The sequence below is a fragment of the Mesoplodon mirus genome (genome assembly GCF_964341445.2).
Source record: "Mesoplodon mirus genome assembly, chromosome: 17".
Lineage (NCBI taxonomy): Eukaryota > Metazoa > Chordata > Mammalia > Artiodactyla > Ziphiidae > Mesoplodon > Mesoplodon mirus.
In genome coordinates this window covers 28,799,403-28,943,581 of record NC_138993.1, presented here as the reverse complement: position 1 = coordinate 28,943,581, position 144,179 = coordinate 28,799,403, and the positions used below count along the sequence as shown (strand labels likewise).

The 144,179-nt window shown below is 33.1% G+C and overlaps 1 protein-coding gene across 1 annotated transcript; it reads right to left on the bottom strand.

The window, feature by feature from the left end:
* Positions 1 to 120,395: 120,395 nt before the first annotated feature.
* LOC309792760 (serine/threonine-protein phosphatase 2A 65 kDa regulatory subunit A beta isoform-like) lies at positions 120,396 to 122,701 on the bottom strand. The gene has a single exon (XM_082602559.1). It carries the CDS (start codon positions 122,602 to 122,604, stop codon positions 121,330 to 121,332), a length of 1,275 nt encoding a protein of 424 aa, XP_082458685.1. The 5' UTR covers positions 122,605 to 122,701; the 3' UTR covers positions 120,396 to 121,329.
* Between the last annotated feature and the right edge of the window lie 21,478 nt (positions 122,702 to 144,179).

Genomic DNA, 144,179 nt, shown 5'->3' with positions numbered 1-144,179 from the left:
TTTTCCCACAGAATTTATGCTGACATTCAGGATTATATATAAACCTGGGGAAACTGAGCTAGAAAGCTTACAGAATTATAGTAAATATTCTGCAGTCTCTTGGTACATAAGAAAGTAAAAGAGAAGAAAAAACCTGACTCCATGGTGGAACTATTCCTTTAGCTCTAACCTTTGTGCTCTCTTACCTGTGCTTAGTCATGCTGGCTCTGCACCTTTGCCTCCTCAAACAGAAAAAGAATGTTGCCTATAGCCTGAAATATAAATAGTAGCCTTTCTCAAAGGCTATGACTCCCAGGCTTGACCTTTAAGGGCATAACACTTTTCATTTCTATAGAGATAAAATGTTGCAGGACAGAAAATAATATTTGTCTTGTTGAATGTTTACAGGAACATCATGACCAGTCCTACATGGACAGCTGCAAGGACAAAAGATTATTAAATCCCCTCTAGAGTCTGGCTGGCATCTAGAAGTCTGTAACCACTAGCCTCTCCCCTTCCCCTTTTAGTATAAAAGAAGCCTTAATTTTAACTCGGGTAAGATGGTTCTTTGGGACACTAGTTTGACATCTTCAGGTCTGATGGCTTTCCAAATAAATTTGGTATTCCTTGACCAAAACCTTGTACCTCTATTTATTGGTCTGAACTATGGGCAAGCAGAAGGAGCTTGGACTCAGTATCACTATTGGAGGAAGGGGATCTCTTCACAGCCTGTTTCCTCCTTAGACATTTGAAAATTTTTGAACTTCACACAATGGGTGGTTAAAGTTTAAACTTAAAATCTCTGATGTGTAAATGTATGCTCCTGAACTATTTTGCACTGACCTGTAAGGCACACAGTCTTGGAAGGTAAATGCTAAGGAAGAGAGACAAATAAGAGATGAACTGGATCTTACTAAAATTGCAACCTGACCTCATTCTAGCTCAGTCACCACATTGATTAATTTAGTTTTCCAAGTAAGACCACAGATGGAGACTTTTGTGCGAGTGAGTAAGTGCTTTTCCTTTTTAATGAGGAAGTGCTTTTGGTAGAAATCTATACCAGAATGAACAAAGAATGATAGAGTAGAAGAGGTAAAGAGATAGTTTTAGGAGAGTCTGCTCTCAGCCTGTTGCCAAAGAGAGCTCTATAACATAAATTGTATCACAATGATTATCCCAAATACAAGAGGCTTGTCTGTAGTATCACTGAAGAAATTTGCCAATTTCCTCATGCTAAGCTCTTATGAATTGGGAAAGGTGATCATAATGTCTGGGACATTGCTGGAAGAACATCTACAGTTTATGTTTCAGGCAATTACATTGAAAACACCAAATACCTGGTAAGAAATCAACTAAATATTTGCAGGACATCTACAAAAAAATAAATAAATAAATTGCAGAAATGAATAAATAATTCTTATATAAATGTAAAAAAATAGAAAATTAAACAGAAATATGTTAAAACAAATATCAAAAGTAAGAATTTATCAGCAGCAGACCCACTAGTTATTTATCTTTATTTAGAAGAAAATTAATCTCAAATGGAATTATGGAGGTACAGGAAGAAATAAGAATGTAATAAAAGTAATACATTTGGATAAATCTAAATAAATATAAGATGTAATAAAAGGATATTAATAATTTCCTATGGCATGAACATTTACGTATGCTTAAAATATGTGACAAATTATTAGAAAATCATGAGGACAGTAACTATAGATAACATTCAAATGTGTTACATGAAGAGTGGAAAAGGTACTAATTTATGTTGAGCTTTAAGGTCAAGGATACAAAAATAATTTTTTTAGGATTTCCATTAAGATAATCATAAAAACTATAAGCATATTGTGGTTATAGCAGGGGAAAAGGAATAATAAAATATATCATATAGTAAATAAATAGTAAGATAATAGATTTTAAGCCCAAATATACCAACAATTACATTAAAATAAGTGGGATAAATATTCCAATTAAAAACAGGTGGTCAGATTGGATTTAAAAACTAATGTTTATAAGGAAAGACTGATTTATATATAAGGATATAGAAAGTGCAGATAAATCTGTCAGAGAGGTCTTGTTAATCATAGAAATATTGGAGCATTTTTTCACTGAGAGGTATAGTAATTTGTTTTCTATGTCATAGTAAGTCAGTTTCTTAGTGAGAAGACAAAAATTTCAATATGAGTGACAGCAGTAATGGATTCTTAATCTGTCCTTTCACTGAATTTAACTCTGGAAAGTATTTCTTTACATAGAATTACATGAATTGGATCTTTTTTCAAATAATATTAATGATATTGCATTGAGTGATTTCTCTGATGAATGAAGAAAATCATCAAGTATCATGCTATCTGCACTACAGTTTGGCTTCCTAAGAAATTCTGATATTTTATCTCCACATTAAAAAAACAGCAATATAATTCTGACTCTAAATAACAGAATCAGGCTTTTTGAGGCCAGATTTAATTTTTAAATTTAAATCAATTTTATTCTAACTAATATGTTTCAACAAATCACTTGAAAACAGAAAATAATATCTATTGGCTTTCTCACATTTTGGAGAAAATAAGAATGATATCTAATCTAGATGCTATTTGGAAAACTGCTCAAAAGTATCAAGAAAATAAACAAACAAAAAACCCCACAAAAGTTTAATGTCATGATCACTTTCTATGTACTGTTACCAATAGTGCACCCTCTAATGGTAAAAGATGGGACAAAATTATCTACTTTATGCCAAATTAGATTAAAACTCTTTGTATTCGATCAATATGATTTGAAAGACTGGATAAAATAGAAGGAAAGTATGGTCGCTTATGGTAACTTTTTTTTTTTTCCAAAATGCTATGCATACAAACAAAACCAGTAGAATTTATAATAGTTAAAACATAGTGAGATTTTAGTGAATGAATATTAAACTATGAGTGTCTAATTCCAAAATCCATGCTTTCTTCCACCTACCAGCATTCCCCTTCCACATCCCCCAATATGGACTCTCTATTTTTAATTTGTAGGTGGGCAACATAAGTCAATTTGATTCATTAGAATGTGTCTCTCATTCTTAAGAGGCAAAAGAATTTTAGATATATTATAAACCATGTTGTAAAATGAAAAGCAAAATATAGAACTCAGACATGTATTTAAGTCTCAGAGGTGCCATTTATAAGTTCTTAATCAATTTTCAAGACTGATTTCCTCATCTGTATAATGGGTATAATCATTTCTCCCCCAGAGGATTCTTGTGAAAATTAAACAGTGCAAGGCATCTGTGAAGAACTTAGACCAGAATAGGTAAGTATATGGTAAGCATTACCTCCCTTATTGCTTCCCTTACAGTTAATTTTTGCTTGTTTGTTTCTCTTTTTACCCAAACACAGCTTTCTTGTATAAGTTCTTTACTTACTTAAAGATTTTTCTTGCCTTCTATTTGAAATTTGAATTACCTATGGTTATTTTAGCATTATTTCTTGTTTAGCTTTATGGTCACATGGGTACCTGTGACCCAGTATTTTTACCCTGCTTCTCTTGGGACTAACCAGTGTGAGGCTAAACCTGAATACAAATTCTTGAATGCAAGGCCATGATATAATCTTGATATTAATTTTATTCCTTAAATCTACACTGTACCAAGTTTACTCATCAAATTAGAAACAAAAACAAAAACCGAACACATGGATATTTGACAGGTTATGTCTGATTTCCAAATTCTTTATTAAAACAAAGTGGACAGTGATGACAATGAAGGGAGATAATAATTGTATACTTTTTTCAGGTTTTCGGAAATGCCATTAAGGGATTTTTTGTTTGTTTGTTTCTATAGGCTACAAAATAGATGGAAGGTGGCCAATATAAAAAAAAAATGAAGTCTACATTTCACTGTTTGTGTTATGATAAAATAATCATGTTGTACTCAATCTACCATTTCCATTCTAGTGTTTAATGAAAAATGCAAATCCTCTGGCCTGTAGCGTTTTAATCACACATATTCCTTGAGTTCAATTATCTATTTTTCTCTGAAAGTGTATAACAATAATGGAACACCATTTTTTAAAAAATGGAACTAGTTAATTACTGGAAAAGTAGAACATCATGATCTTTAAATGTTTTTAAGTTCAAGATTGAGTCAGAAAACAATAGATGCCTGATGAATTGCATTTCTAATGTTTCTTTTAAATTACTCATATTATTAAGTTATGTCTGCTTAATACTTTGGAAAAGAGAGATTTTTGTCCTACAAAAATCTTAAGTTTTGGAAAATAAAATTGCATTCATCTACTTAATCATCCCTCTAGGTCTTTAGCAATTACTTTTATCTGAGGTACACATTTTGTCTCTGTAAAACAAATATTCATTTTTTTGTTTTGTTTTTGTTTTTATATCATCTTTATTGGAGTATAATTTTTTTTATTAGTTTCTGCTTTATAACAAAGTGAATCAGTCATACATATACATCTGTTCCCACATCCCTTCCCTCATGCATCTCCCTCCCTCCCACCCTCCCCTTTTGGACCCACCTCCTAGAGAAATGAAAATAAAAACAAAGATAAACAAATGGGACCTAATGAAACTTCAAAGCATTTGCACAGCAAAGGAAACCATAAACAAGACCAAAAGACAACCCTCAGAATGGGAGAAAATATTTGCAAATGAAGCAACTGACAAAGGATTAATCTCCAAAATTTATAAACAGCTCATGCAGCTCAATAGCAAAAAAACAAACAACCCAATCCAAAAATGGGCAGAAGACTTAAATAGACATTTCTCCAAAGAAGATATACAGACTGCCAACAAACACATGAAAGAATGCTCAACATCATTAATCATTAGAGAAATGCAAATCAAAACTACAATGAGATATCATCTCACACCAGTCAGAATGGCCATCATCAAATATTCATTTTTTTGATTCAATACCTACTTAATTGCAAATGCCAGAGTTTGTTTATGATGGTTCAATACTTGGAGCTGGTGTATCACTATCAATATGATTGTCCTTCTGAGTAATACTTTCCTACTTACTAATTAGCTAGAACTTTTATTTATTTATTTATTTTTAAATTTTAGAGCAATAAAACAATATGTGCTGAGACTACTGGTTACAAAGCAGCTTTTGAATTCCACATGTCACACATTTATGTATTTGTTGTTAGTCTTTTAAATTCTACTAGATGAGACATAGTAGCCTTTAGGTAAAATAACATTTGAATAAGCTAGCTTGTCAAATAGAAGAAAAGTATATATTATTACTTGTATGGCAAAAGGAATAATATGATTAAAATAGTGAAATGATGCGATTTTGAAATAATCCTTGATAAAATAATTTGTGCTAGTTGGAGATATTATTTTTGATAAATATTATGACAAAATAAGAAATATAAATATGAAAATTTCCAATGCAGAAATATTCTGGGATATGTAAGTTAGACAGTCGCTGATGTAGATGATCATTTGCTGTGGTGCATTTTTATTTGGAAAAGGTGGGTAATTTCCCTTGTAGAACAATTGAAAAAGCAACTCTCCTGATTCTGTTTAAACAATTGAACTGCTAGTTGAAGCAAACATTTGAGCATTTCTTCATGTGCTTTTTGACCATTGGTATGTCTTCTTTGGAGAAATGTCTACTTAGATGTTCTGCCCATTTTTTTGATTTTTTTTTGATATTGAGCTGCATGAGCTATTTGCATATTTTGGAGTTTAATCCCTTGTTGGTTGCATCATTTGCCACAGCTAACATCATATTTAAAAATGAAAAGCTGAAAGCATTTCCTCTAAGATCGGGAATAACACAAGGATATACACTTTTATTCAACATAGTTTTGGAAGTCTTAGCCGTGGCAATCAGAGAAGAAAAAGAAATAAAGGGAATCCAAGTTGGAAAAGAGGATGTAAAACTGTCACTGTTTTCAGATGACATGTTACTATACATAGAAAATCCTAAATATGCTACCAGAAAAGTACTAGGTCTCATCAATTAATTCTATATAGTTGCAGGATACAAAATTAATACACAGAAGTCTGTTGCATTTCTATACACTAACAAGGAAAGATCAGAAAGAGAAATTAAGAAAACAAGAGTTTACCATCACATCAAAAAGAGTAAAATACCTAAGAATAAACCTACCTAGGTAGCAAAAGACCTGTACCCCAAAACCTCAAGATGCTGGTTAAAGAAATTGAAGATGACACAAATAGATGGAGGGATATACCATGGTCTGGGATTGGAAGAATCAATATTGTCAAAATAACTATACTACCCAAGGCAATACACAGATTCAATGCAACCCCTATGAAATTAACAATGGCATTTTTAACAGTAAGGCAGTGGCACAAAAACAGACATATAGATCAATGGAACAGGATAGAAAGTCCAGAAATAAACCCAAGCACCTTTGGTTAATTAATCTATGATCAAGGAAGCAAGAATATACAATGGAGAAAAGACAGTCTATTCAATAAGTGGTGCTGGGGAAACTGGACAGCTATATTTTAGAACATTCTCTAACACTGTACACAAAAATAAACTCAAAATGGATTAAAAATCTAAATAACACTCTGGATTAATCGCAGCAGTATCTTTTTGGATCCACCTTCTAGAGTAATAGAAATGAAAACAAAAATAAACAAATGGGACCTGATTAAACTTAAAAGCTTTTGCACAATGAAGGAAACCATAAACAACAAAAAAGTACAGCCCACAGAATGGGAGAAAGCATTTGCAAATAATACAACCTTCATTTAAAGTTTCTGTTTCATTCCTGTCATTAGAACTGTGGTGTGCTTCTAATTTGTCCACTGTCAAAGCTGCTATATCACAGTAAAGGTTTTCATTCCACCCTTAAGCTGCCACAAGAGGCAGGGACTTAGCATTGGATCAACAAATCTTACCATTTAAATCTCAAAAATATATGTAGCAACATCAACAACTTTACATTTTTTTTGTTTACTGCAGATTTTGTGAAATCTCTCTAGAGCTATTATTGCTTTACCAAATAGTGAAAGTAAATAAATATATTAGTATATTTCTTTTCATCACCTATCCAGATAAATTGGTAACCAGGAACAGAACTATAATAAATAACATATCTTATTATGTGAGAGTCTCTACTTTTTCATTGGGATCATAAATCACAATTTTCTTCAGAGGCAGTTATTAACTGGCAGCAGAGTGAAGTCTCACTACCAGTTACAGACCATAAAGTAATACTTTTAACATACCTTGATGTATTCTAATATAAATATATCAATTTATTAACTTATTAATTATTCATTTGATTGTTATTTATTGAAATCTACATTCAACAAGTTTTTGTTTTCTGAATACAATGGCAATATAAGCATTACTTTATATGCAACAAAAACAGTTCTAAAAACCTTAAGTAAAAGTATACCTAAAAAGGCAAATAATGCCTGGTACAATTAGTTGCAATAGAGGCATTCAGATCTCTTTGATGTGTCTTTTATCCATACCATTTTTTGTATTTTTGCTTAATTTTCTTAAACCCATTTTCTCTACATGAGGAGTTATTCAGCTAGCAGTTGCAGGAGATTTTCATGTTTAAGTATCACTATAAGTAGAAGTTAAATTTGCAAATTGCAGAATGGACTCCGACTAGTTTAGCAGTAAATATAAATATCAAGAATAGTTCAGTTAATCTCCATAAGAGCCCTTCAATTGGGCTTTGAAGCAGCCAGGTAGTGGCCAACCAAGGCGCCATTTCCTCCACTGCTTGTCATAGATACCAAAGCTTGCAAAGCTGATGTAAAGAATGAAGATCAGTATTTCTGCCATACCTACCACTGCTCTGATACACTAAGGGCTAGAAAATAGCTTCTCCGTGGCAGAAACATCCTCAAAGTGTTTGTTTCTGATTGACATCTCCCACGGATGAGTCTGGCTGACAAACCCCTAAACATATTTCTGTGACCTAATGCAAGTAAGGCTGGGGAAGTGAATTCCTAACTACAGCTTTTGGGAAAATGTTGTTTATTAGGCAAGAAATTATCCTAACACAAGATTCTAAACAAAGCATAAACCACGTATTTATGGCCCTTCAAATGGTGAATGCTGATTATATCACCTATGCAATCAATCTATCTCTGTGGCAAGAGAGTATTTGTGATTGACAGTACTCAACACAACATGGTTTGTTCTAGTAGAAATTTTCCAAATGGTAAGATGCTATTGTTACATAAATATCACATATATAGTTGTGGATATTTGCCAACTGAGGAAAAAATATGTATACACACTCACACATATATACATGATATACAAGTTCATTATTTCATTCTTTCTTATTATCTATATATAGATAATTATTAAATTATGTATTTTTTCTGGTGTATGATGGCCTATATTTAGGACAAGTAGGTTAAGAAAAGGGAAAACAGAGAGCTCTAAATTCCCTGTCATTATTAAATATTATGTAAAACAGAGTTCTTGGCTTTTGATGTTTACAGCAATGAAAAACTTATAATCACCACATTCAGGGAGCTTTCACTTAACTTTTTTTTTTTTTTTTTTTTGGCTGCACTTCACAGCATGCAGAACTTCCCTGACCAGGGATCGAACCCACGCCCCCTATGGTGGAAAAGCAGAGCCTAACCACTGGACAACCAGGGAAGTCCTACTTAACTCTTCTTGATAATATTTGCTTTCAAGAGAAAACATAGCTATTTTGGCAGTGTAAGTAATATTTGTCAATGACAATATGAAATTTCTTTATAAAATTTTTACCAAAATATGAAAAATTTTCTCTTTTTTCTGTACTGATAATTATTGCATATTCAAAATATCCTTTGTTGACGTAAATTCTGCAAAATAAGAGCCAACTTGACCACTGAGATTCCACTGTTTTAAATGACCTTTAGCAATTCTAATGAAGGTAGGATCCTGCTTTAAGTAAGGCTTAGAAGACTCACTAAGCTGTGCAAAGATGTTGATTGAAGGACTAATGAACTCCTTATCATCAAAGTTCCTCAATTAGAGTCTTTCTGAAAACTTGATGAGGATGTTGTAGACATAAGGCAGATATCAGTTGGTGAGATTCAGATCGTTTCTGAATCTTAGAGTGACAAAATTTAACTACCTCATAGAGATGATATGAAAGCTCTTTGAAAAAAAGGCATGATAATTTACAAATTTAGATGCATTTGGTTGTTGTTCTTGTGATGCATAGCTGTAGACTAAATGTTTTATTGTGGCCTTAGAGACTTCTGTGCAATTTCCAAGATATATATTTGTTTTTCATCAGTAGTTATTGTCCTTTACTGCACCATATAGAAATAGTAACATCTTGACAATAGTAAAACCAGCAGCGTAAATTTGGCTTTTGTCTTCTGAACCTAGAACCTTTAATTACAAAGACATTCTGAAACTTAAATGAATACTTCAACTATGCAACGTTTTAAGCTTAACATTTTACTTTCCAGGTCTACTGACATTACAAAATTAAGTTACTAACCCTTGAAGAAGTATTTTTAGTAATTCATGGGTACTTCCTTTATTATTTATATAAACGAGTATTAAAGAACTAAAGTTTAATAATTACATAAAATCCTGCTGGACTGAACACTAAAAATCTCTGATTGAAAGCTCAATGTGATTAGAATAGATTTTTTTTTTAATTCTCCACTATTTTTTAGAGATTTAAAATAATAATAACAGGGACTTCTTTGTGGTCCAGTGGTTAAGAATTGGTTTTTCAATGCAGGGGATGCTGGTTCGATCCCTTGTCAGGGAACTAAGATCCCTCATGCCACGGGGCAACTAGGCCTGCATGCCACAACTACTGAGCCTATGTGCCACAACTAGAGAGGCTGCATGCCACAGCTACAGAACCCATGCTCAGCAACTACTGAGCTTTCATGGTCTGGAGCCTGTGAACCACAATTAGAGAGAAGCCTGTGCACCACAGAGAAGAGTCTGTGTGCCAAAATTAAGACATGACAGCCAAAAAAATGAATAAATAAATAAATATTAAAAAAAACTAAAATTGTAAAAAATAAAGATAATAATAAAAACAATCAAAAAAATTTTTTCCATATGTACCTTCATTTTAACCATTGTCAGAGATCTTTGTTTTCAAGTAGATGCAGGCTCTTAACTGGTATTGTAATACTTCTGAAAAAATATCTTAAACACTTTTGTACTGAAGGTCTGTGGTAATGAATTCTCTCAATTTGTGTTTTTCTGGTACAGTCTTTATTTCTTATATATTTATGAAATATATTTTCCTATGGGTTAGTCTTTTGAGTGTATGTATATCTGTGTTTCATTTTGTATATTTCAATATTCAGTCTCATATTTTTTAAATGAGAAATATACTATATTTCTTATCTTTGTTTTTCTCTGTGGAACATTCCTTTTTTATTGACTACAGCAAAGCAATTCATTTTACATGGATTTTTAGCTGCTTGAATATAATATATCTTCATGTGTTTTGGGGGGATATTTATTCTAGCTGATGTCTCTGAGCTTCTTGAATTGTATTTTGAGAATTTTCATCACTATTGGAAAATCAAATGTCTTCTGCCTTGTTTTTTAATTTTCTTTTATTTCTTTTGTTTTGTTTCTTTTTTTGTTTGCTTTTTGTTTTCTGTTTTTAGTTTGTATTTTTTTAACATCTTTATTGGAGTATAATTGCTTTACAATGCTGTGTTAGTTTCTGCTTTATAACAGAGAGAATCAATCAATAAATATATATAAATATATATATAATAAATATATATATCTATATATATCTATATATATCTATATATATCTATATATATATCCTCATACCTCCTCCCTCTTGCATCTCCCTCCCTCCCACCGTCCATATCCCACCCCTCTAGATGGTCACAAAACACTGAGCTGATCTCCCTGTGCTATGCAGCTGCTTCCCACTAGCTATCTATTTTATATCTGGTAGTGTACATATTTCAATGCCACTCTCTCACTTCATCCCAGGTTACCTTTCTCCCTCCTCGTGTCCTTAAGTCCATTCTCTGCATCTGTGTCTTTATTCCTATCCTGCCCTTACATTATTCAGAACCGTTTTCTTTTTTTTTTTAGGTTCCATATATATGTGTTAGGATACAGTATTTGTTTTACTCTTTCTGACTTACTTCACTCTGGATGACACACCCTAGGTCCATCCACCTCACTACAAATAACTCAATTTCGTTTCTTTTTATGCCTGAGTAATATTTCATTGTATACATGTGCCACATCTTCTTTATCCATTCATCTCTCGATGGACACTTATGTTGCTTCCATGTCCTGGCTATTGTAAATACAGCTGCAATGAACATTGTGGTACATGACTCACTTTGAATTATAGTCTTCTCAGGTTATATGTCCAGTAGTGGGATTGTTCAGTCATACGGTAGTTCTATTTTTAGTTTTTTAAGGCACCTCCATACTGTTCTCCATAGTGGTTGTATCAATTTACATTCCCACCAAGAGTGCAAGAGGGTTCCCTTTTCTCCACACCCTCTCCTGGATTTATTGTTTGTAGATTTTTTGATGATGGCCGTTCTGACTGGTGTGAGATGATATCTCATTGTAGTTTTGATTTGTATTTCTCTAATGATTAAGGATGTTGAGCATCCTTTCATGTGTTTGTGGGCAATCTGTATATCTTCTTTGGAGAAATGTCCATTAAGGTTTCTGCCCATTTTTGGATTGTGTTTCTGTTTTTATGATATTGCATTGCATGACCTGCTTGTAAATTTTGGAGATTAATTCTTTGTCAGTTGCTTCATTTGCAAATATTTTCTCCCATTATGAGGGTTGTCTTTTCATCTTGTTTATTGTTTCCTTTGCTGTGGAAAAGCTTTCAAGTTTCATTAGGTCTCATTTGTTTATTTTTGTTTTTATTTCCATTTCTGTAGGAGATGGGTCAAAAAGGATCTTACTGTGATTTATGTCATAGATTGTTCTGCCTATGTTTTCCTCTAAGAGTTTGATAGTGTCTGGCTTTACATTTAGGTCTTTAATACATTTTGAGATTTTGTGTGTGTGTGTGTGCGTATGGTTTTGGGGAGTGTTCTAATTTCATTCTTTTACATGTAGCTGTCCACTTTTCCCAGCTGCACTTATTGAAGAGGCTGCTTTTCCCCATTGTATATTCTTGCCTCCTTTATCAAAGATAAGGTGACCCATAAGTGTGTGGGTTTATCTCTGGGCTTTCTATCCTGTTCCACTGATGTATATTTCTGTTTTTGTGCCAGTACCATACTGTCTTCATTGCTGTAGCTTTGTAGTATAGTCTGAAGTCCAACAGCCTGATGCCTCCAGCTTCTTTTTTCTTTCTCAAGATTGCTTTGGCTATTCCAGGTCTTTTGTGTTTCCATACAAATTGTGAAATTTTTTGTTCTAGTTCTGTGAAAAATGCCAGTGGTAGTTTGATAGGTATTGCAATGACTCTGTAGATTGCTTTGGGTAGTAGAGTCATTTTCACATTGTTGATTCTTCCAATCCAAGAACATGGTATATCTCTCCATCTGTTTGTATCAGCTTTAATTTGTTCATCAGTGTCATAATTTTCTGCATACAGGTCTTTTGTCTCCTTACGTAGGTTTATTCCTAGGTATTTTAAACTTTTGGTTGCAATGGTCAATGGGACTGTTTCCATAATTTCACTTTCAGATGTTTCATCATTAGTGTATAGTAATGCAATAGATTTCTGTGCATTAATTTTGCATTCTGCTACTTTACCAAATTCATTGTTTAGCTCTAGTAGTTTTCTAGCAGCATCTTAGGATTCTCTATTTATAGTATGATGTCATCTGAAAATAGTGACAACTTTACTTCTTCTTTTCTGATTTAGATTCCTTTTATTTCTTTTTCTTCTCCGATTGCTGTTGCTAAAACTTCCAAAGCAATGTTCAATCATAGTGGTGAGAGTGGGCAATCTTGTCTTTTTCCTGATCTGAGTTGAAATGGTTTCAGTTTCTCATCATTGAGGACAATGATGGCTGTGAGTTTGTCACATATGACCTTTATTATATTGAGGTAAGTTCCCTCTATGCCTATTTTTTGGAGAGGTTTTATTATATATGGGTGTTGAATTTTGTCAAAAGATTTTTCTGCATCTATTGAGATGATCATATGGTTTTTATTCTTCAAGTTGTTAATATGGTGTATCATATTGATTGACTTGCATATATTGAAGAATAATTGCATTCCTGGGATAAACCCCACTTGATCATGTTGTCTGGTCCTTTTAATGTATTGTTGGATTCTGTTTGCTAGTATTTTGTTGAGGATGTTTGCATCTATGTTCATCAGTGATATTGGCTGGTAGTTTACTTTCTTTGTGACATCTTTGTCTGGTTTTGGTATCAGGGTGATTTTGGCCTCATAGAATGAGTTTGGGAGTGTTCCTCCCTCTGCCATATTTCGAAGAGTTTTAGAAAAACTTTGCAGAAGGAAATAAATCATTAATATCAGATCAGAAATAAATGAAAAAGAAATGAAGAAAACAATAGCAAAGATCAATAAAGGTAAAAGATGGTTCTTTGAGAAGATAAACAAAATTTATAAATGATTAGCCAGACCCATCAAGAAAAAAAGGGAGAAGACTCAAATCAATAGAATTAGAAATGAAAAAGAAGTAATAACTGAAACTGCAGAAATACAAAGGATCATGAGAGATTACCACAAGCAACTCTATGCCAATAAAATGGACAACCTGGAAGAAACGGACAATTTCCTAGAAATGCACAACCTTCAAAGACTGAAGCAGGAAGAAATAGAAAATATAAACAGACAAATCACAAAAACTTAAATTGCAACTGTGATTAAAAATCTTCCAACAAACAAAAGCCCAGGACCAGATGGCTCCACAGCTGAATTCTATCAAAAATTTAGAGAAGATCTAACAGCTATCTTTCTTTTTTTTTTCAGTTTAAATTAAATAAATAAATAAAATTTAATAGATCTTTATTGGAGTATAATTGCTTCACAATAATGTGTTAGTTTCTGTTGCACAACAAAGTGAATCAGCCATATGCATACACACCTCCCCATATCCCCTCCATCTTGAGCCTCCTTCCAATCCTCCCTATCCCACCGCTTTAGGTCATTGTAAAACACCAAGCTGATCTCTCTTTGCTATGTGCTGCTTCCCACCAGCCAACTATATTATATTCAGTAGTGTATATATGTCAATGCTACTCTCACTTCCCCCAGCTGATGACCTTATGGGGATTCCCTCATATGTTATATTTTTTTCCCCTTGCTGCTTTTAATATGTTTTCTTTGAATTTAACTTTTGTTAGTTTGATTAATATATATCTTGGTGTGTTTTTCCTAGGGTTTATTCTGCATAAGATTTTCTGTGCTTCCTGGACTTGGGTGATTATTTCCTTTCCCATGTTTGGGCAGTTTTCAAGTATAATCTTTTCAAATATTTTTCAGACTCTTTCCTTTTCTCTTCTTCCTCTGGGACCCCTACAGTTCGAATAATGGTGTGTTTAGTGTTGTCTCAGGGGTCTCTGATGTTGACTTCAATTATTTTCATTCTTTTTTCTTTATTCTGGTCTTTGGCAGTTATTTCCACCATTTAGTCTTCCAGCTTAATTATTCACTTTTCTGCCTCAGTTATTCCATTATTGATTCCTTCTAGTGTATTTTTCATTTCAGTTATTGTGTTGTTCATCTCTGTTCTTTAGCTCTTCTAGATCTTTGATAAACATTTCTTGTATTTTCTCAATCCATGCCTCCATCATATTTCCGAGATTCCAGATCATCTTTACTATCATTACTCTGCATTCTTTTTCAGGTAGATTGCCTATTTCCTCTTTATTTATTTGGTCTTGTAGGTTTTTATTTTGCTCCTTCATCTGTGACATATATTTTTGCCATTTCTTTTTTTTTTTTTAATGGGTGAGTTTGTGTTCCTGTCTTACTGGTTGTTTGTCCTGAGGCTTCCAACACTGGAGTTTTTTGGCTATTGTGTAGAGCTGGGTCTTGGTGCTGAGATGGGTAACTCCGTGAGACCTCACTCTGATGAAAATTCCCTGGGCTCTGAGGTTCTCTGTTGGTCCAGTGGTTCATATTTGGAGCTCCCACTGCAGGAACTTCGGCCTGACCCCAGGCTTATGAACCAACATCCTGCAAGCTGTGTGGGGTGGCAAAAAAAAAAAAAAAAAAAGAACAATAACAATGTAAAAAATATAATTAGACTAGGAAACTAACAGATATGTTAGAAAGAATATAAAAATAAAAAATATAGATGAATCAACAACCAGAAAGTACATCAGTACCGCAATAATTAAAAAGAGGAGGAAGCAAAAGAAAAAAAAAATTGTGGAAAAGGCCTAGGCTGTGGAGGCCAGGGCCTAAGCAAGGGTGAGTTTTGGGCAGTCATGGTCATGGAGTGAATGCTCAGGACCCACAGGGCTGGAAAAGTCACTGGGGACTCTGGGGACTGTGGGGGTTGGGGCTTAGACTCAAGGAAGAGAAGGGACCCAGGTGTGCCCCCACCACTGGTCTCAGAGGGCAGGGAACCTCATCTGGGAGCACAGCAGGCTTCCTGAGCTCAAGTGGATGGGGGAAGCACCCTCTACTCCTCTCACGCTCCTCCTAGGTGGACCCTCCTGCCTGTCTATCCTGATCTCCCCGGCCTGCCCCCTATGCCCCCAGGACTCACATGGCCTGAATGGGGCTTTGGAGGGTGGTACCTACTTGGGAGCTCAGCAGGCTCACTGGCCCAAGTGGGCGAGATGATCACACTCTGCTCCTCTCCCACTCTTCCCAGAGAGTCACTCCCACCTGCCTCTCCTGAGCTACCTTGCCTCAGGGGTGCCAATCCTCTCTGGCCTCCACTCTTGTCCCCCCTCAGTCTCCCTAAGTCCTACCAGTTCACTTTGGGGTTCTTCCTGTCTCCTTGGGCATCAGAGTCCCCCAGCAGTGGCCGACAGTTGCCCTAGTTGTGAGGAGACACTAATTTCATGTTTTCCCACACTACCATCGTGACTCCATCTCCTGTTTTTTGTTCGTTTGTTTGTTCATTTGTTTAATTTCTTATTTTTGTTTGATTTTCTCTTCTTCCCTATTTATGTTCTCCTCTTGAGATTCCAGTTTCATATATGATAGATCATTTGACATTGCTATATCATTACCTGTTGGAACCTGTTCTCTCTCTCTCTCTCTTTGTTTTTTTTTAATCTCTCATTCCTTTTTGTGTTCCAATTTGAGTAACTTTTATTGTTCTATCATTAAGTTCACTTAGTTTTTCCACACTGTGTCAAGTCTACTGAGGAACTCCTTCAAAGACTTCTTTATCTCTGTTACCAAGTTTTGTTTGTTTGGATTTTGGGGCATGTCCTTTTGACCCTTTCATATAGTTTTTCTTTTTTTCTCTAGATTTAATTTCTCTGTCACTTTCTGAAACATGCAGGTGTTCCTTTCTTTCTTTTTCTTTTTTTTTTCTACACACACACACACACTGTATTTTATTTTCACAAGAGATAAATACACTGACACCAAGCATTGTAAATGGATGATCACAACAAAAGAAACAATGATTGCAATTACCAAACACAAAATACACTCATACTATGTCATAATATTGACATTCAGTCCAGTAGTCCTCCACTGTAACAGGTCCTTTACTTTGCAGTGAAAATTAATGTGTATATTTTTTGCCTCTGAGTCCTTGTAGGATTTTTCTTTTTATTCAAACAGAAAGTCACAAACATTATAATCATCCTCATCAGTTCACTCAGTCCCATGTAATTATTTTTTTTATCTTGATCTTTTGTTAACACTTTTATGAATTCATCAAGTTCCCATTAGAGTTCTGAAAATGCTTATTCATTCAGTTCAGCAGTATAGTCAGTTACCAGAAACCTGTACTTGTCAGTCTTTTCCATGAATTCCTTGAAGATGAAACCCTTTTATAAGAACATTTTTGCAAAGGCATTAGAGTACACCCAGAACTGTCTGTAAATGACAAAAGACTTAAAAAAGACCATGGTTAATGATTTGATGAAAGTTCATAATAATGTAATTGACAAGGAAATTTAGTTATTTCTGAGATATACATTTTAAAGTAATAACTAGAATTATGACTTATAACATTATACCAGAACATATAAGATTTTTAGGAATTTCATGTAATGTCTGAAACATTTATATTAACATACAAATAACCCAAAGAAAGTTTAGTGTTAGCTGTTTTTGTTTTGTTTGTTTGTTTGTTTATACTGAAGGTACTTATTTGTCATCAATTTTATACACATCAGTGTATACATGTCAATCCCAATCACCCAATTCAGCACACCACCATCCCCACCTCAGCGCATATAGTTTCTTTTTTCTGAAGTTCCCCATCTGTTTTGTAAGGTGTAAACTTTTCCCACTAGATTCTATACACATGTGTTAGCCACTTTAAGCCTTTAGAAATTTGTCAAACACATTAACTGGTTTCTTCTTACCTGTTTGTAGGGAGGCTTCCATTTTCTTCCCGGCCAAGGATGAGCCAGTGTTCATGCCCTCTCTTGCCTTGGATTTGTTACCAAAAATTTGGCCTCTATGTACACTAGTGCCAAATCAAATCCTGGAGACAGAGTTTTGGGTGAAGTAGAAAAGGATTGCTTTATTGCTTTGCCAGGCAAAGGGGAACACACCAGGCTTCTGCCTCAAAAAACTATGTGTCCTAACCCCAGAGGATTTGATGGATGGTTTTATAACAGTCATTCAAACTCGGGGTCTCTGACAAGATTAGGATGTGAGCAGGGCTTGCACTCCCTTAATCTCAGGTGTTTGTCTCCTAATCTTGATGAGCTTCTCTGGTCCCTTAATCTTACCTCTGGTGGTTTCTTGGTTGCTGCTCCCTTGATTAGCAGCTGTTCATATCACCCTTTGAACTCAGGGAATGTCATGGAGGCTGGAGTCTTGCCCAAAAGAAATGGGGGACAGAAGGGCTTCTGTTCCCAGGAGCCCCACATGTTTCAGATTTTTTTAGATTTCAAGGTAGTTTGTTGTCTCATGAACTCAAGAAAAATCATGATTTTTTAAATTATTAAACTTATGCTTAGGTTGTTAGAAAAATCTCTTTATAGATTTCTATTTTCTGGAGTGAAGCCAGAAGTCTCTTTCCCTAAATATTTTAATATGCCTTCTAGTTTATCAAGCCTAAGATTTAACATCGTCTTTATCCTCTCAAATATTACAGGGACCTAAATATATTGGCTTCTGACATTTACACTTGCTCTTGAAAAGTCTGTTTTATTTTTATCTTTTTTAGCTGTTTCCTTTTAAAATTTCTACATTTTTGGTGTTCTACTGTTTTACTATGATGTTAGGCTTCAGTTTTGATTGTTATGCTGTATACATGGGAATCAAATGTGGGGTTTTAATCTATATCTTTCATTAAATCACAATTTATTATTATTTTTTGGACAGTTGACTAGATGTTTTCTAGTGTTCTTTCAATGCTAAGGATACTTATTTTAGGTTCAAAATTCCAGGTTACTAGCTTTATATACATAAAGGGGGACTATAAAAAGTTTCATTATTTTATTAATCCAAAAGCCAAAGTTTCTATCCCTCTTGGACATCAAAAATTCCAACATGCAGCTCTGAGGGCTAATTGTGATTTTAGCTAAAAATTATTACTACTTTACACTTAATATTTTTACTTCAGTTTTTGATTTGGGAGAATACAGGTTTGTCTTAGTTAACTATATTAAAAGTTATTTAACCTTAATTTTATATTTTTCTCTGATTTTTAAAACAGGAGAGTATGTTGGCCTTTTCAGTTAAGTAAATTTTCCAAACAGTAATCCTTTTTTTTTTTTTTTGCTGTATGCAAGCCTCTCACTGTTGTGGCCTCTCCCACTGCAGAACACAGGGTCCAGACACGCAGGCTCAGCAGCCATGGCTCACGGACCCAGCCGCTCCATGGCATGTGAGATCTTCCCGGACCGGGGCATGAACATGTGTCCCCTGCATCAGCAGGCAGACTCTCAACAACTGAGTCACCAGGGAAGCCCCAAACAGTAATACTTTTTGATAAATTATTAATCTATGGAATTATGACTTTGATTTCTACTTTTCCCAGATGTTACCTTTGAGAATATATGTGTTTGTGTTTTCTATATTTACATATTTTTATGTTTGGTTCTTAATCGTACTTTTTTAGCTGTACATATTTATTTCATCTTTCAATTTTTTTTCCAGAAAATTTGTGGCTTTTACTATTTTTGCTTTGAGTTTTTATTGGAGATGTAAGTATAGAAAGTGTTTGGAGCTATCTTTAGTTACCCCAAAAAATGTGTTTTCTTTAGGGATTCAGTTATAATAATGCAATTTATTAAGATAATGGGCCCTGCTTTTGAGGTTCCTGGATTGAATTATTGTCTCACAACTTTGTGCTGTATGATGGTTTGCTTAGCCCTCTTATGCCTCAGTTTAGGGGTATTAACTTTGAATTAATTTTTATTGCTGCCATAACAAATTATCACAAATTTAGTGACTTAACCAACACAAATATATTACCTTATAATTCTGTAGGTCAGAAGTTGGACATGAATATAGTTGGCTAAAATTAAGGTACTGGTAGGGCTGCCTTCCTTTCTGGAGGCTTTGTGAGGATTCATTTCCTTGTCCATTTGGTTTATTGGAAGAATTCAGTTCCTTGCAGTTGTAGGACTGAGGTCCCCTTTTTCTTACTGGTTGTAAATTCAAGGCTATTCCCAGTTTGTAGATGCACCTACATTTCTTGGTTAATGACCCTCTTCTTCCATCTTCATAGCCAGCAAGGGCAAGTCTCTTCCTTCTAATGCTATATCTCTTTAATTATTCTTCCATCTTTTTCCGACTACAGCCAAGAAAGGTTTTTGCTTTTAAGGATTCATGTGATTAGATGATAACTACCCTGATAATCTAGGATAATCTCACCATTTCAAATCTGTACCAATAATCACATCTGCAAAGCTCCTTTGCCATGTAATGCAAGTTAGTCCAGATTCCAGGAATTAAGATGTGAATATCTTTAGAGTACCATTGTTCTGCCTACTACAATCACTTTGTATGCTGATTCTCAGTTTTTTAAATTATTTTTTTGAAACTTATGTTAGGTATATATTGGCTCTTCAGTTCTGTCTCCCAGTTCCTTAAGCTCATTTTCATATTCTTTAATTCTATATCTTTTGGCAACACTCCTGCCACTACAAGGTGCTCTCGGAGTCCTGAAGAACTTGGCATATGGTCTACACCAACTCACCAACTCCTGCACAGAAACTATCATAATATTCTTCACTTAAATTGTCCATTTTTATTCCAAAGCATTCACCTCAAGCACCACCTCATCCAAACGGTCTTCAAACATGCTGATATATGTGTCATGGTCACATGCATTGTACCTTGTTTAATTAATTTGTTGTTTTGTTGTCTATAATTACCTAGCCATCCTAGAGTAATATAAGTTTTGAAAGCCGGAACCACTGTCCTAGTCATCTCATTGTTTACAAGCATGTCAACACCATCACAGGCACTGAATGATAGCTTGATGATTGAATGAATGAATGCATTGGACAAATCAATAAATAAGTCATCACACTCAGTGAATTTAATGGGATTCTAGAGTAAAAATAAAGACAATTAAAATATAGCCAAAGTATTCTTAGCTTAGGTTGATTTTTAGCTACTTTGTTCCAAAGTTTGGACCTTTCCAAAAAAAGCATCTGTTACACGACATGATGATTTTACTTAATAAACAAGTTTTTAGGAAATAATCTGATGAACTTTCATTAGTACCCAATAGAACTCTAAAACCATATTAAATGTGATTGTAAATTCTGTTTTTTTTTAAATAAACCTTCTGTAACAAATTAGGGAATAAACCATAAAAAGAGAGCTTCAAAATTAAGAGAATCATGGAAAAGATAAATTTTTAGTTAGAAAAAAAACAGATTGGATTATTTATACATATATGTTAAATGCATCACTAATACTCATCCCTAAATTATAAATTCACACCTTTCAATATGATAATCATATAAATGACAATTGCATGCAGACAGAATTTTGGACTAGATATTCTTTCATTCTATCATCACTCTGCCAGTATATAGCTGAATGGTTATATCAAGTTACATAGTTTAACTTAGTTACCTCATCCATACATTAAGAGGCTTCTCCTAGTTAACAGCTATATTCTCTGTAATAGTAGAATGCTTTAATTTCTGAGAGGAGTGATTTTTTTTAATATGCTATATTTTATTCAAATGGCACTTTTATATATTAAATTAGGAACAAGAGTATAATTCATTTTTAAAGTAATATGTCAAACCATGACATTTCTAATGAATAAAAAGAAACACTGTTCTGTCTTATATCCTGTTTGTTGAAATTATATATGACTATATAAATAATAAGGAGATATATATATATATATATATATATATATATATATATATATAATTTATCTAGACCATATGTTTATATCCAAATGATTAAAACATCCCAATTTTATGAATTACAGCTAGCAAAAAAAGTATAAAATATGGTGATCATTCACTTTATGAGATAAAGACATTCTATAACCCTCAAAGTTTAGCATGCATTTAAATGTTTTATAGAAAAGTCAATAATTAGGAAATTTGTCTAACCATTAATTAAGGAAATTTTAATTTGTAGACATGTCTTACTGCTATTTTTAATATTTCACAAGCACATGTATTGTTATGTATTATTTTCAGTAACCAAAGTTATGATTTTCTATAATAATCTATGTTTACTTGATTTTAACTTTTAAGAGTTACTTTGAATGGCTTTATTTTCTAATATGAGATTTTATGGGATGATTTGAAATTTATATTTAGTAATCCTTCATTATGAACTTTCTCACAGAAGTATTAACTCTTTCTTGATATGATATTCTATTTTTTTTAATTCTAGAAATTCTGAAAACCCTTGGCCTTATCTACTAAAATAAGGCCAAATCAGCTAAGCCCTGAATTATCTTACTTACCATTTGAAATATTTCACTTGAAATAATTATAAACTGGATTAGTTTAATTCAGTGTGTGTTTCTCTCCATGGGGGTGATTTTAACTAAAATCCTGCAGAAAAATATGCTATTGTGGATAGGAAATATGAAGTCTCAAGAGGGTCTTTCATTCTATTTCTAGTATGTAATAAAAGCAAATTCATGTAGATTTACAGGGCTTAGAAAATAATATCTTTCTATGTAAACTTGAGTGCTAATATGCAGGTCAAAATGATTGGCTTAATGATTGTCTTCTTAACCCAAAGCTGCCTCATAATGTATTCCACATATATTTCATATGTATTATTTATTCCAATAAAATTCCATATTTAGGAAGAAATAGCACATACCTGCATTAGACCTGCTACAGAAATATCACAGTTGTTTTTTGTTGTTTTTGTTTGTTTGTTTTGCAGTACACAGGCCTCCCACTGCTGTGGCCTCTCCCATTGAGGAGCACAGGCTCCAGACACACAGGCTCAGTGGCCATGGCTCATGGGCCCAGTCGCTCCACAGCATGTGGGATCTTCCCGGACCAGGGCACGAACCCGTGTCCTATGCATCGGCAGGCGGACTCCCAACCACTGCGCCACCAGGGAAGCCCTCTATTTTTTTTTTTTTGATAAATCAACTATACTTAAAAAAAAGGGAGAAACAAGAACTCCTACAGTATTTCTCAATTATTTGATGTTTTGTGGAAAGAAGATGTCTAAGGAACTAGTATCTACCTTTGTGTTGTTAGGTTCCTATGGCTGTTATTCCCTATCAGTATCTCTATTCCTATACTAGATAATCACTCCTAACTAAGTTATCTTCTTCAAACATCAGAAAATAAGGTATTCACATGTATGTAGTGCTTTAAATGGGATATTTTGAAGTTTCTATTTTTATTGAAAAAGTGTAAGTAGAAGAGTGCTGAAGATACTTCTATTTCATTGTTAGAAATACCTGATATCCTAGAAATATGTTATTTATTTCTGTCCTCCAAATTTGCCACTGGCCATGATCCTACCTCTTACCCTAATCTTGGGGGGCATCTCTCCCATAGTTTCTCTATAGTTTTTTTTTTTTTTAATTTTCAATTTGGAAAAGTTTTTATCCTTTTTATACAGGGCAATAATTATACCAAATATTTGAAAAAAGACAAATGAGGCAGAATTCATCTCTTTCTTCCAAAAGTAATAGACACTAAGGTCAGAAACGGTGCAAACACTAAATAGGAAAAATCCCACTATACTGAACTCTGCAGGACACTTTGCATTATTTTAGAGTTCTTAAAAATATTACCTAAGTGTCCAACAATGTGTTGATTTCAACAGATATATTTATTGCACTAGATTAAATAAAGTATTCAGGTTTGGATTTTGTTTACATTGAAAGAGATGATTTCAGTGACAGTTTTTCTTTAATAGTGTTTGCCCTTGGTAAAGGTTTTAAGTGGATTAAGGTAGTTAAAGGTCTTGGTGGAAGTGGTATGACCCTAGACTTTCAAATCAGAATGCCTGAGTTTGAATCCAGGCTTTGAAACAAGAACAATCGCACCTCACTTAGCTTGGTGTGAGGATTAAATTAGTTCAGAAATTAAGCACTTAAGAACGGTGCCTAGAATAGAAGATATTGTTTTTTGTTGTTAATATTCTTTCTTTATTAATTAATTAATTAATTTATTTTTGGCTGTGTTGGGTCTTCGTTGCTGCCTGTGGGCTTTCTCTACTTGTGGCAAGTGAGAGCTACTCTTTGTTGTGGTATGCAGGCTTCTCTTTGTGGTGGCTTCTCTTGTTGTGGAGCACGGGCTCTAGGTGCTTGGGCTTCAGTAGTTGTGGCACGTAGCCTCAGTAGTTGTGGCTCACTGGCTCTAGAGAGCAGGCTCAGTAGTTGTGGCACACGGGCTTAGTTGTTCCATGGCATGTGGAATCTTCCCAGACCAGGGCTCAAACCTGTGCCCCCTGCATTGGCAGGTGGATTCTTAACCACTGCACCACCAGGGAAGTCCATTGTTAATATTCTTAAACATAGCAGTGACATGTTAAAAATATCTCACCACTGTCTTAAAATGTTTATGTAAATATATAAACACTTATACTACTCAAACTCAGAAGTAAACATTCTGTCACTTCTTTTCATAGAACATATAAATGGTGGTAGGTGATACTCCATTTAGGGAGGGGAAGAAAGGAAAGACTGTGGCTTAAACTAGAAAAGAGGGGCTGAAAAGAGGGGCTTATAAATATGGAAAGACTGTATACTAGGGGAGGACAAGAAAAGTGTGAAGATGTGAATTACAAAAGTTAAACTTCCAATTACTGATTTAGAAAAGATGAAGACTGTCACAAAACAATGTTCACTCTTTGTTGTAAGATAATTCTTCATAGAACTTTTATGTTTAAAATTTTCTTCACAGATTTGTATTTTGTCATTTTCTCAATATTCCTGTTTTTTTTTTTCCTTTGAGTAGTTGGTGCAGTCAAAAATAAAGATCAAAAAATCAACTATGACGGCAACGCAGAGTAATAATTGCCAAAATATTTACTCTTAAACCAATCATGTTGACTTAAGTACCTCCACTTTAAGAATAAAATACTATTACATGGTATGAATGAAGGTACATTTTTCCATAATTGCTTTAAACAATATATTTTCTTGAAATGTTCTTACCTCTCTGAATTGTGCTCATTTGACCACTGAGAAATTTGAATGTAGAAAGAAGCATTACCCTTTTCCCCCATACTTTAAGGTGGATTTGCTTTAATAAATAAATGAATAAAAACTGTAACATCAAAATCCACTCCATGGACAGTAATGCCATTAGATCATTATCACAGTTCTTTTTACTGTGCTAAATGAGCTGAACATTTTTGAACAGAAAAGTCTGTGTTCTGTAATAGGGCAGAACTAGGAAGCTTCAGCCACTGCTTGTTGCCTCTACAGTGAGATGTCTTCACTGTGTTTTTTCATGTCATTATCAGAAACTTGGATTTGCTCTCACTTCAGCATCGGAAGGAGCCAGTTGGAACTAATTTGTCATATCAGTTTTATGGACTTAACTGCCTTGTTCAGTATAATGTACCAAAATGGAAACTCCCTCAGTTTTATCTATTCTTTCTATTTGAATTTTGTACAATATTTGAATTACTTCATTGTTGAGGTTTTTTTAAAGAGCATGTAATTAGAATATTCTAAAACTCTACTTGAGCAGTTGGCATATGTTTAAACTCCACAATTGTTGAAGAATAAACTCTGGGTGTCTGAAGCATCATGTTTAAGTTTTGTCTCCATGATACAAATATAGTAATAGATTTGCCAATTCAACCAAAGTAGCATCGAGTTTTGTTTTGTTTTGTTTTTTAGTATTCACTTGCTTTGCTAAGTTAAGTAAAATAGAGGAATGCTTTCATTGCCTCTGTAAAATTGTCTTGATTTTAATATAAGACTAAAAATATGTATTAATTATGTTTTCTCTGGAACTGAACAGTCAGCAACCAACCTTAAAGTTCATGACCGTGCTGAAATGCTTGAAACTACCATATCTTACTGTAGAGAACATGTTGTGATTCTACAGTACACTAAATACATGTTTGAATGCATTGAATTACTTGATTCTCCCATAAACTTTGTAAGGCATTACAACAAGAATTATCTCCACTACAGAAAACTGAGGCTGAGACATGTTGTGACTTGACTTTACAGTGCATCAGAATAACCTAGAGATTAAAAATAAAAATACAAATGCCTGGGGCTTCCCTGGTGGTGCAGTGGTTGAGAGTCCGCCTGTCGATGCAGGGGACATAGGTTCGTGCCCCGGTCTGGGAATATCCCACATGCCGCAGAGCGGCTGGGCCCATGAGCCATGGCTGCTGAGCCTTCGCGCCTGGAGCCTGTGCTCCGCAATGGGAGAGGCCACAACAGTGAGAGGCCCGTGTACCGCAAAAAAAAAAAAAAAAAAAGAATATATATATATATATATATATATATATATATATATATATATATATATATATACACAAATGCCTGTCCAATCCTAAGATCAACTGAATGAGAATCTCTGTAGAAAAGTCCTGGGTTTGCACCTTTAAATTATCTCCCTAATCAAGTTTCAAGTAAGATTGTCAACCACTCTTTATACTGTGTTGCTCTAGACTAAGCACTCTGCAATAAAGAGACGGGAACACTAGGGGGTGCAACTGTGAACTTCGTAGTGCATGAGTGAAGGGAATCACGCTCAACTTTTAGGAAGGATACTTCAATTAGACATGAGCACTTGAGGACGCAGTCGACTCTGCTTGCATCCCTGACAGATATCCCTTAACAACTGTTCCTTTACTGGGACTTTTGAAAAAGTAGAAAGGGAATTAGGGGGGAAAGGGTCACTTCTGGGAAGTGGCACCAATATCTCCAAATCTCTCACTCTCTCTCTCATTCTCTCTCTCTCTCTCTCTTTTGTCTTTTTTGGTTTAGTGAAAAAGTGTAGAACCTCTGAAACACTTTATTTAAACTATCCAAAACCTGTCACAGTCAGAAAAGAGCTTCAAAGAATGACGGTATCCCTGGGCCTGGTAGACCTTAAATACTGATAATGTGAGTGAAGGTGGAAACGTCTTTCCCTCCAGCCTTAAGCACACAGTTTTGTTTTATCTCTTATTGGTGTATTCTGTTTTGTTTGGAGACAGAGATCATTTAGGTAATCTCTAAAGAAACTTTGAGATAAACGATTCAATAGTCTGAGGTAATATTTATTATTTCCTGATTAATTCAAGTCTGGTAAAAATGTCAGGTTTTTAAAAGAATTGTGTACATTCATTTTGGTGAAATATAATAAAAAAATACAAAATTCACTAATCTCAGATGTCCTAGAGATGACATGTCCTTTTTTCCTGCTTACTTTTCTAGCCTTTATGCCTTGGAATTATAACTCAAAACTTTATTGTAAAATATCCATCACCACTTTCCAATTCTTGAGAGATTGCATTTTGTATAAAGATTCCATTTTGGGAGTCTGATTTTGATTTCACATAAATTAGCACAGAGCATTACCTCTGCAGTTGGAGATTTACAAGATAGGAGTTAATACATGCCTAGTTATCTGAATTCAAAATCTAAAACAGCCAGATAATAGCCATCTTAATCACCTCACTTTGGCTCACAGCATTTTTTTTTTCTTTTTACAAGAAAATTTTATATTTTTCCATCAAATATTTAAGTGGATATTTGAATGTTGTCTTTCAACTATGACTTAGGCTAGGGAAGATTGTCTTATTTCAGATAGGGAGCAAAAAACCTAGATCCATTTGATGCAAGTATGTTCAGAGTCAATGTAGTTAGACTTTACGTTTTCATAAAGAATCTGTTTTGACTTAGAGTTCACTATCACAAGATATTTTGCAAACATAAATAAATTTGTAACAATAGAGTTTTGGCATGGAGAGTTTCTCTGAATACATAAAATAAAGAGTCATGAGTACTGAGGACATACTTTTCTAAGAAAACACAGAAGGATAATAGTATTGCTGTTTTTTAAGTAGTTCATGGAAGAAGCCAGAGACTTGTGATCTCCAGAAATACAGGAATTTTATCTGTTAATTGTTGTACCCTTAGCACATAAGAGATAATAAATATTGATGAAAAAGTAATTGATTGAATGATTGTGCTCTTGGGGATATTATATAGTTCATCTCCAAATGATTTTTTTTTTAATCTATTTTGAAGCATTATGAGTGTTAAATGAGTTAGAATATACCTGGGGACACACCATTCAAAATGTGTTATTATGTATATTATTATGAATATTAGTAGTAGTTCTATTATAGAATAACAGAATAAGCTAGTTACTATTTGAATGCACCTGTACTTTCAAGAAAAATCAAAAAAGTATTTTTATATAGAACATTAATCTTAGTAAAATAAAAGTAAATCTCTGATATTTAAAAAAGATAGCTAGTTTTCCAAATTGCTAATTATACTTTGTGACATCAATCTGATAAAAAAACTCTATAAGAATGTGAAATATATTGTTCTATTTCATAGGCAGATAACCTTCAACATGGAATTGAAATTTTACTTCTGACTAGATGTAAGGTATTTTCATCTTTTTTGCATTGCTATTCTGTAGATGGACAAGAAGGATATTTTGCATTCTGAGAATGTGGAATACCATCTTCTATTTTACCCTGAAAGACCAAGCTAAACCTACCTCATACTATGGACAATGGATTTTTTTCTTTTTCTTTTTCTTTTTTTTTTTTTTTTTTTTTTGATATTGAGAATGAATATCTCAGTGGGCATTTAGAGGTGCATATTATAGATAAACGTAAAATTATCCATATAAAGGTAAATATTTTGGATACAAGATAGCAAATGCATTTAATTTGGATGCACTAAAAGTGTTATGTTAATAGCCACAGTTTAACATTTAAATTTAGCCTACTTCTCAAGTGTATCCGAAAGACTGCCCTGAGTGAATGTTTCCCTTGGTGTGGAATGATTCCAGCTGATAAAAACAGTCAATATAATATGCTAAGTTTCAGTTCTCCCAGGCACCTAAGCAGGACCCATGATTGGTTTACAGCAGGGGTCCCCAACCCCCAGGCCACAGACAGCAACCAGTCCGTGACCCTTTAGGTACTGGGCCGCACAGCAGGAGGTGAGTGGCAGTTGAGGGAACGAAGGTTTATCTGCCCCTCCTCATCCTCCCTATTGCTAGCATTACCAGCTGAAGCACCCCTTGCCCCCCACCCTCGTCCGTGGAAATGTTGTCTTCTACAAAACTGGTCCCTGGTGTCAAAAAGTTGGGGACAACTTGCTGAGGGGCAGAAAACAGCCCCCAAGGACTTTCTTTTTCGAACTATGTTATTAGCTTTTTAAAATAAAATTATTCTGCTTTGCTTTAAATTTGTAATTGCAGGCTAAAGAGTTATTGTTTTATATGGTTTATTTATTTAAGTTTAAGATTTAGGAATCTTGAGAGAGAAATTAGTAAGTCTTGCTTATATGGACTATCACAATGACACCTGAGGTTAGCCAAAGTTTTTAAGATACAAGAAATCACTGCAAACTCACTGTCAGTTTATGTTAACAGTGTTGAACCTACCCAAATGTGAGGTATCAGAGTTTTTTATTTGCATTAATTTTTTTGTGTGTGTTTATATGTATTCCCTTAACAATTGGATAAGCCATCATTATAGAAAAAAGATGGATGCACCCTGGAATCCATTGCTATAAATTTGAGATAGGAAGAAGTTCATTTGTGGCAAGCAATTCCTTAATATCTTATAATTTATAGTGCCTAAAATCAGCAGTGAGAGAGAATTAGAAGTTAGCAAACATAATATTTGAACTTTTTTCCAATTAATGAATTAGTTACACAAATACTTACCTCTTGCTTAGTAAAGCTAGGACTTCATGTTAGGATATGGTAAAGTAGAGGTATAAATTAGAGGTATACTGAGTAATTGGACCAAAAGCTAAATTCCCAAAGGATAAAAATCAGTATTTATCTGAAGTTCAAACTCATCATTGTAGAGAGATATTTGCACAAATTTGAAATTTTATTTGAAACATATTTTAAAATAATTAAAATTTGGTAGAAATATCTAAATTATTGACATTATAGTGCAAGAGTAAGAATGACTTATAATGCAAAATGTTAGATTGATCCTTCCTTTACTGTAGATTATTATTATGGTACTGTACATTTTCAATTCTAAATAGATGCTCACAATCCTGTGATCTGTACAGGAGCAAGGTATTTTTTGCTACCTCTGCAAGAAAAAAAAAAAAGAACAAGAAAGTACGTTTTTTTTTTCTTATAAGACTCATGACCTAAAAGGAACTAAATAGCTAAATATGAATTGTAGTCTCAGAAGGGGACAAGCTGGCAGAGTAGAAAGATCCTGAGCTAACATCCTCCCATGGACACACTGAAACTACAACTGCACATAGAGTAACTATCTCTGAGAATGTCCTGAGATAGCAAAAAATATTTTCTACAACTAAATATTAAAAGAAAATGCCACATTGAATTGGGTAGGAAGGACGGAGATATGGTCTGGCCAAACGACTTCTGGCCAGATTTTCTCTGAGCAATGACGTGCTAGCAAACACCAGGTTTTGGCTTTGTTATTGTTGTTGTTTTGATTCTGTTTTTTGGCTTACCTTCTACCTACTTGACCGAGCACTGATGAACATCCTTTCTGTTTCACCCCATCTAACTAATTAGCACCACTTACTACATCTTGGGTTTTACTGTGGGCCTGACCTAGTTAGTGAATCTCTAAATCATATTCATAACCTACTATAACTGGTAAGCAGTCTCAGCTGGCACCAGGACACCCTAGAGTGGCTCCTGCCACTTGGCATGGAAAAGGCTTTCTATAAGTCTTCAGATGATTGTGTTTGTTGAGGCACTTTGACTAAGAAAGCAAACTCATATATGGAATATATATGGTTTTCTTCAGATGGAATGGTCAAATATAATCGCCTTGCCACAACATAAAAAGATGGTATTCCCAACTAATTGTTCTGAAGGCTCAGTGTTGATCTATGCTTCTGGAAAATTGCAGGTACAGCGGTAGCAGTAAGTAGAGAATTTCTGGAGTGGTAGCCCATGCAGTTGGGTATCTGCATAGCCTTCATCTTTGTTACCATAGAGTCTCTATTCATAGGACTACACAAAAGCTGAGTTTGCCTAGATATAGATCAAATAATATTCACCTAACCACCTAGTTGTTGAGTGGTAACGTTTTGATGGGCTATCTCCAGTACAAATTCACATGAGACACAAATTTTCTAATTATTTGAGACCATAAATCCATCTACATACCTTGTACCCAGATATCTTTGTCACTGAGCTTCTAGTTTTTACTGTCAGGACCTAGAAAATCTTTCCCAGGCACTTGCCATTTCCAGAGAATTAGTGAATATCTCATACTTGAGGTAAATCCTTCCTCCATATGGCATAGATAAATAAGTGTGTGGCTTGTAGTTCTGCTCACCAGGAGGATTACTCTTTGGGAGAAGAGTTGTAATGCACCTGGAATTAATTTCTGGTTCATGTCTCAGTAGGCTGGTATTTCTTCCTTGATGAAATAAATTCTAAATCTATTACAGTGCTTTTTTTTTTTTTTTGAGTTTCTGAGGCTATAACAATAGCTGGAAAATGTTCTTTCTTCAGTAATCTGGATTCCTAGCTCCCATGATCATGAATTACTGATAACCACTTATTTAGAGATCTGAGTTTCAGCTTTATATGATCAACTTCTCCACACTGCTTAGTACTATTATTCCCAACATCGTACCTTTGTACCCTCAGGTATAATTGTGTTATCTACTTCCATACTTTCTACTTTTGTATAACCTCAGTGTTTTCTTTTTCCCTGTTCAATCTTCTTAATACTTGTTTAACACGTTTCAAAGTTCTATATATATATATTTCTCTGTAGGAAATACTAGTCTGATTTATCATCTGACAGGGGCTGACCAGTAAACTAATTAACTCCAGGAGTAAGCTCAGGAAACAGACACTCAATAAGGAATTTGAAATGGATTTTAAAATCTTGTTAATGGGAAATGGGATTCTAGCAATCCTCAGCATGTGGAACATCACCATTAATCAAATTATCACCTGTGGTTGACTGTGATTAAGTGCTTATAAGCAAATGCCTTCAGGGACCAAGTTGCTGCTCACTCAACTGTTACAGAAATAATGATAATTACAAGGATTATGAGAAAGGATTTTTTTAAAGTACCCTGGAGTGCTTACATAATGAAAATGACAAGCTCAGGTTTTTAACTTCTCAGCTCAAATCGTGACATGAAACTAGAGACCTCCTCAGGTGGCCTTAAAAGCATCTCTTATTTACTATAGGTCAGGTCAAGGATGATGAAAATTAGATGCAAAATATAATCACATTGCTTGTACAATTACGATGTCATTGAGTTAACAATCTCACAAAATTTATCATGTGAGATTTAGGACATTTTTGTGAAAAAGTGAGGCCCTCATATTAGGAATGGGAATATTCTTATGATCTCACATAAAGATGGAGCAGTGTTTTCCCATTTGGTAATACTGAGACCTAAATCTGGCATAGGTCTTTGAGGCAATGAGGGTGGTTGGAGGGGATATGTCTTGTGAAAAAAAAAAAAACTTGCTCCATGACTTTTTTCCTTTGGAAAAGATGAAAAAGTTGTTTTTGCTTATTCTGACATTTCAGGATATTCTCAAACTAGTTTAACCAATGTTCTCCCTGCAGACCCCTGCTTTCAAATGAGAAAATCTATAAAAATTTTATATGAAGCGCATTTTATAAGGTTGTTAGGCTTATAATCAGATGCTGAGGCTGATTATCAGCCTAAGGTTTTTTGTCCCTGCTGGGAAGAAGACTTATTTGAAAGATTTATGAAAAAGCGAAGTGGCACATAAAGTACAAAATTATAAACATGTCCCATGTTACTAAGGTGGTCACTGCTTCATGGGATATGAGAAGACATGACCCATTGCTTGATCATATAAGATGCCTCTTGTACAGAAAAGCCATGTCAAAGAATTATCTATTGAAGAAAGAAAAGGTAAATAATTAATTTTCCAGTTCTCTCTTCTCTGCTATTTCCACTGATCATAATTTGTTTCAGAGAGAGCCAATTTCTTCCACACTTACAGATTGCAGTTCCCTTTAGGAAGTTGCTAGGGAAGCCAGATTTGACACATTTTAACATAGTGCTACATCTAAATATAAAACATATGGGAGGAGCTAAAATTTCTTGGGTCTGTTTGGATCAACCCCAGGCACAATGGGTATTACGAAAACCATGCAAGAGCTATATTAGTAGAATCTGTAGCAGATTTTCTTGCTAGATGTGGCTTCAATAATTCTAGTGAGTGCAATGAGAAATGTGGTAACTGGTGACTGGGAAGACAGGTAAGGTTGAGAGAATCTATGTAATGCATACAATGCATCTGATAACAAGATTTATGAGATTTTTTATATAAATTGAAATAAATATATTTCTCAAAAAAATTGTCATACTCTTATGGCTTATTCAGGGGTATACCTTTACCATGACTGTAAAACTGCTGAATGTGTGGTACCAGAGTTATGACATTATTACTAGTATCTACCTAAAAGTAAAATTTTAAATGTGGAATCCACATATGAGATTACTCTATGAGTTATTAGGGAAAGCCATTGAGTTTGCATATGGCAGGCGAGGTAAATGCTGTTCTACATAAAATTATTTCAATTATAAGTTCTAAAATATTACAAAGTGGCCCAAATTATGTAATTAAGATTTAATCCAGCTTGACATATGCATAGTTTTATAAACAATTGTGGCCTAACTTCAAAAAAAGTAAAATGCTATCAATATCAGATTTTCATGAGATGATTCTGAATAACTAACCTACAAATTCCACTGAAAAAATAATCTATTAGAGATATAATTGCTGTGGTTCCATCACTCAAATACCAGAGAAGCAAATCAAATCTATATGATAAAAGAACTTTGGGATTGATTTGATAGTATAGTCATAAAGACTAGAGAGAAATAATTTGAGTAGTGATTCACTAGCATCATTAACATGTTCTAGATAATGTGGACCTAAGAAGCAGGAAAAAAATCAGAAAAGGACAGTATACAGGGTTAATATTCAGTATGTGAATTCTCTAAATTTTCCACTAATGTATTTCTGATAATGAGTGACTTAGAAAACTTGTAGAGATATTAACAATAAAAGAGTTCACAAGATTATTATGACAGAAACTTATTCTTTAGGAGGGAAGAGAGAAAAACAAACTGAATTTCTGTGGACTATGGAAAATTTTCAGCAAACCACAAAGTGACCTGTTACTGAGTATAACTTTTAATATTAAGCTAGTCATACATAGACATAATTCTAATAAATGTGTGACTAATTAAAGAATACAGTAGAACCCCAAATTACAATTCTCATTAATCCTGTTTCAAAAAATAAAAGAGATAGATTTAATAAGTATTTTCAAACAAGCAGGTGTTAAAGTGATCAAATAGGACACCAATCCAAGTTACAGTCAAGATTTTATTCACTGAGATAGTACAAGCAAGAGGCAAAAAGAGGCTCTGGTGCCTCAGAGTTCTGTTTATTCCCATGGAATGGTACCAGATGAGGTCAAGTGGATGCAGTGCAGACAGGGGTAGTCACCTCAGGGCCAAGGATCCCTGAATAAAGGACTTTTATCTCTTTATGGTCCCATGGGCTGAGGGAAAGGAGGGGGGAGAGGCTAGGAATGGAAAGGTACTGAGTCAAAATAGAGAATAATGCATCAGTGAAACCCTTGTTACCTGGGATAGGAGTGCATATCTATGTCTGAAAAGGCTGGTTTGAGAGCAGAAGACTGAGTCCTTGACTGCAACTCTCTCCCAAAACTGCAATGCACTGTCTGTATACTACATCTGATGTGAGGAGGGCAGCTTCTCACCATGAGATCTGCCAAGTAAATCTTCTTAGTGTCTAGGTTCAGGCTTGAAATATCACACATAGGTGTGACAGAACTCCTCAGGTATGAGTAGCCTACCATACCCTCCTCTTCTAAGGTAAGCTCTCAATAATCTTGGTCATAAAGAATAATATTACTCACGTTCCTTTGTGTTCCTTGTTCACAATATATTCCAAAGTACACTTGTGGAGAATTTTTCTTCCAGAATATAAATAAGCTCCCATTATCAAATGAAGGGCACCATGGCATTCATTCCCTGAGATATGTTAGGATCCAGCATATGAGAGAAAATTCAGAAGAAAACAAATATTTATTTTATGTCACAATAAAGCTATAAAAAGTATCTGATTTCTTTAATTATAATTGGATATGTTATTCAATGATTTATTGACAACTTGATTAACTTGATCCTCTAAAATTCACATTCAAGAGGTGAGAAGTGAACTATCTTGACCTGACTGAATAAAAATCTAAGTAAACAAGAAACACTAGCTACTGTCTTTAAAGGCGGAAGAGGCTCTAATTCGTGGAGTTAAAGTTAGCAATGCTAATACAAGAGTATTCCTTCCTAAAGGAAAAATGGTAAGTATCAAACTGGAATTCAAATTCCAATTATTTTTTCAGTCACTTAAATTTCTCTGAATGAATGGCTTTTGTATATTCTTCAATTACTTAGGTCACCTAGAGGTTTTCTGCTGAAACAAAAATGTATGCTGAGAAAAATGCACCAAAGTGCCTGAGTAGGGATGTGTGAAAGTTTACTCATCCATGAAAGCAGTGAGAAAATAATGGTAAAAAATAACTTTTTCAGAACCCTGAAAATCAGTAAAATAATACAGAATTAGTTAAGAAAAGTCCCTAAAAAAAACAAACAATTGTAACAACAACAACAGCAAACAAGAACAAACCAACTCAGTACTGGGATGGTTGGTTCTGATTAATAGAATTGGCACATTAGATTATTTAAAATGTCCAGTTTTCAAAAATACATTATGAAAAACAAAAGTAAACACTAAAGTGTGACAAATAAACCGAAAATATGAGCTTACAGAAATTGTCACTGGGGAAACTCAGATATTGTACCTACTAGACAAGGACAATAATCAGCTACTATAAATATGTACAAAATGTAAAGAATATTATGTTCACAAAATAAAGAAAAATACTGACAATGATTGGCTCTTTGAATAGAGAATGACAATAAAGTGGTCACATTTTTAAAAAGAAAATAAATAAAATTATTGAGCTAAAAATTGTAATAATAAAATGACAAATTCACTACAGGGACTCAACCTCACATTTAAGCACAAAGAAGAGGAAATTAGCAAAACTGAAGATAGATCAATTGGGATTATGCTTTCTAAGTAACAGAAATAATAAAGAAGGAATAAAAATGAAGAAATTCTCAGACTTGTGGGACACTATCAAGCATTCCCACACACATGAAAATACCAGAGAAGTGAGAAAGAAAGCCTAGGAAATATTTGAAAAATAATGGCAGAAACTCCCCACAATTGAAAGCTTATTTAACTCCAGGTGGGATAAAATAAAAAAGATCTATGCCTAGGTGTGTGATAATCAAACTGTCAAAAGCCAGGGACAAAGAGGGAACCTAGAAAGGACCATAAGAAATATGATGTATTACATAAGAGTGATCTTCAGTAAGATAAACGGCTCATTTCTCATCAGAAACCACAGAGACCACAGGTCAGTAAAATTACATATTCAAAGTGCTGAATGAAAAGATAGTTAACCAAGAATCCTACATCCAGAAAAATGGCCTTTCAAGAATGAAGAAGAAATTCATAACATTCACAGGTAACGAAAAAATGAGATGTCACTAATTTACCTGTCCTATAAGTAATACTAAAATTAAATCTTCAAGCTTAAAAGAAAGAACTCTAAATAGTAAGTTGGATCCACGAAGAAAGAAAGGACAATAGGAAATAACTACAGAGGTAAGTATAACAGAATATATAAATGATTTTTTTTCTTTTTCTGGCTGATTAAAATGACAACTGAATAAAACAAATATAAGCCTGCATTGATTGGAACACAATGTACAAAGACATAATTTATATGACAAAAACTATACAAAGGAAGAAGGAGGAAAAGGACCTTTATGCAAGCATAATTTTTGGAGATTACTGAAATTAAATTGGTGTATTAGTAACAAATTACCACAAACTTAGTGACTTAAAACACATACATTACCTTACAGTTAAGTAAGTCAGAATTCTCACTGTACTAAAATCAAGATATCAGCAACTTTGCATTCTTTCTGGAGGTTTTAAGATAATTTTTTTTTGCCTTTTCCAATTTCTAGAGTCTCCACATTTCTTGGCCCAAGGTTCCCTTCCATCTTCAAAGCCATCACTAACTAGTTGACTCTTTCTCATGATGCATCACTCTGAAAAATACATTTCTGCCTTTTCTTTTCTTTTTCATTATGAGGAACCTTCTAATTACATTGAGCCCTACTGGATTATCAAGGATAATATACCTATCTTAAGGTTGGTTGATTAGAAACTTTTATTCCATCAGCAAATTTAAGTCCCCTTTGTCATGTAACTTAGCATATACACAGGTTGTCGGGATTACAGTATAGACACCTGGGGGTGGCATTATTCTGTCTTTCATAGTTGATATTAATATGAATCTACATTTTTATAATTTAAAGTGTTCATTGCAATTATCAGGGCAACCATTAAGAAAAAAATTAATATGGCAAAAGAGATGACAAGGGAATTTAAATGGCACAGCCGGAAATAACTACTTAACACAAAAGAAGGCAGTGAGAGAAACAATGAAAACAACAACAAATACATACAGAAAAGAATAGCAAAAAGACAGATGTAAATCCTAACTTTTAAAAATAAACTTATGTGTTATTAGATTAAGTACTCCAATTATAAGGCAGAGATTACCAGAATGGATTAAAAATAAAAGAAGAAAAAGAAGATCAAATCATGTGCTGTCAAAAAGAGAAAATATTTTCTTTCAAAGATATAAATAGACTGAAAGTAAAATAATGGGAAAAAATATATATATATCATTTATTCAGTTCCCTAAAGAGAGCTAGAGTGGCTATTGTAATATCAAACAAAATACACTTTAAGATGAAAACTGTTATTATAAAGAAAGAAGGACAGTTTACAAAGATAAAAGGGTATATTCATGCAGAAAACATAACAATTTTGGACATAAATGCACCTAACAACAAAGCAACAAAATATTTGGAGCAGAAATTAACAAAACTTAAGGGATATGTAGACACATAACAAATAATAATTGGAAATTTCAGTACCCCACTTTTAATAATGGATAGAAAACAAGATAAAAGATCATCAAGGAAGTAGAAGACTTGAGCAAGAATATAAATTGGTTATACTTAACAGCATCTACTGTTCATTCCACCAAACAACAGGTGAATACACACTCTTTTCAAAAGTGTACATGGAACTCTTCCATAACAGAGCATATGTTAAACCATATAACAAGTCTCAATAAATTTAAAAGAATTGAAATCATTCAAAGTATATTCTCTAACTACAATTGAGGGAACCTAGAAATCAATAGCATAAGAATATTTAGGAAACTTGTAAGTGTGTGAAAATTAAACACACAATAAGCAATGAGTCAAGGAAGAAAACATAGGAAAATTAGAAATTACTTTTAGATGAATAAAAATTAAAATGCATCATAGCAAAATTTATGAGATGCCATTCTCCAAGCCTCATTCCCAGGTAGAGTTTTAAAAAGAAAGAAAAATTAAAAACAAATTAAACAATACAACAACAACAACAACAAAATCCTCCCATATCTAACTGATTTATGTGCTGAGATTATTTATTGGTGAATCACTCCTGGTTTCAATATAGTTTCCTACCACAGTATTTTGAGTGCTCTTGTCTTAACAAATTTTAGCTTCTTGGAATATTAATGCAGAACCAATGGATATGTTTGGCGACATATATGGAAAGAATATATGAAAACCTAAACATATGACCCCATATATTTATAGTTACTGCTTATCAGAATGTAATTATGGGCTTTATAATCAAACATTTGAGTTCTCATACAGGCAATGTTAAGACTTGTTCTCTTAATGTGAAATTTATATTACAATAGTAATTAGATATGCAGGTATTTGTGAGGATTACATGAAAAAATGTCTGTGTATAACTGGACTTAAAATAAATAATAAAAATATTTATCAATTGTATTAGTTATTAATAATTACTAATAAGCAAAGTTATTACTGTAATCTGAAACTTTATTTTTCAAGCTTTATATAGAAATATTGGTTCATTTGGCTCAATTTTTTGCCAAAACCTAGATATGACTAAACAGTTCTAGAATAAGAGCAAACATATAGCCAGTATAAGTGCTTTCTATTGAGACATGATTATCAGATCCCCAGACAGTGTGAGGAAGGACCAATGAAAATTCCCAGAGAAGAAAAGGAGACACCACATTTGTGAATGCTTCATCTTCCTATTTTCTGCTATTTTAAAGCTTTATCTCCTAAGAGAGCAATTTAGTACAAACTATGCTATAGATTTCTTTCAGATTCTGAAGTGTTCTGATCATTTCCCTCAGTTACATAGAGGTGGAATTCCAAAGAGATTTATTTGTGGCAATATACGACTCTAATTGAATATTTCAAGATTGCTCTATCTACACCTAGCTCTATTGGTGAGGGATAAAAATGACAGGTACATAACAATCACCTTAGATTCAAATATTTCCCCAGGTATTTCCCAGTCTTTTGGAATTTTAAGATGGAATAAAACATAATTGCCTAGGACTAAAGTCAAGACCTGCTGGCAAATGGAAAAAAAAAAAATGAAACAAAACAAAAACCTTGGTTTTCAGTTGCTTTACTTAGTAGATAGATTTTATTTTCTTCAATATTTTGGCTTTTATTTACATAATTTTACACCTTTACATATCCACAGAACTTATACCAGGGGAGTATAAACTCTAGGCTGTATTATGTCATTAGAATGTATGTAAACTAAGAACTCAGCTTATATTAATCTTATAAAATTATATAGAGCATCTTTAACTGTAACAGTATCTTACATAGAACTAGTAAAATGAAATATTTTAGGAATGATTGATGTACTAGAAAGCTTTGTAGATGATTGATGTATTAGAAATATTTGTAGCAGGACAGAGTTTTTTTTGTTTGTTTGTTTTTTGCAGTACGCAGGCCTCTCACTGTTGTGGCCTCTCCCGTTGTGGAGCACAGGCTCTGGATGCCCAGGCTCAGTGGCCATGGCTCATGGGCCCAACTGCTCCATAGCATGTGGGATCTTCCTGGACCGGGGTATGAACCCGTGTCCCCTGCATTGGCAGGCAGACTCTCAACCACTGTGCCACCAGGGAAGCACAGGACAGAGTTTTTAAATAAATGTCAAGAATGATCACCAAATGCTTTGTGTTAAATGAGAGGTTACCTGTTTATTATCTTTCTTTCTCTCATGGCTATTATTTTAGTCAGCTGATGGGCAACTGGGCTCATTGCATATTGGAAGTATAGTCATCTTTTGACTCCCAGTTATCAATCTTATTGTATTTATTATAGCCATTTAGTTTCTTAGGAGAAACTCTCCAAAATATTGGCAAAATATCTTAAATTCTTCTAAATATTTGTGAATATTAATTTGAATTTTTTGTAATGATAGCATGATTTGCATTAAAAATTTTGTTTTAGAAGTTGTGCTGAGAATTTTTAATCATTTCTCATTGTCCTTTAATATAGAATTCAATAGCACAAAAAATTCTCAATACCCTTAATTCTCAATTTAAAACATTATCTTTAAAAATCCTCTTCACTATTTTATTTATTTTATATTTGACCCTGGTTTTCTTCATGGTTGCTTTTATGTGTAGAAGTAGTTAGCTATTAGACTATTCTCACATTCAGTAAAGTAATTAAAACGCATAGTTATTTTCCTGAAGAATTTTATTTTAGTGTGATCATGAAAATATAGTTCCCTGTTACAACTTTATTAACAGTTATAACTATTAAATATGATCAATTTGATAAAATAAAGTACAAGATTCTAATCATATGGTTATTTAATTCATTTGTGATTTCACTGGACAGAATAGTATTATCTAAGTAATTTCTCCACTGATGTTTATTTTTTTTGTGGGAATAGATAAAAGAAAAAGAAAAGTGCATGATACAGCACTATAGTGACTACTGTTTCAACTACAGCGTGTGATTTTAAACTTAGGTTCAATTAGATCTAGTTTTACTTGCCTATAAGCCATCACTTCAATTGGTATTATTTGTGTGACAGTTAAAAGGAAGCAATTATTTTCAACTCTATTAATAAGTAGCCTCATTTTTGAAAAAGAAAATGAACTCCTGTAATGAAAGCTATTCTAAGATAATTTTAATGTCCTTAAATTTACCACTTTTATCTTCAGAAATAGTTTCTCAATAATAAAGATGACTTTAATTTGTATAGTGTAGAATTCACGTTGTGCTTTTATATGGGTTTTCTAATTGGAAACTTCAAAAAACAACTTCAAATATGTCAGGAAGATAATTTCTATTATACACATGTAGAAAATACAATCCATCTTAATAAAACAAGTACATTTGGACACTGATAGTAAATGCCTGAACCTGATCTAGTGTCTTGTTTTCATAAATCCTTTGGTATGAACAAATAGTTATGCTATGTGATAACTGTACATAACAAACCACATTTGAATAATATTTTGATAATAAAAGCATGAGTAGATAAAAATAATTAAAGTTAAAATGTTAATTCTAAGTCTATTAATGGTAAAAATAAAACAAAAATAACAATAAAATCTTATTCTATATTTATCAGTACTTTGCTATTCCCATTACATTTTTATTTCTTATAGAAACCCTCCACATAAGGTACAAATAGCTTCATTTATAGGGAAGAAATAGCAGTTCTGGCAATTACTTAACCTTCTCAAGATTACAAAATATCCCAATTAATTAGATTAAACAATACAAATAGTCCAACATTAAAGACCACAAGAGAGCTTAAACCTGACTAGGTGAGCCTCAACTAAGTTTGGGCAACCATTCAACAACGAAGTGTGACCCCTTAACTTGGGAGAGGAGTCCACATCATGAAAGATGATTGTCTTCATTCCAGATCCCTGACACATTTTTTTTCCTGATTAAATTTCTGCCACCCATTTCTCTAACCTCTACCCAGTAAAGAAGTTAGACTTTCAGTGAAAGAGAATAAGTTAGAAGCCAACCTTAAGTCAGCTCCCTCTGTAAAGCAAAAAATAAAGTTTTGCATGTGTGTGTGTGTAGAACAGATTTAGAGTTTATGATAATCCATGTGAACTTTAGAGTGGACTATAACTACAAAAAAATGGTCATAACTGTTTCTATATTCTAACAACAGCAATATCATGTGTATTCCTGTGCATTAGAAATATTTAGAAAATGTGTTTATTATCGGGTCAGTATTTTCCAAATATAATTATACCTACAGTGCTTTATTTTTTTCATGTTGCCCTTTTAACTGTAACATTTCATTTATAATTTTGCCTATGGCAAGAGGCTAATCATATAAGATAAATTATATTTGCATAAAATATGTTCAAACTTTAAAACAAAGAGCCTATGAATGTTAAATAAAAGGTCATATAAATTATTTGTGAAGAATATTTTTATTTAGCACTTTATTTTTCTTAGCCTTTTACTAATTATTTTAGGATATAGTATTTGGGTCCCTTTTAATTATGTCAAGAGAATGTTGTTTCCAGATTTTCAAATCACATGACTGTTTGATCTGATAGGCTCCATTTGGTCATTAGAGATAAACTTTCTTGTTTCCAGCATTTATAATCATTCCATTGCCAATAACTTTTTAATGTGAAAGTATATATATATATATATATATATATATATATATATATATATATATATATATATATATATATATATATAGTACTTTAGGGATTGAATAAGATTTATCCATATAAAGCACTTAGGTTTATGCTTATAACTTGGTAAGGACTCACTTGACGTTATTGTAGTTGTCATTATTATGCTAAACTCCAGCTCAAATTACTCTGTTTTCCCCTGTTAAATAAGTAATTTCAAATACTAATATATAATAATTATTTCCAAATCTGGCTACCCATCAGTATCATCTAACTATCTTTTTTTTTCTTTTTTTTATATATAAATTTATTTATTTAAAAAATTTTGGCTGCGTTGGGTCTTCGTTGCTGCGCATGGGCTTTCTCTGGTTGCGGCAATCGGGGCTACTCTTCATTGCAGTGCGTGGACTTCTCATTGCAGTGGCTTCTCTTGTTGCCGAGCACCGGCTCTAGGTGCACGGGCATCAGTAGTTGTGGCACATGGGCTCAGTAGTTGTGGCTCGTGGGTCGTGGGCTCTAGAGCGTAGGCTCAGTAGTTGTGGTGCACAGGCTTAGTTTCTCCATGGCATGTGGGATCTTAACAAGCAAAGAATCCTAGGTTGTCATTCTTGGGGATAGATTAAGATTGTGTTTGATCCCAAAGTGAAACTGAGCAGGACTCTATGGAACCCTCCCAATTACAAAAGCCTTTCCATGTCCACTGCTTCTTGTTTGTAAGAAAAAGGCTTCAGCCTCCTAAACCTTCCTCCAGTTACAAATAGCAGATTCAAATAGTTACTAATTAGGGGAATAAGGGAATGCAGAAACAAAGGAAAAGCAGTCAAGGCACAATACTGAAGTGATGGGACAGGGTTCCTGGATCCTACTCTAGGGATATACATAAAATCTGATACATACTTCTGAGTTCTTCTACAGAGACTAAGGCCCCCACCTAGGTGGAGGATGGTAACTTCAGGGTGAGCATAAGCATGTACCTCAGACTTGTCAGAACCAGAAGAGTGATGACTGAGATTTCTGGAACACAACCCTGTTACCTCAATACCAACCAATCTGAAGAATATTACACAACTGAAACTCACCTGCCAAATTTGCCTTTAAAAAACTCAAACTTTCCCCTGAAACCCATCGGGGAGTTTGGGTTTTCTGAGTATGAGCCATCTCTTCTCCTGGCTTGACCCTGGCAGTAAACATTTTTCTGCTCCAAACTCTGGGATTTTGGTTTGTTTGGCCTCACTGTTCATCAGGCACATGAACTAGAGTTAAACGACAAAAGGTTGGATATTTAAAAAGATGAACTTAAGTTTATTTTGAAGGAGCTGGGTCTCTACTTTTATGGAGCTGCCTTTGTTTTCCATTAGTTTATTTGGATTATCTTATTCAAGGATATAAGCTCATTAATATAAGTAATATATCAGTTAATTAATCAATGGTGATAGAATTCTAGTTTCTGGCTTTCATTGACCAATATGTTTGATAATTGTAAGTATATATGACCATTGTTACATTTTCCATATTATTCTATTTAATGATTGTTTTAAATTAAGATAAAGTTGTATTTTTATTATTTTATACTATCAAAAGAATATCATTAATAAGAAAAATTAATTATTTTCACATTATAATAGCTGAATTATTGGATTTTCTTATGTTTTCTGTTTTTATGTTGCTGTTTTTAGCATTAATCTCTCTCCAAACCATCTTTTGTATGTAGTTCTGTTTCTCTTTAGTTTTGTTCTGTTTTGGAAATATGTACATTATAGTTTAATTTACATTTGAATCTTATTAACCTAAGAATGGCATTTATTGTCTATTTATGTATAATAGAAAAAAAAGCATGATGTTAAGTATCTTTTGAAAACATTTATGCTATTTGCCAGATTAAAACATCCTCTCTTATTGCTCAGCTACTATATATACTGAAGAAAAATAGAAATTAAAATTAATGAAAACTGTCATAATTGATTTCTTTTATATTTTATTTTGTAAAATATTGTATAATACACCATAACCATGAGCAACAAATATATATGTCTCTGAAAACATCACCCTCCCATGCAACCAGAATTTTCCCTAATTAATATAAACTTTGCTTTTAATCTCACACCTAGGGAGGGGTATACAATTAAAAACTAAAAATAAGAAGTCACTGAAGACCATAGGAATACATAAATATATATATAAATTAAATTGAAAAATTTTTGCTTATCAAATGAATAAACACAACACACATTCTGTTTGTCTTCTCAGGTTACTTTCCTTCAGGTTATTTTTCTTCTTTTCTCCTTCCCATGAGCTTAAACTCTTCATTTGTGTAATCTGTATTGTAGTAAGTAACGTCTGCTACAGCTATGGAAGTTGAGGCATGTAAAACAAGTTGAGGCATCTTATGTATTCCTTCCTTCTGGGTAAATTTAGAAATACTCAGAAAAAAGATTCTCTCCCTAATAAACATACATATGAATCTGTAGTCATTTGGGAAAAATAAGTAACTGAATTTGGTAGAACACCAACCAAAGAAGGCAGATTAGACCAAGGAATGAAAACCAGAATTTGCTGAAAATTTGTATCTATTGGATCAAGTTATGCTAAAGGTAATAATTCCTTGAGAATTTCTAGTAATGAAGACCAATAATACCAATTAATCATATATACAATTAAAATTGGTGTATCCATTAATTACAAAAAAATTCTAATTGATAATTCTAATCGCCAAGGTGCCAAAAATAAATAAATAAATAAATAAAGACGACAGACTATTAGTGTCAAAGTTAACTGCTTTAACTTCACGAGACGTTAATTCATGAAACTGTCTATGCTTTAATTTCACTAGAGGGTAATTCATGAATCTAAAATTTTCAGAACTATTCATAAAATTACATATACTAAACTTTTAGGTTTTATCTCAAAATTTATTTAGATATAAGTGCAAATATATATGTACACAGTTTGTCCACTGACAGTTTGATTTAAAGAAGCAAGTGCCAGATAATAAACAGTATGTTAAATATTTTTGTATACTTTGAAGAAAACATATAGCTATCAAAAATTATATTGTGTGCTTCTTTAGAATGCAGAACATATTTGCTCTATTTATGCTAACATATTGTTTGAAATATATAATATAAATATTTAGAGTTATAATCACTAGTAAAAGAGTGATCTTCATTTTCTTTGGTGATTCTTATGTATTTAATATATTTTCTAAAGTAGATATAAATAACTGTATTATCAAAAATATTATCTCTATATAGTATATGTACATAATATACCCATGAATATGTACTTATTTGTATCCATAAAGCCTGTGCTGACAATCCCCAAATAAACATTTTTCTTCCTTTTGAATTTATTTTTATTGAAATATAATTGACATGTGACATTGTGTAAGTTTAATGTGTACAATATGTTGATTTGATACAGTTACATATTGCAATATACTAAAACCTCTATCATGTCACGTAATTATCATTTCTTTTTTAGTGATGGGAAAAATAAGATCTGGTATCTTAGCAACTTTGAAGTGTATAATACAGTATTGTTGTCTATATTTACTATGCTGTGCATTAGATCTCTAGAAATTATTTATCTACTAGTTCCAATCTTGTGTCCTTGAACAACATATCTCCTGTTTTTCAACCCCCTTAATTGCCATAGAGCTCTTTATTTTTATGAGTTCAGCTTTTTCAGATTCCACATATAAGTGATATCATACAGCATTTGTCTTTCTCTGACTTATCTCACTTAGAATAATGTTGTAAGTTTCATCCTTGTCACAAATGGCAAGATTTCCTTTACAGTGGAATAATATATGATAATATATATATATATATATATATATATATATATATATCACAACTTCATTATCTATTCATCTGCTGATGGACACTTAAGTTGTTGGTTATTGTGAGTAATGCTACAATAAGCATGGGAGAATATATATAATCTTTGATATCTTATTTTAATTTGCTTTGGATAAATACCAGAAGTGGAATTACTAGGTCATCTGTTTGTTCTAATTTTAATTTTTTGAGGAAACTCCATACTGTTTTCCATAGTGGTTAAATGCATGAGACTACTATGCACAATTATAGGCTAACAAATTGGATAACCTAGAAAAAAACAGATAAATTCCTAGAAATACACAACCTACCAAGACTGTATCAGGAAGAAATGGAAAATATGAATAGGCCAATAATGAGTAACTGATTAAATTAGTAATCAAAAATCTTCCAACACAGAAAACCCCAGGACCAGATGACTTTACTGATGAATTCTACCAAACATTTAAAGAAGAATTAACACCAATCATTTTTAAACTTTTCCAAAAATTTGAAAAAGAGGGAATACTTCCAAACTCAGTTTACAGGGCCAGCATTACTCTGATACCAAAGCCAGATAAGAATGCTACAAGAAAAAAAGAAAAAGTATAGATAAATATCCCTAATGAATATATATGAAAAATTCTCAACAAAATATTAGCAAAACAAAATTCAACAACACATTTAAAGTATTATATACCATGATCTCTAGTGGGATTAATCCCTCTGATGTGAGGATGTTTTAACATACATAAGTTAGTAAATGTGATACAACACATTAATAGAATGAAAGATAAAAAATCACATGATCATCTGAATAGATGAAGAAAAGCATTTGACAAAATATAACATTTTTTAATGATAAAATTCCTCAACAAACAGTACAGAGGAAACCTATGTCAACATAATAAAGGTCATGTATGACAAACCCACAGCTAATATCATACTCAATGGTGAAAAATTGAAAGCTTTTTCTTTAAGATCAGGAACAACACTTGGGTGACCACTCTCACCACTCTTATTTAACATAGTACTAGAAGGTTTAGCTAGGGCAATTAGGCAAAACAACAACAACAAAAAACTTATTCAAATCAGAAAGGAAGAAGTAAAATTGTTTTTACAGATGACAGGATCTTATATATAGAAAATTCTAATGACTCAACCAAAAATTTGGAACTAATCAATGAATTCAGTAAAGATGAAAGATATAAAATTAACATATAGAAATCAGTTGCATTTCTATACACTCACAACAAAACATCTGAAAAAGAAATTAAAAAATAACTATTTCACAATAGCATCAAAACCAAAATACTTGGAAAAAATTTGATCAAAGAAGTGAAAGAGCTGTACAATAAAATCTATGAGACTTTGATGAAATAAATGGAAGAAAACAGATGCTAAGATAGTGCATGTTTATTGATTGAAAGAATTAATATTGTTAAAATGTCCATACCACTAAAAACCATTTATAGATTCACTGCAATCCCTATCAAAATTCCAATGGAATTTTTCTTAGAAATAGAAAAGAAATCCTAATTTTTTTATGGAATCACAAAAGACCCTGAATAGCCAAAGCCATAGTGAAAAAGAGGACCAAACCAGAGGCATCACACTTCCTGATTTCAAACTACATTACAAAGCTATAGTAATTATAACAGTGTGTTACTCGTTTAAAAACAAATACATACATCCTTGAAACAGAACAGAGAGCCCAGAAATAAGCCTCCACATGCACAGTCAACTAGTATTTCACAAAGGAGTCAAAGAACATTCAATAGGGATAATCTTTTCTACAAATGATGTTGAGAAAAAAAAAAAGATACACACATGCAGAAAAATGAATTTGGACCCTTATCTTACACAACTCATAAAAATTAGAGACTTAAACACAAGACTTGATACCATGAAATTCCTAGAAGAAAACGTAGGGTAGAAGCTCCTTGACATTCATTTGGGGTAATGATTTTTTTTTTAATTTAACACAAAAAACACCGGAAACACAAGGAAAAATAAACAAGTAGGACTCCATCAAACTAAAAATATTCTGCATAGCAAAAGAAAAAATAAAGTGAAAAGGCAAGCTATGGAATGGAGAAAATATTTGCAAACCATGTTCTGCTAAGGGGTTAATATCCAAAATATGTAAAGAATTTATACAACTTAATATAAAAAATAATTAAAATGAGCAGAGGAAGTAAATGACTTTTTTTTTTAAAGATGACATACAAATAGCCAACAGGTTCAAGAAAGATGCTCAACATCATTAATCATCAGGGGAATGCAAATCAAAGCCACAATATCATGTCATACCTATTAGAATGGCTGTCATCAGAAAGACTGAGATAACAAGCATTGGTGTGGATGTGGAGATAAGAGAAAATGGTTTTTCTTATTAAAATTTGAGAAGGCTTCAGATGAGTTGCCTTTTGAGAACCTGATAGCTAGCATGATGACATATCAAAGTAGGAAATGCTTCCTCTCTCTAGGAATCTTGGGTAATAATCTATGATAAAAACCTGTTTACTTGGTCATTATATTGGTTGGATGGGAGATATCTGGGCAAATAAGATCATTTAAGAAAAATTGTCATCAAATTTGAACTGTGGATACATTTATATTTAATAGTATATATAATGCCTGCCAGTCACAACCTCCTTGATTCTGATCTTGGTTGTGGTTTACCTAGCTTGCACATGTAATTGCTCCATCGAAGGAGGACAATTATGAATGTAAAAGGAGTGCTAATCAGATTTACAGTAGGATAAATGGCATAAATCAGGACTGTTGTCAGCAAAACGAAATATAGGGACATAAATGGTAAGACACCACAATATTTCTTACAACGTTAATGTTCTTTTAAATAAGATATTGCTAGCTTACTGAAAGAAAAGCCTTTCTCAAAATATTCTGTATCCGCCTTAGTTATGGGCTCAGAAAAGCATGAATTTAAGAAATATTTGTGAATAAATTGATGAATAAATGAAAGAATGAATATGATCAGTTTGTCTCTAAAACTTCCTTTCTTCAAAATTACCATAAAAAATGTTTAAGGGAAATGAGAAGATTTACAAAGTAGAACACCATAATTATAGCTCAAAAGATATTAGAGGAAAAAATAGAAAATGCTTTGTAATTTACACCTACATTAACTATGAATGTTAACAGATTAGGTGTTCCATTTTTATTCACATAAATAAAAAATGATTTAAATTATTAATAATACTAAGATGAACTAAAAAAAGAATACTGATTTTAGCTAACTATAATGTTTTGACAGAAATGTAGTAAAATTTCTAATAATTTCCATCTTCATATTGCATAAAAATGAAACCTTAAAATAATGTCATAATAGTTATTAATTCTCTTGGAATTAATTATGGAATTAATTGTGCTAATATGACTCTCATTAGTACCTCATTTGTTATAATTTCATATGTACTATAACATTTGTTAAATTACCTTGAATATTTAATTAACTGTTGTGATTATATAACTTTTTCCCCATATCATCAGAGAGCAGATTGAAAAGAGACATTATTTGTGGGTCTCTAGTTGCAACTAAATGAAGATTTTTAAGGAAAATCATGGAATATGAGAAAAAACAAACAAACTGAGGTGAAAAGTAAAATTTCTTTTCTAAAGGGCTTCTGGAAAAACTTATGTGTGTGTTATTTATATAGTAGTGTTATTTAAGATAATTTTCTATCTTTTTTTGAGAATTAATCAATTGTATAAGACTGTATTTTTCTTTACATATAGGAATATGCAAAAAATAACATCTTTTAGGATACAGTGTAATTGAATATATATGAGGGAAATGGACAATCTGGATTTATGATTTCCACTTAAGTAATATATATATATATATATATATATATATATATAGTGTGTGTGTGTGTGTGTGTGTGTGGCTAGATTTAAGTAGGAAGAGGAACAAAAGAATGAAAGAGCTTAAATCAAAAGGAGGGCAACAGTGGCAGGTCAGTGCTGAAGTACGAGCAAGATGAAGAAGAAACAGATAAAAAGTGCATAATGGGGCCTCCCTGGTGGCGCAGTGGTTGAGAGTCCGCCTGCCGATGCAGGGGACGCGGGTTCGTGCCCCTGTCCGGGAGGATCCCACATGCCGCGGAGCGGCTGGGCCCGTGAGCCATGGCCGCTGGGCCTGCGCGTCCAGAGCCTGTGCTCCGCAACGGGAGAGGCCACAACAGTGAGAGGCCCGCGTAATGCAAAAAAAAAAAAAAAAAAAAAAAAAAAAGTGCATAATGAGTTAATGGTGTGGGATAATCTGTGAGGCAATGAGACAAATTTGTTGTAGCTAAAACAAAGAGTAAAACTTAAAAATATCATATGTGACTTCCAAATTATTATTTTAAAAATTTTAATTACCATCATTGAGCTTCAGAATTGAAAAACAGGTCATTTTTATAATGCTATTTTTCAGCTGGGTACAAATTACTGCTTATTTGTAGTTTATCTTAACTGAAGAGGAGAGGTAAATGATAATAGGTAAGATAATATTTTCACTCCAGAAAATAGATGATGAAAGAGAGTACTAGATTTAGGGCACTGTTCTTATATTCCACAGTGTACAGGCTTTTGAATATTTAGAAGGTTAGTGGCAAGTATTACTAATTTAGATGAAACTAACTTCATATACTTTTTGCACAGTGACATTAGATATATCATATTGTTTCCATAAAGCTCATTTGACTTTTTTTGTACAACCAAATTAATTCATTATGCCCGTTTAAAAAGGAATGATTTAAGCTGAATATTGTGGACGGGAATATTCATAGCACTAGAATGGTCAAAGATTAATTGATTTTAATCTAAAGTCTTTCTCTGAAGATGAGCCATGGTCACTGACCTCTTCTACTGATTTATAGGCTTCTTGGATAAGGACATAAATAGCTTACCTCTGTAATGTGAAGGATATGCAAAGGGGAGAGAGAGAGAGAGAGAGAGAGAGAGAGAGAGAGAGAGAGAGAGAGAGAGAATAATGTGTGAAGAGCTTTGAACCAAAAATAAAATGCCAGCTGTGGAGAATGGTGTGTGATGGAACTGGTTTTTGCTCATATATTTTAAAAGATACCAAGATATTTGACTGTAGGTTCAATGTGCATTATCAGGGGGACAAAATTGCCACCCTAAAAGATACTGCATGAGAAGAATTATTGATTTCAGGGGAAAAAAATGACCATAGATAATCTGCAAATAACTGTGTCCTAAGATTTGGATGTCACAGTTTAATAAGAACATGATAAAGTACAAAAGGGTTAGGGAGATAGAAATCTAGAGAGTACATCATAGGAATGATTGAAGGCAATGTGTATGTTTGACTTTACGAAGGAAACTTAAAAAGTGAAATAACAGTTAAACCCAAATAGTTAAAATATGAAGGAGGCTTATATCTATTGTATGTATTCTAATAGGAATAATAAGAAATAATCTTTGGAAATTAATGAGACATATTTCAATGACAGCATAAGGAACAACTAGAGTTGTTTCTGAGCAGGATGAATTTCCATATGACATAAAAATATCCCCTGTGTGGAGGCTTTTACACACAGGTTGGATGTTTACTTGCCAAAGATGTCATAGAGCAGGTTCTTCCTTGGTTGGCCCATTTCTTCTCATATTTACCTTTGCATAATTAGAACACTAACAGGTAAAATTTATGCAATAATATTTGATTCCTTGAGATTTTGAGGATGCAAACTGTTATGGATGAAACATTTCTGAAGAAGAAGGAGAAAGTAAGGAGGAGGAGGAGTGGTAGAAAAAAATGAGAGCAAAAACAAGATCAGGAAGATGAAATAAACCACATTTAAAATAGTCATACATTTTCTGCATTGTGTAGAGTGCAACAGGAAAAAAGGGAATGCAAACCTGGACATAGAATTTTTTGGTCAAAAATTATGTGGTCAGAGAACTCAAAGGAGAATGAATCCATATTCAAATGTAGAAGAAGCCCAGACTAAGATAGTAAAATTCCATTACTTATTTAATTCTGTAAACAATGAACTGATTATGTACCAATTTTGTCATCCAACTTGGATGACAGTTTAATAAGCTATATGTGGAGTGGAGTGTGGGGTGAGGATGGTAGTTAAAGAGTTTGGGGTTTCTTTTTGTGATTATGAAAATATTCTAAAGTTGACTCTTGTGATGATTGCACATATATGTGTATATAGTAAAAATCATTGAATTATATAATTTGAATGGATAAATTAATTGGTATGTAAATTATAGCTCAATAAAAACAAATAAATTATATGTATATATTTACACATGTGATTAAACTTGACTTTAATAATCACTTGAATGCATAGCTTATTCCATCTCGTGAACTACAATTTTCTTTATGAAAATGAGTCTTATCTTTTAAGCTATATTTTAAATTGTGAAAAATATATTACACAGCCTTATTAAAACCTTCGGATTGTTACTGTAATGATATTTTTGTAAACATTTGTATTATATGATACATGCTATGCTTCATGCTGACATAAATATGGCAAAGAACATTAATAAGGGGGATTTATATGATTGAAACAGAGATGGTGACACTTTGAATGACTTTGAAGAAAAAATGAATTTTTACATTTCCCATGTTTGTGTCTTAATAGTGTATGCATTTATCAACCAGAATTTGATATAATGCTTACATTTTTTAAAATACTTTTATGTAGGGGCAACATTATTTTTGAGATAAGTCTGTGTATTAGTCAGCATTCTCAAGAGAAACAGAATAAATAGAATATATACAGATATATAGAAAGAGATTTATTTTGAAGGATTGGCTCACATGATTATGGAGGCTGAGAAGTACCATGATATGCCCTTTAAAATATAGGACCAGTGGTTTATTTCAGTACAAAACCCAAAGGACTGAGAACGAGGGGTGAGGTGGGGGGTTAATGATGTAAGTCCCAATATGAATCCAAAGGCCCAAGAACCAGGCTAATGATGTAAGAGTCCTGGTCTGAGGCCAGAAGCTCTAGAACCAAGAGAACTGATGTCCGAGGCAGGAGAAGATGGATGTCCTAATTCAAGCATAAGGCAAATTTGCTCTTCCTCTGCCATTTTGTTTTACCCAGGCCCTCAAGTGATTGGAGGATGCCCACCTGCATTGGTAAGGGTGATTTTTACTCAGTCTACCTATTCAAATGCTAATCTCTTCTGGAAACATTCTCATAACAATGTTTTACCAGCTGCATGGGTACCCTTTAGCCCAGTCAAGTTGGCACATATAATTAACCATCAACAGTCTGTGTACTTGTTAAACTTTGTTGTTAGTAAGTAAATGAGCTTATGATCATCTCTCTTGAGATGCTATTGTCATCCCTCTTAAGCAGCAGTTCAGAATCTCTCTGATCCTCCTGCTTTTTATTACATTATAATCATCTCTGTGGAAACCACCTGTGTAGAGGTTACAACCTCTCCTCAGACCTATACCATCGGCTTCTCACCTCCTCCCTCAACATTTCTCGGACAACACAGTGGTCTGGGGCACTATAGGAGTTTCCTTGCCCACCCATATAAAACTGATAAGTGATAAGAAACACCTGATATTTTAAAAAAATCCTCAAATTATTGAGTAGCTCATTACCCATAACACTGGCCAACTTATCCTTGCATTGGTTCTCCCTTTTTCCCTCCTTTGCAATCTTGTGTCCTATACTGTTGCTCTTGGGCATCATATTCCCCCAATAATACCCTCACACCTAGATCCTTTCTCTGGTCCCACTCTCTAGGAAACCAGGGCTAAAATGGTTGTTCTTCATACCTAACCTATTCAGGTTTATTACACTAACCTGGTTCTAAGGAAATTCATTCTTGCATGATATTCATTCCATATTCTATTCACTCTATATTCTAATTGATTAAAAAGCATGACTACTTCCTGAGATTTTTCACATTACTGTTATATAGATGCAATTTTCAAAAAAATTTTTTCTCATTTTTCTTCAGATTGATTGAGGTATAATTCCCATATAACATTATATATATTAGTTTCAGGTGTACAACATAAGGATTCAGTACTTGAATCATTTTGCAAAATGATCAAGTGTCACTTATTTTAATATGTCCCCTGACATGAGAAATAGACATTCAAATGTAACATTCTACCAATGACAAAAATAGAGTAGCAGTATTTTTTAATAACTTTGTAATGTCTATACAAGTATGTTATTCCTGTTTACATGTTATCAGATAATTTTTGTAAATTTAAATTATGGATAAGCAAGAAATGGTTCTACTTTTAAGAAAGCTATCTTTATAAAATTATTAGGCAGGAAAATGTCACATATCTACAGTTTATTTATTTATGTATTTATGTTTATTCAGTACCAAATATTTATGATGTACCTTCGATTTGCCAGAAACAGTTATCAAATTTTGATGTGCAAATGTAGAATAATTATTTTCTTTAATATTATCATCTGAATATAAAATACACTCTAAAATGCATTACTTTGTGAATAAATATAACTAATGCCTCCTCTCCCACACCTCTTTGGCCACTGATTGACAAAAAACATCTACACCAATTTCTGATAGATGAATCCATGAATATGTGAATGGCACTTGCTCAACTGAGCAATCACAGATTTACAAATCCCTGAATTTTGAAGGAATTTTAAGCTTTTTAAACAAGATTTGTTCAAGGAATTCTGTAGTAATTACATACTTTGTTTAGTATTTATGTTGCCAGCAGTGAGAACTTTGGTATAACATGTGTCTAACCATTTGAATGATTATATTGAGCAACTACTGTGGTCTGGGCAGTTTTAAACACCAATGATTTTTTTCAGTTTTTTATTTTTATTATTTTTTTACATTTTTATGGGAGTACATAAATAAAATGTACAGGACATTGCTGTACAATGGTGTGTTAGTTTCTGCTTTATAACAAAGTGAATCAGTTAGACATATACATATATGCCCATATCTCTTCCATCTTGAGTTTCCCTCCCTCCCACCCTCCTTATCCCACCCCTCTAGGTGGTCACAAAGCACCGAGCTGATCTCCCTGTGCTATGGGGCTGCTTCTCACTAGCTATCTATTTTACGTTTCGTAGTGTATATATGTCCATGCCACTCTCTCACTTTGTCCCAGCTTACCCTTCCCCCTTCCTGTATCATCAGGTCCATTCTCTAGTAAGTCTGGGTCTTTATTCCCATCTTGCCCCTAGGTTCTTCATGACCATTTTTTTTTAGATTCCATATATATGTGTTAGCATACTGCATTTGTTTTTCTCTTTCTGACTTACTTCACTCTGTATGACAGACTCTAGGTCCATCCACATCACCACAAATAACTCAGTTTTGTTTCTTTTATGGATGCGTAATATTACATTGTATATATGTGCCACATCTTTATCCATTCATCTGTTGATGGACACTTAGGTTGCTTCCATGTCCTGGCTATTGTAAATAGAGCTGCAGTGAACATTTTGGTACATGACTCTATTTGAATTATGGTTTCCTAGGGTATATGCCCAGTAGTAGGATTGCTGGTTCATATGGTAGTTCTATTTTTAGTTTTTTAATTAACCTCCGTACTGTTCTCTATAATGGCTGTATCAATTTACATTCCCACTAACAGTGCAAGAGGGTTCCCTGTTCTCCACACCCTCTCCAGCATTTATGGTTTGTAGATTTTTTGATGGTGGCCATTCTGACTAGTGTGAGATTATATCTCATTGTAGTTTTGCTTTGTATTTCTCTAATGATTAATGATGTTGAGCATTCTTTCATGTGTTTGCTGGCAATCTGTATATTTTCTTTGGAGAAATGTCTATTTAGGTTGTCTGCCCATTTTTGGATTGGGTTTTTGTTTTTTTTGGGGGGGGTTGATATTGAGCTGCATGAGCTGCTTATAAATTTTGGAGATTAATCCTTTGTCATTTACTTCATTTGCAGATAGTTTCTCCCATTCTGAGGGGTGTCTTTTCATCTTGCTTATGGTTTCCTTTGCTGTGCAAAAGCTTTTAAGTTTCATTAGGTCCCATTTGTTTATTTTTGTTTTTATTTCCATTTCTCTAGGAGGTGGATCCAAAAGGTTCTTGCTGTGATTTATATCATAGAGTGTTCTCCCTATGTTTTCCTTTAAGAGGTTGATAGTTCCTGACCTTACATTTAGGTCTTTAATCCATTTTGAGTTTATTTTTGTGTATGGTGTTAGGGAGTGTTCTAATTTCATTCTTTTACATGTAGCTGTCCAGTTTTCCCAGCACCACTTATTGAAGAGGCTGTCTTTTCTCCACTGTATATTCTTGACTCCTTTATCAAAGATAAGGTGACCATATGTTCATGGGTTTATATCTGGGCTTTCTGTCCTGTTCCATTCATCTATATTTCTGTTTTTGTGCAAGTACCATACTGTCTTGATTACTGTAGCTTTGTAGTATAGTCTGACATCAGGAAGCCTGATTCCTCCAGCTCCGTTTTTCTTACTTAAAATTGCTTTGCCTATTCAGGTTCTTTTATGTTTCCATACAAATTGTGAAATTTTTTGTTCTAGTTCTGTGAAAAATGCCAGTGGTAGTTTGATAGATATTGTGTTGAATCTGTAGATTGCTTTGTGTAGTATAGTCATTTTCAGAATTTATTTTACACTTTGAAATGGACACCTGAGAAAATTTTAGAATATATGAATTAAATTCAATTTTATGGATTAGTGTTATATGTAAGGTTTAGTGATTGAATGATTTAAGTAATGTCTAGTGTAAGGCTTTTTGTTAATAAAATTAGGTTAGGTTTATATGTTAAGAACTTAGGGCTCAATTTTGACATTCATCAGTTGATGGAAACTCAGGTTTCTTCCATATCTTAGCTATTGTAAATAATGCTACTCTAAGCATTGGGGTACATATATCTTTTTGAATTCGTGTTTTCCTTTTCTTTGGATATATACCCAAAACTAGAATTGCCAATCATATGGTAGTTGTAGTTTTAGCTTTTTGAGAAATCTCCATACAGTTTTCCATAGTTGTTGCACCAGTTTACATTCCCACCAACAGTGTACAAGGGTTCTCTTTTCTCCATAACCTCCACAACATTTATTATTTGTAGACTATTTGATTATACCATTTTACATGTGTAAGATGATATCTCATTGTGGTTTTACTTTGCATTTTGCTGATGATTAGTGATGTTGAACACCTTTACATGTGCCTATTGACCATCTGTATACTTCTTTGGAAAAACCTCTATTAAGGTTTTATATCCATTTTTGTTATTAAATTGTCTGAGCTGTTTATATACTTTGGATATTAAACCCTATCCATCATATCATTTGCAAATATTTTCTCCCATTCAGTAGTTTGTCTTTTCATTTTGTTGATGGTTTCCTTTTCTGTGTAAGAGATTTTACCTTTAACTAGGTCCCATTTTCTTATTTTTTTTTTTTGCTTTTGTTTCCTTTGCCATAGGCAGAGACAGATCCAAAAAATTATTGCTACAATTTATGTCAAATAATGTTCTGCCTATGATTTCTTGTAGGAGTTTTATGATTTCTGGTCTTGCATTTAAGTCTTATTCCGTTTTGAGTTCAATTTTTTTGTATGGTGTGAGAAAATGTTTTAATTTCATTATTTTCTGTGTAACTATCAAATATTTCCAGCTCTACTTGTTGAAGAGACTGTATTTTCTCCATTGTATATTCTTGCTTCCTTTGTCATAGATTAATTGACATAAGTGCATGTGTTTATTTCTGGGTTCTCTATTCTGTTCCATTGACCTACTATAGTTTTATAGTTCATTCTGAAGTCAGGGACATGATATCTCCAGATTTGTTATTTTTTCTCAAGATTGTTTTGGCTTATCAGGTCTTGTGCAGTTCCATATAAATTTCAGGATTATTTGTCCTATTCTGTGAAAACTGTCATGGATATTTTGATAAGTATTGCATTAAAAGTGTAGATTGCTTTGGATATTATGGATATTTTAATGTTATGAATTCTTCCAACCCATGAATATGGGATATCTTTACATTTCTTTGAATCCTCTTCAACTTTCTTCATCAATGTTTTATAGATTTCAGAGTATAGGTCTTTCACTTTCTTGGTTATGTTTATTTGTAGGTATTTTACTCTTTTCAATGCAATTTTAATGGGATTGTTTTCTTGCTTTCTCTTTCTGATAGTTCATTATTACCATATTGAAATACAAGAGACTTCCTTATATTAACCTTATATTCTGCAACTTTACTAAATTCATTTTTTAGTCCTAATAGTTTTTGGTGGAGACTTTAGGGTTGTCTATACATAGTATCATGTCATCTGCAAATAGTGACTGTTTTACTTCTTCTCTTCCAATTTGGATGCCTTTTATTTATTTTTCTTGTCTGATTGCTTCAGCTAGAACTTTCAATACTATGTTAAATAGAAGTGTTGTGGGGAACATCCTTGTCTTGTTCCTGATTTTAGAGGAAAAACTTTCAGCTTTTCAACATTGAGTATGATGTTAGCTGTGGGTTTGTCATAAATGGTCTTTATTTTGTTGAGGTATGTTCCCTCTATACTAACTTTGTTGAGAGTTTTTATCATGAATGGCTGTTGAATTTTGTCAAATGCTTTTTTCTGTGTCCAGTGAAATAATCATGTGATTTTTTCTTCCTTGTTAATGTGGTGTATCACAGTGATTGATTTGCAGATATTGAACCATCCTCACAATATTGGAATAAATCCCACTTGATCATGGCATATGATCCTTTTTATATATTGTTGAGATTTGTTGAGGATTTTTGCATAGCTATTCATCAGAACTATTGACCTGTATTGTTGTTGTTGTTATTGTTGCTTTGTTTTTAGTATCATTGTTGGGCTTTGGTATCAGGGTAATAACAATTTTGTAGGTATTTTCATAAAACAGCTCTTTGTTTCATTGATCTTTTCTTTTTTTTTTCAGGGCTATATTTCATTTACTTCTCTAATCTTTATTTTTGCCTTCCTTTTGCTGACTTGGGCTTTGTTTGTTATTTTTCTAATTACTCTAGATGGTAGTTTAGTTTGGTTGAGATTTTTCTCATTTCTTGAGGTAGGCTTGTATTGTTATAAAGTTCCCTCTTAGAACTGCTTTTGCTGTATCTCATAGATTTTGGAAAGTTGTGTTTTTATTTTTATTTGTCTTGAGGTGTTTTCTCTTTTCCTCCTTGATTTCATCATTGACCTATTGTTTTCGTCATTTGAAACAAATTCTTCTGTTTCCCCATTTTGCTTAACTTTCTCTGTTTTTATGAAACAAGGTGAAACACTTAACCTATTCCAGTCTTGAAGGGTTGTCTTTGTGTGGGAGTATTTTGATACAGTCTGCAAGTGTCCAATGGCTTTGTTGTGAGAGCTGACTCTTACATGAAAAGAAGGCATGTCTTCCCCCTGGGTATGATGACAGCTATCAACTTGGTAAGATGTGGGGCTGGAGATGGAGTGGCCAGAGACAGAGTTAGGTATAAGCCAGGGTTTCTCCTCTGCTCAGTGGCCTTTAATTGGGAACAAGGTTGGGTACCAAGTTACTGGAGAAGCACCCTGAGGGTGGGTTCCAAGCTGGTCTGCTACCTTTAATTGTATACTCTCCACTCTTCTAGCATTGACACCTGTATTCTAGAAGGGAGCAGTGCTGGAGCACATGGTGTTGGCCAGGACACATGGTAGGATGGTACCAGCACACCAGTTCCTAATTACTCCAGATCTGCTGCCTTCACAAGCACTTGTAATGGCTCCCCTTGCCCCATTTGTTTCCCATTCCAGGCCCAAGCTGGCCTCCGTTCCCCCCACAACTGTGCACCCTCCTCAGCCATGGCAGTCTTTGTAGTAATGCGGAGTTTTGTCACGGATTAAGAGGGACCCAAGTGGGTGCATGGCTCAGGCTGTGGCATGCACTGGCATGGTCATAGGAAGCCAGCCAGAGTCTTGGGCAGTTTAAATCTGCTTCCTTCACCTTGTTTTGGGAGCAAGCATGCATCTGTGTTCTCTTCATGGCAGAGTCTAGGTTTCTTTCAGCCCCAATCTCAGTCTCACTGTTTTTTCCACTAGCTTAGGGGACTCCTTCTCCAGGTGTTAGACTCCAGAACTAGGGCACCCAACATGTGGTCCAACCAGCTACCTCCCCAGTGAGGATTTCTAAGCCTGTGCAATTCCTTTTCACTTTCTAGGGGAACAGGTCCCATCCTGAAACCTTCTCTTCCCTTCCAATCCAAATGTGTGAGCCTTTCTTACAACCTTCACTGTATGAGTCTTTCTGCTAGTCACCAGTTTGCTTTCAGTGAGAATTGCTAAAATTGTAGAAGTATTTTTGATGCGTTCATCTAGGGGAGGTTAGCTCTGCATCCTCCTACTCTGCCATTTTGATCTCCTGTCTATGCTATAAATTTTTTACTACAGTAAAAAAACTTAAGGCTCAGTGTTTATATTAAAATGACATCAGACAAGAAATAATCTAACATCTGAATGTGGAATTAAAATATAATTTTAATAGAGTTTTCTTCATTGATTTTTTTTCTTTCATGAAAAAAAAATAAAGTTTTAAATATGTACTTTCCCCCCCTTGGAAGTTTTCTTAATGGAAAATAATACAAATACCTTTTTTATTATTTAATTGTCTACAAAGGGTCAAATTCTAAGCAGATTTTAAAATACTAATTAAAGCGATTTTACTTATTGTGATTTGTATTCTAAACTACAATGCTTACCCATTCTTTTTTGTAATCTAGATAAGCAAGACCTTTTAGTATATACTAAAATATTATAAGACACTGTGATTAACAAAAAATATTTTATCTAGAACACTAAGTGTACTAAACAGGGTGTAAAATTGTGAATCATATTCATATAGCATTAAATCAATTTTTCTTTCTTCAGCTTTCATGTAAGTCAATTTGTATAGCATTTACTTTTTTTTTTTTTTTTTTTTCGGTACACAGGTCTCTCACTGTTGTGGCCTCTCCTGTTGCAGAGCACAAGCTCTGGATACGCAGGCTCAGTGGCCATGGCTCATGGGCCCAGCCGCTCTGCAGCATGTGGGATCTTCCTGGAATGGGGCACAAACCTGTGTCCCCTGCATCAGCAGGCACACTCCCAACCACTGTGCCACCAGGGAAGCCCAGCATTTTTCCTTAAATGAGACTAATGTAACTGATTTATTTTCCTTAAAACTTCTCCTTTACTTGGATTTATAGAAACAAACAGTCAATATGTATTTAAATTATCCCCATTCCTATTATAATTTTAGGGACTCTCTGATTTTGGAGAGATTTTTGCTTGAAGAAAAGGGTACAAGATTTGAGAAGAGGAAATAGTTATTTGTGGTGGAGAAGTGTTAGCTCATCAATCAGAAGATTGGTATCTTAGAAACATATAAAAGTCAGCAGGGTTCTATACTGATTAACTTGCATGACACTAGTTTGTCATTGTTTCATACTCAGGTTTAATACATGAGTTTACACCCCGGTATATGATTTCATAGATCTAATTTACAATGAGCATATACACATAAATGTTTTCGCTCTAAATATATATTGTATATTTGATTTAAAAATTTGGTAAATATAAATCTTAGGAATATTGCATTTATTTCCTTAAATAGTGTTGTTGTATTGTCCTGCCAGTTGGTAAACTCATTGTACTGGAGAACAAAGTTGTAATTGAGACTCATTATCTTGTCTTCATTATTGGAGAACAATTTTTACTGTGTTTGTTCAAACAAGGGATGCAGACTTAGCACAGATCACCCATTTGTATTCAACAGGACCATTTGCTGAAATAAATGCTTCTCTGTTCACTGTTGCTTTCATTGAGACCATCAAGGTTTACTTTTTCTAAAGTTCCACTGCTGTCTATAAGTTGATTTTGTTACATTAGTTGTTCTGAAAACACATGTTGAAGAAAATTTGTATAGGTCTTATTCAAAAAATGCACAATTATCCACTGAATATTCAGAACAGAGTACTCTGAATATTCAGTCGATAATTGTGCATTTTTTGAATAAGACCTTTTTATATTAATAGGAATAGGCAAGTTATTGGAATTGTAGAAAACCAGGTGCAGACATCTATACCAATGTTTAGGAGGAAATGCTTGCAGCATTCTAATAAAACCTCTAGGACTGTTATGAAAGTTAAGCCGTATGCTCTAAAATTGAAAGGCATTATTAAAATACCTAGCAAAATAATGACATGAAATAAGAATTTTATGGATATTAATTCTTCTGTTTGCCTTTGTATCAACACTATCTCCCAGAAAGTCAGATAAGAAACCTCAGTTATTTTTTACTCCTATTTCTCCTCTTCTCCCTTTCTCTACCATATTCAATAACTTGCTTAATCATTTGTGTCTCTGTGTAAAATATCCTTCTATCAGCCTCTTCTTTCATTCTACTCTGAACACCACTGTTTTAATACATACCTTTAGCATTTAACACTTGGACCATTTTATTATCTCCACAGTACTCTTTGCTTTCAAATTCTTGTCCTCAATCTATTCTTTATCCTTTTAAAATAGTTAATATTATAGAATTTAAAAAATGTCATTATCCTTCCTAGTTGAAGAAAAAAAGTTGTCTCCCTCGTCATTACAAAATAAAATACAATGTTTTTAGCATAACCTGAAGCATTATATATATATATATATATATATATATATATATATATATATATATATATATAATATCTTTATACTTGACTGATAGTTTGGAAGGATATAGAATTCTTGGTTGGAACTAATTTTATTTCAGATTTTTTTTAATATAAATTTATTTATTTATTTATTTTTGGCTGTGTTGTGTCTTCATTGCTGCAGATGGGCTTTCTCTACTTGCATCTAGTGGGGTCTACTCTTCATTGTAATGAGTGGGATTCTCATTGGGGTGCCTTATCTTATTGTAGAGCATGGGTTCTAGGTGTGTGGGCCTCAGTAGTTGTGGTTTGTGGGCTCTAGAGTGCAGGCTCAGTAGTTGTGGTACACGGGCTTAGTTGCTCCATGACATGTGGGATCTTCTGGACCAGGGCTTGAACCTATGTCCCCTGCATTGGCAGGCAGATTCTTAACGACTGCACCATCAGGGGACTCCCTGAAGCATTATAACTAATGTGACTAAAGACTACTTCTTGACCCACCTCTCATTTCATATCCCATGGGTAACTTAAATTCCAGTCACAACTTTTCTACTCTTTTAATTTTCTTTCAACTTGGAATAGCTTTTATCCCAGGGTAGAATTGTGAAATCATAGTGTGTGGCACTCAGATCAAGTAGTCCATCTTTCTAATCTTCAGCCTAGCAGCCTAATTTTCCCTTTGTCTAATACATTTATTCTATTTTTATTTTCTCATAAGATATATAGATATTTGGTTATTTAAAAACTGATGATCTAATTGATTTGCCCAGTACTTCCATAAAATAGAAGTACATTTAAATTTTGTTAAATAACTATTGAATAATAACATTATTATTATTCTAAATCAGTAATGAAAACAATTTTATTAATAATAACTGATCTGTGTAATATGTGTTATATTATAGAAGATATTTAAGCATTTTATACATTAGTTTATTCAGTCATTACAACAACACTAGGATAATATTATTGTCCATGTTTTTCAGATGTGGAAAACTGGAAACAAAGTTTAAATACTTTACTGAAATCTCAGATAAAGTACCAGAGTGGTATTTGAACCTGGACATTTACACTCTAGAAACCATAGTCTCAATTACTACTGTTACTACCAGATAGGTAATTTTTAAAATTTCTTGTTTTGCCAACAACATATGTCTATTTATTTTTCATAATCGGGGACTAATACTTTATTTTATTTTTTGCATTTTTTAAGATGAGGTACCACCTTCTTTATTTTAAATGTCCAGACTTATTGAAGAACATTTTCTGTTATCATAAATTCTCCTAACAATACAATTTCTTGGCTTTGTCTATAACTGAAAACTGTTTTATAATGCTACACTAAATTCCCTATTTTTGGGAGTCCTAGCACTCAAATATTTTTAATCTACTCTAGTCAGTTAAGATCTAAAGAAGTGAACACTGACATTTGATTTGGAATAGATCTTATAACATTCAAACACTGATGAGTTTCAGAAGAACAACATTGTCAACATTTAAATAAAGAGAATCACTCATTGTCCATATGCTAGGAGCTCAGCTGAACTGGGAGACAGAGCTGAACTACCAGGCTTCAGAGCAGCCAGTTAAAGCAACAAGCCAAAAAAGAAAGAGACAGGCCTTTAATCACTTACTGCTATAGCCTAAGCAAGAGACTAAAAGCTGAGAAAGTGCTGACTCTCCCCACATTCCATTTTCCTGCATAGAATGGTGGACAGTGGAGGGTCAGGTGGATCATCACAGATGTGAGAGTCGTCTTGTAGTTGAGGGAGACTTAAAAGGATCAGGCAGTTTTATGGACTTTGGGGTAAAAGGGGAGTGTGAGGAGAGGTGAGCTAAGAGTGGAAAAGTACTGGTGCTGAGTAAGAGGAGGAAAATGATATCCACGGTTTCCCTTTTCTCCCCCAAAAGGAGGACTCGGGCAGAGGTGCTTAAAAAAGACCTCTGGGCAGTAAAGAAAATAAGAAACAAAAAGAAAAGAAAAGAGAATAAAGGAAAAGAAAAGAAAAATACAGAATGCCTCAAATAAAGAGACATAGGAATGAAGGCACCAGGTCTGGAGTGTGGGAAGCATGACCAACCAGGGGGCCCTGAGTCATTGACTGTAATGCGTGGGTGGTGCAACAAACGTGTTGTGCGGGAGGCTGCTTTCCCCTCGAAGCATGGAAGGCAAAGCCTTTCTAACTGCCTATAGTTAGACCTGAAAAATCACATGTAGGGTTTAACCAGGAGCTAGATTCCTCATGGTAGTAAGGACATTAATAGTAGCATAAACTCATGCATTACTCATTATATTCCAGGTATTACCTTAAGTATTTCAATTATATTAACCCCTTTAGTCCTTTTTACAACTCTTCAAATGTGTTATTTCTATTAATTCACTATTACTAATGAGGAAACTGAAAAACTATGAAGAAAAGTAATTTGCTCAATCAAAGTCACACAGCTAGCAAAAAGAGGCACTTAGGGATCAGACTTGAAACTTCTACATAGTTTCCTCTAAGTTTAAACATTCAGCAGAATCTATTGAGCTAAGAGTAACCTGAATGGTGAAAGACATTTTAAAAATAAACCAGTCCGTCTTCAAAGCACTATATTTCATTATTTTTCAATCTAATCAAACTTTACACAAGAAAAGGACACATATAGAAAAATGTATATGGTAAACTTGGGAAAGATGAATGCATAACTTTTTATTTTTATGATTCTTCTAGTTAAGTGAAATAATTTTCTGATACAATTCCTGATAAAATTTTCTAAATAATAGCCAATTGTTTTCCTTAGTGAAATGTATCTCCAACCATGTTTTTGTCATATTGGAGATACTAGTTTTTTACCTTGATCAGGACTTATTGAATGTGGTAGTATTGGGCATACTATCTGGACCAGAAATCCAGTTAAGCTGAATGGCAGATATCAAAGGCAAAGATAGCAAATATTTTACTCAGAATAGCAGATACTATAAGAAAATGGCACATGTATATGTCAATTGTCAGGCTGAATGAAGTATAAACCAAAGGATAATATAAAAAAATAAATACTATTTTTTCAAGTCTGGAGGTCAGACCAGAATTCTGGAGAAAAACATAGCAAAATGAGTAAGAAAAAGTTTAATCCACCCCCTCCCCCCAAGAAACATGTGGATCATAATCTAAAAATATATACTCTGAAGATCTGGAGCTTGGAGAATATAAGTGAAGGAAACCAATGTCAGAGGCACAGCTTCCAGCCAGCTGGTTTGGAGTGTGGAGATGGCCAGAAAGAATGGCCTTGATATTGTATCAATTTCTTCAAAGATAAGAAACAGCTTCTAACATATTCCTTATACAGGAACAAACCTAATGGAGGACTGAGATAATTTTCTCATAACAAAGTGAAATTACATATAGTATTATGTAAGGTAACATTCCTTTCCTCACAAATATAACATTGGATTTTTTTCATCCATGTAAAACTATATTTATGTGTTAACTGGATTTTATTGCCTTAAGATACTAAGAGAATTACAGTATGCATCTCCCAGATAAGGAAGTCAAATCAGAAAAAAATATTATGTATGTGTATACACACACAGAAGCATAAATGTATTTCTCTAATTTTATATAGATTGTTGATAGTAATATCACACTTTAAACACAAGATTCTGAACACTTATTTCTGTATTTTTTTTTTTTTCTTTTTTTTTTTTTTTTTTTTTTTTTGCGGTATGCAGGCCTCTCACTGTTGTGGCCTCTCCCGTTGCGGAGCACAGGCTCCGGATGCGCAAGCCCAGCGGCCATGGCTCACGGGCCCAGCCACTCCGCGGCATATGGGATCCTCCCAGACCGGGGCACGAACCCGTATCCCCTGCATCGGCAGGCGGACTCTCAACCACTGCGCCACCAGGGAGGCCCTATTTCTGTATTTTAAGGAATGAGGTAATAAGGAAATGGAAGTAACATTTATTAAGCCTCTGTTATGAACTGGTCATTATATAAGTTGCTTGGTATATGTGTCCTTGTTTAATTATCCCCCAAAAATCAGTAAGACCTGAAACCAACATTACTCCCTGAACTTGTTACTTCCTAAACTTAAGAGCTGGTATTCACTCTAACCATGTGTTACATAATACTGAGATCAAGAAAAATTAACTTAGCTACATGCTTCAAGAAGTACTTATGGCAAATGAGACTGCAAACCAATAAACACACTACTTATGAGTATTAATCTCTTTCTCATTAAGACACACTTCAAGTTGCTTGTCATAATATGGCCACCAATCTAAAATTATTATGACATGAATTCTGGCCAACCTGCACTACCTCCTCTCCTTATAAGATCCTTCTTAAAAGTAACAAGTCCAGGTCCCAAAACTTTATAAAGATAATAATCTAATTTCTTAGATTGAGACCATACTAAATTTTGGTCAAAATGGTGCTTACCCTAACTGAGTAGTGTTAATAATTTAGTTTTGCCTGATCAACATATTTTAATGATGGTATTTGGGGAGTCCAGTATTACAGCCATGAGATGATTTAATTTATTTTAATTAGGGAATCTATGGTTCAAAAAACTTTAATGTACTTGCTTGGGTTCACAGCTATAGTGAGTTGAAAAGCCTGCATTGAAACTATGGTCTTTTCATTTTCCATTGGCCATCGCCTTTGCATAACTTGAAATTGGCTTTGTGTAGAAAGATTTCAACATTTGCTTTACCCTGGTATGAGTTCTATCATTTATCTAAGATAGAAATTTTTTAAATTTTTGAGAGTTTAACACATTCAAGCTTTCATAATATAGATTTTTAATGACCTTTGGATAGGTAGAACTATTAAGTTACATATTCAGATGTAATATTTGAACAGAAGATAACTGAACCAAGCAAACAAACAAAAAAAGGGAATTAAAAATAAATAAAGATAGACGTATTAAACAAGAATAATGATCTCAATTTTTTTTTTTTTTTTTTTTTTGTGGTACGTGGACCTCTCACTGTTGTGGCCTCTCCCGTCGTGGAGCACAGGCTCTGGACACGCAGACTCAGCAGCCATGGCTCACGGGCCTAGCCACTCCGTGGCATGTGGGATCTTCCCGAACTGGGGCACGAACCTGTGTCCCCCGCATTGGCAGGAGGACTCTCAACCACTGAGCCACCAGAGAAACCCCAATCTCAATATTTTGACATCTACAGAAGATAAATTTAGCTCTACTCTGTGTCTTGTGCAACACTCTATTTTAAAAACATAATTTGTATCATGAAAATTAGCATCCTATTTGGACATCTGATGACATTAGCTGACCTCAGTTTTAAGTTGAGAGATCAGAATAACCTTCTAACTGAATCTTAAAACATTCATACAAAGACTCTGAATAACTTCAATTTGTTTTTGAACACAACTTTTGCAGAAAGAACACAAAAAATATTCCCAGGCTCCCTTTCTCTCCCTTTGTCAGGGATGAATGATTTAAAGATAACAACATCACAAGCCTCAGAAGCATCCTTTAACTGAGTGGTGGATAAAACCACCAAAAATCTTCCACTCAATTTTATGTGAAGTATGCAGAACTTCCATTGATTTCAGGGAATAAATGCATTATTTAAATGTTAATTTTACCAAAAAGGTGACTAAGAGATGGAGCAGATTCAAATGGATACATAGGATTCTTCTCCTTTTACCTAAGAAAATGTAATGTTTTCCTTGATTTTCAGATTTCAGTCAACTCAAAAGACTATTTAATATAAAAGAAATGCCACTATTGAAATATATTAATGATAAATTATATAAAATTAGACAATAACATATTCACCATTCTGTATCTATAAATATTAAGATTTATGTAAGTTAAATGTTTTCTATAATAAATATATATGTATGTTCATCATAATCTTCATAAAAACAGTGATTCTGGTGCTTTTCATTTGTGAGTTTGTTTTGTTGTTTTTGTACACACTTGTATGCCTAGCACTTAAACTACACCTGGAAAAGAGCAGCTGTTTAGAAAAAATAAATTCTAAATTGTCTGAATTACTTTGAAACTATAATAAACAATTAGTGTATTTATATCAGCTAAATAAAATATTCAAGAATGATTGATTAAATATAAGCTTTTACTCTTTTACTTTCCTTTTAGGAATAAAGAAAATATGTCACTTTGCTAGACTTTTATGAAACCACATTAATATAGAACTTTAATTGAGCATCAGAATCTAAATATAAGTACTTATTTTTCTTGGTGTTATTAATATTTTAATATATTTTCTATCAGAGAAAATCAAACAAAAAACAAATATGTAATGGTCAACTTACATGTTTTGCAAGAAAAATAAATGTGAAGAAGGAAAAAATACAAGAGACAAAAGTGTGCAGGAGATGTTATCATTGTTGAATCCTGTCTAAAGAAAGTGGAATTATAGCAGACTATGAAATTTTAGAGCACAAAACTTTAATAAAGATTTTGAATCTTGTCTGTCAAGAATGTATTATACATCTATGTTTCTTCCTTCTGAATGTAATTTGCTTAAAAGAATAAAACATTTAGTGTGTCTAGTTCAACACTGTGTTATTATTTATATCAATTCTAATTAATTTTTATTCTATGAATTTGTTATTTAGATATGCAGAATGTTTTTATTGTGATTAAGATAACTGATTTCACTGGAAGTAGCAATTTCACAGTACTTGTAGTAGCTGAAGATTTTGGAAAGAAAACATTTAAAATCATCTTGGATTATATTATTAAGTGCCTATCATCAGTCCTGAGAAATCTAAACACGTTCCTCCAAGAAAAAGTGATTAGAAAAATTACCCACTTTCCATGATATGGTTTAAGGTATTGAAATACACTTGCATAATTATCCTTGAAGAAAATAAGTGCAAAAAGTCTTTGGTCATATGCAGCTGCAAAAATTTAAAAGTATGTATATTTGACTTTTCTAATTATTTATGTGCTCTTTATTAAACTACTCAAAATTTACATTACTATTAACACTTTTATGAAAAACGTTGAACTCTAAAATAAATAATTTTCCACTAGAAAACATAATTCCAATAGTTTATAACTCCATTAAACCATATAAAGAAAAAGTTGTTTTTTTATTGTTTCTTAATTTTTACAAATTTATTTATTGGAGAAAAAAGCATTTGTTTGTTTACATCTTGATACTCTTGATACACCAGAGGTGTTGTGTAGACCCTTAATGTCCATGCTTAATGAATGAAAAATTATTTTTTCTTACCTGTGTTAATGTAATCTGTCAAGTCACATTTAAAGAATAAATAATTGTTTTACTTTCATTATTAAGGAAACATCATTGGAAAAAAACAGTGGTTTTTTTGTGTTGTGTGCATGTGTATGTATATGTGTGTATGCATACATATTATATGAAATAATATATGAATATATATGTATATATATGTGTGTGTGTGTGTATATATATATATATATATATATATATATCCATTGATTTCCTAACCAAATAGAATAACACTTGCATTTCAAATTATTTCTTCCAATATTACATAAAAATTATTTTACAAATTATAATTCTAGGAAAGCTGCAACTTAATTTTCTGTCATATATAATCTCATAAATATTATTCTATCCTTTTTAAGGATATATAATAGCTGGTTTAGAGAATTGTGCTTTTAAGATGCATTTGTTTATTCAGCATTATAAATAAAACCAATAATACTACATTAAAATGATTGATTTTTTTATTATCTTTTACCTTAATATAGGCTCTCAATATTAGGGTTGGTTTTGTTAAATTATATTCCTCAGAAAGTGAATAGCTTAATACATATTTTGCCAGCTTGAAGGCAATCAAAAGAATAATAAAATATTATAAATGTACAGTTTTCAACAAGCATATATCACCTTTACTATTCAAATTATAATAAATGTTAAAATATTCCCTGATATATGCAAATGAGAAGGTGTGTGCATATCTTACATACCATATATATGTCATACATGTGTGTACTATCTCTCTTATTTATCCATCAATATTAACATTATGTGTATATTACACTAAAAAGAAAAATGTTGCCTTTTAAGTATACATATGTATTTTAAATAACCATACCCTAATTTTATAAAAAGCATTTCACACAGTAGAAATAATACAGCTAACAGTTTCTGTATCATTTCATCAATCAATATATGAATAACCACTTAAATAAGAAAAAAATAAACTTTGTAATTTTAAGGTTAACTTCAGTTAATAATTTGGGGTTAAAAAATATTAAAATGTTAACCTATTTTGGATGTAGACAAAGCTGTGCTCTGAGGTAAAGTCACTATCTTTTTCTGTCTCTAAATAAAATATGATATTTTTAGTTCTTTATCTTTTTGCAACAACTCTCATCATATTTACAGGATAGGAACGTTATACCTCTGTTACTATTTTAATTAATTATATTTCTTCTATTTTATGCTTCTCTATTTAGCTTTTTAAAATCTGTAAATATAAGACATAGAACCTAAATAATTTAATTATTTTCAGGATTTTCAGATAAGAAAATACACACAGTGATGATAAGTATGCTCTAAGATGTTTTAAGATTTCAATACATGTTTATTATTATTAATTTTAATTAAAGTAACATTTATATATACATGCTATATTTAGCTGCTTGCTATGATGATTAAATGTTCTTTTATACCAACTGTAATGTATTCTAAATCCTCCTGTAACTATAAATGTTTTTGTCCTCATAAATTAAATCAAATTTGAATAAAATGGGAACAAATTTGTTTCTTAAATGTTTACCATGGCAATACTGTAGATACTATGATTATGTGAATATATACATATATTTACATATATATAGATATATATATATACACATACACACATAATATCATAATGTTCAGAAGCCAGCTGGGGCTTGCTCTTCTGTAAGTAATTAAGTTTTTTATATCCATGTGTTTTCTAGATTTTTAAATGTATATTTTTATTAGAAATCATTTAGGATCTATCTTGATATTAGCTTTATCTTTATAATTGTGTCTTTTATATGGACAATTTTGTGTTTAGACTATACCTTTATATATATATATATATATATATATATATATATATATATATATATATACCTTTTTATCATATACATGATGGTGATATGATAATGATTATGATGATGACAGTAACTACATTATATTCATTAATCTTTATGCTTCAGTCTATTTTTTCAAAACTGGTAATTATCTGTAATTTGGAAATTTGTCCTCTGATAATCATATCTATTATTTCATTCATTTTTAGCTTTATTGCTACTGTCTCTATGATATCAGGAGAGCTTCTTTTGTTTGTCTATATATTGCTGATTTGAGCTTACACTGAAACAAATTTGTTCTTCAATGGAGATTTAAAATATTAATAATGTTACTAAAAATGTGTAATTTTTATTTATATTATAAAATTTCTTTCAATTAAGTCTTTATTTGCTTACACCTTTTGAATTTTTTAAATATATTTTGCTGTAGTAAGCACAGAGATATTTTTCCAAATGTATATCTTACTGATGTATGCTAAAAAAAAGCTTTTGCATGAACCTACTTTTCCTTGGTTAGCCAAGGGAATAACCTAATGACTATATTTAATGAAATCATAAAAAACCTACAGTTCTGTCATGAAATATAATGCAGTGACTACTCAGTAGTTTAGACAAGCTAAATAATTATGTGTCTCTTCTTCTGCATATTGACTATAAATAAAATCTTAATTCCCAGTTGCATCCATCCTCTCTTATGAAGCAACCCAGATTTCACAACCTGCACTAGACATATTTCTTGCAAGCATCTCTCCATACTGCCTCTTGAATAATCAGTGTTATCATCATTCAAAATGACTGATGACTAATTACTGTTGAACAAATGTGAGTGGCAGCTTTATATTTATTTCTGTGAAAAATTCAGTATAGGAAAAATGCATTGCAAGAGCATACAAACTTATATAATTATCCCCAATGCATCCTATTATGATCTTTATTTTTTTCCTGTAATCTGGAAGATGGTTGCCTGACATATGAGAATACATGATCCATAAGCTTCTCCCTGAGCTATATTATTTGCTTACCAATATTGATTTCTTATTGTGGCTTCTTACCCTTTATATTAAATGAAATAAATCTCGACTTTTAAAAGTGACAGGTGTTTGGTAGTTTTACTCTTTTAGTTTTGGAAAATCTATAAAAAGAAAAAAATTAAATCATGTGTTAGGAAAAGAGAAAATAGGTGATATGCTTAGGATAGGACTATTAGTAAATAGTGAAGATTTAGTAGAAGAAAGCAATTCTTTTGAAATATGAAACTTCTAAGGTGCCAAAGTGATTGGTTACATCCTGATAAAATGAGAAATTTTAAAAATAATTTTCTCTGTTATATGCTTTCTGACGTCTATCTTAGTTTTTAATATTATATTTCATTTCTTCTTTGTATCTCCCCTCAGCCTTACCTTTTCATAAGCCCAGTGTTGTGTTTATAGATATTCTTTCTTTTACACTTTTTTTTTTAATCTTGAAGAAAGGGTGATCTCTCAGCAGAGATTCTTAACAGAGAAAATACCTTGCTATCTTTTATTGTGTTAACACACCAGTGTGCTAATGGAATTCCATTTTCAGATATACTCCTGCAAGACAGATTCAAACACCTAGCTCAGAGTTCTCTTTTCAATGTTTAATAACATGCATTCAATACTGGTGTAATGAATTGCAGGTCTGTTTTCTGCCCTGACATATATCTCTGCCATGGTGAGTGATGGGGTATTGATAAAACTGTAACTCCTAGAATGTATTCCTTCCAGGATATTTTTTTTTCTTTCCCAGAATATTGTTTGGGGCCACAATTTCCAGGTTATAGCAAGTATATTCCAGTTCCTTATCACATATATACACTACAGACATATGATTTTATGCTCTTCTAATTGTCTTTACAAGAATGTAGGATGAGAGGCATATAAAATTATGGTGGAATATTTCTTAATAGTTACGTAGTTGGATGGTTGAGAGAGAGGAAATTTTCAAACACTAATAGAGGCAGTAATTCATCATGCTCTCCTTGTTAAGTGCATGATCTTTTGTGTATAACACCCAAAACTTCAGAGAGATTTATTAATCTAGATAACTCTAATGAGTATAGAAAGCCTGATAGACTTCAAATAATATTTTTAATATAGAGATTTTCTTATCATTTTTCTATTTTAAGAGAAAATAAATTATTTTTTTCAGACAACAGAGTGAAAACATAAAACTGTACAAAATATCTTATTATTTTTAAAAAAGTTTTCAAGTACTACTAATATGAATATATGAAAATCTCGAAGAGATGAATACTGGAGGATGTCAAGATAGAGATAAAAAGAGGAGTGTTTAATGACAAAAATTGAGAAACTAGAAGCAACTAAGACAATCTTAGAAAATGACGAAGAAAGAAGAGACAATTTTTCTTTCCATGCAATCCAGGAACATCTTGCTATGTGTATTATGTAAAGGGTAATTTTAATTTAACTTGTGTCAGTAGTAAGGCTTTCCCTGAAGCCATTCCACTGACTTATTTTCTTAGAATGATAAACAGCAAAATATTTATCTTTAATTGGGAGACTGGGATTGACATATACACATTATTATGTATAAAATAGAAAACTAATAAGAACCTACTGTATAGCACAGGAAATTACTCAGTACTCTGTAATTACCTATATAGAAAAATAATCTAAAAAAGAGTAGATATATGCATGTGTATAACTGATTCACTTTACAGCAGAAACTAACACAACATTGTAAATCATCTCTACTCCAATAAAAATTAATTTTAAAAATTGCATAATAAAAAGAGCTTTTTTCCCCATTTTTAGTACCTTTTAGAAATGCTGTTATTTAGCCACCTATTTAATTCAACTCGATTGCCACATTTAATTTGAAACTTTATATATATTTTGATTGTTCTCTATTGTATTTGTGCATGTAGAATTCACACTAATTCAGATAGTAACATATTATAATAAATCCTATACATTACAAAATATTTGAATTTGTAGGCATTTGATGATATTAATTTAAAAAATTCAAAATATTAATGCTGAATCACATAGCTTTTCTTATCATGTAGATAAATAGCTTGAATAAAGCTACAGTTAATCTATATTATAAAAATATCTCACACTACATAAAAAGTCAATTATATTATGTGTAATATTTACCTATATGTTGAAACAAGAGGAAAGGAAATAATGAAGATTTTCATCAGGATTTTTATCTGTAAAACAAAATTCATTCCTCTTTGAGTATATCAGAAATATAAAATATTTAAATGTACATTTACATTTTTTCAGGATAATTTTAATGAAATTGACTACAGAAAGATTTAAAACATTACTGTGTTAGTATTCTATTCAAAATTTAATTGACAGCATTTAACTTCTATTTATATGATTGTAATTTTTATAGTTGTGAAGAACACATGAAATAATATTGTCATATGAGTCCTGTATCCTACTGTCAGATTATCTGAACAGTGTAAACAGTCAACAATATCTTGAAAAGTTACAAAAGGCATATTGATTCTTTCCCATTCCCCCCACCCCAGGAAGTTCAGTTGGTATATTCTCCAATATCAGTAGGAAAACCTCCTGGAGAAGAGAGATTCAAAATTTTTGTTTGTTATTGTTGCTCTGTTTTCTTAGATAAATGCTTGCTGTGATCTTTTGTTGAAGTAAGACTTTTATTCAGTCAAATGGAAAAAAAAGTTTGGAGTCAGGGAGGGAAGCAGATTAAAAATGGAAACTTCAAGGCAGTTTTCTCCAGTACACGTGTAGAAATAGAGGCTTGTCCAGCGTATCTTGTGTACTTATTGATTATTATTTCATCTGGAGCTTATCTCCAGTTGATTTGTTCCAACTTTTCCTCTTTTCCTATGAATCATTTGTTTTAACAGTTGTCTTTCACATTTACATGCTGAGTTTTCTGCTAGTTTATTTTTACAACTTCTTGAGATGTTCCTTATGTCCTGGCTCTTCATGCTTTTGGTTTTACCAAGCCTCCTACAACATTGAATTTTCTGGGAAGACTTACTTGTGCTTATGTGTACTAAGGCACATGTAAATGTGTGTGTGTGTGTGTGTGTGTGTGTGTGTGTCTAGGAATAAATTATATCAGTTCAATATTTGCTGAGCGTATAAGGCATTCCTCTTTATTATCTTCCACAACATTTAAGGTGACAAATGGTATGGAATGTATCAAAAAATGTCTTTGTTTTAGCATTATGTTGCTTAAAATAACCTGTTAGAAGCCAGTGGGTAGTCACAGATTTCTATTTCTATAGTGCTTCTATTCCCAAACAAGTGTTATAGGCCTTATTTATTTCCTCATTGTGAAAACCATGTTAATTAAGTAAGGTTAGAAATGATAACATTATCTATGTTTGAAAGACAAGGAAACCAAGTCAGAGAGCAGTAAAAAGGTATTCTGAGTATACCTGAGGAACTTAATGACAAGGTTTAGATTACAATATATGTCTCTACTTTCAAAAACTCTGGTATGGTTGTAAACGACTGTCCTGAGTCAATAATAATAACCAATAAAAAATAATACTAAATTTAAAAACTATTTTGGAAATTATATGATTTTAATTTTATTTAGAAAGTAATTGAGAACTGCTCTTTTTGAAAGAAAATTCCTTAAAAAAAACACATTGAAACAGAGATAATAGAAAGCAAAATTAAATACAATACATATATATTTTTGTACCAAAGTTTTCCAGCTATTTGTGTAAAATGATCAACCACCAAATACATTACTAAATACGAGTAATGATGAATTGAGTGACTATCCAGGTCTTAAGTGAATTGTGTTTTTGTTTGTTTTTTTATTGTGGTACGTGGGTCTCTCACTGTTGTGGCCTCTCCCATTGTGGAGCACAGGCTCCAGACGCACAGGCTCAGTGGTCATGGCTCACGGACCCAGACGCTCCGTGACATGTGGGATCTTCCCGGACCAGGGCATGAACCTGTGTCCCCTGCATCGGCAGGCAGACCCTCAACCACTGCACCACCAGGGAAGACCCTTAAGTGAAAAATTTTGATAAAATATTTAACATATGTTGACTCAAAACTTGATAAATATGTACAATATATTTGTCATAGTATTAATATCTTTACAGATCGTTTAAATCTATTACATTTATTCTTAATTAAATAAACCTATAGAAATGTGGACAAAAATACCAGATAGCTAGAAATGTTTAAATTTCCTATTTGGTTCTGTTACATAGAATATTTTTCTCTGTTGGAATTTCTTATCTTTTCATCTATTATATGCATGTTTTCACTTACCTTCCTACTTTCTTGCACATAGTTATAATAGCTTATAATTTATATTTAACTTATAACTTATATTCCTTTTCTGATCATTTCAATATCTGTATCATCTTGGGTATGGCCTTTGCCATTTCCCATGAGCACATATTTGCTTTAGGTATATTTGTGTGTGTGTATTGCAAAATTTCAGATTGCAACTAAATCATATTGCAATAGAGTTAGACTCTAGACTCTGTTACAGTCCTCTGAAGAAGAACTTTTTATCTTCAAATAACACTTCTTTTATAAAATTATTGAGGTATAATTGATATATAACATTATATTAGTTTCAGGTGTAAAATATAATTATTTGATATTTATATGTATTGGGAAATAATCAGTACAATAAATCTTGTTAACAACTGTCCCCATACATCATTATGCATTATTTTTCTTGTGATGAGAACTTTCAAGGTTTGCTCTCTTAGCAACTTTCAAATATGCAACACAGTATTATTAACTATAGTCACGACGCTATACATTACATCCTAAGACTTATTTTATAGCTGGAAGTTGTATCTTGTACCCCCTTCACCCATTTTACCCACCTCTCACCTCCATCATCTGGCAACTATCAGTCTCTTCTCTGTAACTATGAGCTATTTTGTGAGTGTGTGTGTGTGTTTTATTACAAATATAAGTGAGAGTATATGGTATTTGTCTTTCTCTGTATGATTTATTTCTCTTAAATAATGTTCTCAAGCCCATCTATATGTTTTGCAAATGACAAGATTCCATTCCTTTTTATGGTTGAATAATATTCTATTATATATATATATATACACACATATGATATATAAATATATATATATATATATATACATATATGATTTATAAATATATATCATATTTTATAATCTATTCATCCATCAATGACACGTTACTTCCCTATTTTGGCTAATGTAAGTAATGCCAATAATGTAAACAACAAAATAAAAATGTTTTGTTTCACAAGGCAGTTAACCTGGTTGGAATCAAATTGCACTCTATGTCTCTTCATGATGGTTGTCAAGTCAAAAACCACTTCTGGTTTTCATATTGTTTTGTTTTGTTTTCCTTAGCTGTGAGCTACTTTTAGTTGTACCTACTCATAGGTAGTTCAGGAATCATCTGGAGACTTTGGCAGTATATGAAGAGAATTTGGGGTTCTTCTTATGTTTTTCCTCTTTTCCAGCACCCCCTCCCTCATTTTTCAGTAGTTATATTTTCCCACTCTCTGTCCTCTAGTTCTTCAGGTCAGTCAGAAATACTATAGTTTTCTATTATAAATTTTGCCATCATGTGACATGTTATGACCATAGACTTCCCTCAGCCTAAAATCATAAACACAGGGAGCTCACTCTGTCCTGGTCTCTTCTTCCAATTCTCCTCACTCCGACAAAATAAATGCTTGCTTTTTTCACCTTCCATGTCTTTCAGGTAGTCCTCCCATCCCCAGATATGATGTTTGTCATCAGTGTGGAGTTCAGCCTGTTAGAAGGTGACTCAGGCATAGTGAAAGTAAAATTATTCACATTTCAATTTTAAATTTCCACTAGCCTATATATATATATATATATATATATATATATATATATATATATATACATATATATATATATATATATATATATATATATACTTTTAGGCTTTAAGATATATGCTTATAACTATGATTAATATATAAGGTACAATACACTATAATCGGTTAACATATTTTCCAAACTAAATTCAGTAATTATGCGAAAGTATGACATCTGATGTAAAGTTTTTATTCATATGAGAGCCTTTTTGGATTAAGCCTTTTAATACAAATAAAATATATGTCTTAGATATAGGGACTGCATTTAGAAATCATTAAGAAAATTACATGTGAAAAGAGTCAGAGGCAAAAATTTTAACAGTATATTGGTCATGGTGATTACTCTCCTTCTCTTGGTAACTATTTCAATTTCACTGGAGATTCATCCTTTCTCCATAAAGCCTATGTGGTTTAGGAGAACGGAATTCTTCCTGTTCTCTAGGTCTAAGCAGTTCAGTATAATTTCATCAGTAATGTTTATTATGTCTGGAATGGGCGTGTGACCCAATTCAATCAAATAAATTTGTAAATATATGCTAAGAAATTCTAAGGTTAAAGGATCACTATTCTCCTGGTTAAGTGGTGTGATTTTCAAAGGTACAAAAGGCACTGCTACAGCAATTTGCTCACTGCCACAGATCATAATTTTAGGATGAAACAGGCATCTCAGGTGGCAGAGTACAATAGAGAAAGGAGCTGGATTCTTAGAGATTTAATTCAGCTTCTGACTCGTATACATGACACTTTAGCTTCCCCTACCTGGAACATTCTTTGTAGAGCAGGTGCTATACCTTTTTTGTTTCAAAAAATTTGAGGGATTTTGTTGTTGTTGTAAACCACAATGTATCATATTTTCACTGACACAAGTGTTCTTAAAAGGTGAAGACAGTAATAATACATTCTGTTATATGTTTTTATATGTACTGAAGTGTTTTTCTGAAATATTAAAAAAAATCTTGATCGGAGAAAGACAAATTATTTTTACATTTGCTTATTTATTTGTTTTTCTTCATTACTAATACAATGTTTGCATTTTTATTTCTATATTACAACACCTAATTACAATCCCTAGTACACAGTGCCATCAAAAGATCACTGAATGAACACCTAAACTGAGGAAAGACAAAAGTCAGAGAAAACGGCCATGAGAATGCATGTTTTCTAGATGTGGTAGACTAAATCCTTATTCACAAATATTCATTTCCCCATTTGTGGGAAGATTACAAAACAGTGTCCCTTAAACTTACTCTTAGTTGTGTGACTTGGTTTGGCCCAGAAAATGTGTAAGTGTCATCTCTCTACTCCAGGCAGAAGTTTTCAGAGTTGGAGTATGCTTTGCTGTGGTATTGTTTTCTTGCTGTGATCATGGAAACGTGTGTGTGGATGGAATCACTGTCAGCCTGGGTCACTGAGGGACAAAGATGAGCAGAGGCCCCCTTGGCAAACCGTGGCGGGCATGTAACATGAAGGGAAAATATACTTGGTTTTGTTACCCAATTATATTTGGGGCTGTTTGCTACCACAGTGTTATTCTAGGCTATCATGACAGAAACATGATAATGAACAGATAACTGCCCAGTGAAACTCTTGTGAAGGGTTATCTGAACAAGAAGATATGGTTATTGGAAATTTATGGACAGTGCCATTTTTATTAATTAAATGTTTAAAATATTAATAATGTGTATTCTTATAGCAAATAAAACATTTAATTGTAGAAATAAAATAGTAGTTAAATGGTTTTTATGTATTCATACTTTTTGGGTCAACCTAAATCCATTTTTTTCTACTAATTATTTAATTTATTCAATCATGATTATCCTGTAACACAGGTTTTTGGAAATATATTACACAAAGTAGGGAGAAAATTCTATAGCATAATTTGTAATGAAATTGCATGTTTTAGGGAGCCAAGCTTTCTCACATATCTGATATTTAGGCTTCATCTACACTTCTTTTTATTATTATTTTCTATGGTTCGGATACAAACTTATAATCTTGATGATCTAGAAATTTTAGTCCTTTCTTAGATTCTTGCTTTAATTACTAAAGTTAAGGATGTACAGAGAATTAACAGCTGCTGAGCTACAATAATAAAATCCTCAATTAAGTTTATGAACAATTAGGTTTTGCTTTGATACCATTATGTTTACTTAATACAAATTTATTAATGAATCATATGAAAATGTCTGTCTTATCAGTTGCTGAATTACATAGTTATGCAACATACACATATGTATACATACTCCCTACATAGCACATACAGGAAATCTTGAAAACTGACTAGACAGACAAGGTATTACAGATGTCTTCTCAAATATCATGCTGTCTCTATGTATATGTATAACTGATTCACTTTGTTATAAAGCAGAAACTAACACACCATTGTAAAGCAATTATACTCCAATAAAGACGTTAAAAAAATCATGCTGTTTCTATTCAGAGCAGCTAATTTAAAATATGAGAGAAATCAAGGCTCTAGGCATATAAAAACACACTTCCACTTACAATGCAGACTACATTACAGTACAGACAAGTATATCCAATTTCACATAAGAGCTAGTACTTTAGAGATACAAATTCAACAAGCAAGCTATCATAAATATCTGAGGAATTACCTGGGATCCCATGGAAACACATGCTGAGTAGCCAGGCATTACCTGTGGTAATGAGTGTTTCAAAATTCCTACTAACAGACTTCTTCGAAGTTGTACCACAGATAGTGTACCTGCTACCACCCACAACTAATGTGAATGTCTTGAGGTTATGCACAGGAGAGCTAATCAATATAATAGATTTTTCTGAAGAATAACTAGTTATTAGAAAACTCTAAGGTTTGCATTTCAGTAAGTGGTCTGTGGTCTCAGGTGAAACTACAGGTCCACAGTAAAAATTGAGATTGACATGTACACACTGCTATATTTTAAATAGATAAACAAGGAACTACTGTAAAAAAGTAAATAAAATTTTTAAAAAAGAAATTGAGTGAAAGTTGTCAATGAGTCTCAGAATAAAAGCAAAAGAAGGAGATGGAACAGAAGAAAAGACAATTTTTAAAATAACCTTTAAGTTAAAGTATTAAATAAATTTTGTTTCTCATCTATTTCTCATATCATATTGCATATTTTTATAGCATTATATTAGTTTCAGGTATACAACATAGTGATTTGATATTTGTATATATTGCAGTGTGGTCACCACAAGAAGTCTAATTAATATCCATCATCACATATTTACAAATTTTTCAGATTGCATATTAAGTTCAAATCAATGGAATCAGTTGTTTGTGGAGATAAACAATGATCTTAAAGAAGTTATATAAAATATATTTATTGGAAAGATGAGGATACTGACATTCAGCATGTTTAAAATCAATTTAGATGATCATCTATCTAATTAGGAAGATTTAAATTCCAAAGCATTGTTTTTTATATATCCTACCCAGTGTTTTAAAATATAAATAATACTGCATTTCAGTAACTGAGGTAATTGATGATAAGAGAGAGAAAACATTTCACAAAAGTAGAGAGGTTAACTCAAAAATGTGGGTAAGAATAACATGTTAAATACTATAAAACTGAAAGAATGAGATTATAAACTCATCATTCTGTCCTAAATATGCATTCATTGGCATGGGCTAGTTAAAAGAATACTATTATATCAAAAATACTGCTAATTCTCCTATGTCCTAGGTCTTTTGGTAAGTAATTTAACCTCTCTGACTTATTTTTTTTTCCTTCTGTAAAAGGTAAATGAGAGTTTCTGATAAACTGAGAGTGCCTTATGCTGAGTGAGTCTATGCATTTCAAAAATAATGATAATGATGATAATGATTATGCATAAAACAGAATCATACAGTTTACAAATTTCATATTATTTAAGATTTTAAATGTTGTATAGAGATTTGTCATTAGAATTTGATAGGAGCAAAGATATAATTACCTAGGTTGGGTAAAGGGAAATATGGAGAAAACTAACATTCTTTAACTTTTATATACCAGATAGGTCGCTGGGCATTTTACATTACATTGCTATTTAATAATAACAATGAATAAAACAATTATACAACAATGTGTGAAACAATATGTATTCAGGAAACATGCAAAAGGATAAGGTTGAAAGAAAAAAACATTCATCATTTATGGAAGTAGTCTATTTTGAACTGGGAATTTGAATCTTTACAAAAAAGGTTTTTATCATAACAACATCAGTTAAACATAGTCATTTCAATTGATGACCAGTATCATTTAAAAATGTTTTTCATATTATTTCACATCAAAAGACATTATATGATTTGACATCTAGGTCCTAGGAAGCATCGAAAGAGGAGATTCTATATAAATAAAAGTTGAATAACAGATAACAACATTCTATAAAGCTATGAGTCTATTTCTAGAAGGAAATAACAAAAGAATAATCAAAAATAAAATGGGAATAGGGCACTCAAAGTATGTCAGATGTACCTGCAGGAGGGCTACCACATAATGGAACACCATTTTCAAGACTAGTTGCTAGGCTCAGATTTAGCAAAATCAAACAGACAATAATTAAAAGTAAAAAAAGAATGAGATATTATCTTTATTAATTTTTATTTTTTTTAAGATTTGCAGGAAGGTAAAAATAATCTTATGAATATATGTATGTCTGTATCTTTTCTACCTGTATCCTCATTGGCAGTAGGGATCTGAGGAAGTGAGGCTCACCTTTCAGGATGTCTGCCAAAGGCCACTAATTCTGCTAATACTTATGATTGATAACCTTGTGAAGTCGTCTAAATTCTACCAATGGGCATGTGTTCCTTTGTTGTTGCTTTTTTCCCCCTGTGGTAGCTAAATTGATGTTTTGTAATTTTAAAATGAGCTATTCCTTTTTATCTGTTTCTTTTGATGCTTATTTGTTTTTAGTTCACTTCACTTATTTTTTTATTATTTTATTTTTTTTAAAGAAGATGTTGGGGGTAGGAGTTTATTAATTAATTAATTTATGTTTGCTGTGTTGGGTCTTCATTTCTGTGTGAGGGCTTTCTCTAGTTGTGTCAAGCGGGGGCCACTCTCCATCATGGTGTGTGAGCCTCTCACTATTGCAGCCTCTCTTGTTGAGGAGCACAGGCTCCAGATGTGCAAGCTCAGTAGTTGTGGCTCAAGGGCCGAGTTGCTCTGTGGCATGTGGGATGCTCCCAGGCCAGGGCTCGAACTTGTGTCCCCTGCATTAGCAGGCAGATTCTCGACCACTGCACCACCAGAGAAGCCCCACTTCAATTAATTTTTATTCTTAACCTTTTCAACAACTTTTAGATGTGGGGATCATAAAGTGACAGGGTAATTAGGAAAAGGATGAGAAGGTTTCATGACCCAAACAAGGGAACAAGTTGGCTGTATTTTATCTCCTACTTAGATCGGTAGAAATCCTTCTAGTTCTTGCACTGCCTAGTCTCAGGATAACTCCTTGTTAATAATAACCTCTTAATAGGAGAGAATGTTAGAATTACAATAAATAAATCAGCAAATTTGGTGAAGCAGGGAAAACAGAAACAGAATCTCTAATTCTATTCCAGGTAAGTAATAGACTGTCCATGACAATCCAGACAATATGTTGGCACAAATATTGTTGCTTGTTTTTTAAGAAATTCATTCTCTATGGAAGAGGTAGAAAAAAAAATCAGATCTTCAGCATATGTACATAGAATGTTGATAGTATAAGAAAATGCTCTAGGGTAGCTCACACTCGGGAAGCAGAAGGAGGGAAAACAGTCCCCAAGGAAGGTTTCCCATTGTGTCCCAAGAGGTTTAGCTTGGATAACTTTTTAGTCCTTCCTAAATATAAGCTCTCCAGACTGAGCAGAAATTCTCATCATTTTATGAGGACAGATTAACACTGACAGCACTGCATAGTGATCATTATGGATAAAAATGCAAAGATTTTCTAATCACTAACTGGGCATTATTTACCCCATGGTGGACAAGGACAGGCAGTAATTACTGGCAGTCCCAAAAAGGCAGGGACTGAAAAATGTCAGTAGCTGATGATTGTAACACAGGTAGAAGCTTGGATTTTGTAAGGAGTGTTTACAATTTCAATTCAAATATTGAAAACATAACTCCTGGGGGGTGTTTAAAGACAGGTTCACAGGTTCATTGATATCTGTCCTCTGAAGAGGTGGAGCTAAATTCCCTTCCCTTCGCATGTTGTCTAGGTTATGTTACTTGCTTCTAGTGAATAAAATATAGTAGAAGTGATAAGATGGTATCTCCAAGGTTAGGTTATCAAAGATTTCAACTTCCCTCTTAAGTTTCTCTCTCTCTCTCTCTCTCTCTCTTCATAACTCACTCTGAGGGCAGCCAGCTGCTATGTTGCAAGGACTCTCAGGCAGCCAACACAAAGTCCACATGACAAGGAACCACATATATATGAGTCAGTTTAGTTGTAGATTCCTTGTTGCCTGCCAGCAAAAATGTGAATGAACTTGGGAAAGTATCCTTGAAGTAACCGCAGCAGTGACCAACAACTTCATTATAAACTTATGAGAAACCCAGTTCTAGAATGACTCAGCTGAGCTAGTCCTGGATCTCTCATAACAGAATCTGGGAAATAATAAATGTTTACTATTTTAAGAGCAAATCTGAGGTAATTTGTTATGCAGCAATAGATAACTAATACTACTTTCAGAATATTCAAGCCAAGGAAAAGAGGAATTGCTTTGTCTAAATATCAGGATTTGCCAGTTTCAGAGTTATCAAAGTTTAAGTGAGATGTTCTGGCAAGGTTAATGTTTTCTTAAAGCTACACTAGTAGAGTGATAAGGTTATAACAACAAAGAAACTATTACTTATTGGTATTTTAATATGTGACATATATCTAGTGCCTCATCTAATTAATAGTTATGTGAAAGTAAAGAAATATGCTTGGACAATGTACAGAACATTATATATATATATATATATATATATATATATATATATATATATAATTAAAGTATAATCTATTAAATTTAAGGAATCCACTTGGATTTTTTCTGGTCTTATAATCACAACAGAAGATTATGTTTTTATCTTATCATAAAAATTATTCCCTGTATCTTGTGCATCTTTATTCCAATTTCAAATTTTTCTTTATATTTGATGCCTTTAAAAGAAATATAAAAACCACTTAATTATCTTTCTTGATTTCTATCTTTTCACTAAGCGAATCTAGATCTCAGATAGAATACTGATTGATAATAAATCATAGATTATTTGATTTCATTATAGTGAAAGAACTAGTTAGTTTCTTTGAGGAGATGAATGAAAAATCAAAATAATAATGCACTAAAATTAGTGACATGGAGTCCTCAGTGATAATTAAAATTCAATACCATAGAAGGATTATTCGAGATAAAAATGCAGATACTGCCTTAACCTGCATTTCAAAATAGAACATTTAAAAGAATAAACAAAACTAAATTAAAAAAAACAAAAAAATACCATCTTTAAACTCTATGTGTAGAGTTGTGTGTGCAGAGATGCTTATTATGCAGAGCAGAAAAAACAGGCATACAATTTGCTTATCTCAAGATGGATTTAAGAATGGAGAGTTTCATTCAAAGAGAGAAGTTTTTTTTTTTTTTTTTTTTTTTGCAGTATGCGGGCCTCTCACTGTTGTGGAATCTCCCGTTGTGGAGCACAGGCTCCAGACACGCACAGGCTCCAGACGCGCAGGCTCAGTGGCCATGGCTCATGGACCCAGCCGCTCTGCAGCATGTGGGATCTTCCTGGAGCAGGGCATGAACCCGTGTTCCCTGCATCGGCAGGTGGACTCTCAATCACTGCACCACCAGGGAAGCCCAGAGAGAAGTTTTGTAGCCAGGTTCCTTGAAGCATTGTGGGTGTTGATTTTCTGTTCATGGATCAGTTTTTCCCATCCATTCTGTGTGTCTGTGGTTTCTTCCTTCTTTTATGCTTTGTCAGTGTTGCTGAATGCTGATGGGACAATACTTGATGTAAACATCCTCAGGTAATCATTTTCAGTTGATAAATTTAAGATCTGAAACCTCAAGCTCTATTTTATGAGTGCAATCTGTGTTAGGGTGTCCAATTACACGTGATAGCTGTGTGCTTCTGAGTTTTTTTTAAGGGAGAAACATCCATGCTCTGCCAAATTTAATGGGTTTAGGGGAAAATAATGATAAGAAGTCATGGAGAAAGATTCAAAGAGAACTTCCAAGTAATTTCTAGGAATTTTAGAAAAACAAACAAACAAACAAAAAACACATGCAATGTTATAATATTTTGTTTAATAGAAAATAAAAGCTTAAATGAGAGAAAGTAAGTTGTTCTATGTTGAATAGAGTGAGTTACATTGGAAAATAAACAATATTAGACTGAAAATAAACAATATTAAACATTGCCATTGATTAAATGTGTCTTTGAAATGCCACCTACTTTCCAAATATTGTCATCATTAAAACAGTATCTGCCCTTGCTCGAATTTGTTTAAAGGATCAAATTATGTGATTTATAAAATACAAAATACTCTAAATTTTAAGTGACAGTGTTAACCCAGATGTCAGGTAAGGTCATTCAGTCCAATAACATTAATTTTTTTTGAAGTTATAATTAAAATGTTATATGCACATAGTTTAAAGATCATACTGAAAAAAAGACTGATGATGAAAAAGGGCAGAATCCTAATCTGGTACTTTTCTCCGCACTCTCCCTCCCTTATCTTCATATGTCCAAGTAACATAAGATACTGCTGTTCTGCCCTTTATAAACTTAACATTATATTCAACATCCTATATCACCGAATAGATTTTTTACATGCTTATTTCTCTGAAAACACATCCCCTCTTTTCATTGTTTCAATGTAGTTTTATGACAATTTTTAGTTAAATCAGTGGTCAATCTGTATCTTTTTATATATTATAGTTTCTTCTGAGCTAAAATGTCGCATATTATTTTCTTTATTATATATTTCTTTAGTTTCTTCTGCAGTTAGTATTCTCCTTACATACTAGATTATTTATAAAATTTCTCTTGTTGTTTTAGCTATTTCACCAGATCTGCCAAATACCTGCCAATATTTTTTCAAATGCTCAAATGTGTAAATTCCATTTTTCTTTTTCTAGCATCCTGTCTCTTGGAAACTTATCATATTCTGCTTCAATTTGGACTCTGTGACCTGATGTGCTGCTAATGTCTTGAGACTGTTCTTTAATTTTGGAATTTCTACCCATGCTCTCCTCTGTTGGAACTCTTGCCCAGTAGGTAGTTTGTAGTACTTTTTCTTGGTTAATTCATTGTCTGGTGCAACCCAGTCTCCATTAAATTCCAAGAAAGAGTGCAAGGGAGGTGAAATTTCTAGTAATTGTTTATATAAGAAGCCTTTATTATATACATGGTTTGCTAGGTATAGTGGGCTAAATTATGGCCCCCCAAAGAAAAATATGTCTGTTTCCTAACACCCATCATCTGTGAACATGGCCTTTTTAGGTGAAAGTATCTTTGCAGATGTAATTAAGTTAAGGATCTTGAGTTGAGATCATTTTGGACTTAATATGGTCTCTAATTCAAGTGTGAAAGTGTCCTTATAAGACAAAGGCATAGGGAAATTTGAGATTCAGACCCAGAGGAGAGAAGACCATGTCAAGATTGGAGCAGAGATTGGAGCCATGGAGTCCCAAACCAGGAATGCCTGGAGCCACTATAAATGGAAGGTTCAAGGAAAGATTCCACCCTAGAGCCACAGGAGGGAGTGTGTTCAGAACACCTTGATTTTGAACTTCTGGCCTCCACAACTGTGAGAGAATACATTTCTGTTTTTTTCAACCACCAAATCTGTACAACCCTAGGATACTAATAAAGGTGGATAAATAATTTTATATAGGAAATATTTTCATCCAGTATTGTATTTTAAATTATTTTGTAACTCTGATTTTCAACAATTTTCATGTAATAACTTTTCACTTATTTCTCTCTAAAAGCTTAAGATATCTGCTAAATACCTTATGTTTAGAGATTTTATACTGATTCCTTGGTATCATCATCTTCATCATTATACATAGAGATTGGCACTCATTGTATCCTTTCAACTAGTAGACTCATGTCCTTCAGTTCTGTGAAGTTTTTGTTTGTTTATTTCAATACAAAAGTATTCCCTAGTTTTTTCTGCTCTTTTTTTTCTATCATTATTATTAATTGATTCCTAATTGTTTCATTGCTTCTCTCATATTTTTCCTTAAGAAGTTCTGAGTTTTATTCATCAAATGTGATATTTTAAAATTTTTACCGTTTTAAAAAAATATTTTAAGACTACTTTCTTGTTCTACATTTTTAATAACTCCCATTTCTTTGTTCTAAATGATCACTTTCTATTACATTTCTGAAATACAAAGCATAGATTTTAGCAGTCATTTTTCTTATTTCCTTCCACTTTTGTTTCATCAGAGTTCTACTTTTCTGTTATTTATTTTGGTCTCTCTTTACTATTGGAAGATTCCCTCACATGTCCCCTGTTGGCTTTTCAGTCATATTTACTTCGAAATGCTATGCTTTGTTAACAGCTTCACCATTCTACCAATCTATAAATGAAGATCAGTTAGTGACTTACATAAGTGCAATCCACATATATTAATAGTTAGAGGTCCTTTCCCTAAAACCCCCAGTTTTTCCCAGGAATAAGTCTCCCAAATCCTACAATTGTTGGTCTGAGTAAAAGCCAAGCCAAAAGAGGAAGTGTGGTTATCCGTTTCTCTGGGTGATTATTTTCCCCAGTATTTCAATTCTATACTTCACACCCACTTTTGCTTCCCCCAGAGAAATTAAGCTGAAAAATGTTCCTGAAAATATGTCTATTCCTGAAATGCAGTAGGGGAAATTGAAGGTTTAAAGCTGGAGGGGACAAAACTTCAAGCTTAACCTATATGAAAGCTGATTTTTTTCTGTTTTCCTGTTCTACCTGATATCTTATTCCTTGAACTTCTGGGACTTTGCAAGTATCTGCTGGTAGAATCCACTTGGTTTTCCTTTGGGATCTGCTCTATAAAACCAAAGTTCATTTTGTATTCTTCTCTCACTCATAGTCTTCTCTGATAAGTCTTCAGCACTCTTGTATCCTGTCAAAGGTCAACTTGTTTCTCATTCGCTGTGGAATCCTCAAAGCCCACCACACTTTTTGAAGCATAGCAGATTATGTATAAGTGCACAGTGAACTGTTAAATATAATATTTTATAGTCCATAAGTCTTTAAACTAGAAAAAAAGTATGCTCATGATAGAAATTATAAGATGTATTATTAATTTTTATTTTTAATTTAATAATAGATGATTCTATGAGTAACATGGCATCAAATGAAAGAAAATGTATTTTAATAGTAATATTGAAGAAATACACTTACCTAAACTTTTTCAAAAGAAAGAAATATTGTGTATTATTAAGATTCAAGATGAATAAATTGATTTAAAATTTGGGAAATGATAGGAGGCTGTATCATTATGCAAGCATAAATTCAATTTCCAAATAAACAACCTCTGTGAATAGGTTAAAATCTGAGTGAAATTCAACCAAGTCTTAAATAATATGGTTAAATCTACACAAAAAATATATTTTAAATGAATATAAATTAATTATGATCAATAATGAAAGCCATGTTTGCTGGTAAATTAGCAGATATTAGACTTGAAAAATAAATAATAAAGGAATTATGGAAGACAACAATAAATTAGCACAAAAGTATATGATGAATCTTGCTTTAGCAAATCTAGATATCATGAATGTTTTAGTATGAAGAAAATTATCAATCAAAATATTATTTTTTTGAAAAGAGATATAGAATTAGAGATAAATCTACATTGTAAAAAAAAAATGGGGGTTGTCTCAGAAAAGGTAGAGTTGATTAAAATACTTACACTACTATAATTAAAGAAAAATACTTTAAGAGAAAAATATCTGGGGATTTTTCTATTAAAGTAATCATACTTCAAAAATTCATATTTTTAAAAATAACTCCAGGTTACTTCAAACACAGAATGATTGCAGAGTAGCCAATGATGTCAAGGATATGGAATATATCCGCTTAAGAATAGCAAATAAAATATTTTGTAAAGTGTCATGGAATAGTAATAAAAAATTCAAATTGACTTGGATAAAAGCATAGCCTTGTGAATATAAAACTGACTGAAGTATAACAAACAAAATGTCAATGTATTTAATAGAGTGCCACAGGGATCAATGTGAGGGCTGATCTTATTTAACAGCTTAATTAATGATCTGAAAGATGGAGAAAACAGTATGTTAATGAAATATGTAGCTGATATCAAATTGGAAGTTTTGTCAACACCAATTAACATAGAAAAATTATTTTAAAAGGGAAGTTAGAGAGGTTAGACTTATTAAGAAGAAAAAAATAAATTGTACATTAAATTTGTTAGGAATAGAATTACCAAAAAACTTTGAGGGGAAAAAACACTGAATAATATTTGCATCTAAAATGGTGGGAACAAAATATAAATATAAGAGAATTTTACAAACGAACTACCCTACACAGTAAATAGAGTTTGCACATTTTTAGAGTGCAAATATTCTAAAATGTGTAATGATTTTTTTAATGGAAGGTTGGCCTGCAAATTTTGACATTAGATTAGAGAAAACAATATAACTAAAGTGAGTTTAATAGTAACAATCATGCTGAAGTGCTGAAGTTTTATGGGATTTATGTCTGCATGATTGAAAACAATGAATTGGGAAAAAACAGATTACATGATTCAGTTTAATATAGTCATTACAATGTGATTTGAAGTTGCAAAGTAAGTATATTTCCATAAGTGAGTGGTTTGGTATCCACATCAGTAAGTTGACTTGATAAGGATCCTAATATTTAAATTTGCCAGAATAGAGTTTTTAACAACTAAAGTTGTATAATTCAATGAGGTATTATAGAAAGATTAAACACTTCGAATTAAGAGAGTTGTATTTCGATATGGAAGTCTGCTTAGCTTTACAAAGTATCATCATCTTCCTCTGTAAATGAGATAAATACCCAGCTTTGCAGAATTATTGTAGGAATTATGAGACACATTTTTTTAAGTACCAAACCTCATGCCTCTCATATTGTAGATGCTCAACAAATGCTGATTCATTCTTTCGAATTTGTCCCTTGCAGCAGTGTCAATGACCCTTATGGATTGGAAACTGATAACAAAATTACTTGTGTAAGCTAGGTGTAACTTAGCTAAAACTTAAATAAGTCTTGAGATATTACTGATGCATGTGATCCACAGAAGCTTTCAACTCTGTGGCCAAAAGTTAACTGTTTCCACCCATTAATAAATATATCTCTGCTTCTTGTGGAGGTAGAATATAATGATATAAGGCATACAACAAAAAGAATAGTTCTCCTTTCAGAGAGGCAATGGAGGCAATTCTACAACTTCATCAACTACAATCATATTTCAGAATGATATCATTTGAAGAAGTTTCTCTCAAGAATATTTCACTCAGGTAGAATAAAAATGAAAGTATATCTGTTTATTCAACAGATAATCATTGAGTTCATACTCAATACTCAGGCATTGCCTCAGGTACTGGAAACTGCAAGGAAATAAAAAGCCAAACACAAAACAACCCCTGTCTTCCTAGAATTTATATTTCAGAGGAAGAAAACAAAAAACAATTAAATAAACAGATTTAATATGTCAGGCTCTATGTGTTATACAAAGGTACAATGTTTGGAGGATACTCAAGATGACAGTTGGCAGAGGCCTGGAGTAAATAAGTAACTCTGCAAGCATTTAGAGAGTGCCATTCCAGGAAGAGACAAGAGGCAAGACCAGGACCGAGAGATGGAAAACGTGTGGTATTTTCTATAACTGGTAAAAAGGTCAGTGCCCTAGAGCTCACGGAAATGGGAGGAAAGTGATCAGATATGAGGTAGGAGAGCCTTTGATAAAACTGATGACAATTAGCTATTAATGATAGTTATTTCTGACTGTTGATGATTAGATATCATTTTGAAAACAATGAAAAGCCATTGGAAGATAGTCGATGGAAGAGTGAAATTGTTTACTCAATTTTCTTTAATTGAAAGCCTCAGCTGCCCTGTGGTGAATAATTACAGAAGTGAAAGTTCTAACACAGGGACCTTTTATGAGTCAACCCCAATAATACAGGTGTCAGAAAATGATGAAGGTGGGGAGGAGCAATCAAACCTTGTAAACATTTTTGAAAATAAAACTCATAATTTACTTGCTTAAATTTAGCCTGAACAAATAAGGAACAGAGTTTTTTTTTTTTTTTTTTTTAAGAATTAAGTAAGAAGGGTCTTCCCTGGTGGTGCAGTGGTTGAGAGTCCGCCTGCTGATGCAGGGGAGGTGCGTTCATGTCCTGGTCCGGGAAGATCCCACATGCCGTGGAGTGGCTAGGCCTGTGAGCCATGGCTGCTGAGCCTGCACATCCGGAGCCTGTGATCCACAATGGGAGAGGCCACAACAGTGAGAGTCCCGCGTACCGAAAAAAAAAAAAAAAAGAATTAAGTAAGAAAAGGAGCAGGTCTGCTTCTTACAGAAGAGTAGAAATCAGGACTTTGGTTTTGGATACATTGATTTTTTAAGTTACCCAACTGGATAAGCAGAGTAGGAAGTAAGATACATAACTCTGGAATCCAGGGCAGAGCAAGACTAAGTAGATTTGCAAGTCATAAGCACATAGAGAACATCTGAGGCCTCCAGCATGACTGAGCCTGGATAGATGAGAGAAGAAGTCTGGTCTGGGAACCCTCCAGGATATGCTCATCAGGATGTGAGGAGGCAGTAGGAAAGGGAATCAAAGAGGTGAGAAAGATTGACTCTCTGAAAATATATTTTCATTATAAATTATTGTGAGAATTTGTGTTGTCTGATAAAAAGTGGAGGAAGAAATGATCAAATTTTGGATTTTAAGATAGAATTTGATGAATGCAAGTACAGAGAGCAATTATACTACATTTTTTAAAAGACTGATAGCATATTTATTTATTGAAGTATAGTTGCTGTAAATATTATGTAAGTTACAGGTGTATAATATAGTGATTCACAATTTTTAAAGGTTATACTCCTTTTACAGTTATTATAAAATATTGGCTATATTCCCTGTGCTGTACAATATAGCCTTGTAGCTTATCTTATACATAATAGTTTGAACCTCTTAGTCCTCTAACCCTATACTACCATCCCCTCTTCCCTCTCCCCACAGGTAACCACCAGTTTGTTCTCTATATCTGTGTCTGCTTCTTTTTTTGTTATATTCAGTAGTTTGTTGTATTTTTCAGATTCCACAAAAAAGTGATATCATACAGTGTTTGTCTTTCTTTGTCTGACTTATTTCACTTAGCATAATGCTCTCCAAGTCTATTTGTATTGCTGCAAATGACATTATTTCACTGTTTTATGGCTGAGTAGTTTTCCATTGTGTATACATACCACATCTTTATCCATTCATCTGTTGATAGGCATTTAGGTAGCTTCCATATCTTGGCTATTGTAAATAATACTGTTATGAACATTGGGGAACATTTTTTTTTTTTTTTACAGTACATAGACCTCTCACTGTTGTGGTCTTTCCCATTGCAGAGCACAGGCTCCAGATGCGCAGGCTCAGCTGCCATGGCTCATGGGTCCAGCCACTCTGCGGCATGTGGGATCTTCCCGGACCAGGGCATGAAGCCACATCCCCTGCATCGGCAGGCGGACTCTCAACCACTGCACCACCAGGGGAGCTCCATGCATCTTTTTAAATTAGTGTTTTAAAAACACTAATAATAAACTTTTAAATGTTTTTGTGCTAAAAGGGAACAGGGAGATAGAGGGTCACTAGAGGTTACACAGAGTCAAGAGATCTTTACAATACTGTGACATTACAAAGTGTTGTATGATAAACAGAATGATTCCTTAAAGAGGGACTATTTGATAACTTAGGTGAGAGAAGATATAACTTTTGGATTGGATATGTTATACATGAGGGAGACAGGATTCAGGGAGATATAGGGTTAGAAAGTAGGATATATGGCTAAAAAGTTCAAATATGTGTGTAGATATGGGTGTGAGAACATGTAGATATTATCATCAGAAAGTTAAAATGTGGCAGAGCGTTGGAGGTTTGAAGAGGAAAAAGGTGTAAAGTATCATCTAGAATAATCTAAGGAAATGAGATGTAATTGTCTACCATACAACCCTTTATTTGGTGACACAAATTTAAGTTCCAATCAGCATGGCCTTGTCATTTTTTCTACAATCTTGTTTAGCTGCCTAGGTTCAGATTCAGAGAGAGCTGGATTTAAGCAGGAATGCATGAGGGGTGATAGGAGGGTCTGAAATTACATACATATGCAGAACAGTTTTTGTATTGGAATACAAGTTGGAATTCTAAGCAACTTAAAAGAGAGGCATCATGACAAAATATAATGAGGCCTTTGTACTCTTAGTAAATCATATTTTTTTTACTGTGCAGGTACGTATGTGTTCAGTAACAAATGTATAGTAAATATCTTCAGTGTTACTCAGAGTTGAAGCATTTTGGGTAAGGCTTTATAATAATATTCCATAATTTATAATACTGCACATGGTCATGTTATTAGGAAAAACAACCAGATCTCCCACAGGTGGTTTTTAACCACCACTACCAAATATTCCAACCTGGTCTGCTCCAGACACATAGGAGTTAATTTACTGGTAAGAAAATAAATGGAACAGCTCTAAAATGCAGATGCCCAGCATCACTGCAATCTGGAATTTCTTTAATATTCATATATCCATTGCTGTCAAATAAACCACATTTCATATAGTTATTTGAGATTATGTTAATCTTTCATAACCTAGGGGATGGGCTTGAGGAACAAAAGAATAAAAGCTGGCTAGTTCAATGTGTTGGAGTTTCTTATGTGGTCAAATAATTTTGGAATTGAAGAATGAGAGGGGATGGTTAGAAAGACAAGTGTCTTTGGAGGAAGAGAGGAAGGCAATGTTTGAAACTGAAGGGAAACATTCACTGGTAATGACAATTCTACAATATAACAATAGCATCAGATGGAAAAGAGGTGAAAGAGACTATTGGATATGAAAAGTTCAAGAATGGAGAGGTATTAAATACAAAATGGAAACTGGATGTAAAAATTCCATGAGCAGATAAAGCCATTTAAGCCATGTAAACAAAACTAAATCTAGCTTATTTCATGAACATAAATGAATCTTAGATTATTTCTTATAAATGCCTCCGATAACCATAAAAGAAATTTAAGTCATCTTCCTAAAATGGTGTAAGATAGTTAGTTACTTTTAAACAATCCCCTGCCATCTGGAAACCTCCATTGTAATAACCAATCACTGTAAAGTTTAAACAACTCCACATTTTCACTTTATAAGCCATCCTGTAATGTCAGATCCCTGAGTCTCATATCAGTTTTGAATGTGAAAGCTCCCAGTTCGTGAACTTGTTTTATGCACAAGAAACTCTTACTAAATATTATTTATTGATTTGAAGGTTTTAATTTTGTTATTTCTGGATTTTTGACAGAGGTTAGGTTATAGTAAGGATCAGTTACAAAGATATTGAAGTCACTGACAGTTTGATAGCAGCTTTTTTAAGAGTAATAATAAACCACATTTTAGAATACTTAGAAGGAATGATCTAGTATTTCCTTTTATGACTGCAGCAAAGAAGTATGACAAGGGGTAGAATCTAATAACATTGTTTCAATTCGGGGAATGAGGATTTAGTCTAGAAAATCATTTAGAAATGGCAAAGACTAGCAGGGATATCATCTATGATATAAGGAAGGCTGCAGAGAAAACAGATACCTTTGGAAAGGACTCTAGAGAAAAGAATGCTCTAAGAGAAAAGAAGATTTTTACTCAGAAAAAGATATTGAAGAAACTGTTCAGAAAGGAATTTGAGAATATAGAGAATTTTGCTGCCGGTGGTCCATAAATTACAAACTATTCAGGGGAAGACTTTGAGGAGTTGAGATGGTGAGTGATATGGGAGTTGCAGGGAATGCACAAACCCTATGATGAAGGGGAATTTTTTGGAATTCTTGGGCTTCTTATGATGACTGGAATAAAAAAGTCTTAAAGGTATGATGGGATTAGACTTTTCATCTGTTCTGTGTATATGTTTAGTTATATGATAAAATGTACTATATTTATAAGGAATTTCTGATATCACGGGTTAGATTCTTTGGGAAGCCAACTCTGAGAATGAGATCAGAGGGCACAACATTTCATCCCTAGGGGTCAAAACCTGTGGAAGTGAGGGGAAGGAAACAGGATTGGACAAAAAGCTAAGCTTAACTGCTGTGTAGGTCTACCAAATGCTGTATAAATGTACAGCTGTATGAACCCTCAATATTATCTAGAGGTCGGGGGAGGGGCCAGGCCGTTATATCTGACCCTCTCTTGGTAAGTCATTGAGTGTGAGGCTGCCCTGGGAAGGGGGTGTGAATTGGGCTAGGCTAAGCTATCCTTAGAGAAGGCTGACAGCTGAGGGCCATGGTCTGGCAGAATGTCCAGCAGCTGAGGGAATAAATTATTTCTCTAGAAGGGAAATCTGGGTGGGGCAGCATAGCATCCAGTTCAGATTATTTCACTGGGTAATTCCCTACCCGTCCTTCTGGGTGTGATGAAAAAAAAAAAAAAGAGGGAAAGGAAAATGGAAAACTGAATACTTGCAAATTGTGACACCAGATTAGTAAATGGTAAAACTGGATTCAACCTGAATTCCTGTTGGTTTTGAGGTTTGCATGAGAGAGAAGTATCTTCACTGATAAATGTGTTGTTGAACTAAATATTGCCATGTTATTGGGAAAAATATTAGGTGACAACAATTAAAAATACAACTCATCTAAAACTACAATTGTATATTTATGTTTTCACCAAAATTAGAAAAAAATTATGTGAATATAACTTTGATTTTAGTATTAACACAACTCTGTCCCCTATTTTACCTTTACACAGTTTATCTTTATTAGGTTTTTATTTTGCTTTTATCTGACTCATATAAAGTTATTCATTTATTGGAGCTTCTATCTGTTGGTACCAATAACTATCTTTTTCAATGATAAAAATGCAATTTAAAATATCTTTAAGGTTGATAATTATGTTAATGACTTCCAGATGCTAATTTATGGTGAAAATATGGTCCAAACACTACTTTGTATTTGCACAACAGAATTCATATATTTAACAAAAGGAAAAGAAAATATTGGATATTCTGAGCATTGGATCATTCTGCAGATTGCAGCAGACATTAAACTACTGTGTGTTTATATACACTTGTGTTTGCATTGCATGTGTTTCCTGAAGAAGTAGAACATAAAATTTAAAGAGATGAATCACAATTGTTTAATTGTTCTAAAATACAGAAAAATATACTTATTAATTTTCTCTTTGCTCTTCAATGAATATAGCATTTAAAATTAAACTTGCTTTCTGAAATGCTGAAAATATTCCAGAAAAAATAACCTCAAATTTAGCTTCAAATTATCTTTGGGAGGTGTTAATATAAAGCAAAATGAAATTTTCATTTGCAGTGAAATACTCATCTATCTGAATTAACTTTTCAGCTAAACACTATCCTTTAATCAGTGTTGTTTCTGAACATCTGTCTAAGTTGGCTTGTTATACATTAGAGTTTTATCCCTGCCTACAATTGAGGTTGCAAGCTCATCTTGTGGCTATGTTCCAGATGCTCGTTTTCCGACCTCGGCCTCCCATGCTCCCTTTGCTTTAATTTCACTTACTCAAGGTTGGTTCTATGTTCCTTATCTGGATTTTCCTGTTTGTCTCAAGCCCTTTGGATCAAAACGACTGTTTAGGTTTTGTCTTCTTTTAGCTTACTGCAGATGCAAATCCCCCCTCTGTGCCCACAGGTGGCCCTGTCAGTTTGGACAATAATTTTTCATTTGTTATACAGATACTTATTACTAGCAGTGACAGATGTAGACAAAATTATTTCCCTCAGGTTATGGGAATGATGGTGTGACAATAAACCTTCTGATGGGAAATCGTTCTCAGGTATGTTTTAAGCCCATGGGTCCTGACTCTGAACAGCAAAATTGAAAGTAGAAAGGCTTTTCCCTTTTTCAAAAAATTTTTCTTGTCTACTGATTTTTCTGAGATGATCTATAATTGAAAATAACAATATTGGCAACACTTTGGTTATTGTCACTGTTTCCTTTGCTTGGGAAACATTTTTATTAATAGGAATTAGGACTTATTTAATAGTTCAAAACCATGATCAAGGATTTTAAAGGTTCCTTTAGATCTCTAAATTTTCTATATGTGGGAATAATGCTGTAATACTCTTTGAAAGGCTAGAGAAGACATTCCTGAGGTTAGAATAAAAATAGCTAAACTAAACTGGAAAGTGCTGTGGGTAAAATACCAGTTCCATTCAAAGAAGTTCTGGACAAAGACCTCATAGAATAAACCCAGATTCCTCCTTTTATCAGTTAAAACTCCCAAGCTATGCTCTTACATTTAAAGAAGTGAGCTACCTCTCTGGTCTTAGATTAACTCATCTGTAAAATGAGAACATTAATATCTAGGTTATTGTTATGAAATATTATAAAAATATATGATATAGTAGATAATAAATTTATCTTGTCACTCGATTCATAAGGGATGTGGGATATATTTTAATGTTTATCCCTTTCATGTAATAGCTGAGCAACCCCAATGAATAAGTTATAAAATGCCAAAATATTGAAAGTTAGAGAGGTAAAAACACTCAGAATACAAAGACAGGCATTGTAATTGAGGATAAATCTAACTAAATGGCTAAGTAAAAGTGCTTAAGAATATGAGGCAAATCATGAGGAGCAGGTAATAGTTAGACAAGAGGAGGGAAGTATAAATACAGGGGAAAGTCAAAGAAAATGGAAGAACACAAATTTAAACATTCAACTCTTACTAAAATTCTAAAAAAGGCATGGCTTTTTCTTAGTGTTCAGCCTTCTATGTTTCTCAATAAAATATTTTGAGAGTTAACAGAAAAGTACAGAAGTTTAAAAATCATTGTATTATCTAAAAAGTAAAATCTATTAATATCTTTGCTATCTAAAGTTTAAAAAAATCTTCTAGCAATCCAGTTTCCTATTAACACAGACAGACATAGATTATTTTCTTTTTTATAATTCACATTTATTTTGTATACCTGTCAAATGTGTTCCTTTAACCATAGGTCCCTTCTGCTGCACCAAGTGACTTTCCACTTGGAGGTAATGTCTGCAGATGCTCAAGTTGTCAGGACTACTATGAAAAGGTGTTTTCAGGGTGTCATTCGCTGGCATTAACTTATGTTGTGATATTTTCTGCATGTTGACCTCACAACTTGCTTGATATGCATAACACTTTGGTCTGTCTTCAAAATTTGTTGTTTAAGAATGCCCTTGTCTCCTGTCCTCTCACTTCATGCAGTGTTGGGATGGTAGATGCATTATTCTTGTTGATAGGTTGCTGAATCTCTTGATAGGTGCTATGAATCTGTATGCTCATTTTGGAATACAGTCTAGTCCTTCCCAACTGTCAGTGACTAAACTCAGTGACACACATTATCGAGAGCAAATACTGTATTTAAATCTGTATGTTTATTTGAATTAGTGAAATTGCTCCATTTTTTGTTACTTTAACTGGACACATTGCTGCCCTAGACAAAATTTCTTACTCAAAAGTAGAAAAAAATAGATTGCTGGGAAGCAAGTACCTGTATCTAAAAAATGTTTTGCATAATATTTGGATATCCCATTGATGTGTGTCGCACCAAATCACTTAGCAATAGTCAGAATTTTCTTTCATTTTTTAGATAGATACTTATTAATAGTTTATACTATATCATGTCTTTTTCTTCATTTTATTCTAGTATATTTTCTTCTTCTAAAATTTTACTATCACACACCCTGGGTTTTCTTTAATGTTATGGGATTTTTCCTTTTGGTTCAACTGTTTATATTCTACTTGCCTGTTTTCTAAAGGTGAATAATACCTGTAGGTAATGTAATGAGGTAAAGTGATGAGAGAATGAATGAATGAATGAATGAACGATTAAATTAATTCTTGAATGACTACATCCAGACCTATGATGTTCATCATAAAATTGCTAAGTCAGAAGTTAACCCCTTGAGTAGACAAGCTCTATATGCATTTTTATAAGGTCTTGAGCCAATACAACTAAATTTCATGGTTTTACCATCATTTTAATAAACAAGATTCTGAAATGACTAGTATAAATAACTTTAGAGGAAGCTTTGAACTGCAGGCAACATTTGTTGTTTCCTTATGAAGTTCAGCAGGCATCCTTTTGGCTCTGAAGTCTCTAGCCTCTTAAGGAGAAATGCCCCTTGAATTCATGTAGCAGCTAATGTTGGACATGACCAATTTAATTTGTTTAACCACTTGAGTCTTGCTGAATAAACCTAATACATGGGGTTAGTCTCTTATCAGCGGGAAAGGATACGATATGAACACACGTGTAGCACTATCAGGTAATAGTCTGAGTTACGCACTCTGCCCTTCCCACTGGGTGGCAGAGCCAGTGAAGCATTCAGCCATTGAATTTCCTGGAAGCTAAAATCATTCGCATACTACTCAGGACAATTGGCCTTGAGGATTTCTTCTGCTACTTTTCCTTAAATGAATGCATCCTTTTCTTTTTAAGATGCTTTTTCTCCCAGATTTTTAAAGGCACTCTTTTTTTTTGTTTTTTTATTTATTATTATTTATTTATTTATTTATTTATTTATTTTTTGCGGTACACGGGCCTCTCACTGTTGTGACCTATCCCATTGCGGAGCACAGGCTCCGGAAGCGCAGGCCCAGCGGCCATGGCTCACAGGCCCAGCCGCTCCGTGGCATGTGGGATCTTCCCGGACCGGGGCACAAACCCGTGTCCCCTGTATCGGCAGGAGGACTCTCAACCACTGCACCACCAGGGAAACCCCTAAAGGCACTCATTTTACTTTTTCCATTGTCCTTAAAAGAAAATAACAAGATGATGCTTGTTGACCTCTAGAGGAATGTTAATTAGGGCCTTTTCATTGGTATTTAATTCCTACTTGTCAACAAACGCAAATATAGGATAATACATTTGATTTTAAGACTAGGAAACTACTGAAACCACTGAATTTTCAAAACATTTGTTCAACTCTTTCTCACAATACACCAATTTTGGAAAATATGGCAGATTTTTTTATGTTCTCTAAAGCATTCATTAAGTGTTTTCTGGCTAATTATGGTAGTCTGAATGAGAAATAAAAAGTTGATCAACTTCAGAACAGTTATCAGGCATAAATTCTAACAGAGAGAGCCTAACACTGTGATTAATTAAGAAAGATTGGATTGGCTTATATCTGATCAAAGAAATTCTTCATTCTAGAAATGTTAAGCCTTTTGTTACAAAATATATATTGAATATGCAATAATTAACATAGCTGAGAACTTGAGGGAAATCATGAACTCTTAATTTTCACTAAAGTATACATTTTGTCAATCCTGGCTGTGACAAAATTATTTTGTCTATGGATAATTTTGTCAACTAATTGGAAATAAAGCTTGGGATGATAAGTGTTATGACTTCTTATTTCAGCTATCACAGAGAGAAAATATTGACTGCAATTAGATAGAAAGATTTTGTCTTGAATATGCTTCACAGTTCTCCCAGTTTTTTTCTTACTTTCTTGCACAAACAGACTAAATAATTCATAATGAAGTGTTGGAATTTCTCACTTGAAATTGGGATAGACTCAGGATGATTTTCCAAAATCCAGGCATTTACAAATCATGTGTGACCCTTCTGAGAGGAAGCATTTAATTTCTGATACTTGATTTTTTTCACCTTCCTTTCCCTGATACTTCAACTGGAAAGGTCATACATTACAGTCATTTTAGTTACAGTATGTTGGAGCCTCCATCAGCCTGGATCACTGACTCATTGCTGAGAAAGCTGTTGCCCTGGACATTTTCCAAGTCCACAACAGACTTTAAGCCACCAAGAGATAATCATTAAAAAAAAAAAAAAGACTAAACTTTTGGACTTTTGTATATGTGTTTCTGCAACATACCCTATCTATTCTGACTGATAAACTACCTATCAACTCTCTCTCTCTCTCTCTCTTTATTTTATTTTTATTTTTTTGGCCATGCTGAGAGGCTTGCAGGATCTTAATTTCTTAACCAGGGATCCAACCATGGCCCATAGCAGTGAAAGCGCCAAGTCCTAACTACTGGACCACCAGGGAATTCCCTCAACTCTCTTTTTATATGAAGCTTTTTATTCTATAGGGATAAAAACAAAACAAATATGACATTGTTTTCACAATAACTGGAAATTTTATTAGGAAATTCCACCCTCCCCCTAATTTTATTGGGATATGTTTCAAACTGAAAAATATGGCTCCGGTTATTCAAAATTATTTACAACTGTATATACTACCAATATTCAAGCACATGAGACATCCTCTGAATGCCATTGCTGATAATATTAACTTCCTCTCAATATGGCAGAAAGTAGTAATGTTTGATAAGCCATCCGTTGAAATTTAACTTGCACAAACAAGTTTATTTTTTAACACTAATTCTGACCTATTTGGTTGAAAAATACCTTTAATCAAATCAAGTCAATTCTCAGTGATTACTCTTTAGATGACTTTAATCTTCTCATTCATTCATTCAGTATTCATCAATATTTTATTGAGATCCTCTTATGTATCAGAATGTGTTTGTAACTCAAAATACAACAGTGAAAAATATTGACAGTCTCAAATTTCATGTGCTTGTGTGGAAAGTTTGCCTTTACATACCAGAGCTGTGCCAAAGCATTAGAACTTATTGCAAGCACCCAGAGAAGGAATGACCACCTTGGGAACCCATGAGTTTAGGCAGTAAGAAGTCATTCACCTGGCCCTTAAAATAATGTTTTTTCTATTCACTGTTTCTGTACACACAGATCTGAAGCATTTTAGAAGCCTCAGCCATCTATTATTGGGAAAGTTTTGTAATCAGGATGTTGCTTTGGAAAGCTTTCAATGCTCATTCATTTCCTACCCTAGGTAAAACTGAAATTACACATTAAGAACTCATTATGCTTTCAAGGGACTGAGTTACAGTATATATTCAGTCATTTCCTGACATTCTCTTCCTTGAATTTTATTCTATCATAGTATTAAATTGTTTGTAGTATCCTTTTCCATTTGTCTGTATTCAGGTTATCATCACTTGTTCTATACTTCTTCTTAGGCTTTTATCATCTTAACTTTTGAATCTCATCTCTATGTGCTCTCCCACTAGAAGTTTTGCTTAAACAGATAGGAAGAGCTAGTATCCTTTTCTATGTTGCTATTGACGCCTGAGTATACCTTTATTACAACACTAATATATATATATATATATATATATATATATATATATATATATATATAATATATATAAACTTATTTATTTACTTGCTTATTATGTCTTCTTAGATTATAAGCACTTTAGAAAAATCATTTTATAAAAACTATCTTCCTGTTTTCAATAATGAGAATGCCTAGGCATAACTGTCAGTCAATAAACATTTTTGAGCTATTGCTTGATAAAGTCCTTTTTCTATTAAAGGTAAAATATCATCTGGGTACAACAAATTCCAAGGCCATAATTGTCATTCATCTATAGAAACTCTAATATAACCAAAACACACTCTTACCAAGTTCTGCTATCCTTTGAAAGATGCTGTATTGGGGGGTGGAAAGGATGCCTATTGCAATAATCAGATCTACTCTATAGTGTCTATGTTTAGTAACTAATCTTTAGAAATTATGAAAAAAACACTACTTGGATTTAAAAATCTTGGCAGCATTGCATCTGTTTATGGTGTACCTTTTTGGTCATATATTGCAAGAAAGACTTAACTGGTGAAAATGTTAATTTGGGGAATTAAATGTAGGTTGTGATGAAATGACAGCAGTAATAGGGAAGATTCATCATAGTATAGGTTATTACTTTAGATGGATAATAATGGACAGAATGGGAAAGCCTTATAAAACCTTAAGGGACACAGGTAATTCACAGGGACTGGTATAAGAAACAGCCACCAGAACAGAAAATTCTGGAACCTGTAAAGTATGACATCCCTCAGCAGGTAGTAAATACAGAAATATGTATTTAAGAGATGTGGAATTTAAAACAATAAGATTTATTTAATAAGTTAATAGATAATTATGAAAGGGTGTTACATCATGTGTGTGCATGCACACGCATGTGTGTGCACACACACACACACATACACTACCTTGTGAGTATTTCAAGGTGGACATCAACCAAATGTCTCTTGCTCTGAGAGTAAGGGAGAATACTGGGCGGTATGGACTATGAATGTCATTAGATCTAAAATTTCTTATGCCATCGCATTATTTATTAATATTTTGATGAGGGGTAAGAATTTATGTAGTGACTTAGTATGTTTTTATGGCAAAAATGTAAACTAATTTTTTACTTAAATTTCATTTAATTCAAAGGCTTTTCATTTAATTCAAAGGATGCAATAGTACCAACACTGAAATATGAGAACTAAAGGAGATCTAAATAAGTCAAACAATGGGTATAAAATTTCAGTTATACAAGATGAATAAGATCCAGAGAGCTGCTGTACAACACGGTGCCTATTGTTAACAGTATTGTGTTGTGTGCTTAACATGAGATCTGCCCTCTCAACAGAATTTTAAGCATTTGTCTTCAGCCCTTCAGGCTGCTATAACAAAATTACATAGACAATATGACTTAAACAACAAACATTTATTTCTCACAGTTCTGGAGGCTGGGAAGTCAAGACAAGGCACCAGCAGATTCTGTGTATAATTAGAGTCTGCTTTCTAGTTCATAGATGCTGTCTTCTTACTATGTTCTTATATGGTAGAAGGGGTAAGGGAGCTCTCTGGGGTCTCTTTTATAAGGGTATTAATCCCATTCATGAGGCCTCCAACCTCATGACCTAATCATCTCCCAAAAGCCCTACCATTACCTTAGAAATTATTATCTCAACATATGAATTTTGAGGAGAAACAAACATTCATATAGCAGTGTTCTTAATGACAATAAAATTTTAAATCTACCCAGGTATTGAAAATTTGACATAACTCTTTTTCCTGCAAATTTCTAGATATTTGAAACAACATTATTTGGAACAATTATATTGTTTTGTTAATTTTTAACCATTCCATACATAAACTTAATAATATGTAGTCATGTTAAAATATTAATCTTGTGGTATAATTATATATTCACCAGTCATAAAAACAAGAGTGCTTTATTTTCACTTTGTTTGAAAACATATATATGTGTATATATATACATATATATGTGATCCTTTTTATTATACATCAGAAATTATATTACTATAATGATATAACTTCTTTAGTCATTGATATTGGGCATATCATAAGACTGAAGGGAGGGTTTCCCTGGTGGTGCAGTGGTTGAGAGTCCACCTGCCGATGCAGGGGACATAGGTTCGTGCCCCAGTCCGGGAGGATCTCACATGCTGCGGAGTGGCTGGGCCCATGAGCCATGGCCACTGAGCCTGCACGTCTGGAACCTGTGCTCCACAATGGGAAAGGCCACATCAGTGAGAGGCCTGCATACCGCAAAAAAAAAAAAAAGAAAGAAAAAAAGAAAAAAAAAAGACTGAAGGGAAAATTATTACAAAAATTATTTCTATTTGAAATATGCAAAATAACTTTAATTTTTCTCATTTTACTCAAAAATGAAAACTCAGTTTAGGTAAACAAATTTTAAAATCTGCTTAAATTTGTAATATTGAACAAAAACATTCTAAGTAACATGATAATTATATGGTATTTTAATGTTTTGAATACAATAATGCCTCCTATTTTAAGTATTTACAGCAATAAATGTTTACCTTATATATTTTATATTCACATATATGATGTTATACTTTCATAAGGCTATAAACTTTATTATTCTAGAAATAATTTTTATTTTGAGTAAGTTTATTCATAGTAAATAAAAATTACACCAATGAATAATTCAAAGGAAATATCTTAATGGAGCTATTAAGAAATAATATTTGAAATTGAATTTTTCACATGAATGTATTATAGTAGAAATGCTTTAATATTTCATATCACAAGATTCCTATGAAATTTTGAAACTTGGAAAATCTTCTGAATTACAGATTCTGTGTTGCATATTTGTAATCAAACTTTTTAAATTGATGCTATTAAGATATGTCAGCTTGACACAGTCTTTAAGCTAGTATCATATATGTAAATATAAACTTTGAACTATTGACAAACTATTGACAAAATTATTCCATTGACCTACATAAAGCTATCAGCCCTGAAATGTTTTTGTATACCCCCAAAATACATCAAGGAACATAAAGTAGGGATTGGTAAAAAAAGCATTGTTTCCATCAGTTAATTATCTCACATTTGAGAGTGTCTTTTTCTTTGACTTCCATTACTTTATCAGATTTCTCTTGTTCCTTTGTTACTCTTGCTAGGAGCTTCTTTTGGATGAACTATTATCTAAATGCTTAAAAACATTTACCATTCCTCATGCAAGATTGTTCCACTTCATATATTATCCCTCTGGAAGATATCACACATTTTCAGTGGTTTAATTACTATAACTATAAGATTGAAACCCTCACTTATACCCTCATACATGGCTATTACCATGAGCTGAAGTTTCCTATCTCTTGCAGGACACTTCTATTTGACTATTTTATTCTCAAGTCAAAAGCATATGAAATCTAAGTTAAAATTTTCATCCCAAGCCTACATCTCCGTCTCTTTTAATATTCTGTTAACAGCTGTGCAAAATCTCCCTAAGGGTATCGTAGGATCTTGAAACATCATAGAGTTAAATCCTCCACTGCTTTTAATTTCTTCTTTAAGCAGTCAACAAATTCTTTCATTTTTTTTCTTTTTAATGCTTCTTGAACAGTTCTCATGCCACTAATTAAACTAAGAATTTTAATATACTATTTTACTTTGAAAAAAAACATTAATAACTATCTAATGTTTATATAATAAAGCTAAATTTATGAAGTATAATTTGAACCTAATAGGATAATGATAGGTAATTTTCTCCCTCAGAGAGTAGATGAGAACCCCAAATCTGTGGTGAACACTTTTTATGAAAGTGACAGTTCAACATAGTCCAAAATCTAAATCATTGATAAGGAAAACATTCAGTTATAAGAGATGTAGATATTGAAAAGTGAAAGTTTAATTTGCATCAATATATAAATTTTAGTTATTATGTGTATGAAGCACATTTTATTTATTGTTTAGTTTATTCCAAATATAATTTTATTAAGAATGAGTTATATGCCAAACACTATTCTAAGTACTGGTGATACTATAGAACTGTTAAAACATAAAATCATGTCCTCATACAGATTACATATTTCAAATTTATAGAAATCAGGCACATTTTTAAAAACTCATAAAGACACATTTAATTCACTTTCAAGCTTCTATAATATGAGGACGTTTTTAAGTTCTAGTTAATATTTACAATAAGAAAATACCAGGACCAGTAGTCAATACACACGTAACCACATGCACATACATACGTGTATGTATGTATTTACGTGTGTGTGTGTATTTACTTCTTTATATGGTTAAAATTTTATGTCATTTAAGCTTATATTATTTTAATTTTATAATTTTACATTTTGATGTGAGTGAATTTCTATAGCAATGAAATTGTTTCCTAAATTATACACATTTATGTATTACAATCATCCTGAAAGTTTGTTCTTTTATAAAGCTGAATAATACTGAGATAATGTTTTCAGTTTACTTCCTTATGTGGATGATGAAGGTTTACACAGAAAAAAATTTGCTTTTTAAGGGCAAAGAATATACAAATACCTGTATATCATTGATTATAAAAGAGGTAGGCCAAGAGATTCTGCTTAACTTGGTGGACTTCAGAGGATTAAAACTATTGGGAAAGTAATTGTTCTAATGATAGTGGATCATTGCTTTCTTCTAATTGTTGAATAAAATACATGAGAAGAATACTGGTAAGTAAAACTTTTTCAAATTCAGAATATAGAACTATAAAATATGTAAAATGAATTTTAAGATAATCATGTCAGATACAAACACATTATAATAAAAAAATTATATATCCCAATGACAGAAATTGTAATTTAATTTCCTTAACATCCATGTGCACAATACTTTTCACTATAAATGCTCACATCAAAACTAAATAATAGAATGCTAAAGATAAATAGTACATGTGCATGTGTGAATATTTTACTAGAGCCTCAATTTTGCATTAGACCAATTGCATTTAAAAAATAAAAGCAGCATATTATTTTATAATCACTTAATTTATGATAGCCATAGCCTAGTCAATTTTAGATAGTACTAAATAAAAAATAATGAAACACATTTCTAATAAATCTATAATAAAGAAGGGAGAAGAGAGTTCTCATCTCACTATTTATTGGTCAAACTTGTAAACTGATTCTGAAAAATAATCGCCTTCACAAGAAATAAACTAAAAATATATTTTGTAATAGATTTTGTAGAAGAATGTTCTTTTTATTTTTAAAAAAGTCAATTCTTTTACAGCAGTTTTAGGTTCACAGCCAACTTGGGAAGAAGGTACAGAAATTTACCATACATGCATAGCCTCCCTCACTATCAACATCCCCCACTAGAGTGGTACCTTTGTTAAAATTGATGGACCTACACTGACACATCATAATCACCCACAATCCATAGTTTACACTAGGGCTCCCTCTTGGTGTTACACACTCTGTGGCTTTGGACAAATGTATAATGACATGTATCTATCATTTTAGTATCATATAGTGTGTTTTTCTGCCCGAAGAATTCTCTGTGCCCTGCCTATTTATTCCTCCCTTCCCCACAACCCTTGTCAACCACTGATCACAGTTTTGCCTTTTCCAGAATGTCATATAGTTGGAAGCATACACTATGCAATCTTTTCAGATTGGCTCCTTTCACTTAGTAGAATGTATTTAGGTTTTCTCACATGTTTTCAAGGCTTAAGAGCTTATTTCTTTCTAGTGCTGAATAATATTCCAATGTCTAGATGTATCATAGTTTATTCATCCATCCACCTACTGAAGGGCATCTTGGTTACTTCCAAGTTTTGGTAATTATGAATAAAGATACTATAAACATCTACATGTAGGTTTTTGTGTGAACACAAGTTTTCAATTCCTTTGGGTAAATGCCAAGGCGCTCAATGCCTGGATAATATGGTAGGAAGATGTTTTGTTTTGTAAGAAATTGCCAAATGTTTTCCAAAGTGCCTGTGCCGTTTTGTATCCCTACAAACGTTGAATGAGAATTTCTGTTGCTCTACATCCTTATCAGAATTTGGTATTGTCAGTGTTCTGAATTTTACCCATTCTAATAGTTGTGTAGTAGTATCTTATTGTTTTAATTTGCATTTCCCTGATGACATATGATGGGGAGAACCTTTTTTTTTTTTTTTTTTTTTTTTTGCTGTACGCGGGCCTCTCACTGTTGTGGCCTCTCCCGTTGCGGAGCACAGGCTCCAGACGCACAGGCTCAGCGGCCATGGCTCACGGGCCCAGCCGCTCCGCGGCATATGGGATCCTCCCAGACCGGGGCACGAACCCGTATCCCCTGCATCGGCAGGCGGACTCTCAACCACTGCGCCACCAGGGAGGCCCCGGGGAGAACCTTTTCATATGCTATTTGCCAACTGCATGTCTTCTTTGGAGAGGAGTCTGTTAAGGTCTCTGGTCCATTCTTTTAATTTGTTTAATTTAGACAAACAGTGGAAACTAAATTCCTTTAAATGATTATAAGATAATACTTAAAGTGAGAATAAATTAAAATGTTGGCCATTGAGAATTCAGACACCACCTAAAGAGTAGATGGGAGCACAAAGATAAGATAACATTTGCCACAAAAAAATACTTTTAATATCTTGGGAATGAAGTAAAGTTTCTAAAATGTCATTTAAGATTGTTAAAGTAACTAGTGCATATTTTCTTATGTGTTGAACAGTTTGTTGCAGATTTATTACCCTAGCTTCTGGGAGTACTCTCAGCAGATAAACTTCAGCAGCTATCTACCCGTTCAGTGTTTGCCTTGGTTGAAAAGCATTATCTGATCCAAGGTGCATCCTTCCAGAGTGACTCATATCTATTGAATTTGTATCCATGTGGGACTGGACTCTGAGCGTGCTTGATCAATGGTTACTTTTTGGTTCCTGAATGTATAACTGGGATAGAGGTACTGGTAGTTGATGTCACACCCCCATTGCATCTTTGGTTTATCTGGTAAGGGCTACCATACTGAGGTAAGCCAAATAGAAGCCTCTTAAAATGTCCCTCTTATGAAAGCCAAGGTGGTAAAGCAAAAATCAATATCACTTTCTTGAGAGGGGTGTGATGCACAAATGAGGATCATCCTTAAATATATGAAGAATGCAAAACTAGTGGTCCTTGTCATATATTAATTTAATTCATCAGTAAATGAAGGACTATTGTCTCAGATACTGGGAGAGTTGTTAAAAAATCCTTTAGCTATCAGTCTCTGTAGGTTTTGCCTAAATTCTAAGAGTGAGCCTCCTGTAGAAGATAATATAAAATATTTGTGGATAAGAAAATGCTGAGAACAGGGGTGTGCATGTGTGTGTGTGTGTGTATGTTGTGTATTCATATATATATATATATATATATATATATATATATATATATATATATATGATATCCTTAATCTAGTGTTCAAGGTACAAATTTATCCAAGTATATAAATATTTCTTTATTTTAATAAAAATTTCATGGTACATATTAATGAAGTACAACTATTTTAATAAATACGAACTCAAGCCAATGTGTCTGAAAGGCAGCTGTATTATTTTACCACCTGCCAATGACAGTGAAATGAGTGGAAAATATATTGGAAAAATATGTTTAAACATGTTAAAACCTAAAATAACATCACTGCTGCTATTACCTTGTACCTGGTAAACCAGGAAATCATAAGCAGGATGGTAACAAATACAGGCATACCTGGTTTAATTACTCTTTGCAGATATTGAGGGTTTGTTTTTTTTTTTTACGAATTGAATGTTTATGGCAACCCTGCAAGAGCGAATCTGTGGGTGCCATTTTTGCGATAGCATCTGCTCACTTTGTGTGTCTGTGTCATATTTTGGTAATTCTCACAATATTTCAAACTTTCTTCATTATTATTATATTTGCTATGGTGATTTGTGAACAGTGATCTTTGATGTTACTACTATAACTTGGTGAAGGCTTAGGATTTTTCAACAATAAGAATTTTTAAATTGTTATGTACTTTTTTAGACATAATGCTATTGTACACTTAATAGACTGTAGTATAGTGTATACATAATGTTTACATGCACTGGGAAGCCAAAAAAAATTTATTTGACTCTATTATGATATTCACTTTGTTGGGATGGTCTGGAACTGAACCTGTAGTATCTTTGAGGTATGCCTGTGTCATATGTGATTAGATAATTGGCACATGAAGGATGTACCATATTTATAAACTGACAAATATGAGAGACTGTGATAGATCCCATCTGTGGCACATCAAATAAAACAAATCCAGACTTAGATAAGGAAAAACTTTAGTCAAAAGGATCATTGTCATAAAGGGAGATGAGGAGACCATTGCAGTAGGGTGAATGCCCTAACCATAAGATCTGCAGATGTCTCAAAGGGCAGGTAGAAAAGGGCTTTTCTTTTATTGGGACAAGCAAACAAGGCTAGAAAGAACCAGGTGTGGTGGAATAGCTGGTGTTATTGGACAGTTGATCAGGAAATATCTTTTCCTGAGATCAGCTGACTTCAGGAAGGCCTTTAAGTGGAAGCTGTTATATCTTCTGTTGCTCAAGGATAGGCCAAAATTCTGGGGCGTGGGGAGGAAATAAGCTTAATGACAGTTCTAAGTCAGATATTTTGTCCAGATTGGTGTGTAGGTACAAACAGTTCAGCTAATTATTTATGAGGCAAAGGATGCTGTGGTTTGGGGAGCATTTTAGCCAAAGTCACCTAGTTTCCTGGTCCTTTACTGGCAAACAAACTCAAGTTTGAAAATACACACACACACACACACACACAAATATATACACATTTTGTGTCTTAAAAAAGGGAGAATTGGTTTTGGAAATATAATGATCTCAGCTGTGATTGAACCAGATCTTAGGATTCCTTTAAAAATTCACCAAGAAAAATTAAAGCCATATGCATAAGCTTAGTTGAGAGTCAACAATGTCATCATCTGTGTAATCCTATGCATCAACTTCTTCAGACAGATGAGAGATCATGTATTTTTCCTTTCTCTCTCTCTCTCTCAACTAGCCATTTCTATAATATACAGAGGTGTCCTATGTTATAGCAAACTCTTTCCTATACTTCACTAACAAGCCACTCATGATTCTTGTTTGATTTTATTAATGTGAACTGCCTTAGTTCTTAACCAACCATGATAAACTATTCATTTCCTTACTTCTGCTTGAACAGTTACTTTTTTTTTTTTTTGTGGTACGCGGGCCTCTCACTGTTGTGACCTCTCCCATTGTGGAGCACAGGCTCCAGACGCGCAGGCTCAGCAGCCATGGCTCACGGACCCATCCACTCCACGGCATGTGGGATCTTCTCAGACCAGTGCACGAACCCATGTCCCCTGCATCAGCAGGCGGACTCTCAACCACTGCGCCACCAGGGAAGCCCGATCAGTTATGTTTCAACAGTAATAACAACAACACACATTTAATACTTACTATAGGTGCCAAATGCTATTCTAAGCTATTTACATATATTAACTCATTAAATCTTCACAAAAACTCTGTGAAGCATTTACTTTCATCTATATTTTACCGATGAAGAAGCTAAGCTGCACAATTCATGGAAGGTCACTCAGTAATTGTTGAAACTCAAATTTTAAAATATGTAGATTGCACCAGAAGTTTTACCTATAACAACTACACTACTGAGCGCAAGTAAATTTTATCTATTAAAGAAGAGATCAACACAGCACATGACAGTTTATCTTACTTAAAAACCTTAGGAAAACATAAATATGCTTTAAACATACCTTATTTCATACATGTCCTCAGTTTTCCTCTGCCTTCATTTCTAAGCCAAACATACATATCAAATATTCCATATAAAAGTAGTTAATTATTTTCTCCATAATGGTTACATAGAATGACATGGATCTGGTATATTCCACATGCCACTAATTTATCAATTCTATTATTATTTCACTTCAATTTTGTCTTAAAATACAGTAAAATTCATTAACATCTTTTATTAAATGTCTCTGGATCAATTTCTGGGGCACACCCTTTCCTAGAAAATTATTTAGTGCCAAAAGCAGCACCCCAGATAGTGAAGAATTTAGGACCTGGGATCTCTCTTAGTGTGCAGACATTATGAGATGGAAATGGCTGATGTCAAAATGACAAGAAATTTACCAAACACTTTGAAAGTCAATGAAATGAAACATATGTCCCCAAACAAATATATCCTCTGAGATTATTTCTGATCATTTGAAAGTATGACATATGTATTTTGAACCTCAGCTGTGAGCTAATAAAATATATATTTGAAAGACCCTTCTAAAATAGAAGTTACATAAAGACAGGAAAATCAAGGACATTGTAACTTTAATTAATATATTTAAATCATAAGTTAGAACCTTAAAACCTGAAAATTGAACACTGTTCAATTTTTCTCTGACTTGCTTTGAAAAAAATTAAAATATCCGGATTTGGAAAATAATTGCCCTGTGTTCTAACTCATTTAGTTCTGTTGTGTTCAAATAACACACTTTAAATTGTTTAAATCTTCTTAAATTTATTGAGACTCTTTTATTGCCCAATAGTTGGTCTACCATGGTGAATTAACCAAGTGCACTTGAAAATAATGTATATATTTTGTTCTTGTTGGATGTAGTGTTCTATAAATGCCAACTAAGTAAAAATATATATATATTCTCCCTGTTATGAACTAAATGTTTTTGCCCCCCACCTCATTAATATGTTGAAGTGTTAAGCCCTAACATCATGATATTTGGAGATGGGGTTTTGGAGGATATAATCAGAGTTAGATTAAGTCATGAGAGTGACCTTTGTGATTGGACCAGTACCCTTATGAGAACTGGAAGACGGATTGCTCTTTCCTTGCCATCTGGGTATATGGCTATCTGCAAGCCAGCAAAAGAGCCTCACCAGACCCAGCCATGAAGCACTCACATCTCAAATTTCTATTCTCCACAACTGTGAGAAAAATGTTTCTGTTATTTAAACCACCAACTCTGTAGTATTTTCTTATGGCAGCACAATCTAATATATTAGCCAGCAAATAAATGTATATGCACTCTATCATGAAATAATGTAATCAATAGAATTAAAATAGATTAGGAGTTGAGATGATTACATGTGAGTATATACTTATATTTATTTGTATAGTTATATCTATACCCCTTTTATTCAATAGATGATTTATAATTCACAATTATATAAATTACTTAGATAATTATATAATATACAGCATTCTTAATATATTCAGCAAATATCTACAATATCATCAATACAGATTAGTATAATTTATTTTTGTTTCTATGAAACATAAACTGACAATACTTTTTTATCTTTATGTGATGTATCAATTTCAATCAAATTACATTGAAATTAGTAATATTTTCCATCTGATTTCTTACCATAAGAATATCATTGCCAAAAAAAAAAAAGGTTGTATAGATATTCTAAAACAAATCTAAGACAGAAATCTAAGATTCACACACACTACTGTAACATTTTGGGGCGAGTTACCCAAAACCCATTTATCAATTTTCTAACCTTCAAAATGAAAAGCAAGTATAATTTTACCTATTTCCTAGTGTATTAAGAAAGGATTAAAGGTAGATAATAAATATTTGTGATAATAATCAATTTACTTCTATCATTTCTCTAACTGTTCCTTTCCTCTCTTTAGCTCAGTATTCAATGTTGCAGAGGTAAGCTTTCATATAGCAATAATGCAATAGAGGAAAAAATAACTTTACTAAAATTGATTATTGAAACAAACTATAATCATACATGAAACGACATCTTGAGCATTTGCATTTTACACTCATAATGCCTTCCGCCTAGCTTCTCAGCTAGTCTTGATAAATTTTAGAATGAGAAGATTTATGCTGATTTCTCAATGGAAGATAATGGGAAACAGTAATCCCCACTACTCAGACAATGTATTCAGAATGACACTGGAGCCGTGGAGTAATTCAGGTTTCAGGATGTGTCTAGGTTTGTAGAGTGAAAGGAACTTAATGGAAAAGGGAAATAATGGAAAATGTTCTGTACCCAGAGAAGATCATGTAATTTGGGAGAGGGAGATGGTAAGCATCCCAAAGGAGTCTTATGATTATGACAAGGACCCCCTACATATAGTTTTGTTTCTTGTGCACTGCAACTATTTAGAAGGCCCCTTTAACACCACAGACTGAATTCTAGGTAAGTACTAAATAAAGATATAAATAAGGTGAAGGAGAAATTATAGGTGATAGTATCAAAGGAAAGTACTTTTCTGTGAGTTTGAATAATTGATGGCGATGGGGCATTAAAGGACATGAGCAGGAAATATAAATGGTGGTTAAATAGTGATATACCTAAAATCAAGCTTATACAGGGATTTCCTTTGCTGTTAATAACATGTCCTCAGGGATGACCAGGGAAGAGAGCAAATGAGGCAGAGTGGGTGACAACACTATTTAATAAAACAATGAGGTGAAGGAGAAAAGGAAAGGAGAGAAGGAATAGGAAAAAGAGAAGGAAGAGACAAAGAAGGAGAAGAAGAAAAGCTAGGGATTTTGAAAAATCATTTGGATATTAAAAATTGGCAAGAATTATGAAGAAGTACTCATGGAGAATTATAATGAAGCAGGGATAAAATTATTGATCAATAAGGAAAAATTACCCAGTTTTCATTTGATGAATCTTTAGGAAGTCTTTGGTATGTTGTAATAAATTGGATACTCCTTATTACTCCAAATTATTTGATGACTTCCCAGCAAGGAGAACGTATAATTGCCATTTGCCATGTGACTTCCACTGTCTCTCTCAGTAGGATAAAAAATCTTCCTAACCCATAGAAGTCAAGTTGAGCTATGTAACTAACTTTGGCTAATGAGATGTGAATAATAGTGGTTAGAGCTCCAAAGCGATAGGTTATTTCTAGTGTTGTGTCTTTCCCTTTAAGTGAGACAATAACATATTTCAGATAAGAGTTATCATTTCAATGTCAATTTAGAATAAAAACTAGGAATATAAAGACAACTAAATCTTAGAAAATATATATTTCAAAACTCAAGTTAACATAAAAATTTATGGTGATTATTTTTCCCTAAGGGAACAAAGAAAAGATGTATATTCTTACCACTTTTATTTTGTTGAAGGACTTAGTGAATTATATAAAAAATAAATAGCACTAGAATTGTAAAGAAAGACATTGAACTATTTTATTCACATGCAACAAAATTGTATTCATAGACCATCCAGTGGAATCAAGAAACATACTACAAAAACTAAATTTAACAAATCCATGAGCTACAAGCTCAATATTGGAAAATTAATTATGTTTTTATATACTAGAAAGAAAGTACTATAAAATGACTCTCGGAGATATTGACAAGGTAAGAATGAAGCATACTTTCTGGGGGTAATGGTACTATTGTATGGCATAATTCACATGATGGTAGCATAGGTAGATGCCTTTGACAAAATTTGTTGATATTTTACACTTAATATGGTCTCATTTTACTGTAAAATATACCTAAATTATTTTTAAAAGGAGTTTTAAAAAAATCAGTGAAGAGTAAAATAAAATTATGTTAAATAAAGTGACTGTTTATTATACTAAACATAGAAAATAGATTAGATGTTAATGATCACATTTACAGCACCAAAGAAGAAAATAAAATATTTTGGTTCAAATTTAACAACAATATCCAAGAATTTGATAATGATAATTTAGAAAATTTTCTAATCAAACTGAAAGAAGATTTGAGTGAATCAAAATATATACCATGCTCATGTTTGGTACAAATGCACACACCTCCCAAAGACCACCCCATTTGTCCAATAGCATTTATTTTAGAACTTGACAAAAAGTACAAAAACTCATCTGCCTGGAAAAGTAAATATGTAAGTATAAACCACAAGAAAATTCTGAAAAAAGAATACTGAGGGATATCTGGATTTTAAAAGACAATATTAAACTGTTACAAATAGTTGAAAACATTTCTAACATAATAGTTTATGGGGTGACATGATTAGAAATTATTGGGTTTTTAATTCAATTTTACAATATAATTATACAATAGGGTTATCATGTATTGATAATATGGTTTACATTTTACCATGTTTTACATTATATCCTCAGAGCTTATTTATCTTATAGCTGAAACTTTGTACCCTTTTACTAACCTTTTCCTATTTTTCTCACCACCCTACCAGACCCTGGCAACCCATTTTCTACTTTCTGTGTGTATGAGTTTCACTTTTGAAAACCATTTTTCAATTGAAGTATAGTTAATTTACAAAGTTGTGTTAGTGTCAGATGTACAGCAAAGTAATTCAGTTATACACACACACCTACATATATATATATATATATATATATATATACACACATATATAGATTATTTTTCAGATTCTTTTCCATTATAGATTATTCCAAGATATTGAATATAGTTCCATGTGCTATTCAGCAGGTCATTGCTCATTGCTGTTTATCTAGTTTATATGCAGCAGTGTGTTTATGTTACTCCCAGATTCCTAACTTATCTCTGCCCCACCCCACCCCGTATCCCCTTGATATTCATAAGTTTATTTTCTATGTCTGTGGTTCTATTTCTGTTTTGTAAATAAGTTCATTTGTATCTTTTTTTTTTAGATTCTACATGTAAGTGATATAATATGATATTTGCCTTTCTCTGTCTGACTTACTTCACTTAATGCCATAATCTCTAGGTCCATCTATGTTGCTGCAAATAGCATTATTTCATCCTTTTTTATGTCTCAGTAATATTCCATTGTGTGTATATATCACATCTTTATCCATTTTTCTGTTGATGGACACTTAGGTTGCTTTCATGTCGTGGCTTTTACAAATAGTGCCTCTATGAACATTGGAGTGCATTTATCTTTTCAAAGTAGAGTTTTCTTCAGATATATGCCCTGGATTGGAATTGCAGGATCATATGGTAACTCTAATTTTAGATTCTTTTTTTTTTTTTAGAAATTAACTGGACATATTTTTATTGAGCACCTACTATGTATACCAGACACTGATCTAGGTGCTGGTGCTACAGATACAGCAGAAGACAAAATAGACAAAAATACCAGCCCTTGCAGAGCTCCTGGAGCTTACATTCCAGTGAAATCAAGACAAGAAAACTAATCCATGGAGAAAATGACAAAGTTATGAGCCAAAGAACAATTCTTCTGAGGAGTAACAAAAGGGATTCTCTATTGTTTAAGTCAGAAAGAAACAATGAAGTCCCTTTGGGGTCACCCAAAAAGATAGGGCCCTGCTGAGCTCCCTGACCCAGCCTGAGAAAGCAATGGCTTGCTGTCTACCCTTTACCACAGTTTTAGGGTAGAGGTCAATGCACAGAGCTCCTCAGGGGGTCCACTAGGCCATTTAAAAGTCTATCCCAAAACCAATGGCATTTCCAACGAGAGGAAAGCAATGGTTGTGCAAATTTGTTTCAATCAAGACAACAGTCTCTCAAATATGAAATTCAATGAAGACAAACAAAACCTGCAGGTAATAAAAAAACAAAAAGAACCACGAAACTAAAATTGTTTACAGCATAATAGTTTAAGATATTAAAATGAGAATGTAGAAAAGATTATTGCCTAGAAAAGTATTTAATCCTTAGCCCAAAAGTAATAAAATAGAAACATACTATAAACTAGCTTGGCAGTTTTAAATGCAGGCAGGTAATTCTGATTTTAAAAGTTCTGTTTTTCTAAGGTAAGACAAACTTGGAAGTATTTGGTCAAACTTGGTTTTATGAAATGGTTTAATGTACAAAGTTTTCTAGGAGTCTCTGGACCTTCACAAAACAGAAGAGGGCTCGCTGGGTTTAAGAGACTGTGAATGAAAGAAACAGACTGAAAACCAAAATGGAAACAAGCAAACTACACAGCGAGATGCACTGAGAGAAAAATAAGCTACAATAAAACCTCATTAATTAAAAATGCATTAGGGACAAGTTGAGTTTGATTAGGTGAAAAATGTTCATAAATTTGCAAGAAAAATATTTAAATTATCCATTAAATACATATGTATATATATCAGAGATAAAGAGTAAATTGAATGCATCTAAATAAAGGTGTGGCCTCACAAAGATCCTCACGGAACGTATTTTAATATAATTGAAAAGAGTGATTAGTAACTAGCATATCAAGTGGTAAAAGGGTGCTTTTTAAGGAGCGTTAAAGTTGTTTAAATAGTTCAGACCCAACAGGCTTCCTCACGTACTATTAATTTGCTTCAGCAAACCCTTCAGCTTCACTCATTATCTTCAATTCCAGGAGGAACTAATGAGGTTTTACTGTAAAAGTAGAAAAACAAACATTTCAAATGATAAGATTCCAGCATCACCTATACCAAAAAATTAGTAATGAAACTTCAGTTTGGAAAGCTACTACTGTACAATGTAGCAAGGACCAAATGTTCACCCAGCCAGAAGGAGAACCAGGTAAAGAACAGGAAATCCTCACAGTGGATTATACCAGTGGTTCCTTTACTCATTAGAAATACAACTGCAATCTTACAATCAAACAGCAGAACCACTGCTTATTAGGAGGCACTAAATTTTAAGCTTCTCAGCAGGGAGAAAGAAGAGGATCTTTGAACGCAGTCACAGTGGGGAGCTGTGGAAAATGAGTTAGGTTTCAACATGACACATTAGCAGAAAGATACATCTGCACTTCAGGTTTCTGAATGACATGATTACAGTCAAAATCGAGCAAAGAAAGACCAAAACAACCAATACATGAACGCTGAGCTTCCACATTCCCCTTTCAGGTGAGACAATGAGGCAGACCATCACTGTCCAGGAAAATATGGCTTTCGCTACAGTTAGATCTCAATGTGTCTCCCAAGTGGAGGGCTTATCAAATAAGTTATTCTAAACCACGTATATTTAACTTTGGAATGATGGAGACACACAGATACACATAAACATCAAAAGAATCACTCTGTTCCACATCTGGGTCCAAACCTGTCCAGGCTTAGTGGAATATTAAGTGGCCGAGGCCTGATTAAACAAGGAGGATGCAGGAGGTCAGGTGGTGCTAAATAAATCATTAGGAGACAACCAAGAAATGACTGTGCAAGGGACAGGAACTGGTCACAGACAATAAGAACAGTTAAAATAGAATTATCCCAACAAGGAAGACAAGTAAAAAACAATCTTTAGAAAGAATCAAGTCACTGAAATTTGGTTTCTTGCTAGTTGTTGCCATTTGTTCAGATGAGGTCTTGAAGGTTTTCCATTTTTTCTCCCCACCCAGTTCAAGAACACATGCACTAGAAATCTGTGATAAGAATTCTGCAAAGTCTTTCCCCTCCTGTTCTTCGTCATGCCAATGCGAGCACACTTATAGCTTCCTGTGCAAAGTACTTGACATCCACGTCTTCATCCTGGCCTAGCTTCTGTAGTACTGGCTTAACCTCCTCCTGCAAAGCATCGGTATCTAGAATTGGTCCAATTTTCTGTAGCAATTTGGCCACATTGAATCGGACATTTGCTACTTGGTCTCTTGCCATTTTCAATACAACAGGCAGCATCTGCTTAGTGGTTATTTCCTGACCACAGGCTTCAGATAGCGCATTAATGCAGAATAGAGTGGTCATCCTGTGCAGGTAATTAGGATCATCTGCCATTACTAACACTTTGGGAACGATGGTGTTTTGGGCCCACTCTTTACCAAACTTCTGAACTAGTTTCATGAGGTTGCTGGTGGCAGCTTCACGGGTGGCATACACATGGTCCCCAAGCCAGGCCATACATAAAGAATTCAGCTTCTCATCAAAGAATTCCACACCCAGCTGGCCTGCCAGCAGTGGCATATACTCAATGATGGCCAGCCGGACCCTCCATTTGGCATCTTCAGCCAGCTCCACTATGGCAGGAAGGAGTGATTGAGAGAGCTGCCGGATTCCAATCACTTCATTTACACAATCTAAATTGGAGATGATGTTCAGACGAACTTCAGGACACTCATCCTTTAACTGAGCTAAAAAAAGAGGTAGAAGATGTTCAATGGTATTCCCTTTGCCCAAAATCGTAGACAATCCCATAATTACAGAAGCTAGAGCCGATTTGACATGTTGATTTGTATCAGATACTAATTCCTTTATATAGGGCAGAATTTGATTCATAAGTATGGTCTCTCTACCTTCCATGGGCAAGTTCTCACAAAGTTCTTTTACTTTGTGGGCAGCAGCTGCTCGGACTTCAGCTTCACAGTCTTTGAGTAGGTTCTGAAAGGCGGGGATGAGGTCGTTTAGGGTGATTTTGGGACCCACAGCTTTCTGGAGCTCTGAAAATTTGTCAGCTACCATATAGCGAACTAGCCAAGATTTATCTTCTGCTGCTTGTCCAAGTGTAGGCATCACCAAAGCCTCAAGGTCATCCTCAGAAAGTAACTGAGCAATACTGACACAAGCTTCCACAGCTAGGAGGCACACTGAATCCTGTTCATCGGAAGCTAGATTAGTGAACAATGGAACAATTTCACTTTTCACACTGTCTAATTCCAAAACTTTTGCAAATTCACCCAATTTGGAAGCAGCAGCACGTCGTACCATTGGTGTGTCATCTGAGCACAAGGAACGGAAGTGCTGTCTCATTTCTGCTTTGACAGCATCTGAAGTCCTGGGATAGCAAACGCTGAACAAACCACATGCAGATGTGCAAGAGGTAAACCAATCCCCACTCGTTAGGCATTTCACCAGAGGGACAAAGTGAGCCTCCAGAGCCACAGAAGTGTGCTCCTGGGAGATCTGCCTCAGGGACTCCACAGCCTTGTCTCGAACCACAGTCTCTTCCACGGTCGCCAGACTTTCCAGAGGAGGCAACAAACAGTGGGCAAAGTCAGGACCTCCCACCAGGCCAGTGAAATTCCCCAGCTGCTCAGCAAGAGCTAACAGTACCTCATCTTCATCATAAATTGTATCTGTAAGGAAAGGCAGCAGTTCAGTTTGTGTCCTTTCTACTCCAAGTGCTAGAGCAATTGTTGATAATTTCTTAATACTATTGAGACGGAGCTGCACGTCCTCATTGCGCAGCTTGTCAATTAATACCGCGATGGGGTAGAGCGAATCGTCTCCATCTCCGCCCGCTGCCCCCTGGCCAGTGCCGGGCCCCGCTGCGCCCTAATTTTAGTTTCTTAAGGAACCTCCATATTGTTTTCCACAGTGGCTGCACCCACCAACAGTGTAGGAGGATTCCTGACTTTTTTATTTGTTTGTTTGTTATCCATATAAGTCATACCATGCAGTATTTGTCTCTCTCTATTTGGCTTATTTCACTTAGCATAATGTCTTCAGGTCCCATCCATGTTGTCACAAATGGCAGGATTTCCTTCTTGTTTGTGGCTGAATAACATTCCGTTGCATGTATACACTACATATCTTTATCTATCCATCCATTGATGGGCTCTTAGGTTACTTCCATTATCTCGGCTATTGTGAAGAAAGAGATTTATTCAAATGCTTGCAAAGTGCGGTAGGCTGAATAATGCTCTACCAAAGATGACTATGTTCTAATTACTGGAACTTGTGAATGTTAACTTATATGTCAAAAGGAACTTTGCAGATACAACTAATTTAAAGGTATTGAGATAAGGAGATTTTCTGGGTTTTCCAGGTAGATTTGATATAATCACAAAGGTCTTTATAAGAGGGAGAAAGGAAATTAGAGTGAGTAGTAAGAGATGTGATGATGGAAGCAAGAAGTAGGAGAGATATAAGGAAAGGACCAGATGCAGATGCCCACTAGAAACTGGAAAAGGCTAAAACTAGAAAGCCTTCTTCCCTGAAACCTTCAGAAAAAATGAAATAATGCCATTTGCAGCAACATGGATGGAATAGAGATTATCATAATAAGTGAAGTACGTCAAAGACAAATACCATATGATAACACCTATATGTGGAATCTAAAATATGATACAAATGGACTTACTTACTAACTAGAAACAGACTCACAGACATAGAAAACAAATTTGTGGTTACCAAAGAGGAAAAGGGTTGGGAGAGGGATAAATAAGGAGTTCGGGATTAGCAAATACAAACTAGTATATATAAAATAGATTAATGATAAGGTCATACTGAATAACAAAGTGACCTATATTCAATATCTTGTAATAACCTTTAATGAAAGAGATGGCAAATAATATATATATTTATAAATAGATAGATAGATAGATAGATAGATATAACTGAATCACTTTGCCGTATACCAGAATCTAACACAACATTGTAAATCAAGTATACTAAAATTTGAAAAAGTTAGTAAAACTAGAATGAATATTAGAAAATTAGAAAAATACCATAGTTCCAAGACATCTGAATTCTGTTTTTCCTTGTATCTGGTTTTTGGTTTTTTTTCCTTGTAAAAAAATATTCTGTTTTTCCTTGTATCCAGTTTTTTTTTTTTTTCTTTTAAAACTTATATATATATTTTTGGCATTTTTTACAAGTCTTGTTACCATGGCATTTTGTTATTTATATAAAATTTAAATATTTAATTTTATCAGATAAAGTAACTAAAACTAAAAGAAAGAATGCAATTTTGACACTGCCTTGATTTTAGATGTCTGACCTCCAAAACTGTAAGAGAATAATACTTTGTTGTTTCAAGCTGCCAATTATCTGCTAATGTGCAGAGTGGCAGCAGGAAACATACAGAAAGTTTACACGTTTTAATGTATCCACAGTCTAACAATAACAATAATAATAATGAAATGGTTTTGTTCAAATTTCTTTTCTGTGTGTAGTAGATTACAATAAAACATTTAAAAAGGAAAATAGCTAAAGCAATTATGGCAAAATTTGCAAGTTTGACAAAGTTTTGTTGTATCAAGTGTAGGGTTTATTACACAATGTTTTATTCTTTTCTATTATTGTCACAGAATATTATATATTAAATGGTGCAGTTATGTATCAAATGATATCTATTATTGAGGAAAATGGCAGGCTTCTGATAGAAAATAAGAGTAAGAATTTACATATCTTTGTCAGGGTCAAAAATACCTTTTTGAAGAATGACAGTTAAGTTGAAGGAAGAGTGGGAACAATTTTCTTAAGCTAAAATGAATAAAAGAAATCCAATATTCATAGGGAGTAATGCAAAAAGCAAAACATAACCAATATAAAAAAGAACAGATTATCAAGGGCCAGATAATACTGGACCTTGAAGCCTATAGTAAGATATTTGAATATATTTGAAATGTGTTGGGAAGTCACTGGTGAGTTTTAAACAGGAAGAAGAGAGATAGCATGATTTATGTTCTATAAATTACTGTACCTGATATGTGCCCTGCCATGTATGAAGTGACATGAACCATGGACAGAATTTAGTAGTCTCTTGCAGCACTCTAATTAAAAGAAGATGGTGGTTGATTTAGGACCATGGTGATGATAAAATTGAAATCTGTGCACATGTGAAAAATTTGACAGGGTTTGCTGATGGATTAGATGTGGGACTGAGGGAATGGACCAGGAATAATCTGTCTCTGCTGAGAATCCTGTGTTCTTCTTTCTCTAATAAAAACATAAGTGAGGCATTTTGGTTTATTGAGGTGTGTTTCACTTTGCATTAAAAAGCAGAAGAGTTTTATTTTTGTTTGTTTTTCTTTTTTTTTAATTTAACTTGTTTATTTTATCATTTGCTGTATATTTTAACCATAAGTCTCTCATGTATTTTGACCCTGTCATTAGTTCATTTCTAAAAAGTTTTTAATAAACAAATATTTTTGATTGACTACAATTCTCAAGAAGACATAAAAATAAATACAAGACTCGGTCCCTGCCTAGAAGAACCATTCATCTTTGGCTAATTGTTTGGTGGATCATTTGAAGACTTACTTTGATTATAAAGTCAAATATTTTAATATATGAGTGGTATGTAATACATATATGAAAGCTATAACTAGATTTAATAACATAAAATTTCCTCTTTTTTATCATTATTTTCTGGAGGATTCCTAGTTTCCTGTTAAAATTAAAACTTATTTTTGGATTATTTAAAATGGCAAAAAACTGAAAATTAAAAAATGTTCAATGTAAACAAAAACTTTTATAAACTTTAAATAATGCATCTAAAATTTTTAGATATGACATATCTGTCACATTTCTATGACTTTTGTCTTTATGACATTATATTCACCAAAACTTTCCCTCCTAGTATTAACATGTATGTTGATTTCTTCAGCATTATGATGACAGATTTTTGTCATTATTTTCCATATTTTTAAAGAAAAGCTAATCTTTCTGTCAGCTTCAATACCTATAAAATTAAATAAAGCAACAGTTTATAAATTAAAATATATTAATACAGGCTATTCACGGAAGTTCCTAGTTCACATTAGTGCTCTGGCTCATTTTCTGTGGCGAAAAATGAAACCAAAGGTAAAAGTGTAGTTAAAATGATAACCACAATTATGTAATATAATTTTAAATGACTACAGATTAATTAGTTCATGAATATCATTACTGTGTCAGTAAGTTGAACACAAATCTGACATTTATTTCAAACATTTTGAAAAATTTGATCGAAAATTCTTGAAGTAACTGTGCTCGATAAAACTGGACTGAGAAATGATGTTGAAATCTAAAAGGTAAATTTCCCTACTTTAATACAGGTGGCTCAGCCAATGAGAAATTACAAATAAAGATATAGCAAAGCTGTGCATGCTCGTTTCTCCCACACAAAAGGCAGGTGATGCCTTTAGTCTGTTAATCCGTGCTGAGCTAGGCCAACCAGGAGCATTACTTGGAGATGACCACATCTAGAACATAGTTGTAAAAGCCTATATTTATATAACAAGAAGTGTGTTAACTTCTTGCTGAGGTTTATCCATATATATGGATAGATGGATAGATAGATAGATAGACAGACAGAAATTATATCAAGTCATTAACATTCACTTAATGTTCCTAAGCAGAACACCATTTCCTCTCACAAAGGGTAACCAGACTAGATGAGTTTCATGAATTTTCAAAAATATTTTCTACAAGTGGAATCACACAATACATGTTCTTTTATGTCTGGCTTCTTTTGTTCACTATTAACTTTGTGAAATTAATTCATCTTTGTGCTAATTTTCTCATTACTGTTGCTCTATACTATTCCAGGGTGTGAATATGCCACTCATTATTTGTACATTCTACTATTGGTAGGCATTTGGGGAGGCATAATTTATTTTCCATTATAAATTGTCATATTTGAATGATTCTAGAACCTAGCTTTTGGTGATTATATGAATATAAATCTAGAAGCATAACAGTTTTGGTATAGAGTATATCTATGTCTTATTTTGGTAGATGAATCCAGAAACATTTTTCAAAGTGACTATAACAATTTGCTCTTCTACCAAACAGTGTATGAAAGTCCTGGTTGTTGTACATTCCTGCTACACATATTTCCATCTTTTAGTTTTAGACATGCTGGTGGATCTATAGTGCTACTCATTGTGGTTACATGTTTTCATTTATTTATAACATTTTCAGCATTTTTGATGTGCTATTATCATTTTGAGATGTAATTTTGGAAAACATTCACAACTTTTAAAGTGTTTCTATTTTATTGTCTCAATTTTTTTATTGATTTGTAAGGGTTCTTTATATCTGTGGATATTAGTCATTTGTCAGATATATGTATTGCCAGTAAGTCTTTCCATTATGTCAATAGCTTTTTCACTCTTTTATTGGTATCACTTGTGAACTGAAGTTCTTAATTTTAATATGGTTCAATTTATAGTTTTTATTGTTTTATAGGTAGTACATTTTTCCATCCTATTCAAGAAATTATTGTATGTGCTAATGTCATCAAGATGTTCTACGTATTCTGACGTTTGTTTGTGTGTTTTTCCTTTTCAACTGGAAGTCAACTGAAATTGTTGGTGTGTATATGGTATAAAGTAAGGGTTAAGATTTTTTTTCATATAAATATACAACTGAATTGCTACCATTATGGGAAGAGCATTATTGTCTCTTTGATGGTATTACATTTACCCTAATCAGGTGGGCATTTATAAGCAATTGTGTTTCTGTAATCTGTCTGCTATTACATTTGTCAGTTTGGCTAAACTTACAACAATATCATATTATTTTAATTAATATAGTTTGATGGCAGATACTGATATCTGATAGTCTAGCTTTTATTCATCTTCTTATTTTCACAATTATTTGTTAAATTTAATAATATTATAAAATGTAACAAAGTTTTAATTTTAATATTAATGACCTATTACCTTTTATATATTGCTGGGTTTACTGGCTAATATACTATTTTTATATTTTTTTCCCTATTGTAATCCCTTTCTTTTCAGTATTTTTGTGATGGTTGTAATTAAAGAACAGAATGATCATAATTTATATTGACTAGTAACAAATACTTTTGAAAATTTAAATATAGTTAAAACCTGAAAAAAATTAAAATGTGAAATAATTCTAATTTTAAATATATAATGATATTAGAATAAAACATATGGACATATGATATTGAAAACAATTGAGGTTTAAAATTCCAAATTGAATAGACATAAAGCATGAAATATCTAACTTTAATACAGCTAGAAAAAATGTCTGGGGAAACTTGTAAACTCAGCAAAATATTAATGTTTTGTTTATGAACATGAGGGTAATTTACAGGAAAAAGTCAAATACTCTAATATAATCAGATTTAGCCAGCCCCCTTTATCTTGATTTATAATTTCAGTTTCATAACTTAGAGTTTTTAGAAATACAATTCTATTTGAATTCCATTTACATTGCAAACAATTACCTAGTTAAATAACTTACTCACCACTTATAACTCTCTCCTTGATTTGTGAACTATTGTGCTAACTGGGATTATATTAATACAATGTAATATATTATATTTTCTGAGAAAGTATTAATTTGTATCACAAGTCTGGCTTGGGTTTTCCTTTGGGTCCTCTCTCTCTCTCTCTCTCTCTCTCTCTCTCTTTCTCTTTCACAGGCACACACACACACACACAAACAGACCCTCATAGACACACAGACACACTCACAAACAGACCCACACACACAGAATGGTCATGTGCACAATTCTACCCATCTAGCCCCCCCACCCTAGGCAAAGAAGAAACTTTTTCTAGTCTTAAAAGAAATTTTCCATATCCATATTTCCTCATTAACTTTTTCTTATACTCCTTTGAACCATGCTACCATCTGATGCATATACCTTAAAAATTTGATAAACTTATTTTTTTTATAAAAGCTTTAGATTTACAGGAAATAAATATAGAAAATAGTACCAAGAATTTTCACATGCCCTAAGGTCAATTGTTTCCCCAATTATTAACATCTTATATTAGTATGGTACATTTTTTATTATTAATAGGCCAATATGTATACATTACATTAATTAAAGTTCATAGCAACTCTATTCATATTTCCTCAGTTTTTCCATAATGCTTTTTTTCTAAAGAGTTCCATTCAGGATACCATGTTCCATTTAGTTTTTATGTATCCTTAGGCTCCTCATGGTTATGAGAGTTTCTCAGACTTCCCTTGTTTTTGATGACTTTGAGAGTTCTGAAAAGTATTGGTCATATATTTTGTAGAGTGTCCCTCTATTAAAGTTTGTCTGGTATCTTTCTTGTTATTGGTCTGGGTTAGTATATTTTTGAGAGGAAGACTTCAGTGGAAAGTGCATTCTTATCATAACATGTGTAGGACATATACTATCAATATGAATTACTACTGTTGATGTAAACCTTGATTACTTGGTTGAGGTACTATTTTTCAGTGGAATTTTCCCTTGCATACTGTACTGTTTGGAAAGTCCCTGTGAATAGCTCACTCTTAATGAATGGGCTGTTTGTTACCTCTCATTAAGGGTAGACGACATAAAGTATATTCGAAATTATTTTGCATGAGATTTGTCTCTTCTTCCACAGTTATTTATTCAATCATTTATTTTATGAGGGGATATTTAACTTATACTTTGGGTTATAATGCAATGCTCTTTTATTTATTTTATTTCTCAAATGGTTCTGTACATGGCTGTTGGAAATATTTTATTTGTCTGATTTATCCTTTTGACATACTCCCATCAATATAGGTTTATGTTTGTTCTCTTGTTTTACTTTTAGTACTTTTTTTAACTTCTTAGAACTGCAAGATGTTCCAGGCTCATCTTGTATATTTCTTGCCTCAGTCATAGAACCAGTGATTTCTCTTAGGAACTCTGGTTCCTTTTATTGAAAAATTGTATTAGAAATCAACATCTAGATTCTCTGTGTGATCATTGCTACTGATGGCTCATCTTAGGCAACCTCATCTAAAAAAAAGAGAAATACATATATGTATATACTAAACTGTATCTAAACAAATATGTATAACTTTTCTGTATATAATCATCTGTAATTAAGGAAAAACTTTGTTTCACTGATGTTTTCACTTTTAATCCATTTTTAAAAAATGGATCATTTTAGCCTCCTTCCCTTGAGGATCTGTAAGTTTCCACTCCCAAAGTGAGAGAGGGTATTCCCACTATCTGGTATCCATATAATTGTTTAATTCCAGTATACATGTGTGGGATTAGTTAAAGAAACCTCGGCTAAAACTGGACGTAGGACAGGCCAGTAAGGGGAGCTCTCATACACTGTCATCATCATAAATTGATCCAAATAGGAAGAGATATACATCTATATCTCCAACAAGAAGGTGCCTCTACTTTACTATCCAGCAGGAAGAAAATTACTTCTCTCAGCCCCAGGAGAGCCTAGCCAATCAGAGACTGTAACAGCCCAACCAACCAGAAGCCTCCAAACTTTGGATTCCCAGTTTCCTCCAATAGATTGCTTGGTTGACACATCTCTGCCTAACTCTTACCCTTTACCCTATAAAGGCAAATTCCCCTTCTTTGTTCTCAGTATTTGTCTGTGGTCTGCCTTAGCTTTCATTTCCTGAATTGCAATTCTTCTGGTTATTCTGGCATAAACCCTCTTTTGCTGGTAAAATAACTGGCTATTATATTATTAAAGCTGACACATATATAGCACTATCAGAATTGTTACCCACACCCCTAAAGCAACTTTATCAACTAGTTTACAATGCGTATGTATGTTTGCTTCCACCTTCAGTCTTATAGGCTGCACTCCTTTCCAAAATTACTTAGATGACGACCTTTTTCCCCATAATGACCTTATTGTGGTTGTTTCATGCATTTGCAATACAGTTAAATTCTCTCAACATAGTTTGCATTACTTCCTGAGATTCCCCTCCCTCATAAATGAAAAAAAAAAAAAAAAACTGGCATGCAGTAGGGTGCTCTTTCTGCTGTAAAATCCTATTTATTTTGAAAAATACATAATATCATGTATCCACCATCACAGTATCATAAAGACTATTTCTACCACACTAAATCTCCTGTGCTTCATTTATTCATCCCTCTTCCCTTCCATTACCCTGGAAACCTTCAGTGTTTTTACTGTTTCTATAGTTTTGCTTTGTCCAAAATATTATATATCTGGACTCATACAATATGTAGACTTTTCATGCTAGCTTTTTTCACCTAGCAATATGCTTCTAAGATTCCTCCATTTTTTTGTGTGAATTGATAGCTCACTCATTTAATCACTGAATATTTCATAATTTGTATGCACTAGTTTGTTTATTCAGCTATTGTGGATATCTTGTTTAATTTCAGTTTTGGAATTATGAATTAAGTTGCTGTAAACATTCCTGTATAGGATTTCAAGTCAGATGTGTAAATACCTAGGAGTATGAATGCTGGCTTGTATGGTAAGTACAAGTTTAACTTTGTAAAAAGTTCCCAAACTGTCTTCCAAATTGGAATTATTTTATACTTCCACCAGTAATGAATGCAAATTCTTGTCACTCCACATTCTCGTCAACAATTAGTATTGTGTGTGTGTGTGTGTGTGTGTTTTAATCTAACCATTGTAATGGGTGTTTAGTGGTATTTTATTGCTGCTTTAACTTACAATTCCCCAATGGTGCATAAGTTTGAGCATCTTTTCATATGCTTGTTTTTCATCTGTACATCAGGATCTTATGGGGACATTTTCCCTAGTTTCTCACCATTAACTTTGTTAGCTGTTAGATTTCTGTAGATGTTCTTCACCAAGTTGAAGATGTTCTTCCATATTCATCATTTGCTGAACATTTTTATTATAATTGGATGGTGCATTTTGTCAAATGCTTTTTGTGACCATATGATTTCTCTTCTTTATCCCATTGATAAGGCCAATTACATTGATCATTTTTTCAATGTGTGACCAGACTTGAATACCTGGAATAAATCCCATGTTGTTATGGTATAAATTTAAGTTTGTGCATTGTTAGATCAGTTCTCCTAATATTTTGTTGAGGTAAGTTTTTTCTGTTGTTGTTTGTGTTTGGTTTTTCATTTATTGCATTTTCCATTTATTTTTTTTCTGTTTGTATTTTTGTTTGTTTATTTCTTTTTCATCTGTGTTTGTGAGAGATATTGGATTGTACTTTTTCTTTCTTGTAATATCTTTATTTGGTTTTGATAGTAGGGCAAGGCTGGCCTCATAGAGTGATTTAGGAATGATTTCCTCTATTTCTATTTTTTGGAAGAGATTGTGTAGAACTGGTATCATTTATTTATCTATGCCATTTGAACAAAACAAAGATTTATGTTTCTGTTCTGAGTATGCTCCTTTCTATGGCAGTGTTTACCACCTGGAATCCCTGCCAAATGGCTAGATTATATTAAGGAAAAATTAGTTTTGTTTTGTCCATCATTATTTACATTTTAAAATATATTTCTTGACTCCTCACCAAATGAAAACATCTATATATTTTATAAATCCGTTAACATAGGCTTTTCTTGTTTATTACTATATCCTCAATGAATAGCTCAGTGCATAGTAGATACTGAGAAACTAGTTACTGTCTCATCATGGAACACACACACACACACACACACACACACAACGGCATTTAGTAAAGTGTTTTAAGAACTAAAAATCAAGTACATCACTTAGCACAAAAGGAATAATTTTGACTTTTTAATGTTTAATAAAAGCAGTAGGAGACTACTACTTGCAGACAGATGAGGCATAGTGAAATATCTTATTTGAATTTGCGTCCTGCAAGTGAACAGGCTGAGAAATTTATGGAACTGAATTTCTCCCATATCCTATGGTGTCTAAACAGCTATACACCTTTATAAGATGTCCCTTGTGTGAACTAGGTCATTGAAAATGATAGGTGCACATTGGCATATTAACACTATAAGTAGAGCACAGTTCTCAAATTGTTAAAATCCTCACTGTCATACAAATAGATAATGAGTATGTGTCAATGTCACATTCAACTCATTAATGAGGGAACTAGCAGGATGGCCGAGCTTATTAAAATTGGATATGAGGAACTAGGACTTATATAGTCTATGTGGAGAGAAATGCTGAAATATGATTGCTAGTTTCAAGAACTGTGAAGAGTCTAATAAATTTTTCTTACTTGCAAGCTAACAACTTATCTTTGCTACAGTTTCATGGATACTTGTAGAACACATGAGAATCTCTGGTCAAAGACAGAGGACAGTTAATTGCTCAGAGAAATATCAGGAATCAGAATAAAGCATTTTTTTAAAAAACAACTCTATGAGCTCCATTACCAACCCAAGGCAATATGATAAAATTTGGATGTGTCAAAGAAAAATAGCACTAGGTAGGTTTAACAGGCAAGGCAGACTTTATTCAAGACTATTGTAAGAGGGGTAGAAAAAGTGAATTCCAGGCACAATCTCCATATGGGAGCCAGAGTAAAAACTTCCTGAGGATTAAAATCCTTCCTGAGGAGCCAAAATAATATCCTTGCTCAATCCCAAGACAAGGTTTTGGGAAAAATAGCAAGTCTACTGCAATAAGGCAGAAAGATTGAACTCTATTCCACTGAAAGAAAAGGGATGAGAGTTTTTAAGTGCTGTGGTAAGTTGGTGGAAAAGCACTTCAGGACATTACCTGGGAGGTGGCAATGCGATGAGGCCAACCCTTTTTGTCAATTGGTGTTTTCTAAATCAAACTCCTACCCTCCCACAGTGACTGGGGAGATAGGGGGTCTATCTTTCTGATTATTCCATTTTCAAAAGGATGACTCCTAGGTCCTTGAGAAAGATGGTTGTAAACCTGGAAAGAGACTAGAAGATTTACATTTCAATGGGGCAAATGCTGTGCTCTGCCACAGCAGTGAGAGGCCCATGTACCGAAAAAAAAAAAAAATCTCATCTTTTCTTGGGTCTTTGCTTCCAAGATGACAAAAAAAAAAAAAGAAAAAAAGAAAAAAGAAAAAGAACAGCCATGTGAGAAAGCACCTTTGCCTGCCCAAGGAAAGGTTATTAAGAAGTTCATCATTTGAAGCATAGTAGAGGCCACAGTCATCTGGGATATTCCAAAATGAGTATCACTGATGCCTGTTTGCTTCCCAAGGTGTTTGTGATGCTACAATACTATATGAGTTGTGTCATTCACAGCAAGGTAGTCAGGAACCAACACCTCACCCCAACTTAGACCTTCAGGTTCTGCCCCACAACTTCTGCCAAAGACCTTTGTAAGGAGTTGAGTACTTAAAGACTGAAGAAAAACTACCCTCTGGGGAAAAAATATAATGAAAATTATACTTTATAGCAAAAAAAAGGAACCACATTTCAAAATAAATGTTCACCGACAATTTCCCTAAGGAATTTCATTCATTCCTATATGATTAATCCAAATCCATTGGATTTTGTATCTTGATTCTGCTTTCACAAAGTAATCTACTTTTGGAAAAGAGTCCTGTAGGTCTTGAGAAGCTCTTTTGCCCCTTTTCTGTTCTCCCATTTCCGTCCCCCTCTAACTTTAAAAGAACCTAATTACAGGAATGAGATCACTAATCAAGTGAAACTAACTCCTGACTTATGCTCTCCTGAATGCACAACATACCTTGTCTAAACTGTTGATTGTTTTCCTAGATAAAATAAATAAGAATGAAGAATTAAGCAGTTAAAAAATGACTAGCTCTGTACCCCTAACTGTCCCCATAGCCATTCTTCAGACACGTCATGTAGGCAAGATAACATCTGAAGAGAGTCAGCCAGTCTGTTCTCAGTGGAGAATGATGCAGAATCCAAATTCTTACCTCAATGATTCACTAAGATTCTCACCCACCCACCAGTTTTTTCCTTTTAAAAACTGTCATGGCTGAGCAGAATCTTTGTAGTTGCTCTCTCGACATGAGTCCACCACCTCGTCAGACTTCTAGCTTTTCTGATTACAGCACTTTTCCTTTCTACTGACACTTGCCTCTCAAATTATTGGTTTATGAGTGGCAGGCTACCTAACGTGGGTTCGGTAACAATGCCAGAAATCTGTTTTTTGCAATACTAATAATCAAGGGTACTTGCTATAGTACTTTTCTCTGAAATTCTCTTTTGATATTTCCCCCCGTGAAAACCCCAATTCAGAAGGTAAAGTGATACAACATGACAGGAGAACAGAAACAACCCGTTTATGGAAAAAAAAAAAAGTGACTGGTTGTTATTATTTTTTTCAGATCAACTCTTAATATCAGTTTACAGAAAATGGACTCCCATGTTGATATAATAAATAACAAGTTATTAATTATTTGGTAGATAGATACAGTGAGGCCCTTACCAAATCTCCTGGGTCTATTAGTTAAAACTAACATATATGTTATATATATATATATATATATATATATATATATATATATATATATATATATTCTTATTAACATCATTTTTATTGGTATAAAATTGATGAGATTTATAGGATGAGTTTTTTTATTGATACCTCTTATCCCATTATGGCTTAAATAAACAGTGTGGCTAAATAAGAATTAGAAAATATACCTACATCTTTCTAATTTTCTTCTTGCTTCTGTGTACCAAGCTAGGGTTTACAAGTTGAAGAACAAGTCTTTCATATTTTGGCCGCTTCTGAGAACAAAAGATTACTTTTAGTGTTAAAAACACCTCCACCCCAGCAGTTTTTCTTTCCTAAATGTAGAGTGAGGCAAAAGAAACAACAGAAAAAGTGGAGTGCAGGTGAATGGTTTGGCTTAGTAGCCTCATTAAAATAACATCAGCTCTTGCAGACATGAGAAACTTCTGTTCATATTTTTCAAAAAAGTACTTTAAAAACATGATAACTATAAACAAAGTCATTAGGCTTTTGGAATAAGATATTATAATGAGAAAAGAAACTTCTAAATGGGAAGATTATACAGAAGGTAAATAATGACTTTTTAAAAATTGTGGTAAAATATACATAACAAAATTTACCATCTTAACCATTTTTAACTGCATTGTTCAGTAGTGTTATGTATATTCATATAATTGTGAAACAGATCACCAGAGGTTTTTCATCCTGCAAATCTGAAACTCATGCTCATTAAATAATAGCTACCCATTCTCAGCTACCCCTATCCCCTGTCAATCACCATTCAACCTTTTGTCTCTATGAATTTGACCACTCTAGATACCTCATATAAGTGAAATCATGCAGTATTTGTCCTTTTGTGAATGACTTAATTCACTTAGTCTAATGTCTGCAAAGTCATATATGTTGTTGTTGTGTGTTATAGTTTCCTTTCTTTTAAATTTGAATAATATTCCACTGTATGAATATACCATATTGTGTTTATCCATTCATCTGTTGATGAACACTTAAGTTGCTTTAAAATTTTGCTATTGTGAATAATGTTGCTATGATCATGGGTGTACAAATATTTCTTCAAAACCCTGCTTTCAATTCTTTTTGTGTACACCCATAAGCGAGATTCCTAGATCTTATGGTAGTTCTATTTTTAATTTTTGAGGAACCACTATAGTGTCTTACATAGTAGCTGCACCATTTTCCATTCCCACCAACAGAGCATAAGAATTCCAATTTCTCCAAATCCTAGCCAACCCTTGTTATTTGCTGTATTGTTTTTAATAGTGGCTATCCTAATAGTTGTGAGGTGGTATTTCAATGAGGCAATAATAATACTTATTATTACCATTTATTAGCAGTATACTAAATATTCAAAGCCAAGTTCAAACTGCTTATCCTCTTCTTTCTATTATACATACAATTTTTTAAAATTATTAACTTTAATAAGCTTTTAAATTGGTATTTTAAACCTACACATACATAAGTGCATACAAATATGAGTGCATATACAAATACATACATATACACACACAAATATATGTAGTTAGAAGGCAATGTTATTTAAAGCTTAGTTTCAAAATCAAATTGACTTTATATTTATCGTTCAAGGACAGGCATTCATTTCAATACATGTACTATCTATAAAAGGGAGTAAAGGTCCTTCTCCATGATCTATTATTCATATTTTTTTATGATTTTAAGTTTCTTTAAATGTTTTTCACCAAACCAAAGATGATTTGTTAATTAACTCATTTCAAATATTAACCCAAAATTTTAAAGCGATTAAAGGATCTAGGAAATCGTATTTGAGTTTACATTTTACAGCATCATGATTCTTCTATATGTTTGTCATAGGAATAACTATGACAAATTTTGCATAAACAGCTCTTGAAATAGTTAAGTTAACCAGAAATAATCAGTTTGATATAGACATTGATTTTTGTAAGTCAATTTATTTGAACACATATGTTTACATTCTCATGACTTTAAATGTTTTGTGGAAACACATAACTTTTCTGACCCATGAATTCAATGTAAGAAAACTGTAGGAAGTTCAGAACAATTAGGTTTTTTCATTAGGAAATAATCTCAAGGCCTATATAAATTTAAATTTACATAGCATTATATTTTAAACTCTGAAGAAAAATACATTTAGTGCAATTTTAAACGAAATTTTCAATGAGTCTTATTTGTCCAATAATTCACGAGGTTTAAGGTTATTATATAAATTTGTATACAGATGTAAATCTTCTTTTATTAATCATTAAAAATGCTTTACAGAAACGTCCATAGCTCGATTTTATTACATTTAGTTGCTAGCTTGGTACCCATTTATATTTTTTCTTCTTTATGATGAAGAATCTCTCTATTTAAGATAACTTGTTTCTTTAGTATACAGGAATGACAGATTTGAATGAATAAGTAATTTCCAAGAATGTCCCCCAAATCTGTCCACAGTTACATATGGTTGCAATTATAAATACACTAGTGTAATTGGCTAATTACTCTGCTTTCTTGAGAAAGCGGTAAAATCTTTTCTTCTTATAGACAAACAGAGAACTGGCAGCAACTTCAGTCTACTCAGAATATATATGTGTACAACACCTGTAAGATAAAAGATAATAAACACCTGTAAACAGAAAGAATGGATTGTTGCACAATGTTTTTATATGAATTATCTTCATTTGTCACATTTGTCAGAAACAGGTTTTAGATTTCTTGGATTTTATCTTGCATTCTCTCTGGAACTTTGCAGTGCTCAGACCCTGGAATTTGAAGAATCCTTCAAACAAGCTACAGTAAACACAGTGATAAAGCTACAAGCATATTACACTACTTTGGTGTTTCTCAACTGTGGGTTGTTTTTCCCAAAATCCTCCTCCCAGGGATATTTGACAATGTCTGAAGAAGCATTAGTTGCAAAAACTTAGCACAACTGAGGAGTGAGCAGGTAGGCTACTACTGGCATCTAGTAGGTAGAGGCCATAGATTCTGCTAAATATCCTACATTGCACAGTACAGCCTCCCAAAGAATTATCCAGCCCAAAATATCAATAGTGCTGAGATTAAGAAATCCTGCTCTACATAAAGTAAGTTTTCTAAACTTTCACAGACATTGAGAAAAGCAAGCTGTTTTTTTCACACCGAAAGACTTTATACCTGGTGTCTAGTAGGTAATTGAAAGACCAATGTCAGTGCCTAAGGTTCTCAGTCTTAAAGACAGTATCCAGATCTTATCTCTTCTCAACTAGAATGCATGTAAGAAACAGATTTCTCAGTTCTTGATTTTGAAAGACAAAGAGGCCTTAACCAGATCAGACAGATTGTCAGCTTTTGATACAAGAGATTCTGAAAATGAACCCAAATTTCTATGTCTCTGCAAAAATCTCATCATTTGGTTATAGCAGTTCTGAAACAGGAGGCTCAGGATAAGCCAAAGGATCTCAAAGTTTTGTTCTCTCTTTCAGTGGATCACAGTTGGGTAAGCCCATCTAACTCATTACTACTTACAGTCAAATTACTGAAGGCCTGGATTGCCTTTTAGCTTTTATATACAATACAACTCCTAAGGATCCCAGAATATGAGATCTTTCATATTAATTCATTTTAAGGTTTAGCCACATTCATTATTATACATATTATAATGATATAGCAAAATAAGGGCATGAGAAGAGGAGGCTTAAAATATAAAAATAATGGAACAGTAGGAAATCAGTACAGTTCCAAGGGCCAAAAAATCTATAGTGTTGCAGGAGCATAATTTAAATGTGCAGGTTTAATGGGAGGCAATGATGAGCATACGTTTAGATGAGTTTGTTCTAGAAATTGATGGAGATGGCAAGAAATTGGCACAATATTTTTATGCAAGATTTTCTGAATTTTTCTTCTGAAAAATTGTGCTGACATTTATTTTGCCCATGTTGGTAAAAGTTATATGCTATACAAACACATAAATATAACATATACCTTGTTAGACAAAATTCATAATTGTTTATAATTGATCTTTCTGGGACGTTTAGCATTATTTCCTATTATTTACAGTACAAATGGCCCATGAGTATAAAACATTAACACTTGTAATATGTTAAAATATTGTTTGCTACATTTCCTGTGTAAAGGAAGTTCAAGTGTTAATCTGTTCCTGTCTTTATTTAAGAATATGAAAATAGTATGCCAACTCTATGGTGAATTTAGTAAATATAGGAATAAACTTATTCTAGAAATATTAATTTATGAAATATTTTAAATGGTAAAAACTTGCAATTCATAATAAAGCATCCTTTTACATTAAATTGATGCAAACAAGAGTGAAGTAGGATGTTTTGCTGTGATCTGCACAGATTTCCTCACAGTGTTATAAAATATAGTTCAAAATAATATATTTTTTTCAAATCAAAGAGACACATTTTGCTACCATTAAAAATCTTTTAGTTAAGCTGGACTCCTCCTACTCAGAATAGCAAAATATCTCATTTTCTATTCAGTTGAGCAGATCTTGAATACAGAAATTAAATTTTAAAGTGTGACTAATGCGCTAGATTCTCGGTTCTGTTTGAGTATCAGACACAATTTTCATCAGTGTGCTTGAGATTTTTCATATCTAAATATAGCTTTAAATGCATTATTATTATTTGCAAGAACACTTATTTTTATTTACTAGAAAATATTTAAAAATAAGGGTAATTAATGATTTTTTTCTGATTACTGCTCTAAGCATTTCCTTTTGGGCACTGTTATAAGGAATTCTTACATGATATGCAGTTAATATGACCCTTTTAAACAGTGCAAAAAAAATCCTCCTCATTCTTCTGTTCTTTTTCACATGTAAAAGACAAACTTAAAGGGAAATTTCCTGTTGTTGTTGACATGCTTTTCCTCCAGTTCTTAGAAATGTCACTTAAGTTTTAGTGTTCAGTGTCACACCTTCTCTGGAACTCGCAGAGTCTGGCAGTCTTTGCAGAAATCCTTGACAGCTTGTCAAGCCCAAGGCAAATGCATGTAATCTTTCCTCCCAGTAATTAATAATTAATTATTGCTTATTAATCTTTAATGAATGGTAGTGGGGAATGATCTAGTCTTTAAGACAGGAAAAAAAAAACACAAAGACATTGTTATTTCAAAAGGAACTTTTTAGTTCAGGACTTTTACAAGTCAAACTAATCCTGGGGCTAATTGTAAAAAATCAATGAGATAAAAAGACACGCAAGCATGAACAGATGCAGTCACACCTGGTCATAATCACCTCTAAACTCTTTCTCTTGAGATAAATTCTCAACTCCTGAGGTCTAAATCACAAGGGCACACCTGTCTTCCAATGTAGTACAAAAGAACACACCCTAACAGCAGATTGTTTTCTAGAAAGGCAAATTTTCTCTTAGAAGCTGAAAGAAGTGACTTTCTGGAACCCTGACACATGACTGTTATTATCTACCCTGTCAGAAATATATATATATATATATATATATATATATATATATATACATATATATATATATATATATATATATATATATATATATATATATATATTATTTTTTTTCCTGAACAACAGAAAGAGTTCTCTGGTAAAATAAAGAAGAGGCTGATGGAATCATTTTAATAAATGTGAATCATTAGATGTTATTTGTATTCAGCTTTGTTCTTCAGGTATTCACAGTGTCACCAGTTGTAATGGCAATGTGTTGAGTACTCACTTGATGGGGAAAAGCTAAAACATCTTTTACTTGACATTTGTAGAAATGGTAAAAAGAAGGAAAAAAATGTCCTTTAAAACTATTGAAACTAATGATAGTCTCCAGGGCTGGGGGGGTAGATAATGCTCCTACTCCTGTAGAAATCATTCCAGAATTTCTCAATGCGGGAGGAAAATAAATCCCTTTACAATCACTCTGTGCAAATAACAGAAGAAGTAACTAAGCCCATCACACATATATGAATATGAAACAAGCCTTGAAGATACAAATATGCATTATTATCTATATCTTCTCTTGCTAACATCTTATAGAATGCTATATTTTCAGGGATAATTATCTCCAGTCATGTTTCACCAAATGGAAGGATTAAATATTTCAGGTTCCCCTTCATCTGTCCCCTATTGACTGCCTATCAAATCTTAGCCTATTAAGTTTATGATGCAATGTTGACTCTCCCAGAATTGCCAAATTTGGTTTTGTTAATTCCCATCTTCAAACCCCCCACTCCCTGAAAATCTCCAAATTATTTTATCTCTTTAAAATATGGATCAAAACAATTTTTTCTGTTTCCATTCAGGTGAATTTAAGCATAGAAACATATGTTTTTACGGCTTTAGTATATAATGAAATAAATAATATGTTTTTTTACCCTTTATTGCCTTTAACTTTTCTCAATGAGGTCATTTTATTTTAATGTGTATTGTTGTTTCTTCTTTGGGCAAACCCTGTGTGGTATAGAGGCAAATAACAGATTTAAAGGGCAGTGAGTGTGTTTTGGGTGTTTTTTTTTTATCATGATCCCAGAAAATATTTCCTATTTTAAAAAGTAAAAATAATGTAATCTTTTTAAACATATCAGTTTGTGGAATGACAATAAATTTTAATACTACATGTGATGAAATCATGTAATGTATATTAAATCACTTCATAGACTAAGAAGCAGGAAGAAATTATTATCACCATACATTATTTATTTATTTATTTACTTACTTATGGCTGTGTTGGGTCTTCGTTTCTGTGCGAGGGCTCTCTCCAGCTGTGGCAAGCAGGGGCCACTCCTCATCGCGGTGCGCGGGTCTTTCACCATCGCGGCCTCTCCCATTGCGGAGCACAGGCTCCAGACACACAGGCTCAGTAATTGTGGCTCACGGGGCCAGCTGCTCTGCTGCATGTGGGATCCTCCCAGACCAGGGCTCGAACCCATATGTCCTGCATAGGCAGGCGGACTCTCAACCACTGCGCCACCAGGGAAGCACCTATTACCATACATTTTATCATACATCATTATCTATTATATTGTTTCAAGGCTTACCTGTTAAATTTCCATGAAGTTAGATAAATCAAATTAAATATACAAATATCTAAAATCCAATCAAAATATAAAAGACCTAAAGAAAGGAGACATTTGACTCACTTAAAAGCATTGTACCTTTATCAAAGGCAGAAGAAGCATATTAGCAACAATTCAAGTCTTAATTGTACTTTGTATTATGATTAGGCTAAATAAGTTTTGCAAATGTTTATTAGCAGTATTCTACTTGGTTAATTTGATGTTTGGTTGAATAAACTTGACATATCAATACTACAGATTAGTATGTGGTGATTCTAATCTTTTTGTGAGATTATATATATATATATATATATATATATATATATATATATATATATATATATACATTGCTTGTGGAAAATATTAACAAATAACTTTATGATTAAAAGTAGGCTAGGAGATAATATTTCCAATATAAATATATTGTTGTAAATTATAACTCTATATTTAAACATTATAAAAATTTTTAATCAGGATGGTAAGAGTGTTTTCATGTCTTAATTTTGCATCTGTACTTACAATTTCTGCATAATGCAGTTATTATTTATAATCACAAACACAAGTTAGAAACAGGATTTTGATTTTTGTTATAAATATTTCCAACAGGCATATATATATATATATATATATATATATAAACATTTAGAGTAAATATCAATAGAAATTATTCCTGTTTATTGGTAGTTCTTATGATCTAGTTAGTGTAAACTTTATTGACAACTTGATGTTTGATTTTTTTTAATTTTATTTATTTAGACTATTTAGTGAAGTTTTAGGTTTAATGTTTGATATATTAAAATTAGAAAAATCAATAATTATGTATTTTTAAACATTTTTTCAAGATCATTGTACATTCTTTTTTTTTCAATATTTATTTATTTATTTGGCTGTGCTGGGTCTTAGTTGCGGCAAGCATGATCTCTAGTTGCAGCATGCATGTGGGATCTAGTTCCCTGACCAGGGTTTGAACCCAGGCCCCCTGCATTGGGAGTGCAGAATATTAGCCACTGGACCACAAGTGAAGTCCCAAATAATTATATTTTAATGGAGTTTATGGGTTAAGAGTTGTAAATAACTGGGAGATTATGTAAATTCACTTGTTAAAAATTGAAAGCTTTGAAATGAGGCTGAGAATTAGAAATAAAAGCAGGGCTCTAACCTATCTATATTTGCATACACAATGTGCGTATAAAAATACATTATACATTCATCAATAGGTCATGTAAATAGCAATCAAGTCACTAGAGAAAGAATGATTAAAGAAACCTTATAAATGAAGGCATTTAAGGAAGTAGTTCTAAATACATTGTAGTCTTTTTTGCACTTGTGCATTATGTCTCATTTTAAAGTACAAGCTTTTCAGAAACCTACTATGCCTACTACCTCAGTGTTTTGCATCTAGAAGATGCTCAATTTTTTGTACACTTGTGATTTCTTTTCTTTTTTAATTCTCACCTACTCAGCCAGACTCTGACACATGAATGTAATTATAATAAAAAG

Excerpts from the sequence above, each read along its gene's own strand:
- LOC309792760 (XM_082602559.1), bottom strand. The coding sequence starts at position 122,604 with ATGAGACAGCACTTCCGTTCCTTGTGCTCAGATGACACACCAATGGTA.